Source organism: Callospermophilus lateralis, chromosome 15 (assembly GCF_048772815.1).
Source record: "Callospermophilus lateralis isolate mCalLat2 chromosome 15, mCalLat2.hap1, whole genome shotgun sequence".
NCBI lineage: Eukaryota > Metazoa > Chordata > Mammalia > Rodentia > Sciuridae > Callospermophilus > Callospermophilus lateralis.
In genome coordinates, this window is record NC_135319.1 from 93454954 (window position 1) to 93594748 (window position 139795).

Consider the following 139795-nt stretch of genomic DNA (forward strand, 5'->3'; position numbering starts at 1 on the left):
TCAGTGACCTGTGGTCCACCTGCTGGAAAATCAGTGGGGAAAGCCCAAAAGACCAGTGGCTCCTCGTCCTCCGTGTCAGGGTGCCGTGGCAGCACAGGGAGCCTGGCACCGCCCCGTACAGCGCCAGTCAGCCCCGGCTGTGGATCCTGCTCCATGCTGCCTGTACCCCAGGTCAGTGCCACCCCCTGGTGCCCCCTGGTGTGGACCCTTGCTGTGCCCACCAGAGGCCCAATACAAAGATGGTGCTACAAAGGAGGCACCAGCCCAGACACACAGATGGCAGGCTGACTGCTTGGCCCATAAACACGGACGGCGGGCCAATTGCGTGCTGCCTGTCCACACTGAGGGCACTGGGAGGAGAGCGCAGGGTCCCCTGCTGCAGGCAGGGCACCTGGCCCCTCCACCTCCCTGGGAGAGGCTTTTGCACAGCTGCAGGAAGTGGCAAAATCAGGACCTGACCTTGGCTCAAGTTGCCGGAGAGCCTCATGAGACCTTGGGTCCGCCTAGTGGAGAGCTGACCCTGCCACCATCAAGTCAGAACTGGTGGTCACAGGCTGCCTCCTGCCACCCGCTCCCACCCCTGCCCAGGGCAGCGCTGATCTGTCCGTCAGGACGCTTTCATGGCTCTGCGAGTGGCGTGTGAGGTACAGTTCACACTGGAACCCTCGTGGCCTCCCTGGCTGTGGCCCAGTGGCTCATTGGTGATGACTGCTCTGGTGTGGGTCTGGAAAGTCCCCAGAGGCCCATCTCCCCAGGGTGGTCCTTTGGGGGGCCCAGTGGAGGGTCTGCAGTCAGTGGCCTTGAGGACATGAAGTCAGCTCTGCTCGGCCATCCGCTGCCCACCACGATGGGCCTGGCCCCCACTGAGGCGTACTGGGGCCTCCCAAACGGGAGCCAGAACAGCCATCTCCCCACAGGGAAGGGAGCCAGAACAGCCATCTCCCCACAGGGAAGGCCGCTACCTCCAGGACAGGCAGGCTCCTGCCGGGGGAGGGTGGGTTTCCGGCTCCTGCTGCTAGGGCCTCCTGCTGCTAGGGCCTCCTGCTGGGTGTTGGTGCAGCAGGGCAGCGGCAGGTCGAGCCTCTTCCCTGGCAACAGCACTGTCCCCTCAGCTACTTCAGTGTCGCTGTACCCTGGTGCCTCGTCCCCAGTGCTGATTCACTTGGGCTTTGGAGGCTGGTTCTTGATCACATGTCCCGACCCAGGAAGTCTCAGCACTTGTGCCTCAGTGTCCCTGTGCCATAGGGGACCAGGTGGGGACCGGCCAGCAGGTCCAGTCTTGAGGATGCCTCCTGAAGGTGGCAATGTCCCCAGTGCATGGGCCCCGCAGACACACACTTCCCCCCCTCCGTGCGCACGCGAGGACCCACCGCGAGCTCTGCCCTGCTTGCTTCTGCATTTTCAGTCCCAGAATGGAGAACAGCTCCACTTGTGGGGTTTAGATATGATCTGAGTGTCCCCAAGGCCCATGTGCTGGAATGTGTCCCCACAGTGAGGCACTCCGAGGGTGGGAGCTCGTTGGCCTGTGGTGTTTGGCCATGGGCCAGAATCTGATGCAGGCCAGAGGCAGTGATGGGTACAGCCCACGACCCTGTGGCTTAAGAGAAGAGGGACAGAGACCAGAGGAGACACACAGCCTCTCTCTCCTCATGGCAGCCAGGAGCCAGCACCAGGCTGATCCACTGAACCTCCAGAACTGTGAGCCCAGACTCAGCCCGCTCCTTCTGAGCCACCCAGCCTGTGACATCAAGTCATCAGCAACAGAAAGGGCCAAGAGGCCCCCTGGACCCTGGCGGGCCTCCAGCAAGGAAGCTGGAGGGACCGTGGGGGTGCAAACTCGGCCTGGGGGACAGTCCTGCCTTCTCTCTCCTTGGTGGAGAGCCCTCGAGGAAGGCGGGCAGCGGGCCTTCTCAGCCCACAGGAAGGGGCCACCCAGTGCCCTCCTGGCCTCGCTGGCCCAGCCGACCACATCAAAACGTGTTGGGAATTTAAAAAGGCCACTCAAGAGGCTCCCTGCCCCCCGGAGCCGCAGCCCCCGGGCGCTAAGATGAGCACACCTCTGACTGTGGAAGGCACAGCCCGCGCCCATCCTCCTCCCGGCCACAGCTGCTACCGAAAGGCAGGAACAGCGCCACGGAGGGGCTCCCACGTTGGGGCTGACCCTCAAGGGCTGGGGTCTGGAACCACACTCCAAGCTTGTTTTCACTGTTTATTTAAACACCAAAACCCAAACCAAGCTTGTGGTTTGACCACTTCTGTTGTCTGAGAGGTGGAGCAGGAGCTGGGGAGTGGGCCCTGATGGTGGGGGTCTCTGGGGCTTGTCATGGGCAGAGGCCTGTCCAGGGCTGGGGGAGCCACAGGTGGAGGCCAGGCCAAGGAGTCTGAGGCGGGGGCAGAGCCAAGGGTGGTGGCTTCAGAGGAAAGTGGGACAACCTGGAGGACTGTCACACAATGGCTTGGTTCGGCAGCCCGTAGAGGACCAGGCCCAGGGTGGTGGAGAAGGGCTCCACACTGGGGACCGGCTGGAGGGGCACAGCCCTGTCCTGAGAAGCCGCGTCTGTGGACCACAAAGGAGCCCTGAGGGCCTGGGAGTGGAGGCAGCTGTCCACCCCCACTGAGGGTCAGGGACAGGGCCTTGAGGGCTCCCAGCGCAGGCCCTTGTGAGCTCCACCTGGGGTGGCTCCTCTCAGGCTGCAGCCACACGAGGGGACAGTGGCAGGGTGACTCTGCTCCCCACCATATCCTGCTCTAGGTGGGCGTGGCCCAGGACCAGGGCTCTCCGGCTATCCCACATGGGTGGGTCAGTCAGCCTCACCACATCAGGGCCTCTCAGAACACTAGGTCAGTGCCTGGTAGCGGGGATCACTGGGCACTGTGTGCTCTCGCCACCTGACTGGAAGGTAATGGCCGTCCCTGCTCAGTAGCCAGGAGCCTGGGAAAATGACCAGTGCTATATCTCGGGGCTAGGAAGGGTACTGCCCCACAGGACCCTGCTGATCCCTCACTCACCCACTCACTCACCCACTCCCCTATTCACTCACTCACTCACCTATTCACTCACTCACTCACCCACTCCCCTATTCACCCACTCACTCACCCACTCCCCTATTCACCCACTCACTCACCCACTCACCTATTCACCCACTCACTCACCCACTCACCTATTCACCCACTCACTCACCCACTCACCTATTCACCCACTCACTCACCCACTCACCTATTCACCCACTCACTCACCCACTCACCTATTCACTCACTCACTCACCCACTCACCTATTCACCCACTCACTCACCCACTCACCCACTCACTTATGCACTCACCCACTCACCTATTCACCCACTCACTCACCCACTCACCCACTCACTTATGCACTCACCCACTCACTCACCCACTCCCCTATTCACTCACTCACTCACCCACTCACCTATTCACCCACTCACTCACCCACTCCCCTATTCACCCACTCACTCACCCACTCACCTATTCACCCACTCACTCACCCACTCACCTATTCACCCACTCACTCACCCACTCACCTATTCACCCACTCACTCACCCACTCACCTATTCACCCACTCACTCACCCACTCCCCTATTCACCCACTCACTCACCCACTCCCCTATTCACCCACTCACTCACCCACTCACCTATTCACCCACTCACTCACCCACTCACCTATTCACCCACTCACTCACCCACTCACCTATTCACCCACTCACTCACCCACTCCCCTATTCACCCACTCACTCACCCACTCACCTATTCACCCACTCACTCACCCACTCACCTATTCACCCACTCACTCACCCACTCCCCTATTCACCCACTCACTCACCCACTCCCCTATTCACCCACTCACTCACCCACTCACCTATTCACCCACTCACTCACCCACTCACCTATTCACCCACTCACTCACCCACTCACCTATTCACCCACTCACTCACCCACTCCCCTATTCACCCACTCACTCACCCACTCACCTATTCACCCACTCACTCACCCACTCACCTATTCACCCACTCACTCACCCACTCACCTATTCACCCACTCACTCACCCACTCACCTATTCACCCACTCACTCACCCACTCACCTATTCACTCACTCACTCACCCACTCACCTATTCACCCACTCACTCACCCACTCACCCACTCACTTATGCACTCACCCACTCACCTATTCACCCACTCACTCACCCACTCACCCACTCACTTATGCACTCACCCACTCACTCACCCACTCCCCTATTCACTCACTCACTCACCCACTCACCTATTCACCCACTCACTCACCCACTCACCTATTCACTCACTCACTCACCCACTCACCTATTCACCCACTCACTCACCCACTCACCTATTCACTCATCACTCACCACTCACCTATTCACCCACTCACTCATCCACTCACCTATTCACCCACTCACTCACCCACTCACCTATTCACTCATCACTCACCCACTCACGTATTCACTAACTCACTCATCCACTCACCTATTCACCTACTCACTCACCAACTCACCTATTCACTCACTCACTCACCTATTCACCCACTCACTCACCCACTCACCTATTCACCCACTCACCTATTCACTCACTCTCTCACCCTGTCACCTATTCACCTACTCACTCACCCACTCACCTATTCACCCACTCACTCACCCACTCATCTATTCACCTACTCACTCACTCACTCACCAACTCACCTATTCATGCACTCACCCACTCATCTATTCACTCACTCACTCACCCACTCACCTATTCACCTACTCACTCAGCCACTCACCTATTTACTCACTCACCCACTCACTTATCACCCACTCTCTCACCCAAACACATATTTACTCACTCTCCCACTCATTAATTCACACACCCACTCACCAACTCACTCATTCACTAACTCACTCACCCACTCACCTATTCACCCACTCACCAAGTCACCTATTCACTCATCACTCACCCACTCACCTATTCACTCATCACTCACCCACTCACCTGTTCACTCACTCACTCACCTATGCACTCACTCACTCACCTATTCACTCACTCATTCACCCACTCACCTGTTCACTCACTCGACCACTCTCCTATTCACTCACTCACTCACTCACTCACCAACTCACGTATTCACCCACTCACCCACTTACCTATTCACCCACTCACTCACCCACTCACCTATTCACCTACTCACTCACCCACTCACCTATTCACCTACTCACTCACCAACTCACCTATTCACCCACTCACCTATTCACTCACTCACTCACCCACTCACCTATTCACTCACTCATTCACCCACTCACCTATTCACTCACTCACTCACCCACTCACCTATTCACTCACTCATTCACCCACTCACCTATTCACTCACTCACTCACACACTCACCTATTCACTCACCCACTCACCTATTCACTCTCCCAGTCACTTATGCACTCACCCACTTACCTATTCACTCACTCAACCACTCACCTATTCACTCATCACTCACCTATGCACTCACCCACTCACCTATTTACTCATCACGCACCCACTTACCTATTCACTCATCACTCACCCACTCACCTATTCACTCATCACTCACTCACTCACCTATTCACCCATTCACTCACCCACTCACCTATTCACTCACTCACACACTCATCTATTCACTCACTCACCCACTCACCTATTCACTCACTCACTCACCCACACACCTATTCACTCTTTCACTCACCCACTCACCTATTCATCCACTCACTCACACACTCACCTATTCACTCACTCACTCACTCACCTATTCACTCACTCACCCACTCACTCGCCTGTTCACTCACTCACACACTCATCTATTCACCCACTCACACACTCATCTATTCACTCACTCACCCACTCACCTATTCACTCACTCACTCACCCACTCACCTATTCACTCTTTCACTCACCCACTCACCTATTCATCCACTCACTCACACACTCACCTATTCACTCACTCACTCACTCACTCACCTATTCACTCACTCACCCACTCACTCGCCTGTTCACTCACTCACTCGCCCATTCATGTATTCACTCCCTTATTTACTCACTGTACCAGCCTTCATATTATGTCACAACTAACTGCCTTCTGGGTGCTCATGTGGGCCACCGCCAGCTGTGATCATTCTGGGCTAACCCTCTTGGTCAGGGTAGGTCACCCCAGTGTGTGGCTCAAAGCTCAGCCTGCATGTCTTCTGATCTCGCTGCATCCACACGTGAAACATTTCTTTCTGTTCCACTTGCTGGCATCAGGGTCTGCTTGCCCTGATAGGTGGGCTTCATCTCATCTGCGAGAACAGCCACTTCCTGTCCCCTCCTGATGCTGGGAGGCCGTGGGGACTCAGAAGCCCTAAGGAGGCCACAGAGACTGATCCCTGCGACTCCAACAGGACTCGCACCTTGGCCTCGAGGTCGGCCTGGAGGTTTCATGTCATGGCTGGGATGACTGTCCCTGCCCTGGGTGTAGGGGACCGCAGGCTTCCCTGGGCTTTCCAGCTGTAGTTCATGCCTGTGGCCGCCCAGCGCTGGCCTGTTTCCCCAAGGGCTTGTGCTGGGTCTTGCCAGCCCTCCTCTGCAGAGGGTGCCGCCCCTCAGCTCGCACTGCCCGCTGTGCACGCAGCAGCAGCAGCCTGCAGGACAGCTCTGTCTCTCTCTGGTGCTCAGCTCCTGGCTCAGAAACCCACTTCCTCAGCAGAGGCAGGGGTACCTGTCCCTGCAGGGCCCCCAGGACACCACCAGCCCAGGTGGCTGAGCCCAGTGAAGAGGCAGGCAGGGGAGTAGAATTGCAGGAGCGAGGGGCGAGGAGGGTGGACAGGTGCTGCCTTACCTGGCTCAGCCATCTCACTGCCTTCCATCTTCTGAAGGAGCCGGACGGTCTTCCCAATCGGCTTGCCCAGTGCCAGCAGATCTAGGGCAGAGCAATGCCCTCAGATGGGCTGTGGACGCCTGGCAGGCTTCCAGGGCACCCCAAAGGGCTCTGGGCGGCCAGGTGTCCACTCACTGTCCCACAGGACGCTGGCCCGCAATGCATTGTCCTGCAGTGATGTCGGCCACTGGTTGGCCACGATGCTCTGGACCCCCACCAGGCTCAGGAGGACGGCAGTGTGGACAGGCCTCTCCAAGGACAGCTGAGAGGTGCTGTGGGACCCAGCACTGAGTGAGGGTCGGAGGGGCGGGAGGTCGCCCTGAGGTGGGCGACTCTGGATGACGGGCCTCCCAGCTGCTGCTCCTCCGTCCCCAGCCCCCTCAGCAGGCCCTGAAGCTGTGGCCAGGCCCAGGTTTCTGGAGAGTCCCTTCGCCGCCCTCACTGCCCGAGACACTGCCTCCTGCACCACTCCCCGGGGCCTGGGCCGGGGCAGCAGGGGGCACATCCTGGAACCTCAGAGCCCTGCGGAGCTGGGAATGCTGTGTCCTCCCGCCCTGTCACTGTGCCAGTGGGCACTCTCCCCCTGGGCTCTCTGCTGCCCCTCCCCAGGTCCTGCCCGTGGGCAGGGACTCCAGGCACCTTTTGCTCTCCGAGACCTCCTTGTGCCTCTGCAGGCTCTCATAGGACCGTGTCAGGTGCAGCAGGACCACCATCTGGCACTCTGCAGGCACAACAGGGCCGGCTCAGCCACTGCCAAGGTTCATGCCACCAGAGAGCCCCGGAAGATTGCAGAAACACTGACCATCAGCCTGAGGCTTGGACTTCCCGTCCAACAGGCCTTCCTGCTCAGAGACCCACTGACCCCTTCTAGGCCAGGCACCAGGAGGTGGGGATGGGCACTTGGCCCCCAGCAGCTCCCTGCCAGCAGCACGGCCTCTCTCCAAGGTGCTTGGAGCTCTGCTGCTCCACAGTGATGGGGGCCCAGGCCTTTACCAGCTCTCGCCTGGGCTTCTCCCCTAGGTGTGTGGCAGAGGAGGCCGCAGGAGGGGCCAACCAGAGATGCCGTGGCTCAGTGTGCACCGCGGAGGGCAATGGAGGCTGATGAGGGGCCTCAGCTTGCTGGGGACAAGGGACATTCTGGGAGGTGAGGCAGTCACTAGAGGACATAGAGGACAGCCAGTCACCCTGGGCAGCTGGGCGTGACCGTCTGCAGGAACCCCATGGATGCAAAGGGGATGGCTGGCCACTTGCCCCTGGGACAACTTAGAGGGTGGGGGTTCTGCTGGCCCCACCCACGTCTCCTGGTGCCTGCCCAGAGGCAATGGGGGCTGGAAAGGAGACTTGGGCACCAGGCGACTCTGGTGGCCATAGGCACCCTGTGGTGGGACAAGCATCCAGGAGCTGGCCATGCAGCCACATGTGGGCCAGCACATCCCATGAGGGCAGGAAGGGATACTCCAGAGGTCCCTGAAAAGGCCGCCTGCGGTCCATGCACAGCAATGGGTACCCCAGCAGCCCCACCAGGAGCAGCTCCTCATGGGGTGGGCCAGGCTGCCCATGGGCACCCCAGCAGCTGCAAGCCCTCTGTGTGAGGCGTGTCCAGCCCGGCGTCCTGTGGTAGGCTACACCCCTTCAGTGTGGGTGGAGTATGGTACTGCACCCACAAACATGCCTGTCATCTGGTTGTGCCCTGGGAACTCCTCTCAGCCCACCTCCCCCCAAACAGCCAGTGTCCTTCCTTCCCCTCCCGCTGAACCACTCCTGCAGTTCTGCTGGAGTCCAGTTCTGCACCCGGGGCACAGGGTTCCACTTGCAAGGCCCTCTGTTAATGGTGGATGGTGAGAGAAACAGCAAGGCTCCAAGCCCCACCTTCAGACTGGACGGGGTCTGGGGAGAAGAGCTGTAGCCCCAGCCCTCCTGGATCCAGCAGCCCAGCCCTGGAGTGACACTACCCCAACACTTGACCCTGGCCTCTAGGTCTGACCTTGGGGCCTGAGAAACAGAGGAGGGGGCTGAGGACTGCAGGACCAGGAGTTCAGGACCCTGTGGCTGCCACACTGGAGCAAGCCAAGCCAGGGCTGCGGGGCCAGGCAGGGGAGGCCTGCCTGCAGACAGGAGCTGGTGGCTGGAGGTGTCAGAAGAGGGGTGTGGGCGGGGCTGCTCTGCCTCCCAGTGTGCTCACAGTGCACCTGCAGGTCCTGGTAGGTCTGCCTGGGGTGGAGGGCACTCACCCTGCAGGTTCATGGCCACCAGTCTCTCCACTAGTATGTGGGACAGGAAGCTCTCCATCCCGTAGAAGAAGAACCCTCTGCAGCTGCCCAGCGCCTGCTCCCACTCTGCCTGGCTGCATGGGCGGCGAGAGGGGGGTGCTGTGTGGCCAAGTGCTTGGGCCAGGCCTGCCCCTCCTGGGGATGCATCTTGAAGCAGGGTGTGTTCTCTGCCTTTGACCTGCCACCCCACATCTGCCCTGGAACCCAGCTTATTTTCATTTTCCCTTTGCCCATGGTGGCTTCTCTCCCATGGACTCCGTCTTAGAATGGAACAGACACTCAGCAGACAGGGTTGGCTCTGGAAAGTACTAGAAGGGGGCTTCCTGGACAGCGGAGCCCAGGAGGTCAGGGAGGAGGCACCTCCAGTGTCCTTAATATAGGAGACAGTGGTGAGCCAGGACCCTGACCGCCATGCTCCCTGCCACCTGCCCCACACCACACCACACCATCCATAGGCAGTGGTGACGGGGCTTGTGGCACAGAGCAGCCCGGGAACTGCAGCGCTCCCTCCCTGCTCGTTGCTCCTGGGGTGTCAGGCCTGCGCCTTGGAGCTCAGACCCTGTGGAACCCTGAGGTCAACCAGGGACCCTGCTGGACCCCACCCTGGTGTGTGATCCTGGGGCTCCAGGCCCAACTTCAAAGTGGGACAGCCATGGCACCCCCCACCCCAGCTCTATGCCTGGGGCCTTTGCAGGACAGACCTGGGAAGAGGAGGGGAGAGAAGGGGCTATGTGAGGGTGCCACAAGCGCTTGACCACTGGGGACTGGCTACTGGAAACCCAAATCCGAACCTTGGAAAGTTCTGATTTCCCAGATGCCCCGACCATCGCAGAGTGTATGTCTCTTGGAATCTTTCCAGAATATCCCGAGTCACAGAGACAGGGGTCACCATCTCTGCAGGGAGAATTGGAGGGAGACAAAATCCAGGCTCTGACCCTGGGACCTCCAGGCTCGGCCCAAGCCCCTCTCACCTCCTTGACTGGGGGTCAGATTGGAGGTCAGCCCTGCCCCTCCCTCCCTTGGGGAGAGTGCTAACAGCAGTCCAGCCAAAGAGAGAGAGGGGATGTTCTCTCCCTCTCTCCCTCTCTCCCTGTCTCCCTCTCTCTCTCTCCCTCTCTCTCTCTCCCTCTCCCTCTCTCTCTCTCTCCCTCTCTCCCTGTCTCCCTCTCTCTCTCCCTGTCTCCCTCTCTCTCTCCCTCTCTCTCTCCCTCTCTCCCTCTCCCTCTCTCTCTCTCCCTCTCTCCCCCTCCCTCTCTCCCTCTCCCTCCCTCTCCCTCTCCCCCTCCCTCTCCCTCCCTCTCCCTCTCCCCCCTCCCTCTCTCCCTCTCCCTCCCTCTCTCTCTCCCTCTCTCTCTCCCTCTCTCGCTCTCTCTCTCTCTCCCTCTATCTCTCCCCCCTCTCCCTCTCTCCCCCCTCCCTCTCCCCCTCCCTCCCTCTCCCTCTCCCCCTCCCTCCCTCTCCCTCTCCCCCCTCCCTCTTTCCCTCTCCCTCCCTCTCTCCCTCCCTCTCTCTCTCCCTCTCTCGCTGCCTCTCTCTCTCTCCCCCCTCTCCCTCTCTCCCCCTCCCTCTCTCCCTCTCCCTCCCTTTCCCTCTCTCTCTCCCTCTCTCCCCCCTCCCTCTCTCTCTCTCTCCCTCTCTCTCTCTCCCCCCTCTCTCTCTCCCTCTCTCCCTCTCTCCCTCTCCCTCTCCCTCTCCCCCCCCTCCCTCTCTCTCTCTCTCACACACACACACACACACACACACACACACTGCAGTGTCCAGAGCAGCAGGAGGCTCCAGGTGCCGTGTGGGGCCATTTCCGGGGGTTGGAGGAGGAGCAGTGGCCCTGGAGCACTCACCCATGACACTGATGCTCTGGGCCTCATCGAAGGGGTCTATGACGACTGGATCTCAGTCAAGGACAAGCAGGAGCACAGTGGGGGATCTCGGGGTCAGGAGCACCCACCCCTCAAAGGATACACCTGAAGCCGTCTGAGTCGATGGTGATGCAGTCTGGCGGGATGACCCGGAGCACGCCCTGCAGCAGCAGAGTGTTGGGGCCGTGGGCGGGGCCGGCAGGCAGCAGTGCTGTGGACCCCAGCCCAGCCCGCCCCTGCCCGGCTCCCTGCCCTCACCCTACCTTCACACCCTTCTTTGCGGGGCTTTTCCTCTTGAGGTCTCTGCTTCTGCCCTCCTTTTTCACTTCTGTTGGAGACAATGAGAGGGGGCTGTGCTGCTGAGCCTTGCAGAATCAGCAGGAGCTCCACTGATTCTGATTTCTGTGAAGTGGGAACAGCGATAGTTTCTAAAAGGCAAAGCCTCACAGGGCTGGAAAGGCCCTCAAGAAAGGACCAGCCTCCAAAGGCTCCCAGACTCACCAGCCCCATTTGTATAGCGCAGGAGGCTCGCCAGTGTGCCCCTGGGTGCAGAGGCCTCTGTGGGAGGACTCACAGCCCTCTCTTTTCCATGGCCATGGCTGGCTGGCAGATTTTCTTGGAGGCTCTGTGTAGACAGTTGTGTGCCCAAACGAACCTTCCCTTCTCTGCTGCCAGGCCCTGGGCTCCCTGTGCCTGCCTGGGCTCACAGAGTAGAGGCCCTGCCTGGGCCAAGGCGTCCAGCTTCTCGGGAGCTCCACCAGGGAGCGAGCTCTGGAGCCTCTAGGGTGCCACCAGCTGCACTGGGCCTGATCCCTCAGGATCCTGCTGCCCCAGCCCCTGCAGGAGCTGTGCCTCTGCTTCCTGGGCCTGGAGCGGGGGCCCTTCAGGAATGCTTTTGTGGACACTCTCACGCTGGGGCTCCCCTTTCCATCCGACTTCATCCACGGGTGTGATTCCGCGAGCTTTGTCTTCACTGCCACAGGCACCAACGTCCGTCCTTCCACTGCTACTGAACAGTGCTCACGGCATAAACGCACTGAGTATCCACCCATCTCAATGGAGTGCTCAGTGACCGCCAACTGGCTGGCTGGCTTGACGGACACTTGGTCTCAGGGGCTTCTAGATTTGGGCCACGGCTGAAGAGCTGCTCTGCCTTTCTCATGCAGGTCTTATGCTTTCTAACCCCAGGTAGATTTCTGGGGGTACAGGGGCCCGGCCACATGGCAGGCCACGCTGGACTGGGGGTGGAACCCAGGGTCTCTACCACGGAGCTACATCCCAGCCTTTTTATGTTTTATTTTGAGATAGGGCCTTGCTAAGCTGCTGAGACTGGCCTCCAACTTGGGATTCTCCTTCCTCAGCCTCCTAAGTCGCTGGATGACAACCGTGTGCCATTGTGCCTGGCCTGTGTTTAACTTCTTAAGAGACTTTTCAGCTGTTGTCCAAAGTGGCTGGGCCTTTTACCATTTCCCCGGCAGCGAGTCAGGGCTCCAGTCTCTCCACACCCTTGCCGATTTTTGTCATGGTTGATCTTTTCAATACTTGAAGATCTCAGTGTATTTTATTTGTCTTCTGATCCACACAGCAGGCTGCTCCTGAATCTGCATGCTCCCCATGGGCCAGATCCACCAGCTGAGGCAGGCGCTCTCCTTGGTACTCCTTCCTCTTGGTAAAAGTGCCTGGAATCTCGCAGTCCTTCTGCTGAACAGACACCTCGCTTCCTGCCCTGAGCTTGTGGAGCTCCTGTGCTTTGCCCAGGGCCTCCCGCCTCTCCCTGCCACCTGGCTGGAGTGGGACAGTGAGGTGTCTGCACCTGGCTCACCTCACTTAGGCCACATGCTTTGGCTCCTCCACGTGGTCCCAGACAAGATCCCTTCTTTCGGCAGGGGCACTGCCATGTGGGCCTGAGTGCGACGTCAGCCACTGGCTCCACACTGGGCAGCAGGCCCGTGTCCCGGCTGCTCTGAGCTGCGTGGAGCTGCCCTCGACACGTGGCTCGGCCACCCACCCTCCTGCAGGCAGTGTTTGTGGCAGCTATGGTGGCACCTGGCACAGTGGGTCTTTGCTCAGCCAAGTCTGCGGTGGCTTTCCTGCCCCTCCCCCAGGCACAAGGACCTGAGCACCCAGGAGCCTTCACGCCTGTTCACGCCTGTCCCCGCTGCACGGCCCTCAGTGTGAAATCCAGGGTGTCTGTTCCTGTCTCTTCAGTGGTTGCCGAGGGCTTTGACTTTGCAGTCACCTTCAAGGGCATCCTGCCACCTTACACGCAGAATGAGAACATTCCAGAAACTCCCTTACCTCCCGTGTTCTTGCATGTTGAAACTCCTCAATCAGTATTATTTTCTTCTTTGGTTTTGCTCAAATCTTTTTGAAAGATTTTAAAACAGGAAGAACTCATATATCTCTGTACGTCCCCTCCTTCCCACCACGTCTGCTGGTGGGAGGTCTTTCCCTGACCTGGGGGTCCCTGGGCCAAGGTTGCTCACGCTCATCTGACCTTTGTCAGGGCCTCTCCCCTGGTTCCCTGTCCCAACTCCACTCACCCTTGTATCCCAGCTGCCGCTTCCTCTCACCCAGGGGACCCCAGGCTTTCCCTGGTCACCCCAGCCTTGCTTTGGCCTGAAAATCTGCAGGAGCACCCTAGGGCCTTCCAGGAGCACATCGGGGCCTCCTCTGTCTCAGCCTGGGTCTCAGTGGTTTCAGTTGGAAGGGCAAATTTGGTCCTTGTTACGTCATCTTGCATAGAAGCAAACGTGTAGTCTACTCATTTTGGTTAAATGTGTTATCTACTGAAGAGCAACGTATGTGCCCAAGCTGCACATGTCCCCAGAGTACAGGCTGGAGAACCTTCGCAGACCAGGAGAATCTGTGCAGCCAGCACCATCGAATCCCGAATCCCCACGGCCATGCTCTCCAGGCTGAGCCCATCCCCCTGGCCTCCCCTGCAGCTGCCATCAGCTAGCTCAAGTCTCTTCACACAGCTGGTGGCCCACCACCTCCTGGGACGGTCGGTGTGAAGCTCTTCCTCCCTCATGTGGGCACCTGTGAGTGAGCACAGCGCAGAGTGGCTGAATGTGGCCGGATGTGGCTGGATGTGGCTGGGCGTGACTGGATGTGGCTGGATGTGGCCGGATGTGGCTGGGCGTGGTTGGATGTGGCTGGATGTGGCCGGATGTGGCTGGGCGTGGCTGGGCGTGACTGGATGTGACTGGATGTGGCTGGATGTGGCTGGATGTGGCCGGATGTGGCTGGGCGTGTTCTGGATGACCAAGCCCCTGGGATGAGGTTGCAACATTGACTCCTTTTTTATGGCAGGAGTTAACATGCTCCTGTCTGGAAAGCACCTGGGACATTTCCGTTCTAAAAATCAAACCCAGAGGTGCCTGGGCAGCTCTCACCTGGCTCCTCACGGTGGAGGCGGTTGAAGAGCATTTGGAGAGAGAAGTCCCGTGACACAGAGGAGGCCGCCCCCTCGTGGAGCACAGAGAGTCCTTCCAGCGGCAGCTCCAGGAGGTGCTTGTCTGCCACCAGGATCACGTGGCTGGGACCTTCAGGCTGAGCTGCAAGTGTGGAGGGGACAGAGGCTCCTGGGGGGCGGCAAGCCCCAGGGCTAGTCTCCTCAAGTCCCAACTGGCAGCTGGGCACCTGGCCTGGCCTGTCAGTGCTGAGACTTGGGAAGAAGTCTGACCTCAGCTGGGCTTGCAGAGAGACAGGGCTGTGGGGATGGCCAGGTCCCTGGGCTGTCCCTGGATTTGACTGCAAGGCCAGGCTCACAGCTTGGGCCCGGAGAGAGCCTCCGTCAGGGTGGGGATGGGGGGCATGGCTCCCTGCCTCGGGATTTCCACCCAAACGGATCCTTTAGAGGGTCCTTGGTAGAAGGGCAACATTACTCTGCTGACCCTGCAGCTTCTCCAGGTGACCAGAGACTGGGCCCCAGCTGAAATCCTGAAAAACACTGAAATCCTGCCATTGGCTGTTTTCATTTTAAAAAAAACAACAACAAAAAAAGAGTGCCTGGGACAGAGCCTGACGCTCCCCTCCTGAGGCCAGGAGCAGGGCAGAGGCTCAGTCATGGTGGCCCCTGGAGTGCAGCTCTGTTGCCAGCCAGGAGTGAGGGGGACTCCCAACCACTGCGGAGACCCAGACCTCCCTCCCCAGGTGTGGGGTCTGCCCTCGGCAGCTCAGGACACTGTCCTGGCACTTCTGGGAATCAGAGTGCTTTTCTGGCAGTGTCAGTGACCAGCCCTGACCTTGCTCAAGGATTCTTTGTGGGTGACAGAAAAGCAGACCATGACATCTGCTGGGACAGGGCTGTGAGCAAAGCCAGATGCTCCCCAGGTTGAGGACCAAGAAGCAGGCCTGTGGGAAACAGGGACAGGGCCTGGCAGCCAGCAGTGGCCAGGCAGGGCCAGGTGAGGGTGGAGGGGCCTCTCCTGTGCGCTCCCTAGGGCGGGGCGCCCCTCGCAGTGCGCTGCTGTGCACAGAGCCTCCAGGGCCTCCCCACTCAGCCTGACGCCCAGGGCCCTGGGGGGCCTCAGGTTGGGGCCAGCAGATCTGTGTGGGGCTCCTGGTCCACCTCAGCTTTCCCCGGCAGGAGGGTGAGTCCCAGCCCACCTCCCCCTTCCCCGCACCGCCAGCTCCCATGGCCTGCCCTGTCTCCCCTTGCACCCCAGCTGCCCAGGGTGCCGGGCCTGCGCCACTCCACACCTTGTACAACAGACGTTCTCCGCTCTTTCTCTTTGCCCTTTGACTTCCCTGGGTCAGTCACAACCACCGGCATCTGTGTTCTGAAAGCCAAAGCTACGCACTGAGGCTTAAAAACCAGATGACACCACACGCGGAATAGAAGAGATGCCCCTCGGGCCTGTGTCTTGACAAGGCCTGAGAGCAGAGGCTTTCTCCCTGTGGGGGGTGGTCTTCCTGGGCCAGGGCTGGGCTGGCTTCACAAGTGTGAGCAGAGAAGGGCTCAGGGGGACCTCTGTTCTGCCGGCAGAGTGCCCATCCCCCAGACCCCCTATTTCCTCCCAAATTAGATCTGAGGGGCCAGCTCCTTCTCCCTGCCATGTCCAGCCTGGGGCTCACAGGCGTGGCAAGGCCCTCCTGCCCCATGCCCAGTGCCTCTCTGGAGGCGGACTCTGCCCGGCTCCCCTCTGCAGTGGCAGCCAGCTCTGCAGTGCCACAGGGGAGCAAGATCCAAGGAGAGGAGCCCTTGACCCCTGCTACCCTCAGTGCCCCTGTTCCTGGGCTTCCGGCGAGTCCTGGGTGTTGAGCTGGCTTCCAGGCGGCTGGGCTGGCCCTCGCATTCCGGCGCCCGCACCTCTGCGGGGGCTCCCAGGAGGGTGCACTGGAGCCCCAGCTCGCACACTCCACACAGGGGAGGCCCCCATTCCACCTCGCCCAGCCCTGCCACCGCCCCAGGGAAGTGGCCGGACATGCTCAGCAGCCAAAGGCCATGCAGGCACCTGGACTCAGGGAGGCTGAGCAGGGGGAAGAGCGGCTTCAGGTATTCCTCCATGGGCGCCAGCACCCCGCTGGTCCTCTGCTGGCGGCTGCCAGGCTCCTCAACGTGTGGGCTGTCTGATTCCTGCCATCAGGAGGGCTGTCAGGGCCCCACCCACCCAGGTCAGCCGAGAGGGAAGGCCCACGGGAAAGGACCTGGCTCCTGTCCCTCCGGACACAGCCTGGTGGGCGTGGGGCCCAGCTCAGGGCATGGGCAGACCCTGCCCTGTCACACACCCCACCTCTCCCAGGCCCCCAGAATTTCATTCTGAAGCCACTCTGACACCCTATTCCCCTCTGGTCTCTGTTTATACCAAGGAGGGTGCCACCTGTGGGGACAGGACGCTGTGAGATGACCCTGTGCACTGCAGGAGCATAGTTGGGTGGGCCCCCTCCTCAAGGGTCTGACGAGGTCCAAGGATTCGACAAAGAGCCCTCACACAACCTGGGTGGATCGATCCTCACCCACCTGGGCTCTAGGCCCAGCGCCTGCCCGTCCCACCTCTGGGCCCACCTGGGCTCTGGGCCCAGCGCCTGCCCGTCCCACCTCTGGGCCCACCTGGGCTCTGGGCCCAGCGCCTGCCCGTCCCACCAGTTCTCTGACCTGGGGCCTCACCATGCCTGTGTTCTGAGTGGTGTCCTCACTGAACATCTGATCCTGGATCTGCTCATAGAGCTGCTGGGCACTGGCCAACAGGTCTGAGAGGGCAGCTGGATTCACAGTTACGCGAATGACCTTGCAGTGGCCTGTGGAGACCCAGACACACCCATGGTCCCCACCCAGGGCTGGGCAGAGCCCCTAGGAGTGTGAGGAGGCAGGTTTGTAAAAGCACTTGGGAAGGACTCCCTGTGCAGGCACCCAGCCTAGTGCTGCTGTCCCCAGAGGGAGCTGCAGGACGGGTGGACCCTCCCCCTCATGGAGTCGCCCGTCCTCCCGGGGCCACAGGAGGGGCAAGGAAGAGGGGTCGACAGATGGTGGGAAGCTCCAGGTGCCGCAGGGAGAGCAGAGCAGGGTGGTGGAGCCAGTTCCTCCAGACCCCTGGAAACACCTGGGTGCCTCTTCCTCGCCCGTTCTGGCCTGGCACAGCTGCCCCAGTGGGGCACCGGGCAGGCATTTACCTCCTGGAAGGGAGAGGCCTGCAGCCCAAGGTGTCTCAGCTGGCTTCCCACCGCCCACCTGCAGAGCACCTGTCCAGGCCCAGACTCACCACCCACTTCCTGCACCTTCCCCTTGACTGTGGGCTGGTACTTGGGTCTCTCGTAGGCAGCGCCGTACAGACGGGTCCTGGGGCAGGATGTAGGGGTGCAGGTGAGTCCCCACAAGAGATGGAGTCAAGGCTTGTGGGTCCTGGGGAAGCCCGAAGGGGCCAGTTCTGCAACCACACACCCCAACAGGTGCCCTCCCATTGTGAGTGGCGGGCAGAGGCTGGGCCAAGGGCTGGCGTCAGACAGAGCAGGCACAGCGGTGTGGGGGACTTCTCAACCAGCAGTGCTGGTTCTCCTGCCTCTGGGGACGCTCTGTGCAGACCAGCAAGAGCAGGCTGTCCAGCTGTGCAGCTCTCTGTCCAGCTGTCCAGCTCTCTGCTGCACTTCCAGAGTGACCGCAGGTCCTCAAATCTAGGCCCACCCAGACCAGACACTAACACCCCGTGTGGGGATGGATCTCAGAGGTGGCCCCACCCCTCAGAGAAGGGGCCCATGTCCCTCTACTGCACGTGGGCCTTCCCAGCTGGGTCCACACCTCCCCAGTGGACTTCTCCAAGGGAACAAGGCCTCACCTGTCTTGTGAATGATGCAGGAAGAGGACTCGGTAGGTGGCTGGAATCTCGTGCAGGAGATTGAAATGCTGCTCTGTTACACAGAGGTTCTGCCAGGCCTGTGTGACGGGAGGCAAGGATGCACTGAGGACCTGGGGCTGGCTTCCACGGCTTTTCCACAAGAAGCAACCATAGCGGTAGGCATCCTGCAGAGCACTGGTCCAGAAGTCCTGCCCATGAATGGGAGTGACTCATGGCCACCACAAGGGGGCAGCAGGGAAAGCCGTTGGCCAGTCAGAAGTGTCCTATTCTGTCCACTTGTTGAGTGAGCAACTGGATTTGTACAGAAACCCAGACAATACCATGGAGCACCTGGCCGGTCCTCCTCAAGTCCCTGTCCCCGTCCTGCCTCCTGCACCACATAAGTGCATGCACATGCAGACTCACACACAGCTGTCCCTGTAGCCCTGAAGGGGGCCTTCCCTTGCCCAGCCCTTGGGGTGCTCTGTGGGACCCTGCACTGTGGTCAGGGGTGGCTTCTGCCATTGTGCCCAGGCCTTTACACCCTGTGTCCTGTGGGCCTTGGGCACTGAGTGACAGAGACTCTGCACCCTGGCTTCTCCCTGTAGTGACAGAGGGCTGCTCACCTGGGCTAGGGCTCTGGGCGGCCTGTGTCCTCTGAGTGAGCAGCCCTCCCTAGTCCAGCTGTGAATGCTTGCAGCTTCAGGTCCAAACTTTTCAACTTTGCAACAGAAAACCCACCTGAAGAGCAAGGTGGCTCTTTCTCCATGGGCCATGCCCACAGCAGGTGAACAGATGGTAGGGCTGGCCTCACTGGCCGGCCCTTCCCCAGGGTTTCTGAGCAACTTCTGATGGCCCAGGCTGGCCCCTCTGCCCAGTGGCTCATGTCCAGTTCCATGCAGGTGGCTCCTCTTTGCTGCCACATCTCTGATCCACTGCCGTGAATGTGGCCATGAAGAGCCTCCCAGCATGTGTTCTCTGGAGCACAGTGAAGCATTTCTGTTGGGCCCAGAACCCAGCAGAACTGCTGGGGACTGCCGGATCTGCCTGTTCTCCAGCGGAATTATGGTACCACCTTCAGCCAGGCTGACCAAGAGTCACCGTAAGAGGCCAGCCCCCATTTTCTTTTTTCAATATTCATTTTTTAGTTGTAGTTGGACACAATGCCTTTATTTTAGTCATTTATCTTAATGTGGTGCTGAGAATCGAACCCAGGGCCTCACACGTGCCAGGCGAGCCCTCTGCTGCTGCGCCACCACCCCGTCCCCAGCCCCCATTTTCTATTCAGCTATTCCAGTGGGTGTCTGTTGGTAACTGATGTGGTTTTAAATTTTGCATTTCCTTGAAGACTAATGAACTCAAATACATTAAAAATGTAACTGGGCCTGTGAGTACATTCTGTAAAACCCTAGTCTTGGCCTGAGTGTTTGTCTTGTTAAGGAGGGATGCCTGCCCTTCAGCAGGCAGGACAGGACCTGGCCAGCGGTGTGCCCCGAGACCTCTGTGTCCCCCTCCGTGGCCCCGTGGAGCTTTTCCTTCAGTGCACACCATCAATCACTTCTCCCCTTCCGCTGTTAGTGCTTCTCTCTCTCCCACAAGGGAAGGAGGGTCACCTTCCCAGGAGCAGGACCTGGCACAGCTGCAGGCTGCCCACAAGGGAGCCCAGGAGGGCAAGAGTGGCAGCTCTGTGGCTCACCTGTGAGGTATTTATAACACCAGGCCAACAGGTTATTCTTGCTGACCAAAGCTCAGGGGAAGGGATGGGGCAGCAGCTGAAGGAGAAAGCGGTCTCCCTTGTCCACACAGAGGAAAGGTGGCTTGGTACCTGGAGCCTCCAGCCACGCACATGGACCCCTCTCCACTTGTTCCACTCGCCCTCATCTATGAACACGGGACCTCTCTCCACTTACTTCCTTGCTCCTCAGTCAGGAACATGGAGCCCTCTCCATTTACTTGCGCTTCACCAACCTCACACAAGGCACCCTCGTCCATGGACGGGGGACCTCTCTCCACTTCTCATTCTTAATTTCCCCTGAAGGGTTTCCAGTCTCATGATCTAGGTTCCACGAGTGGTTTCCTACACGGCTCCCTACGTACTCACTTTCTGCTTTTTTTTTTTTTTTTGCTGCCACTGAGAATGAGATGGTATGATTCACACAATTCACTTCACTACTGTTTGTAGCCGCATATAAAAATACAAGGAATGTTTGCAGATTGATACCTCGTAGTCTTTAACAGAGTTGCTTACTTTTCATGGTGATTGTGATTGATAACCAGTCTCCTTAGGACAGTTGAGGCTCACAATCATGTTGACCGTGAGTTCTATTATTTGATCTTCTGTCTGAATATTTTCTATTTTTCTGGAGCATTACATATTTTTTTTCAGAATCTTTTCTATTTTGGGGTGATGTGGTATGCAGTCCTTCGTTACCTTTTTGGTGTCCTGTCTTTATGTTGCAAACATTGGAATTTTGTCTTTTCTCTCCTATTCCTTTGATGGGTCTCCGTGTTCACTAGTCCTGCTGCCCTCCTCTGGGGGCCAGCTTGGCAGGTGTTGGTTTTCTCTGCTCCACAAGTGTTTCCTGCATCCAGTCTGCTGTCACCTTCATCTGCTCCCTTCATGCTCTGTTGATGTGGCTGCTGGCTGTTTGGCCTCTTGGAAAAGCCTGAGTCTGTCTCTGGCCTCCTTCTCCTCTTCCGGGAGGCACCCTTCCTCGGAGCTCTGCTGGGGCCAAGTCTCTAGGTCTGCCCTTGGACCATTTCACTCTCTAAGCTCCGTGGGATTCCTTGCCGACGTGGGGGGTGATTCTGAGCGTGCTGTCTGACTTCAAGGCCATGGTGCTGTCCACAGGCCTCATCGTCACTGATTTCCAGTCTGAGGGTTGTGTTTGGAAACTGTGCCGGGGATCCCAGTCTCGGGGGGTTGGCTGAGGCTGTGTGGCCCAGTGCTGGTGGGTTTGGTGGACATTCTGCTCGCTCGGGCATCAGTGGGGCAGCAGGCTCTGGCTGTGTCTAGGCCAAGGCCACCTGGGCCCTGCACAGCCTCGGCTTTCCCTCTACCTGACCCCCAGGGGCTGAGACAGTCTGCAGTGTCCCCCTAGGACTGTGGGTTTGCCGTGACCCCTTTTATTTCTGTCCATGTTTTGTGTATTTCAAAACCACAGTACTTGGTGGACGGTGACTCCTGGCTGGGCTGCCCCTGCACCATCAGGAGTGCCCCCGTGCTAGTGATACACTGTCCCACGTCTGCTAGCTTTCATCTGATTTGTCTTTTTGTGATTTATGTGTTCTTCACTTTTACTTTCAACATTTCTGTGTCCTTATATGTAAAGCGCCTATTTAAGTAATGTACAGATAGATTTTTTTTTTCTCTTTTCTTTTTAAAAAAAACCTCAGGGGGCTGGAGTTGTGGCTCAGTGGTAGCATGCTTGACTTGCACGCGTGGGGCACTGGGTTCGATCCTCGGCACCCCATAAATAAACAAAATAATAAAATAAAGGTATTGTATCCGTCTACAACTAAAAAAAAAAAAAAAGGAAACCCAGGACTGGGCCCAGGGCTGTCTGCCACTGAGTGACAGCTTCAGCCTTTTATTCTGAGACAGGGTCTTGCCAAGTTGCCCAGGCTGTCCTTGAGCTCGGAACCTCCTGGCTCAGCCTCCCCAGGAGCTGGGCTGCCAGGTGTGGAGCGCTGTGCCTGGCCTTTGTTTCTCTTTCATCCAGTCTGACTGTCTTGTCTTGGATGTGGAGTGTCTAGCCCATTTATATTGTAACTACCCATATATTGCTTTTTCCCTACTACTGAACTCTCCTTGTCTAACAGGACCATCTCTTTTACTTTTTTTTTTTTTTTTTTTTTGCCGTCTTGTGGACTGATGAAATACTGTTGTCAACGGTCGTATTGTACTGACCTGGCCACACACGTGTCAGTGCCACCCTCGGGGTGTGACAGTCATCTTTGTGGCTGTGCTGCCTCTTCCCCTGTGGTGGCTGGATCTTAAACTGTCTGCCCTTCGGGGACTGTGCAGCCTCCCACTGTGGCTGCAGCACTTCGCCCTGACCCATCTCCATCCCCTCTTGCCTATTTCTGCTTCTGTCTGGGGTATTCCTCCCTGCCTGAGCCTCCTTCCAGCTTTTCTTTTGTTTTATTGTCTAATTGCATTTTTATTAAAAGGCTCTGAACGATGCCCTTATTTGCCTTCAGTTTGAGCCTCTGTGTCAGGGACCGGCCGCTCTCCTCCAGCCGTGGAGGCGTGCAGGTCTCTCTGGCTGCCCGAGCGCTGTCTCCGTGCTCTCTGCTCCCACGTGCCCAGGGTGATCTCCTGGTGTTGTCCAGTGGGGGGTTGGTTGGGGGTTGGAAGCCCACGCTCCCCAGCGTCAGAGGCTCTTGGCTTCCAGCCTGTGCACCCTGTGCTCTGGTGACGATGCAGCGAGAGCATGTGCTGGGCCCTCTGGAGGTCCATCGTTGCTGCCTCTGTCCCCAAGCCTCCTCTCCTGCTGGGCCTTCTCCTGTCTGTATTCCAGCCTCCAGTCCAAGCTGAGGCTGTCATTCTGTTCCTGAAACCTGCACATCTGACTCTCGGTCTGTGGTGGCCTCTATGGATGCTTGTGGGTCCAGAGTGTCCTGGAGACAGCTGGAACCCATGGTCTCCACTCAAGTTTCCTGGGTCACTGCCTTCCAGAAGCTTTGAGGTGGACTCCAGTAAGCCCTGGACACTGCTGGGTCCCCCAGCTGGTGTCTCGTGGCCCCGTGGGACCCACAGCCTGGCTTTCCACCCCCAGGGCTGTGCTGATGTACTCTTTGTTGAGTCCGTCCTAGCCAGCGACCTGGGACTGAGGATGGACGCTTGGCTCACTTTCTGTTGTCATTTCAGCTTACTATTTCTCACTACTGCCGCAGCTGGGACTGTGCACTGGCTCTGTGGCGGGGGCCATTGCCTTACCTTGGACGGAGCCCTCCTCCGCTCTGTCCCAGGTCTGTGCCCTCCCGTCCTCTGGCCTCATGCTCCACACTGTGGATGCCATGGCCTTGTCCCCGCCTTCCCCACGAGGTGAGCACTGCCCTATCCCCAGTCCCAGGGCCCGGCTGGCAGCAGCAGCATGGGGTCCGCCCCCTGCTGGAGTGCTGGCGTCCCATAGCGCTCACTCAGGACCAGCCTCCTTGCTCTCAGGACTGGGCCAGCCTCAGACCTCCAGCCTCTGTTCCCGTCTCCCTCCTGGATCCAGGAGACTGGGTTTCCATTTGGGGCTGAAGGCTCTGGTTCTTGGAGGGATGATTTGCTCCTATTGGTAACCCCTGGAGATGCTGTCACCGTAGGGATAGGAGTGGAAATGCCCTTGTCCTTATGGGGGGCAGGGATGCCGCCCAATATCCTCCAGTGAACAGGAGGCTCCCCTGACCCCATCAGCAGAGAAATCTAGCCCCAAATCTCCTAAGAAGAGTGGATGGAGGGAGCTGGAAGCAGTAGGAAGAGGAAGAGGCCAGGAGGACCTGGCCAGGTGCTCCCGCCTGGTGTCCAGGAGGGTGGAAGTTCGCCTTTTCCCTCTCAATGCTCAGATTAAGCTGCTGGTGTGAGTAAAAGAAAGGCAGCTGCTGCCCGCTCTGCAGCCCCTCAGCACAGTGCGGCCACAGGGTTCAGAGCAAGCAGGGCTCCCGTAGACCCCGGGTGGAGCCCTCATCAAAACCCTCCCCACCCTAGCACTCGCAGCCGCCTACAGAGTGAGGGGTCACCATCCCACAAGGCCAGAAGGCAACGGGGCTCAGAGAGGTAGAGAGGCCTCCCAGAGCCACATAGCCAGTAGCAGAACCTGGGCATGAGCCTGCATGATCTAAAGCTGCCCTCTTGGCACTGGGGCAGACGGGAGGGGGTCTGCAGGGTGCAGGAGATCACCTTGGAGATGGTGGCCAGCCTCTGCTCCACGCTGGCGAGCAGGCTGGTGGAAGTCTTGTCTTGTAGCTGTAGCTGGTGCCGGAGCCGCAGCAGGGCTGCCAGCTGGGAGGTGCTGGTGTTGGCGGCGGCTGTGGACAGGAGGCCCCGCATGACCTCGGAGGCTGTGCAGCTCTGGAACACATCAGCCAGGTGCTGTGGGGGTGAGGCTCACTGGGCTGGACGGAGGGCAGTCAGACTGTGTGGCACACTCCCCCGACAGCCCCGCCTCTCCGGGCCATGCTCTATGGTCTCTGTGCTTGCCCACTGTGGGGACTGGGGGGAGCTCAGAGTGGGTTCACTTGAGCCCCAAGCACCTGTGGCTGGACTCTGCAGCTTCAGGCCCAGCCTCCTTCCAGCCAATGGCTGTGGCCAGGTCCATTGGCCTGCAGCTCTTCTCTCTAACGGAGCCTATTCCCATGATGACAGTCCCAGCCAGAAGGGGCCCCTGGGTGCTGGGGGACGCCTTCCATACTCTGAGCTGCAGACACACAGGGCAGAGCCATACCTGAGACAGTGCCAGGAACTGGCAGGTGGCCACAGGGTCCAGGGTGCCGATGCATTCCACCATCTCTAGGCTGGCGGCAGCTGCGATGCCCAGGAGGCCTCTGTCCAGGGCTACCTGCAGGCACTGCAGCAGCACCTCAGAGGTCTGGGCCAGGTACCTCTGGGCCAGCACCATCCTCCTCTGCAGGTAGAAAGGGCTCAGGCTCACTGCTGTGCGGACAGAGGCCACTGGGGGGCAGCAGCAAGGCACATACCCTCAGACGCTCGCCCTTTCTGCAGTTCCCCTCGGGGGCTGCTCGGAAGGCTGGCAGGCCCCTGAGAGAGGCCTGGGCACTCTTGTTCTCTGCTTCTTGCTCTAGAGATCGGAGCCTGCTCAGCTTAGCGCCCACCTACAAAGCACACAGCAGGAGGCAGAGGGCACTGTGGATTCCTGCTTGGTCAGCAGGGGCCCCCAGGGTCACTGCAGGCCATGGTCTGGCCTCCCACCGCCCGGAGCCTGCCTGCCCTGGTCCAAGCCTGGTTTAGTGGACTTGGGAAGGTTTTGGTCTGAGGGCCTGAGCTGATTGCCAGCTGCCACCAGGTGGGGAGGTGGCACCCAGGGAGTCCAAGCACCCTGGTCTTGGGACAGAGGCATCATGCTGGCGTGGCAGCACCAAGCTGAGGTGCCCACCTGTGCTCTGGGAGCTCAGTCTGGCCAGGAAACAAACAGAAGGAAGGGAAGGGGAAGGGCAGGCAGGTCAAGGGAGAGTGGCCGGGGAACTGGGGCTGATGGTGAGCCCTGGGTGTGAGTGGGACACTGCAGACTGTCTCAGCCCCTGGGGGTCAGGTAGAGGGAAAGCCGAGGCTGTGCAGGGCCCAGGTGGCCTTGGCCTAGACACAGCCAGAGCCTGCTGCCCCACTGATGCCCGAGCGAGCAGAATGTCCACCAAACCCACCAGCACTGGGCCACACAGCCTCAGCCAACCCCCCGAGACTGGGATCCCCGGCACAGTTTCCAAACACAACCCTCAGACTGGAAATCAGTGACGATGAGGCCTGTGGACAGCACCATGGCCTTGAAGTCAGACAGCACGCTCAGAATCACCCCCCACATCGGCAAGGAATCCCACGGAGCTTAGAAAACAGAGAGTGAAATGGTCCAAGGGCAGACCTAGAGACTTGGCCCCAGCAGAGCTCCGAGGAAGGGTGCCTCCCGGAAGAGGAGAAGGAGGCCAGAGACAGACTCAGGCTTTTCCAAGAGGCCTAACAGCCAGGAGGAAGGAACAGGTGAGGTGAGACCGGGCCTGGGGTGGAGAGGTGTGTTTCATGGGGCCTTGTGCCCCATGTGTGGGTTGACGCATCTCTGGGGACAGCCTCTGCTGGCCAGGTGGTCAACACCATCACAGGATGAGACACCCCCTCCGGCTCAGGCACCTGGGTAGGTGCTCATGAACACTGGTGAGCGAAGAGCCAAGCTCCATCAGTTCACCCTTAGGACGCAGGACAAACAAGCTCAGGGTCACCAGGCTCACGGTCTCCTGCCAGGATCTGCCCTGGTGCTCAGCCTGGTGGACACAGCTGTGCTGTGGGCAGGAAGAGGTGTTCTACAGGAGCCAGTCAGCAGGGAAGCCCTGGCTTGTGCCCTGGGCTGCCATCCTGGAGGAGGAACCACCTCTGTGTGGGCTCTTGGGAGGGGACCTGTTGCGTTCGGGGCCGTCACTGGGGTCCTGAGTGTGCAGGCTGTTCCCACCAAAGCACCAGCCCGGGGAAGCAGCCCTGCCCTGGGGAGTAGACCAGCCCCCTACCCCAGGGATCAGCCCTGCCCTGGGGGGTTGAAGTGAAAGGTCCTCACAGCCCTTCTCGGAGTGCCTGGGCGCAATGGGAGCTGAGCTTTGGTTTGGCTCCTGGGTGGTGCATGTGGGTAGAGGCCAGGGGCCCTGGCCTGTGGCCTACACTGTAACTGTTACGATGGCCAGAGGGGTGTGTGGGGGGTGCTTCTGAAGCTCCCAGGGGCCTGTGTGTGACCAGACTGAGGTGGGGAGACACCAGGGCAGACCCTTCCAAGGTCTCACCCCCAGGTCTACTGCAGAGCCTGGACTGGGAAGCGGGATCACCTACCGAGAAGCCGTCTTCCCAGCAGAAGTAGGGACGAAGAGGGTCTGCCTGCATGGCCAGCAGGTGCAGGGCCCTCCCGGCCAGGCCCAGGAGCTGGGCACGGACCTCCACGCAGCCTGCGCTCAGTGGCTGCAGGCTCTCCAGCTGTGCCAGCACCGAGTGGGCCAGGGTGCGCTTCAGCATGAACCATTGCTGCAGGGGGAGCAGAGGCTTTGTCAAGACCAGGGGCCTCTCTGCGGCCGTCTACCTGCCCACCACACGGCGCAGCCCACCAGCCCTTAACAGGCCCTGGGAGGTGGGGTGGGGGTCTCCAGGGCTTAGGTGTGGGAAGGCCAAACAGTGTTCTTATATAACCTTGACTGGCAGCTCACTGGAACATCAAGTTCAATTTCAGGGCTGTCTTTGGTTCATTTGTATTTATGTCAAATTGGTTTGATTCATATTTCATGATATCTAAGCAAATGTAAAATGGAAGGGTTCATATTTCCTTCCAGATATCTTGCATATTCAATTTTTTGTTTTTGCCTTTGCGGTACTGGGACTGGAACGGGGGCCTTGTGCTGCTGGGCAAGCCTGTACCCCTGAGCCACACCCCAGCCTGCCGCTGGGTCTTTTTAAGTGCAGTGTGGCCCTCCACTGTCCCTCTGCAGCCCACTGGCCACTCAGCTGAAGCCCGGCACTATCACACCATTAGTCTCAAGACCTGGGGGACAACCCTGAGGTGGCACAGGGAGCACCTTGTCTACTTAGCCAGGTGAGCCCTCAAGTGACCAGTGACTGCTCTCCTCCCCATGCTGGGAGCTCACAGCTGTGCAGGGCTGGCTGGGGTCCCCACTAGAGCCAAGGGTCCCCAGGTGTGATGAGATGGAGGGTGGCCCATCCCAGGCAGCCCCTGAGGAGATGTGTGGGGCTGCGTGGTCACCAGGCCGGTGGACGTGTAGTCGCTGGTGCTCTGCAGGTAGGTCTCAAGCAGCTTCTCAGGGGACTGTGGCTCCAGCCGCTCCAGCCCCTCCTCCCACATAAGCTGCAGCATGTCCAGGGACACCTCCACCAGGCTGAGCTTGTGGCGGGCCAGCTTCCTCATCAGAGGGGTGTTGGTGTTCTGCAGCGGACAGAGCCAGGCGGGCGTCAGGGCACTGGGCACATTCAGTGCACCCGAGCCCACACTTCAACAGTGCTAAGGGACAGAACGAAGCCGTGAGCATCTCAAGTGTGACATGCACACTCAAACCACCACCACCGAGGCCACAAAGGTGCCCTTCCATGTCCCTGGCCCTGGCCACTCCACATGCCACTGCCTCCGGAGCCTCTCTCCTAGGCAACCACTGGGGCTTCCAGCGAGCTGCCTTTGCACCATCCAGGGTGAGGGAGCACAGGGCTTCCCCCTCTGGCCCATCTTGGTGCGGCCGTTCTAGGTCTCTCCATGCTGTGGCCACTGCTTTTTACCTTCCGAGTCAGCTGACCCACTGTGTGGGCTACTAGAACCCAGCTGCCGCGAGCACGGCACACCGGTGTTCCTCTGGATGGGCACATTCTCTCTGGGACAGGAGGGCATGCCGGGGTGGGGTGCCAGGCCACCCCGCGGCCCAAGTTTCACTCCTCTCGGAACTTCCAAGGGCCTTCCAGAGCAGCCCTACAGCTCCCATTCCCACGGCCCGAGGGCTCCTGCCACCATTGGGGTGGTCAGGCTTTGAAATGCCCGCCATCCTCACAGGTGCAGGGGTTCTCACCGTGGTCACTGGATATTCTAACTGACTGATGATGCTTGTCTTCCATGAGCTTATTTATCATCTGTGCAGTTCCTTAGAGGAGATGTCTAAATTGTTGAGATATTTCCCTTTTTTTGTGATGCTGGGGTTTGAACCCAGGGCCTTGTGCCTGAGAGGCAAGCACTTTACCATCTGAGCTACATCCCCAGCCCTATTTCACTTGTTTTTGATTGGGCTACATGTTTTCTTAATTAGCTTTTGAAAGTTCTTCATATATTCTGGATATGCTTTGCAAATATTCCACTCCTGCCCCATCTGTGGCTTCTCTTTTCATCATTCTCTTAACAGTATCTTTTGAAGAAAAGTCCAGTTGTTCAATTTATTCTTTTATGAATCATGCTTTGGGTGTCAAATAAAAGAAATCTTCAATCAGGTGTGGCAGTGCACACTTGTAATCCTAGGAACTCAGGAGACTGAGACTGGAGGATCACAAATTTGAGGCTGGCAACTTAGGGAAACCCTCAGCAACTTAGTGAGAACCTGTCCCAAAATTAAAAAAAAAAAAATGTATGTATGTATACACACACACACACACACACACACACACACACACACATATACATACATACATGACTGGGGTTGTGATTGAGTGGTAAAATGCATCTGGGTTCAATACCTAGTATCCCCCCCAAAAAGTGGGCCAAATCTGAGGCCACAGAGGTGTTTTCTGTGTTCTTCTAGATGTTTTATGACTTTGGGTCTTCTGCCTAGGGCCACAAGCCATTTTGAGCTGACTTTCACATGCAGTATGAGGTAGGACTCGGACTTCCGCTTTATGGACATATGCTTCCAGTGATTCTAGCACCATTTGAACACAGTCCTTCCTGCTGTGGACAGCTTGGGCTCCTCTGTTGGGAGCCAGTCCCTGATTTTTGTGTGTGTCTGCTTCTGGACTGCGCCAGATTGATCTGTTGGCCTACTCTTACACTGAAAATAGACTCTCAATTTCTGTAACTCTATAACAGGACTGAAAATCAAGTAGCATGAGATGTCTAATACTGTTCTTTTCCAAAGTTGTGTTGGCTGTGTAAGGCCTTTTGCATTCCCATATGAAATCTAATATCATTCTATTTCTATTAAAAATCCTGCAGATAATGTAGGGAGAATTGACATCCTAACAATTAACTGTTCTGATCCATAAGCCATATGGTTCTTCATTCACTTATGTCTTTTAATTTTTCTCAACAATGCTTTGTAGTTCTTAGGGTACAAATTTTCACATTTTGGGGGTATAATTTCATTTTTTAATGCTACCACAAATGATACTATTTTTGAATTTTTATTACCTGATTGATAGTTCCTAGTTCATAGAAATATACAATTGATTTTTGCATATTGTTCTTCTGTCTGGTGACCTGATTAAACTCATTGGTTAGCTTTAACTTAATTTGCTTATGAGCTTTAATTTAGCTTTACTAGTAGCTTTAATGTTTAACCAGTACATTGCAAATAATTTTCTATACCATCATGTTACTGTCAAGTTTCTTCCTACCCAAGCTGGATCCTTTTACTGTCTTTTTTTGGACTTATTGCATTGGCTAGAATTTCCTAAATAATGCTGGATAAAAGTGGTACAAAGATACTTCCTGGCATTAGTCCTGATTAAAAGAAGGAAACATTCAGTCTTTTGTCAATAAGGATGACTTTGGCTATAGTTTGTTAATAGATACCTTTCCTTGGGTTGAGGAAATTTCCCTCTTCTGTATATGGATCTTTGTGTGTATGTGTGTGGGGGGGTGCCTTGGATTGAACTCAGGGGCACTTGACGACTGAGCCACATCCCCAACCCAAGTTTGTATTTTATTTAGAGTCTTACTGAGCTGCTCAGTGCCTCGCTTTTGTTAAGCCTGGCTTTGAACTCGCCATCCTCCTGCCTCAGCTTCCTGAGCTGCTGGGATTACAGGCGTGCTCCACAGCGCCTGGCTTTGTCAAACAGTATTCCTGCATCATATGGTTTTTATTTATTGGGTCAAAAAATATGCTGAACCACATTTTTTAAATGTAAAATTATTCCTGAGATAACCCTAACTTGGTTATGATGTATTACCTTTTTTTATATGTTGTTGGATTTAATTTTCTGGATTTTTGTTTAGGATTTTTTGTACTTTTATTCATGAGAAATATCGATTTTTTGTTGTCTTATGTTGTTGTTTGCAATGTCTTTGTCTTATTTTGGAATCAGGGCAATAGTAGACTCATAGAAAAGTTGGGATGTATGCCCTCTTTTTCTGCTTTCTGGAAGGGTCTGTGCAGAGCTGGTATCATTTTTCTTGCGTATCTGGTAGAAGTCATTGTAAAGTCACCTGAGCCTGGCTTCTCCTCTGGGAGAGGACTCCCAATCCAGACCAGATCCCTGGGCACAGAGCTGTGGGACTTCGTGGGTCATGCTTTAAAGGAGTCTGGTCACCTGAGTTGCGAGTTCATGACGCTCCCTTTCTATGCTCTCACTCTCTGTGGAGTCTGTGGCAACGTTGCCTCCTTTTTGATATCAGCTACGTATGTCCTTTCTTTTTTGTCTGATCAAATTGACTAGAAGTATATTAATTTATTGGTCCTTCAAAGAACCAGCTTTGGCTTTGTAGGCTTCCTCTTTTCTGTTTTCTAATTCACTGATTTCCACTCTGACCTTTTAATTTCTATTCTTCTACTCATTTGGGTTCAGTTTGCTCTTTACTTGTTAAGGTGGAGAGTGGACTGAGATCTGATCTTTTTTCTTTTTGCAGGTGCTTACTGCTGCAAACCCCAGGTCCTTGCCCAGGACTGCACCAGAGACATCTTTGCAATGATGGACATTTTTTCCTTGAATTCAAACAGTTTCCCTTTTGATTTCTTCTGTGGCCCATGGCTGTGTGAGTGTATGCTTTTTAATTTCCAACTATTTGGGGCTTCCCACATATATAGCTTTTGATTTTTTGAATTGAGGTAAAAAGTATATAACATAAAATCCACCATTTTAAAGTGTAGAATCAGGGGCAACCACATGGTGCGAGCTTCAGCTCTTGTTCCTGAACATGTTCATCCCTCCTGGAAAAGGGCTTGTCCACCAGGTCAGCCTTCACCTTCCTCACTGCACCCCCCACACCCCCTAGTCTGCTTCCAGTATCTGTGCATCTATCCATTTCAATTTTAACTCCACTGTGGTGCCAGTACATGCTTTGTCTGACTTAAATCCTTTGACTTCATTAAGACTTGTTTTATGGTACAGAATACAGTCTGTTGAAGGTTCTTTGGGCACGTGAGAGAAGGTCATCCACTGTTGTTGGGTGGGACACTTTATAAAAAGCTATCAGAGCCTATTGACTGACTGATTCAGATCTCCAGTCCTTTGCTCATTTTCTTCCTACTCATTCCACTAATAATTGAGAGGAAATTGAAATTTTTCACCATAATTGTAGATTTGTCTCTGTCTTCATTATAATTTTAAAAAATCAGGTTTTACTTAATTTTTTTTAGAAAATCAGCCACTTTGGAAAGTAGTATGGAGATTCCTCAAAAAATTTGGAATGGAACTAGCATATGACCCAGCTATCCCCTTCCTTGATATTTATCCAAAAGAGTCACTATAGTGACACTATATTCTCACGTTTATACAGTGCCGTCCACAATCACCAAGTTAGGGAACCTCAGTGCCCACCTACATGGGCTAATAAAATGTGGTGCGTATACACAATGGAATTCTATCAGCTAAATAGAAGAATGAAATCATGGCATTTGCTGGCAAATGGATGGAACTCAGCAGAACCCGAAAAGTTGAGAGTCAAATGTGAAAGCTAGAGAAAAGGAATTTAAATAAAAGGAGGAGGAATCTCGTGAAAACAGGAGGAGGAAGAGTGAAGTAGGGGGTGGGGGTTGAGGGGGAGAGAGGAGGGACAGCAGGAGGCCACTGGCCCAATGAGGCTGTGTGTGGACATGTGGACACATCACAGTGGATGCCCTTTATGCCTAACCCTAATGCACCAATTTAGGAACAATAAATAAAGGGAAGGAAGACCAGAGAGCAGAGGGGGACAGGTAGGAGGAGGGAAGGGGAAGTGCTGGCGACCCTGGAGTAGGTCACCTTAGGTGTGCTCCTGCCAGGCACAAGAGTGTCTGGAGAGCCAGGCCCTCCTGCCTAGTCCCGTGCAGGGCAGGGGAGCAGCTTCCCCGGACCCACTTATCTGACCAGTTGCGGCCACCCCACTTTTCCTGGGTCAGTGCTGGCTTGAGATACTTCCCACCCTCTCTGTCCTTGGGTCCATGTGCTTTCTGGCAGGTGTGCAGTGGTTTTGCTTCCTTACATGACCTGGCCACTGCTCAGGGCAGGCCCTCTCTGCCCTCGCCCAGTACCCCAGGCTGCTGCCGTTTCTCAGGGGGCTGCAGAGAGCAGGCACTGCTTCTGCCCTGTCCTACAATCCTCCAGGCCCCTCTGCCCAAGCTTGAGCAACTGTGCTGACCAGGCTCAGCTGCACATGCTGGGCACCTGACCACCTAGGTGCAGCACTCTCCTTCCTTGGGCTCCATCCCACAGGGTCTGGCTGCCTGCTTCTCAGCTCTCAGCTCTGTCACCTGAACTTGGGTAGCTGTCCCCACTGGGGCTTCCTGCCATGGCTGTGGCAGGCTTGGACTCTGGCTCAGGGCTGTGGTTTGCCGTGTTAATGCTCAGTGTTCTGGCAGTGCGGGCCTCATGGGTTCTGTCTGTGTTCTGGTTGTGTAATGAGAGTGTGAACCTAGTCATGGCTGCTCCTCACACAGAAGCATAGGGGTGTGAGCATGCAGATGGCCGGCGGTGCTCACAGAGCCCGGCCACTCACCTCTTGAAGGGCCAGCAAACCTCTGATCCTATGAAACAGTTCTTCCTCTGCAGCCACGGCTTTCTGGATCAGGTTGTGTGCTTCCAAGTAATGTGTGACTTTTTGTTCTCTATCTGTCTCATTTTGGGCACAAAACCTTTACAAGACATGAAGGTGGAATTAGGAACAGACAGGTTAAAGGTGCACCTCTGGTACCAACGAGTGTGGAGTGCTTCATCTCTGCATGCCTGTGCTGCTTACTGCGTCAGCACTGTAATGAGACACTCACATGTGAAGCGTTCTCAGAATATCTCAAAGCTAAGGTGAGCTGTGGAATGATGTGGTCTGCAGTCTGACCCTCTGCCTACAAACCAGGGGTCTGCCCAGGAGACGTCTGGGGAGCATCCCACAGCACCAGGAAAGGTGCTGGGTTAGACTTGCCGGTGATCACTTTACCCCCACAGCACCTGCACAGCACTTGCATGGGATGGACACGTGGGCATCCAAGGTTGGTGGAGCATCCACCTAGGCCTTGCTGGAGGAGTGGGTCCTGCCCTGGTAATGGGGTGTGTGTGTGTGTGTGTGAACACATTGGAGTCTGTGGAGGTGTGCATATCTGTAGGGTGCCCCACCTGGGTGGGACAGGAGCAGGAGGAGAGCAAAGTGTGACTCCAGACAGGTGGGCCCGGGCAGAGGGAGGAGCTGCCCAGGACCCCATGGGACTGCAGGGAGAGGGACAGGGATGAATGAGGGCTCAGGAGGGAGGCAGTGGGTATCCTCCATGAAGGGGCAAAGGCTGTGGCTGGGCCTGCTGTGGGCAGCAAGACCCTGGGGTGCTCCACCACAGGTGGAATTGGGAACAAGGCCCTCACCTCCTTATCTTTGCACGCTGTAGTTTTATATTGACACAGTTCTCCTCATAGCCACACTTAATAAAGTCTTCTTCAATTTTCAGCAGTTGATCATCCATCTCCTTGAACAAAACCCAGCAGTCAGGAAGTTTGCTGTGCTCTGAGTTCTGGGTGATTTGGATCTGAAGGTTCATGATCCTGCAGGGACAGAGGGGGCTCATGCTCCTGTGGGGACAGAGGGGGCTCATGCTCCTGTGGGGACAGAGGGGGCTCATGCTCCTACAGGGTCATAGGAGGCTCATTATCCTGTGAGGACAGAGGGGGATCATGCATCTGCGGGGACAGAAGAGGCTCATGCTCCTGTGGGGACAGAGTTCTGTCCAGGTATCTGGCTTTGAGGTTTCTGTCTAGAATCAAAAGCCTGGGACCGTGGTGATGCTCTCACTCTCCAGGTCTGCACAGGGAGACTTGGTCAAGCACCTTCAGCCTTTCTCACACACTGCAAGTCATGCAGTCCCATTCCTGGGTCAGACACAATGAAGTGAGACTAACAGTCCTGCTTCAGACATGATATCTATTTGGCAACTAAAAACATGTCCCTAAGTCACTTAGAAGTTAACAGAACACCACTTCCAAAGGTCTCAGACTAGACTGAAGGGACACTGCCAGTGGCTCAGGTGCATGCACAGGACAGCTGCAGGCAGCTCCTTCTGCTGCAGTGAGCACTGCACGGAGAGCAAGCAGAAGCAGTTAAAACCAAGAGCCTCCCCACTGCTGTGGTCCGTGGGTCAGAAGCCACGGCTTCTCACAGAGACCCAGTAAGTGGGGCCCATGATTCTGCTCAGAGGCAGAGGAAGGCTCCCGTCGCCCACCACCACTGGCTGAGCCTGAGAGAGGCTTCTGGGGCAGGGAGAAGCCCACCCCAAGCTGGAGGGAGTACCCCTGCGCACTCTGCCCACAGCACCTCCCAAGCCAGGCTGCGGCCCTGAGCAAGCAGAGCCCGGGACCTTGAGGTCCTGGAGAGTGTAGAAAGGGGTTGTGGCCCAGGCAGCAGGTAGCCAGGGCCTCGTGGGAGCTGGCACTCTACCTGGCTTCCAGGTCCATGGTGAAGAACTTCAGTGTGTGCACTCGGTTAGGCCTGTCTTTCTGGAGGTTGCTGAAGGCATCTATGAGCTTCTTATATAGTTGGCAAGCCTGGGGACAACCGCCATGGTGTCACTGTGCTGCTCAGCAGGGCCAGGGACTGAGCCGCCCCTCGCTGGGCACCAGGGCTGCTGCACTGCATCTTCTCACCACAGCTTCCTTCCCATCGTCTTCTGAGGACAAGACGGCGTCGGCCAGAGTCAGGGTCAAATTGTACCAAAACTCCTCACTTCCGCCCAGGCACTGGGCCTTCTCGATCATCCTCTTAGCTTGTCCATGGTTCTTCTCCTGGTTGGCCAGCTGGGCCAGGAGTAACAGGCACTGTGATTCTGCACAAGGATCATTGAGCTCCTAAGGACACAGACGTATGGAGAGAGGAGAAAGTATGGGTGGGCTTGGGTGGCCCTGGGAACACAGGTGGCCCTGGGACTTCTCTAGCAGCTGGAGATGAGGCCTCACCTTTGCCCTTGGAGAAGGACCTTTGCATGTGTTAAAACCTAGCTCAAGGGCTTGGGGACTGTCACAGCCCTGCAAAGCTGAGGACCGAATCCTGTTCCCTGAAGTGCTTTCCAGAGTGACTCCTGCCTGCCAACAGGGGTGGTCACTACCTGGGCTGGTTGCCTCCCAGCCTGGACAAGAGCCCATAGAGAGCTGCAGGTGCCTCTCCTGCAGGACTTCGTCTGCTGTGGGTTCCCCGCTGAGGATCATTGTCCTGCTGCCCTGAGGTCTGGAGCCTTCTCGTGGAGGTGCTCTGGGCCTGCTCCCCACGCATGCCCACCTCTTGCTCTAGCATCACTTAGTTTGGGTACATGGTGGATACCACGTGGCCCCCGAGGCTCAGAGGTGAGTGTGGGCCAGAGGTGCTCTCGGAGAGGAGGTGTGTAGGGTGCTATCTGGGCAGAGAATGCCGGCTCCCTGAGATTCCTGGGCAGCTGCTGGACCCTGCCTGACCCTCCTCTTTTCAGGTTCCTGCTTGGGGAGAGGGCTCTGAGTTTAGGCCTGGACATTCCTCAGTGTCCAGAAAGGCTCAGGCAGCTCAGAGGCCAGCCTTGCCCTCACTGCCCTGTGAGCCTGCCTGCCGCCTGGTAAATGCCAGAAAGGAGGGAGATTTATGGTAAGAACAGGAGGGAGAATCCAGTGGGGACAGCACCTGGACATCAGTGCCCCTTCAGCAGAGCAGGAAGGCTGCGTCCCCTGGTGCTGGGCAGCACTTTCTGAGAAGTGTGGAGTCCTGTGCAGCTTGGAGGAGACAGGAGCTGCACATACCTGTCCTCTGACACCCCCACCTGTCCTCTGACACCCCCACCTGTCCCCTGACACCTTCCACCTGTTGCCTGCCTGACACCTTCCACCTGTCCCCTGCCTGACACCCCCACCTGTCCCCTGACACCTTCCACCTGTCCCCTGCCTGATACCCCCCACCTGTCCCCTGACACCCTCCACCTGTCCCCTGCCTGATACCCCCCACCTGTCCCCTGACACCCTCCACCTGTCCCCTGACACCCCCACCTGTCCCCTGACACCTTCCACCTGTCCCCTGACACCCCCACCTGTCCCCTGACACCCCCACCTGTCCCCTGCCTGATACCCCCCACCTGTCCCCTGACACCCTCCACCTGTCCCCTGACACCCTCCACCTGTCCCCTGACACCTTCCACCTGTTGCCTGCCTGACACCTTCCACCTGTCCCCTGCCTGACACCCCCACCTGTCCCCTGACACCCTCCACCTGTCCCCTGACACCCTCCACCTGTCCCCTGACACCCCCACCTGTCCCCTGACACCCTCCACCTGTCCCCTGACACCCCCACCTGTTCCCTGCCTGACACCCCCCTGTCACCTGCCTGACACCCTCCACCTGTCCCCTGCCTGATACCCCCACCTGTCCCCTGCCTGATACCCCCCACCTGTCCCCTGACACCCTCCACCTGTCCCCTGACACCCTCCACCTGTCCCCTGACACCCCCACCTGTCCCCTGACACCTTCCACCTGTCCCCTGACACCCTCCACCTGTCCCCTGACACCCCCACCTGTCCCCTGCCTGATACCCCCCACCTGTCCCCTGACACCCTCCACCTGTCCCCTGACACCCTCCACCTGTCCCCTGACACCCCCACCTGTCCCCTGACACCTTCCACCTGTCCCCTGACACCCTCCACCTGTCCCCTGACACCCCCACCTGTCCCCTGCCTGACACCCCCACCTGTCCCCTGACACCTTCCACCTGTCCCCTGACACCCTCCACCTGTCCCCTGACACCCCCACCTGTCCCCTGACACCTTCCACCTGTCCCCTGACACCCTCCACCTGTCCCCTGACACCCCCACCTGTCCCCTGCCTGACACCCCCACCTGTCCCCTGACACCTTCCACCTGTCCCCTGACACCCTCCACCTGTCCCCTGACACCCCCACCTGTCCCCTGCCTGACACCCCCACCTGTCCCCTGACACCTTCCACCTGTCCCCTGACACCCTCCACCTGTCCCCTGACACCCCCACCTGTCCCCTGCCTGATACCCCCCACCTGTCCCCTGACACCCTCCACCTGTCCCCTGACACCCTCCACCTGTCCCCTGACACCCCCACCTGTCCCCTGACACCCCCACCTGTCCCCTGACACCCTCCACCTGTCCCCTGACACCCCCACCTGTCCCCTGACACCCTCCACCTGTCCCCTGACACCCCCACCTGTCCCCTGCCTGATACCCCCCACCTGTCCCCTGACACCCTCCACCTGTCCCCTGACACCCTCCACCTGTCCCCTGACACCCTCCACCTGTCCCCTGACACCCCCACCTGTCCCCTGCCTGATACCCCCCACCTGTCCCCTGACACCCTCCACCTGTCCCCTGACACCCTCCACCTGTCCCCTGACACCCCCACCTGTCCCCTGCCTGACACCCCACCTGTCCCCTGCCAGACACCCCTACTTGTTCCCTGCCTGATACCCCCCACCTGTCCCCTGACACCCTCCACCTGTCCCCTGACACCCTCCACCTGTCCCCTGACACCCCCACCTGTCCCCTGACACCCCCACCTGTCCCCTGCCTGACACCCCCACCTGTCCCCTGCCAGACACCCCTACTTGTTCCCTGCCTGACACCCCCCCACACCTGTCCCCTGCCAGAAACCCCCTCACCTGTCCCCTGCCTGACACCCACACATACCTGTCCCCTTCCTCACTCCCCCACACATCTGTCCTGCCTGACACCCCCACAACCTTTACCGTGCCTGACATCCCCACAAGCTGTTCCCTCCTGGCACCCCATACACCTGCCCCTCCTGACACCCCACACACCTGTCCTAACTATCTGAGATGGAACCCGAGCCTGACAAGGCTTTCTTGGTGTCATTACATCTAAGTACTCTCTTCTGGAATTCTTCAAAACAAGGGACAGGCGGTCTGCGTCTGGGGCTTCATCCCAGCTACAGTCAGGTGGAAGGTGGGCACACTCATCTGAAGGGGAGTACCAGTGGTTCCCCAGCCTGACTTGGACAGGGCAGCTGTCTGTGGGAGCAGCACCAGGAGCTCAGAAGAGACCCATTGCATCCAGAGCAGGAGGCTGCCAGGGTTGAGCCCCAAGGGCCACTTCTGGCTGCTTGGAGCAAAGCAGGATTTCTCCACACACAGGAGAGAGGAGCAGGGGTTCCTGAGCCTGGGGAGATGAGCTGTGCAGCCTGTTCAAGGGGCCCCCTAGGGACTCCAGCCAGGCCACAGAAGCTGGGCAGCCCAGACCCTGTGAGGGCACAAATAAGCAAGGCAAGACTGGACCACAACCGTCAGGGCCAAGCGGCCCTCAGTGAAGTCAGCCTTCTGCAACAAAGAGGCTCTCTGGCAGGAGATACCATCCAGGGCTCCCCATGCACAGCCTGAGAAGTGAAGAAGAGTCATGTAGCCACAGAAGCCCAGGGAAGAGTAAGAGGGCAGCAGAACAAACAGGAGAGACCAGAAACAGGGACTTTCACACGCTGCCATCAGTGCACTAAAGAAAGCAGCAGGAAGACAGGCAAGGGCAGCAGAAAAGAGCCTTCCCTGGAGAAGGGTCCCGTGAGGCGTGGTGTGGGTCTTCCTCCACAGAAAGACACAGACCAGCCTCAGAGGGGACAGGCCTATGTCCCAGACAGAAGCATCTCACCTGTGCAGGTGGAGGGAGCTGCCTCAGAGGGCCACGGCTGGGGGCTCCTTACCTGGAAAGCCAGGTAAGCCTCTGACAGGAGCAGCCGTGCAGGCTGGTACAGGTTCATCTCCAGCAGAGCCTCGGCCTTGAGCAGCCACAGCTGGGGATAGGACGCTCCATCCAGACCCCTCCCGGTCTCTCCATTTATCTTCAGAACCTGTAAGACACCACAGTACTGAACCCCACTGACGCACCGGCCCTTGGGGCGCTCGCGGTCCCCCTGTGCTCAGAGCTCAGGTCTCTGGGCGCTGCCTGTTTCTCTGCCAAGTGCTGCCACCTGGACCTCTGTCTCTTCTTTCTCCCTCAAGCCCACCCAAATCCACCGCTGGCTGGGAGGCTCTGCACCCCAGGGCCCAGGCACCTTCCTCAAGCGCTGACCCTGGTTCTGAGGAGTGCCCCAGCCTGGCATTCCTCGGAACCAGGGCTCTTGACGCAAGAGCTGCTGTTTGGGAAAGTGACTTTCCCTCCTGGGCAAAGCTATGGGATGAGCCGGACGGTCTGTGGGGAGCCGGTAGTCAGACAGCCATCCTTGAGGGGCCAGCTGGCTGCAGGGGCTTCCCAAGGATGTGCTCTGCCCCAGGGGAGTCCCTTCTCCCCGTCTGCTCTCATTTGCTGCCCGGACCCCTGGCAGACTTGCTCCATGGTGGCCTGGGTGCGCATGAACCTTGTCTTCCCCAGGACCTGCAGGGTTGCAGGGAGGATCACATTCCATTAGGTCTCTGGGTTTCCACAGGTGTTCACGCAGTAAGCACTTAACTAAATTCTGGCTCTCTGGTGCCCCCCATAGGCAGGCCAGCGGCCAGGTCACCAGCACACTGGGCTTCGCACTGGGCTACCTTGTCTTGGGCTATGAGTGGCTTCTCCTCTTGTGGGTGGCTTGGAGCCTCAGGCTCCATCAGCACTGGCAGGCTTTGAACAGGCTCCTTGTTCTTCTCCTTTCTCAATGCGATCTCCTTCCTGCAGCTGGTGGGAGATGAACACTAGCAGGTGAAGTGCGGTGACCATTTTCACGGCAACCGCCACGTTCTTCAGTACCCAAGAGATGGTCGCAATGGCCACAAGAAGCTCTAGTCCACACTTTTAAAGAGACTAAAAATGTCCCTGGGATTTGGCCACAGTCTGGCTCCCAAACTCGGGTCTTGGGCCTGTTTTCTCCACAAAACAACTAGACCCTCCTCATGTAGAGGTCTAGTAGCAGGCCCCAGGCTCTACACACCCAAAGCAGATCTCCCGCCACCCCAGGCAGAAAGACTACGCTCCCCGGGGCTCAGCACCCACAGGGAGCACCTGGGCGGCCTCCTGCTACTCACTCCCAGCCCCCGGCATGGCATGTCCAGAGCTGTCCTTTAGAAAATGGACTAGCCTTCAAGAGCTCAGCCCAGGCCTGCCCAGCCTCTCAGCCCACACAGGTCCCTTCCTTCAGGACCTTTGACACTTCCCAGTCGTCCAGGAGTCTCCTGACCACCTGCGCCTAGAGTGGGTCCCCCACCTCTGGCATCACTGAGCAGAGCACACCTCACCCTCTTCCATAGCCCCCGCTTTGTCCTGCATGAAATCCTACACAGCAGGTGCTGGCCAGTGAGCCCACGGCAGAGGGAGGGGCTGCCGCACCTAGGGCTTCTGCAGCTGAGACCTCAAAGTCAGCAGGGCACTGTGAGATGCTGAGCCAGGACCAGCCCTGGGATACCCCCACATTTCTGGAGGCTTGGCAGCTCGCAGAGGCCAGTGAGGCCCAGACAAACAGATCATGTAGCTCGAGAATGCAAAAGTGATGTTGGACATGGACACTTGTCACCATGGGCTGCAGAGTGAAAGGTGCGGACAGCATGATTCCCTCAAGGAAAATCGTGTGAGTTTTATATCACGGGGAAAGTGTGTTTTATGCTGATGAGGTACATCACCAGAACCATGTATCACTGCAGGAAAAGAGCAACTCCCAAGGGATGTCTGGATCCTGGTGGGTCCAGCTGTGGGACAGCTGACCTCTGCAGACCTCTAGAACCTGGAGTGACAGGGCTGGCACCCATGCTGGTGCTTTTCCAGGCCCTCCTGAGCGTCCACCTGACTTCTGCGTGCACACCCCCGGCTGTCCCGGTAGGTGCTGCCCACCAGGACTTCCAGGCCATGTGGCTGCCTGAAGTCCCCTGCCTGGCCCGTCTCTGTAGGGGAGCTCTGGCCCTGGCTGCACAAGCCCCCAGGAGTGAGTGCCCCACTGCATGGGAATAGCACGCACCTTGCCTGCTCCATGTCACTGATGTACGTCTGCCCGACCGCCGCCTCGTGGTGGGCAGCCGCTGCGGTCAACCTCAGGTCCCAGCACACTCGGGCAAGCCTGGGGGCAGACGGATGGGAGAAGAGACAGTGACACAGGCTGCAGTCAGTGGGGGCAGGCAGCCCTTGGGCTAAGTGAACTTTGTGATCTGGTGGATGGAGAAGATGCAGATGCTTTGATAATGTTTTCAATAATTTTTAAAGCTAAGCAAAATTACCAGGGGAAAAACTGTCAAAGCTCAGTCACTTGCTCACACATTATCTTCCCTGTGTCATTTCCCACCACTGTCACCTTCTGAAGGAAGGCCAGGCACAGAGGTGCGACAGAAAGCTGTCTCTTTAAAACGCTCTCCAGTGGATGTGACTGCAGCCTTTGGGAGAGTGGAGAGAGCGTCCAGCACAGCTGTGTGCTTGGCCTCCACCGCGTCGCCATGTCTGTCCCGTCCTCCCCCTCCTGCTCCTCCAGGGCACAGTGCCCCCCACCCCTAGTGTGCGCCTCCTTAGCATCACGTGGAAATCTCTTACCACCGTTTTTACGTCAAGTGTCTTGACATGCCTAGATTACAAACCTCGGGATTCACTGTTTACACAAATACCCAGCCTTAGGACTGAAATCAAAAAGTTGTTTCTGCATTGCATGGGGCACATGTTCAGCCCGGCCACTTCAGTGTTGCCAGCTTCCCTGGAGGCACAGGAGGCAGATGCACCCACCGAAGGTGGTAGAGGTCTGCCAGGCTCTTGCTTTCCACCACTGCATCTGCGATGAGGACGCCCAGCTGCAGGACCGGGATGGTGAGCTCATGCAGAGACATCTTCTGCAGGGCCTTGACCAGGAGATCCAGGTAGTAGAGAGTGTACGTCTGCAGAGACACAGTGAGCCCGGTCCCAGGCGGGGAGCAGTGGCAGCCTCCCTCCTGGGGCCGAGCAGGGGCCTGGCACGCAGGGTCAGCAGGGCCTCCCTTCTCCTTCTGTCCTGTGCAATGACCAGTAAGCATCAGCACCCGAGAGCGGCTGGAGACCTCACAGGGGCACACCCACTCCTGTGTTCAGTCATGAAATCCACGCTTTGCTCCCCTTCCTCCCACTGGACTCTACTGGTCCATCAAAACCAGGATTTCTTCACGAACACACACGACCACTTTAAAATCAGACCTAGGAAGTGGACAACTGTGTTCTGTGGGTGGGAACTAAGCACTGAGTGACTATGCTTAAAATCCGCGTATGGGAGCTGGTGGAGCGCAGAAAGCAGCAGGCGCTGAGGTCGGAAGAAGGTGCCCGGGGAAGTGGCCAGACTCACTGGTGGCTGAGGGCTGGAGGCTCCCACCTGTCAGCCCTGCTGCTTGCACAGGCCCGGGCCGGGGGCACTGCAGGTCTGGACACACAGCTGGTGTGCTGTGGAGGTGGGAGATACCTGAGGCCTCTGTGAGTTCCTTAAGGGGATACCTGCAGCTCCTCACTTGTTCTCCTTTCCACGAACAGACCCCACTAGGGTGGGAGGCCAGCCCCAGGCAGAGCAGCCTGCTGCTCACGGATGGCCAACGGCTTCCTCCCAGGACCCATCCAGTCTTTTCCCACCCCCTGGGGACACAGAGCTCACCACCAGGGTGGCACAGGTGAAAGGAGGGCACGCAAATGGCCAGCGCCTGAGGAAGGCCAGCTTGCTGCTCCCAGAGCACCTGCTTACCCACAGTGCAGAGGCTACCACTACCACGTGGATTGTATCAGGAGTGAGGACCTGGCCACAGAGCTCCGGCTGTGGTGGGTGGGGCTGGAGGAAGGCACAGGCCTCCCCACTGCTGAGGACTCCCACGGGCCATGGAGACCCGCTGAAGGCCTTTCAGACACGGGCTCCAAGGCACCAGTGTTCCCAGGTGTGCCGCCGTGGACTGGAACCTGTACAGTGTCCACCAGCAGGAGAGAGGGCCAGCAGACCATGTCTGCTCACTGTGACCAGCAGTACAGATGGACCCAGAAAGAAGCCAGTCCAAAGGTGATGAGTCCATGACTCAGTTCCTATGAAGCCCCAAGCTGGGCAGACAGAGTGGGCTGGACTGCAGCCCAGAGACAAGGTCCTCCTCCAGGACTGGGAGACCACATGGCCAAGATGGGCTGTGAGTGTGACCAGGAGGAGGGTGTGCCCAGGACACAATCCTGGAGTCCCTAAAGAGGGACGTGACAGGGAGAGGGGCTGGGTGGCCGCGGGTGGAGCTGGGGGAGGAGGCAGGCAGGAACTTCCCCTACAGATAGGCCTCTCTGCGTTGAGGCAGCTGGTTCGTGTCTGGTGTCTGGGCACCTGTCCCCGGGTGGGGTGTGGGAGGAGGGCATCCTGTGGATGAGTGCTGTCTGGCCAGCAGGTGGACTGCCCTGGGCGAAGTGCTCGCTGCCCTCACACCTGCCTACCGGCTTTTGGACTGTGGTGGAGTTCACGGTGAAGTCGCTTTTGTCCTGCCTGAACACTGTCAGTAGCTCCTCCGGGCAGGAGTGGAAAGCCCACTCTTCTCCACTGGCTGGCAAGTCCTCCAGCTGCTTGGTGGGAGCCGAGGCCTGAGACTGGAAAGGAGAGAATGCGGATTTGCTTTAAAGAATGAAGTTCAAAACAGACGCCTCTATGGTCCTGCCAGGACGAGGGCAGACGGTGACCCTCTGCACAGCCCTGGGGGGCATACACCTGCCATCCCTGGTGCCCAGGGCACACGGCGCCCTGCCTGCCCTCCGCCTCTGCAGCTTCTCGGCTGGAGCCACATCTGACTTTCTGTGCACAAAGCAGCTTTCTGACCTCACTGCCCAGGGACACTTGTGGCCCGCACGGCACAGGTTCTGCCTGGGCCGCCCAGGCTCTGCAGCCCACGGGGCTGGGCATGAGCTCACACATTTTGGGCTGGAGCCTACTGAACTTCCGGCCACATGCCACGTGTCTCAGATCTGCTTTGTCACAGGGAGAAGCCAATATTTTAGGGTGAAATGTCCCATGTGCACTAGCGGCTTCCTAGGGGAAGCCCTGCTCTTCTCACTGGCCCCCACCTCCCTGGCCTCTGGGCTGCTGTTTATCGGGCTCATCAGGGAACAGGGTGACTGTCACCCTGGGCGAAGCATGTCACTGTCTCCATTGTCCAACACAGAGTAGGTTGCAGACCCCACTGGGAGTACCGGGGAGGCTGGGAGGCTGTGGGGCCTTGCCTCTGTCTCTGGGGAGGCCATGTCTGAGAGAGAAGGCACCCTCACCTGCTTCCCGTCCTTGATCTTCTCCTTCTCCTCCTTCCCCTTCTCCTTCTCCTTGACCTTCTCCTTCTCCTTCTCCTCCTTCCCCTTCTCCTTCTCCTTGACCTTCTCCTTCTCCTCCTTCCCCTTCTCCTTCTCCTCCTCCTTCCCCTTCTTCTCCTCCTTCCCCTTCTCCTTCTCCTTGACCTTCTCCTTCTCCTTCTCCTTCTCCTTCTCCTCCTTCTCCTTCCCCTTCTCCTTCTCCTCCTTCCCCTTCTTCTCCTCCTTGACCTTCTCCTTCTCCTTCTCCTCCTTCTCCTTCCCCTTCTCTTTTCCTTTCTCCTTCTCTTTTTTAGACAATGACATATACGAACTGGCTGCTACTAGAATTCTATTTTCTGGAAATGATTTTCCGGCTGTCAACAAAGAAACCTGTGGAAAGACAAGATCCAGGTTGGCAGTATTAGAAGCAGGGCTGTGCCCACCCCCCTGCACCAGGTGGAGGGGCCCTGGCTCTGAGGGTGCTGCTCTGCTAGGGTCAGGCTGGGGAGCCGCCGCAGAGCTGAGCCTCCGGGAGGGCTGGGCCCCCAACGGCTATGGGATCCAGGCCTGTGAGCACACAGGTGTCCCCCAGGGGTACTTCCCCACTCTAGGTGCAGCTGGACTTCCTCACACTGAGGCTTCCTGTGGACAGACCTTGCCATCCCCAGCATCTCCCTCCTGTGGCCAGGCCTGGGCAAGGGCAATGGTGGCTTCCCCCAGGACACTCAATGGATAGGGGCTGCTGGGACAGAGGCACATATTCCAGATAGGACTTGGGTGGCCAGCAAGGAAGGCACAGCTGGCCCTTGAGGGGCCTTTCCCCTCCACAGGTCCTTAGTGCAGACGTGTGGTGATGGTGGCATCACTGGAGGCTGGGGGTTGGTAGACTCCAAAGTCCTTCCTGCAGCTGAGGGTCCCCTTGTTCCTCCACCCTGCTGGGGGCTCTAGGGTCACTTGTTCTCAGGAAACCGGCCTGTCCTGGTGGACACTGCCCACAGGGCCTGGGACAGTCACACATGGGCAGTCCCCAAGGGCTGGAGAACAGCCAGAGCTGCCTCTGGTCCCCACAGGGAGCCGTGGAGGAGAAAGGCAGAGGTGGCCCTTCATGGCTGGGGGTGGGGTCAGAAGAAGGTTCCAGAAGACACAGCTATTGACAGGAAGACTAGGCTGCTCTGTGGGTGGCCTCAGCTGGGACACTGTGGGTACAGGCTGGGCAAATGGGGCTGGGGTGGGTTTGGGGAGTAGCAGGGGCTGGTTCAGAGGGGCCCAGGGAGCACAGCAGGCCAGAACAGTGCCAGCAAGGTGTCTCTCAGGGGAAGGACATGGGTCACCAGAGCGGGGTCTGCCCTGTCCAGGACCTTTGGAGAGTCCCAGGAAGACTCCCAAGGAAGCAGCAAGCATGGCCTGCACTGTGGCCCAGAAACGCACGCCAAGCACCTGCCAGATGTGCCTGAGGAAGGTGTAGGCCGCGAGGCAGTCGTCCTGGTAGTGGGTGGAGCTGGGGGTCTCTATCAGCGCCCGCAGGATGTGCACGCGGGCCAGCGCTTCCAGCTGCTTCACATTCCATGGCTGCTCCCAGGAGACCGGCTCCTCCTGGGTCGCAGCGTCTTCTGCCGGGGTCTGAATGGAGGCGCACTCCCCTGCAAACAAGGTGTCTGGGCTGAGTGCACCTCCAGACGTGGGGTGCTGTGGGCCAGGGGCCGCCCCCTCCTGCCTCCTACTCGCTGGCTCCTGCCCAGCAACCTGCCCTCCGCCAGGCCCTCAGGTGGCGCCCCCCTGTGGAGGCTCGTCAGAGCCGACTGCTCCCCAGTGTCCTGACCCTCTCAGGGGCCGGGAGACGCAGGAGACTCCTGACTCCCGTGCCTGGCTGGTGTCCTGCAGCCCTGGGGTCTGCTGTCAGACCAGCCGAGGCAGGGCCATATGCCAGCTGCAGAGGTTTCCCTGGCTGGTGGGTGGGGGTCTGGGGCCCTGGCTGGTGCAAGTCGCAGGCAGCAGAAGGTGTCTAAAACCTGGCCTGAGCCAGCCAACCCCATGCCTGCTGCCTGGGACACAGCCTGGGGCCGAGCTGCCCTGGACCTGGGGCTGCTCTTGCTGAAAGACACTCCCTCTGTCGAGGCCGACGTCTGCCACCCTTCACCTCTCCCTGTAGCAGCGCTGTGCGTCTCAGCTCACTGGGGAAGTACCCCTGGGCTGGACTCAGGGCTCCTTCAGGTAGCCACAGTTGCGGCTTTCCTTGCGGTCCTGACCACTTCCCTCATGGCCTGGGGTCTCTGAGAAGAACTGTCCATTCCGACAGCAGGCTCAGGCCTGTGGCCACTAGGCCAGTGGCCCTGACCAGGCCAGCACCAGGGAGACTGTGGGCTGCACCTGTGTCCCTGCACATGTGTCTAGGGGCTCAGCTCTCCTGCTTAGGTTGGGTCACGGCAGGCCTGCAAGGTGACCTGGGACTCCTCATAGGGAACTGTTCCCTAGTGTCCTTGGGTTGGTGTCGGACAGTGGGGTTTATAAGCAAGACTCCCCGTGTCTCCCAGCAAATCTTCCCTCACCCAAAGCGCCCCCCCCCGGCCCCCACACGCATCACAGACAGGGCCCTGGGAGTTAGAAGCCTGTGGGGAGGAAACCAGAGGCCCGGCATGAGCTGACGGGATGGTGGGCAGAGGAGGTGCCCTCCACCTCTGCCTGTCTGTGATCCCAGAGAGACAAGGCCACCTGCCCCTCTCCTGAGCATGGTCACAGGTGGTCAGGCCCCCCTGCCCCCACAGACCATTCCTAGCTGACCTTCACTGGGCACCGTCTTGGTGTTTCCCATGAAGGCAAGTTCCCCCAGTGAGGCCTGGGCACGGCTGCACCAGGACCTGGCACCCTGAGGGGAGAGCAGGGAGGCCAGGGCAGGGAGGACGGACGGACGTGGCGCCCTCACCTTCCAGCCCAGGCTTCCACTCAGGCTCCAGCTCGGGGTCACCTCTGGTGGGTTTCATGACCATCAGGATCTCCACTGCCCAGTTGAGGTGGAGGACCACGTCCTCGAGAGGAAACTGATGGAAGCAGAGCCACTGGCTGAACTCCAGGATGTAGTCCACCTTCTGCCACTCACTCTCCGGCTTCTTGGGGATGAGACAGAACAGCAGGCTAAAGGTGCAACACTGCTGGTCCAGCATGTGGGAAGCTGGCTCGGAAGAACCAGCCGACGGCCTGGAACCGTCACTGTGAGGACCACCTGACACTCATTCTGCTGTGGTCACCACAGAGACCTCCTCCACCGAGACTTGTTTTGTGGCTCCAGAATGGACAGTACGTGGCAGGAGAACGTGCACAGACTAAGGCCTGGCACAACCTGGGCCCATGACCTCTGCTCGATGGCAGCTGTGTGGCCTGGCCCCACCGGGCTCAGCAGCACCCAGCCCTGAGCTCCATCTGGCGGCAGCGATCTTGCCTACACACAGCTGCTCCCCCGGGCTGCTTGCCCTCTGCCGTGGCCCAGCCAACAGCATCGCTCACATCTGCAGCTGTGCTGCCTGTGATCTGCATTCTCTGAGCACCTACCGGTGCCCATGTATTCATTCCACAAGGCCTGTGGGAGGGCAATGCCAGCCAGGCACCCAGGAGTCACCCTCACCAGTGTGGAGCGTGGACACACGGGCGCCTGGCTGGGGGGCCATCCACTGGGGTGCACAGGACAGGCGTCATCAAGAGGGCATGAGTGAAGGCCAGGGAGCGTGTCCAAGAGAGCACTCCAAGCAGGGGTGGGAGGCCTGTGCCAAGCTAAGAAAAGGCTGATTGGGCAGTAGGTGGCAGGCCTGGGCTAGGCCACAGCAAGTGACAGGAGAGCACAGAGGGCAGCTGAGAAAAAATTGGAGTGGACCAGATAGAAGGACTAGGTAGGAACAATTGCTCACATGGGGTGACAATGAATTCCATGGCCAGGGTGGAAAGTGACAGTGCATCCTGGGTGCGTGTGATGGTAGAGTAACACCAGAGACCAGGGGCAGGTGTGTGTGGTCCTGCAGGTGTGGGGTGGGGGAGGGTCAGATGCCAGGGGCAGGTGTGTGTGGTCCTGCAGGTGGAGGATGGGGAGGGTCAGATGCCAGGGGCAGGTGTGTGTGGTCCTGCAGGTGTGGGGTGGGGGAGGGTGCAGATGCCAGGGGCAGGTGTGTGTGGTCCTGCAGGTGTGGGGTGGGGGAGGGTCAGATGCCAGGGGCAGGTGTGTGTGGTCCTGCAGGTGGAGGATGGGGAGGGTGCAGATGCCAGGGGCAGGTGTGTGTGGTCCTGCAGGTGGAGGATGGGGAGGGTGCAGATGCCAGGGGCAGGTGTGTGTGGTCCTGCAGGTGTGGGGTGGGGGAGGGTCAGATGCCAGGGGCAGGTCTGTGTGGTCCTGCAGGTGTGGGGTGGGGGAGGGTGCAGATGCCAGGGGCAGGTGTGTGTGGTCCTGCAGGTGGAGGAAAGGTGTAGGGTGGAGCAAGACACTTCCCAGAGTTCTGCTGCAGGGGGTCTACAGCGGCTTGGCTCAGGGCTCCCTTCAGCAGCCTTTGCCCTAGCAGCCTCCCTTCCTGGGGGCAGCTTCTACCTCTCTCTACCAAATGACGTCCAGCAGGAGAAAATACTGAGATGAGCTCCCGTGGTGTTCAGAGCAAGGCCAGGGCCTCCCTGCACCCCTTGTAGCAGATCCCTGGCCTCTGCATCAGCACTCTGGGCCCTGTGATGGGCCTTGCCTAGCAAGCATAAGAATTGTATTTGGACCTGGGCATCTTCCTGACCAGTCCACCACCCGCTTGCTGAGGGATGCCCTGGACCCAGCAGTAATCCGAAGGCCTCTTGGTGGGATGTGCCTCAGGCCTAGAAACAGCCATAGTACAGAAAATCCCTTTCAGATGCTTGCTAATGGTCCAGGCCTTTCATCTCACACCCGGACACCTCCAGCCCCCATGGCCAGATTTCAGGTGTGTCCCTCTTGGGCCTCCCTTGGGAACCACGCGCATTGAGTCAGTGGCCAGCACCCACCCTCCCCTGGTGAGTGTGTGTGGGTCCTGCAGGGACAGGTCTGTGTGGTCTTGCAGGTGTAGGGTGGGGGAGGGTCAGATGCCAGTGGGGGAGAGTGGCCCACTGGATGCAGGAGGCCTCTGGGGTTGGGTGGGAAGGGGGCGGGTCCTGGAGGTGCTGTGGCCGTAGGGGCTCCAGGGTCGTGAGGCATCTCCCCTCGGGGCCTCACCAGTCCTCCCACCCTGGAAAGGGCGGCTGGAGGGCCAGCCGGCCTCTCGGCAGAAGGAGGCCTCCCGTGGCGGCTCCCTCCAAAGACCTGGCCAGCGAATCCCAGTTGTGGGGCTCCTCCTCGTGTGCCCAGGTGGGGCCTGGGTGGGACTGACCTGCAGTGCCTTGATTGCATTCTCGTAGCAGGTCAGCTGCCCACACACGGTCTTTGAGTTCAGGGCCAGACGGTGCCACATGTGGGCCAAGTAGTCCTCGCTTTCGTCCTTGAACTTCTGAATTTCCATAGTGAAATTCTGGCCAAGTTTGGCTTTCACGATGACCATGTGTTTGAAAATCAAGCTAAAGAAGGAAGAGGGAAGTTCATGGGGAAACGCCACACATGCATGGACACCCAGAGCTCAGTCTGTCTCTGCTCCTGACCCAGGCAGGAGGCCAGAGGGGACCTGAGGCCTTGGGAGGGCGTCCTGGGCAGCAGGGGCCAGGCACTCACAGGCGGTGGGCGGTGCGCGGCAGCACGTGCGCAGCCTCATCCAGCACCTTAAGGCCACCCTCCCAGTCATCCTGGTCAGCGTGGCTGTGGAAGAGCAGGCCATAGAGGGCAGCACGCAGTGTGAGGTCATCCTCGGCCCCTGTGGCAGGGAAGAGCAGAGGCCTCAGAGGGGCCAGGTTACCTGGCTCCTTGCTAACCCTCGCCCACTGGCCTCTGACCTCCTGGGACCCTCCCACCGCTTCACAGTCCCCTGACTGGGAGCCTTACTACACAGGTGCTGGAAGGCCAGCACTTGCCCTGCAGCGCAGATGGGAGGAGTGCTACCTGCTGCTGACCCAGGTACCCTCCATGCAATAGAACCAGGATTTTGTGTCCCTATCTGGTCTCTGCTGCTTTCTCCTGTGGGTCTGGGGGATCTTGCTCTAACAGAAGCGGCCTGGAGTGTGCGTGCATTAAAGGTCAGCATGTGGGACTCAGGGTCACCCTAAGACCTGAGGGACTCAGGTCACGCAGCATGTTTCCAGGATGTGGGTATCTTAGGCGTCGCAAGTATGGGCCAGGTTGGACCTGCACACAGCCTTGTCCACCCCTGAGGTCATGGCTGGCTTGGTGCTTGTGCCCTGCATTTGTGACCCACCTGCAGTCCCCGCTCACTCATAGAAGTGGCTCAGTAAGACTGTGTGAGCTGGACCACTCTGGCTTAATGTGCTGCCCACCCTCTGCAGGCTCAGGGCCCAGCAGGCCCACCTTCCAGCCTGGAAGCTCAGTGGCTGGGTGAGGAGCCTGTCACTTCCAGGGTCCTCCTTGATGTCCAGCCCCTCCTCCTCCAACTGGCTTAGTTGCAGTGGCTTCTGGAGCAGCCTGCACCCCCTGCTGGCCATTTCCTCTGTGAGCTGTCACCTGGGTGGCTTTGGGCCACACCAGGCCAGACCCAGGTCCGCTCTGGCACTGGAGCTTCTCAGACGGTGCAGTCCTGCACGCCTGGTCCCTCTCCAGAGAGGCCAGCACTTTTCTTGTCATTTGGAAACAATATCACAATAAGGGAAGCAGAAACTCCTTCCTTCCAGTGCCTGATCCAGCACTACCTGGGACAGGCCCTCCTGAGCCATGCCCAGGGCCGAGACTGCAGGTGGTCCCAGCCAAAGTGGGGAGCAAGGAGCTTCCTTCTCTTTCTGAGGCGGTTCTCTTATTTTTCCAGAGCAGGAGTGCTGGGGCAAGAACCCAACATGCTTGCGGCTGAGAGAGGGCCCTGCAGCCGTGCCCAGAGTGGTGTCCATGGTCTGCTGGCCCTCTCCTGACCCAAGTGTGGCTGCAGGAGGTGGTCCACTTCTGAACCTGGGAACCACTGTTTGAATTTGTCACCTAAAGCATGGCCAGCTGAACAAGTGGAGGTGCAGGGTGGAGGTCCTGCCACCAACCTACCTGGAGGCTGCACTCCAGTAGCGTCTCAGCATGGAAGAGGGCTGAGTGGGCGGAGCTGGCCATGGGGTCTTGGGCCACACCACCCCTACTATTGCAAGCATTTGTGCGCCACAGAACCTGACAGTTCTGCTGCCAAGTGGATGCAAAGTATGTCCCACACTTTCCTTTTTAATTTTCTGCATCTGTGGGAAAGTGTGCCCTGGCCACAGGTTGCCTGTGATTCCCAGTTCTGCTGAGACTTCCTTCTGCATAGCTCTTTCATCTGCCCTTGGTTTCCGCGGGAGGAGGTCCCCCCAGGCCTGGCTGCTTCCTGCTCCGGGGCTCTCTGCGTCTCCCTCATGCAGCACTCGAAGAGAGCCTGCTGCAGGGCCTCAGTGCTCAGCTCACATCTGATTCTCCACAGACACATTTCTAAAATTTTTAAGTCAATTTTCTCTCTAAGTGGACTCCACAGTGCTCAAGGCTGGGACCACCTTCCTTATCTAGGGTTGGGAGACCCACCCAGCACAGGCCAAGCTTCTTGACAAGAGAGGGAGGACCATTTTTAGGAGATGACCAATTGCTCTGTAAACTGGACCTGGAATCCTAGAGTGCTGTTCTAAGGATCTAAGGTCAGGCGTTTCTTTTCCTTCTTTGGGAGTCTATCTCCACACGATTTAATAGCAAGTGTGGTTTATCTGTCAGAGTGACCTGGAGGCCAGTGCTGGCCCTGGACTTGCAGGGAGTGGCCCTGGAGAAGGCTGGAGCACAGCCCGAGGCCTCTGTAGGGTCACTGCGAAGACACGCCTGCAGTCACGGAGGCCAGGCAGCCTCCTGCACGGGGCATGGGCTCTGAAGGCACAGAACACTGGAACCGTCCAAATCCTTTCCTCCCCTTGCCCAGAGCATGGGAGTCCCGCACCCACCAACCTGGGAGAAAGTGGCCCTCGGCTGTCATCCTGCTGCTCTGGAAGTCCGCCGTGGGCCACTGATGCAGCAGCAGCGTGTTTCCTTTCTCCTGCAGGAGAGACCAACGGTGTACACTCTGGAGGACTGTGGTGTGTGCTTTGGGAGAGGCCCACTCTCTCCAGGCCTGTTCCACACAGTCCTGAGCTCCAGGCAGAGCAATCAGGCAAGAGAAGCAGGTGAAAGGAACGCAAACAGGAAACAGAAGAGTTAGATTCTCTCTGTTTGCTGATGACATGCTCCTATATCTAGAAGACCCAAAAATATCCACCAGAAGATGGAAGTTGACAGAAGAATTCAGCCACATCACAGGACACAAGATCAACACTCATGAATCCACAGCCTTCTATGCTCCAATGATGAATCTGCTAAAAAAGAAATTAGGAAAACTATTCCATTTACAAAAACCTCCAAAAAAAATTGAGAATAAATCTAACCCAAAAGGTGGAAAATATCTACAATGAAAACATTAGAACATTGAAGAAAGAGATTGAGGAAGACTTAGAAGATAGAAACACCTCCCATGCTCTTGCATAGGCAGAATTAACACTGCTAAAGTGTTCATACTAAAAAAAGTCACCTACAGATTGAATGCAATCTCCATCAAAATACCAATGATATTCTCCTCAGAACTGGAAAAAAACAGTCCTAAAATTCACTTGGAAGACTAAGAGACCCAGAACAGCCAAAGCAGTCCCAGACAAGAAGCGCAGTGTCGGAGGGTTCACGGCACTTGATGTCGTAACCAGACAGACTCAGAGACCAGCGCAGCTGAAGATGCAGACTCTCAGCCGTCTGATGCTCGACAGAGGGGCCAAAATAAGTGTTGGAGTAAAGATGGCCATTTTAACAAATGGTGGCTGGAAAGCTGGATATTAATATGTAGAAGAATGAAATTAGATCCCTAGCTCTTACTCTGCACGAAAATCAACTCAAAATGGATCAGAGATGCAGGAATTAGACCAGAAGCTGTGCTACTGCTAGAGGTAAACAGACCAGTGATCCAACACGTTGCCGTAGACAATGACTGCCTCAACGGGACCCTAAAGCCCAAGAAATAAAACCCAGAATCAATAAATGGGATGACATCAAATTAAAAGCTTCTGCACAGAAAAAGAAATGACTCAGAGCCTGAGGAGAGCCGACAGAACAGGATGAAATCTTTTTCTAATGGGGGATCAACATCCAGAATATGTAAAGAACCCCCAAAACTTCACATCAAAAAACTGAATAACCCAATCAATAAATGGGCAAAAGAACTAAACAGACACTTCTCAAAGGAAGAAATACAAATGGTCAACAAATACATGAAAAAAATGTTCAACATCTCTAGCAACCAGGGAACTTCAGATAAAAAGTATTGAGATTTCATCTCACTCCAGTCAGAATGGCAATCATCTAGAATACAAACGATGATCAATGCTGGTGAGGGTGATGCGTTCTGTTGTCATATATAACAAATTAAAATCAAGAACAATAAAAAAATGCTGAAAGAGGGTAACGCGTCAACCCAGATTCTACATATAAAGAAAATGCCCTTAAGATCCAAGATAAAATAAAGGTATTTTCAGATGAAAGATTGAAAGTATTAATCACCAGCAATAAATGCTAAAGGAAGTTCCTCAGCCTGAAGGCAAATCATACTAGGTGATAGTGGTATCAACAAAAAACAATGCAAAAAATGGTCAATGCAAAAAAGAATGATTTTGGTATTTTCCTCTTAATTTTTGACATGAATCATATAACTCTAAAAATCAGAGCAGTGTCTGTGTGACATAATAAATCGCAAATGCGATATTTAAAAAATGCTGGTGAGGATGAGGGGAAGGATACACTTGTACGTATCTGGGAAGACTGCAAACCAGGGCGGCCACTCTGGCAAGCAGGAGGGAAACTCCTCAAAAGGCTGGGAATGACACCACCAGTGACCAGCTGTCCCACTCCGCGGTATGGATCTGAAAAGAGCGACACCGGCACACGGCGGTGATTCAGCTGCTTCAGTGTCCATCGCAGTGGACACTAGCCAAGCCTTGGAGCCGCCCCGGGGCTTGTCAGCAGATGGAGGGACCCAGAGAAGGTGCACAATGGAGTTGTACTCAGCCATCAAGAAGAGAGAGATCATGGCATTTACGGACAGATGGAAGAACAGGAGCCCGCCATGCTAGGTGGAAAAGCCAGACTCACGAAGGCAAGGGCCCCAAATTCTCTGTGGTATGTGGAGCTAGATAGAGCAAGATGCAGGGTGGCGGGGGAGGGAAGGTGTGTGGTGATGGGTCCCGTGGAAGTAGGAGTGCAGGAGAGGAGGGGACTGAGGGGGAGGGAGGAGCTGTGGGACCAGGGGGTGCTGAGCACCCCACCACGGGGAGCCAGCTGTAAGTAGACCACAGGAAGGCCAGAGAGGGCGCCAGCAAGACGAGATACACCCCATAGCACACGGACCACACACTCCACTCCACACACACCACAAACCATGCCACACATCCACGCCATACAGAGCACACACCCCACACCATACAGGACAAGCCTGACACCGTCACCTGCCTGGCACTACACCCCATGTACCCATGCTCCATGCCACAAATATAATCACACGCGCACCATACACACCATGCAGACCAGTCCCCTGGCAACCTGCATCTTGCAGTGATGTGAAATCTCTAGTGAGTCTTGGCGCTGACCCAGTGTGACGGAAGCACACTGGGAAGAGTGTCTGGACACAGAGGAACGGCGTGCAGAGGCCAGGTCCTCAACAGAGGAGGAGAGCAAAGGCACCATCTGGCTCAGCCCTTCGGACCAGAGGACAGGCGGAAGCAAAGACCAGGGAGAGGAAGTGCAGAACCTCGGGGAAGGCCCTACAGGGTGGCTCTCAGGCTTGGGGACCGCTGTGTGGCTGATGTCCTCGAAGGGCTGAGACAATCTGTTCACAGCCACCCAAAGGTAAGAAGGGCGACCCCCACAGAGCTGCTTAAGAGGAAAGCACGGTGTGGGGGAGGCCCGAGGGGCCCCGAGCTCAGCGCCGGCCTGCGGGGACCTTGGGCTTGTGGTAGTGGCTTGGGCAGGCACCCCACCCTGGGGGACCTCAGGCTAGCCCCCACCCCTGCCCACCTGCTTCCTGGCCTCCGTCTTGTTGATGATGCCGATGAGCTTCTGGACGGCCCCCTTGGCCTTCTTCCTGTTGACAGCGGAGGATAGGAGCGGCAGCCAGGCATTCCAGTAGTGACGCGTGGCCAGCATCACCAGGGCGCTGCTGCCCGCAAGGCCCCCAAACCTGAAAGCACATTCCACACCCAGAAGGAGCAGGCTCAGGCGGCAGGTGGCTGACCACATCTCCCCTGGTGGGGCACTGCTTCCGCGGGGTGGGGTGGGGGGCGTGGGGTTCCCGGTGCCACTCTGCAGGTGCTTGTGCCCCCTGGTGGGCGAGGCCTCAAGCCCACCCGGCCAGTTCTCCCTGCACAGCAGGGCAGCAGTGGTCTCCTGGCCACCTCTCCTCAAGCGCCCAGGCCTGGCCTGGCCTGGCTCAGGCCACTCAGGGGCCTCTGGTCAGCGCTCCTATGGTTGGCCCCAGGATCACTCAGGGCAGCCAGTGGCCTCGGATCCCTGGGCCCCTTTTCGGGGGGCACAGTCCTCCCTGCGCCACCTGGCTGCTCCTGGGGCTTCAGGGCCCCAGCAGGCACCCCGTGCCCGGGCTGCGCCGTGCTGACTGCACACCTGGCACTCTCCACAAAGGCCTTGGCGGCCACCAGCCGCAGCTGCTTCCTCCCCTTCAGGTTTTCCATGATGCTTCGGCCCTGGATGCAGGTAGCTGTGCACAGCATCTCCGCCACCAGCTGGCTCTCCACCCTGGGCAAGAGTGCTTGAGGAGGAGGCCACCTGTCGCAGGCCTGCGTCCCTCCCTGGGAGTCTGCGGCCTCACCTGTGGCCCTCGAGATGGGGGCACATCCCTCCCTCCTGTGTGCAGCCCCCACCCCCTCAGAATTGGAGCAGCCCGGGGAAGTGCCCCCTGGCTGGGGGCCAGTGCCTCTGGCCTCCGGGGCCCTGCCCTGGCTGGGGCACACACGTGGCTGGGTGTCTGGGACACTGGCCCTGGTTGTGCACTCAGAACCCACAGGGGAAAGGCCACGGGGAGAGCTGGGCAGCCATGCTGGGGTGGAGAGCATCACCAGGACACCTGGCTGTGGAGGGGGCCGTGGGCCTGAGAGCTAGCTCTGGTCAAGGGGCTCTTCATGACTGGGCCTTGTAACTCCTGAGAGTGACCTGATGAGAGACCCCACACCAGGACTGGCTGAGCCTAGTCATCCACAGAACTGAGAGCCATTAACTCCTTTGGGGGCCAACTGTGGGCAGCAGTGGGCAGCAGGTCCAGCCGGCTCTGTGCTGGGCCAAAATGAGCCTTTCCTCTGGCGGCGCTCTCGGCACCCAGCTGGGACATCCTCCTGCAGAGCCACCCGAGCCCTCTGAGCGTCTCCTGTGGCCTGGGCGCCTGCAGATCACACACACTAAAGCGCGACCCCCACCATTGCCGGGCGCACACCCTGGCCATCCAGTTCAGAGTTCACCCTGTGAGCAGCAGGCTGGTCCTGGAGAGATTCTTTCAGGGACCAGAGTCCTGGAGGCCAGCCACACCTGGCCCTTCCCAAAGCAGACAGAGGAGGAAGGCGCTGGCTTTGGCCTGCAAGGGTCTGCCCTGCAGTAGGAATCTGGCTGGAAGGGAAACTCAGGCTGAGTGATGAGGGCAAGGGAGCTGAACACACTTGAGGTGAGCCTGGCTCGGGTCCATGCTGTGTGCTGGCCTCCTGGAAATCAGGGTGGTCTTTCTGAGGCAGTTGCTGGATAGGGTGTCCTAGGAGCGTCCTCCAGGTGAGGTCTGTCCTTGGGGTTATCTGAACCTGTGCCCTTACTGACTTTCCTACTCTGTTCTCCTGGGGGCTGTTAAACTCTCGGCTACTGCCGTGCAGCGTGCACGGCTGTGCTTCGCCACCGAGGAACACCTCCCTCCGATGCACCTGGGCTGACTGCGGGATGCAACCCAGTGGCTGATGGAGCCTGTCCTGGGGGAGCCCTGGGAGAGCTGCGTCTGCCTGGGGGCATTGCTGGTCCCTAAAGGGGCACTGGCTCCTGCAGGGTTAAGGGGCCAAGGCTGCCCTCTGCTCCTCTCCACTCTCCTGTGCTCTGCTCCTCTCCACTCTCCTGAGTCTTTCCAACCTCTCCCGGCACATGTTCAGGAGACCTCTTAGTTGCCATAGGGACACCAACACTACCCTCGACTCAGACGGGGTTGCTGCACGGGCGACCCAACAGCTCTGAGGACAAGCTGTGGCTGCTCTTCCCGTCCTGTGGCACTGCTGCCAACACGTTCCCTTCTGTGTTTTCATGGATCCCACCAGGCAGTGTGAGTTCTGCTCCAGTCAGGTGTCCTTAGCAGAATTCAAGAACTGGGGAGGTGGGAGGCCTTTTGTGTACCACCTGGGTGTTCAGTACTTCCCAAGCCTAGTTCCCATTTAGAACCATGTTCCTTTGGCTTGAAGCCTCTCCCCACCACAGCTGCTGGAGCACACCCCCCAGACCCCCGCAGTGGGCAAGTCCTGTGGTGAGCAACGGCACCAGTCTCCATGGGGGGCGACAGTGGTCCACTAATGATCTGCCCAAGACCCAGTGTAGACGGCAGCTTAGTCTCTGACCTCTCCTCTTCTCATGCCATTCGTATGTAGGTCACGGCGCCTGCGCACACGCCAGGCCTCACCCTGAGGTGGGGGTTCTCAGAACCCAACTCCCAGGTCAAATGCCGGCTCTGCCTCATTGCCAGTGGGTGGCCCAAGAGAGAGAATGAACCTCTGCCTGCCCCAGTCTCCTCGTCTGCAGTGTGAAACAGGACACCTGCCCACTAAGAGCAGCCCTCCATGGGATGCCGGTCACAAGGTTGCTTGTCACCTTGTTCTGTCCACATCTATGCACCTGGGAGTGTGGGAGGCCCTGGACCACAGAGGCAAGGGGTTAGTGAAGCTGCAGGTCACATTTCTTTGATGACTCCCAGATCCTCACCACACGTTGCCCAAGCTCACCCTTGTGAGAATTTGGTCAAGCTCTCAACTCTTGCCCACATGGGCTGACCCCACCATGCCACGAGAGCCAGGAGGACCTGAAAGATGAGACTGGCAGAGGGGGCCCAGGCCAGGGACACAAGCCCTTGGAGGTTCTCCTGAATCCAGCCACAGAGGGCTCCTCCCAGCCTCAGGGTTGTAGCTCAGGAAGGCCTGAGGGCAGGACCCTGCAGCAGCCCACAAACCCCCCATATTCAGAAAGGGGACAGTCAGGCACTGTGGTTGCCATTCCAAATGAGAATACAGGAGCAAGAGAGGGGAAGGGAGGGGCCCAGGGTATGTGGGGGCAGGTCCTGTGGGAGACAAGGCGGGAGCGGGCAGGTGGGAGGTCAGTGTCACTGACTCTACCCATGCTCCTTCCATCGTGACTTGACTGGTCCAGGCATATCCTAGTGTCTTCAGAGTGACCTTCACAAGGCTGTCTCTGCTGGCCATGGAAGACCGTTGATCCAAACCCCCTTGGTGGCCCAAACTCACATGACCCCAGGGGACAGTGCCAGGAAGCGGGTCTGTGGGTGGCCTGGAGGACATGGGGTGGAGCTGCAGATGGGATCCGAGGGCCGCCTGGCCTTGTGCCTGTGAGCACGCAGGAGGAGGTGCTGTCTGCAAGCTGTGTCCTGAGCTGTCTTCCAGCCTTGGAGCAGAACAGGAGCAGGGGCCTCCCTCCTTGGTAGTCCTTGGTCCCAGCAGTCTGGACTGACACCCCTGCTCTATGCCCACCATGCCCATAGGCAGCGGGTCACACCCGGCCTCAGGGTCCCTCTTGACACTGAGCTTTGTGGGGGGCTCTGTGGGGAGCTCCGTGGGACGGGGAGACAGGAGGTGAAGGCCATCTATGCACGAGGGCAGGCCTAGGTGGAAACTCACTGGATGACCTGGGGCCCCGCCAAGCCCACAGCAGCCCTCTTAACTCAACATGCTCATGTGCCCACACCCTGGTCCACAGCCTGATGCCTGCTCATGTGCCCACACCCTGGTCCACAGCCTGATACCTACTCATGTGCCCACACCCTGGTCCACAGCCTGATGCCTGCTCAAGCACCTGGCTTCTCTGGGGGCCTTGCTCCTGCCTAGGTCACCACAGGAGGTCACTTACGGAGTAAGTCATTATGGAGTTACTTACGGACCGAACACCCTCAGGTACTTGATGCCCAACTGTGTGGCCATCTGACAGCAGGTCATGGTGATCTCATGATCATGGGCCGCATAGGCAAAGTGGGTCAGCCTGGTCAGCGTCTGCAGCTCCACCAAGGGCTCTGACCAGCTGCACTCGGAGGCCATTTTCACCACCTTCCCAGGAGGGAGGACCAGAGAGAGGGGTGTCACGTGGGTGACAATGACTCCCACAGCCTGTGGCTCACAGCAGTGAGTCTGCTGCCAGCCTGGAAAGCCATGGGATTCTGAGGTCTGGACACGGCCAAGCATTTGCTGAGCTTAGGTCATTCGGCGTAGCCATTCCAGACACCTCTGTGATCGGCAAACACCACTGCACTGTGGACACCACACTGGCCACGTTGCTGTCCCCGACACGGGGTAGCTGCTGTCCCAGTACAGTGTGCAGGTCCCCACAGATGCCTCTGCCTGTGCAGAGAGCTTGGCCAGGGTGGAGGCCCAGAGGCACACCAAGACAAAGGACCACTCCAGACAGCAGCTGGGGCTGTGGGCTGGGAGGGGTCCACAGCGTTCTGTGGACGAGTGCCGTGGTAAGAAAGTGGGTGGGCTTGAGTTCTGCAGCCCCAGGCAAGACCCCCTGAGGCTGGTTTCCCAGTCCCTCTCTGCACTGAGCTGTCAGGCCTCTAGGACACCATGACACCCACCTGGGCCAGGGGGGGCACGGTGAAGTCCATGAGGCCCAGCCCGTTGCAGGAGTACATCTCCAGAGCCACGAGGACTCTAGTCACAGAGCTGATGTCCTCGTTGGTGCTCTGTGGAAAGCAAGGGGCACTGAGTGTCCACAAGCCTGAGGCACTGGGGAGGGCGCGCAGGGAGGACCTGGGTATTCCTGAATTTCAACACGAGTTTCAGGGCAGCAATCATCCTGGGAAATACCGAGTCATTTTGCCTTGGGCTACATTGTATCCATCTGCCTCCAGGTTGCTTCCCACGGAATGAGCAGGCTGTGGCCGTGCAGGCCAGAGCAGGTCAGGCAGTGCTGTCTCTGCTGGGGGACGGGGCTAAGGTGGAGGCTGAAGGGCTGGGGCAGCAGCTGCCCAGGCAGGGGCTCCTCCTGCCTCTGGCTGTACAGCCCTCCCCAGGCTCCCATCTGGACGCTTCACTCAAATATCCCTCCTGCCTCCTCTCCTGGCTCCTTCCTGCTGTCCCCAGTGATGGGCCCCATAGGCTCTGTCTGTGGAAGCAGGGTTGTTCTGGCCCGTCCCTTTCCAGTTCTCCCCCACACCCTTGTGTTCCCAGCTTGGGGGCCTTGGAACCTGCCAAGGAGGTGACCATCTGCTAATGAGTGGTGCTGAGTGTGGGCAATGTCTCCTGAGGTCCAGGCTCAGGCCTTGCAGCAGGCTGGGGTCCTGGCCCTGGAGCGCAGCTGGGGCGGTGGTCTCGGTGGGAAGATAGACTCCAAACCTCACGAAGGGCAGTACTCCCCACTCTGGTCAGGCCTGGGTCCCAAAGGAGGATCGAGGGCCACTCTCTGGAGAAGGTGACCTGCAGGTGCCCCATGGGCCCTGCTTGCACACACCTGGCCCGCAGTGACCACTGGGCTCACCTGCTCGTCGGTGCCCAGCCGTGGCCCAATCTGCTGCTGTGCCATCTGCTTGGCCTTCACCCAAGTGGCAATGAGCTGCTGCCGCACACTGGTGGGCACCACCTCCTCGGGCACACTCCCGCTGGTCTGGCTCAGCGCAAACTCGCAGACCTGCAGGGCACAGGGCCTCCTTCCCAGATCTGCCTCAGGCACAGGCGCCATGTCCCCACTGAGTGCCCAGCAACACAGAGGCTCAGCTGCTGCCCAGATGGCTCATGCTTCCTTGCTGACCACCACCAGTGCTCTGGCTGCAACCCAGGGAGCAGGTCAGACCCACGTTCACGCCCTCAGCAAGTGAGGCCAGGCATTCCCCCGCTGCTGTGGCAGGTATTGCATCTGGACGTGGACAGCCAGGGCCAGGACCCTGCACATGTGCCCTGAATCCACTGTGGATTTTCTCATGGTGACAGGACAGGGCCTGTGGGCTGGCCTGGACCCCCAGCTCCGGCCTTTGCCTGCTGAGTGCCTGTTTCCTCACCTTCACAGAGACTGAAGCCTGTGCGAGGGTCACAGCTCAGAGCCCGTGCAGAGCAGTGAGCACGGCCACCAGAGGTGGCCACTCACCAGCCAGGGCTGGCCTCTGAGCCCTGGCATGGGTTCCGGTCCTCCAGACTGCAGAGGCCTGCAGCTTCCATGTCTTCCCCACGCCCCCCATGTCCCCTCCATCATGGCCCCCATGCCTCCCATGTCCCATGTCCCCTCCATGCCCCCTCACCCGCACGCTCTCCACCGTCCTCCCACACCCCCATGTTCCCTCCACCCCTCCTTGTGTGAGCTCCAGGCAGCCCTGTGGCACCCACAAGAACACTGCCAGGTGCCGTGGCTCAGCGGGCTGCTCGCCTCCTGTCCTACAGCAGATGGGTCTGTGATCTCCTGGGCTTTCACTGCAGGCTCAGCATTAGTGCCTGGCCTAGCTGCATCAGTCCAAGAGGCAAGCCTCCCTCCCGCTGACCCAGGCCACTCCAGCCCTCTCCAGCTCCTGTTCCAGTCCAGCTCCTCCTGCCTGCAGGTTCCTGGTGCTAGTCCTGGTTCCTTCAGGAATGAAGACCCGAACGAAGCCTGCCATGGCCTCCCAGCAACCTGTGCTGGCCTCCCCGGCTCAACAGTCACACCCCTTGTACCTGCTGAAGCCGCAGCAGGAGAGCTGCCTGGGTCCCCGTCCTGGCGTGGGTCCTGGTCCTCCAGACTGCAGAGGCACGCAGCTTCCACATCTTCCCTAAGTCCCTTCCATCATGTGCCCCATGCCCCCTGTCCCCTCTATGCCCCCTCACCCCCACGCTCTGGTTTTCGTGTGGCCGCACTATCTGCCACATGCCTGGGTGGGCGTGGGCAGAGGCTCTGTGTCTGTCCTCCCCATCTTCTCCCCCATGTGTGTCCAGGCTGCTGTCCACGTCCCCTCCCTTCTCTCCCCCTTGCCTTGGGCCTGGGGAAGCTGTACCTCCACTGCTGTTCGGATCTCAGTGGCAGCCGCCGAGTCCAGGGGGATGTGGAACGTGTTTGGTTTCGGGAGCTTTTTTGCCTTCTCCGGGGTCTGGGTGGGGATCCAGCTGAGGATCAGGCCTCGAGCCAGGGCACTGCAGAGCATCACCAGTAGGACCACGTCCCTAGAAGACAGGGTAGAGGCCCAGGCCCTCGAGCCCCGGCAGAGACACTGGGATCTGTGGTGGCCACTTGTGTTTACGGACCCATCTGCCAAGATGTAGCAGAATGGAGCCGCCCACTGTCCTCAGGGAAGCTCAGGGTCTGTGGCTAGGATTGGGGAAAGAGCCGGGAGTCCCTGCTGCTGACGGGGAGGCAGGACCCAGGGCCCCTCCTGCTGAGCGGGACACCCTTGCCACAGGATGGACTCCCGAGTGCCCAGGGTGGGCTGGCAGGGCAGAAAGGCCACTGTACCCATGCTCGTGTGCCAGGGTGTCCCGGAGGCCCTGGGAGATATCCAAGTCTGATTCCCAGGCCAGCTGAAGACGTTACAGAAATAGGGCTGTGGGACACAGTGGTCTCCACACACCAGGAGTGAGAAATCAGCCTGGCAGACGCTCGTGGGCAGGGGCATGGCAGGGAGCTCAGCTTCAGGCTGCCCGTTCTCCTGAGCCATCTGCTGGACCCCAGGCTGCAGCCTGTGCAGCTGGTGGACTCATGCCCTGGGAAAGGTGAGTGCAGCGCGTGGCACTATGTCACGAGATGTTCTGCACTGCTCATCCCTTAAAGTCATCATGGACATGTGGCTGCATCCCCGCCCATTCTAGCTCCTACTAGAATCTGGTGTAAAATAATTAAAGTCCTGTTGTTCAGAACAAAAAGCAAACCAACAAAAAATACATTAAAATTGATCTTTCTGATTTAACTGGGAAACCAGTCTCTCAAGTTCACACACACCTGGATGTGGAAAACCCAGACACAACCGAAACCCAGGAGGAGGTGCATAGGCAGCACTCTCCTCCACCTTCAGAGCATAGGCCTGGCCCCTGCTGACCTCTGTAGGACCCAGAGCAGACATGCCTGACCCCACAGCGGCAAGGGTCTTGGGGCTCCATTCTCTGCCAGTCTGCACCCACCACGCCACACCCACCCTTGGTGGTCAGAGGCCTTGATGATGCTCAGGAGCTTATGCAGGGGGTCCACCAGCTCCCTCTGCCGCCCGGCCACGATGAGATGGTGGTTGTGGTTCAGCATGTAGACGGCGGCATTTTGCACCACCCAGGCCTCCCCGATCTCCAGCCCGATCTCCGCCGAGCGCAGCCAGTTGTTCATGGTGTACTCTGACAGGCTTTCTATCCAAGTTCTGCAAATGGACACCCACCAGCATTGGCCACATGCAGCTCTCTCCTGAGGAAGCCGCTGCCAGCTCTCCTGGTCTGGAGGGGTGTGCTCCAGCTGTGGGTGCTGCCCTCCCTGAACCCCACAGCCCTCTGCACCTGCCCCTCAGCTTGAGGACGGGACTCTTGGCCCCTCCCTTCTGGGTGCCACCCTCCTGCTCTCCCCATGTGTGAGCTCTCCTCCTGTCACTCACCTGCTTGGAGGAGGAGCAGCCGGCCGAAGCCCTGCCCACCCCGGCAGCCGCCCTGGCCCCCGGCCTCCTCACCCTTCTGCAGTTTGCCTGCCCTGTCACCCAGAGCTGCTCCCTCTCTGTCCTCTGCCCCTATTGCTGACCTGGGGGCTCACGCTTACCAACAGTGGGAAAAGTGGGAAGAGCTCACTGGAGCGGGAGTGTGGGGTCTATGTAAAGGCACCTCTGCTCACTCTCCTCCTGCCAGGCTGCACTGCCAACTGCACACACCTTCTGTGGTCCTGGTCCCTGCTGAACACTCTGATCTCTTGTGTGACAACGGGACTGCTTTGTCAGTTGGGAGGATGTTCCCACTGCAGCCCCAAGACACAGAGGGCCCTTCCACCCTTAGCTGGCACATGGGCAGGAGTCGCCACCCACCTGTATGTGATCCACTCTGGGTTCGTTTCTGGGGGCTCAGGCACATAGCCAGCTGGGTGCTGGCTCAAATCCTCAGGGGGGACAGCCTGGTCATTCAGCTCTACACCTTCTGTGTGCAGCAAGTGGATGGTGGCCTGTAAGAGAGTGTGTGGCTGGAGGGGTCACGGGCAGGCAGGGCCCAGCCCCAGGGAACAAACAGCCAGGCATCTCTCCTTAAAGCTAGGGTTCTGAAACACAAAACACAGGAGTAGACTCCTGGGTAGAACCGCCCCCCACACACCTGTCACCTCATTGCAAAGACACACCTTGGGGAGAGAAGAGCTAGTGTCAGCACAGCCCCACCCACCACCCCTCTACAGATTAGACGCTTCTTCCTGCTGCCAAATGCCCAGCCATCTCTGAATCTCCTGATTGCTTTGTGAATCTGCTTTCCAGAAAAGGGCTGCTAAGCCCACAGGGGTGGGAGGGAACTTCAGGAGAAGTGGGGCTGGCGCTGGCTGGATAAACCCCACAGTCACCGCCACCTGTGTCCACCATCTGGGGATCAGCTTCCTGAGCACAGGGCTTGGCTTCAATCCATGCCACGGACCCAGAGCCTCAGCCAACAGATCAGCAAGGACTTCCTGCCACTGAGGGACCCCAGAGGAAATAACGTGCACGGGCTTGGAGAATTCTGAAGTCACCGCCAGCCCAGGCACAGGCACAGGCTGGGAGCTCATGCTGGCCTTAGAGTGGTCTTGGATCCAGCTGGCTGCATTCTACCTGGCTGACTGAGCCGGGCAGGCAATGTGTCTCAGTGCCCACACATGCAGGGGGTCAGGGCAAGGCCCTGGGTGGGGCCCAAGGGAGCGCCCAGCAGAGATGACAGCTCCTCCAAAGCTTCCAAAGTCCTCTCCAAATATAAGTCCCCCAGTGGAAAGACAATGACCTGTTGTGTCTATGTGCCTTCGGACTCACCATCCAGAAGTTATTTCTAACAAAAGATTACAGCAATACACAGCATGACAGGTTTTGATTTGCATCTTCCTCCTAGAAGAGCTTCCAAGGACTTGGGAAATCTTCCTTCCCTGACCCACTGTTTTGGGAGCCCAGGTGGGGCCTATGATAAAGATCTCCAGTGTGTCACCAAGATACACTGATGCTGTCGCCCATGGTCACGGTGGGCCCCACAGACAAGCAGGAGCCTTGGGACGCACCTCAGCGCTGATGAACCCCACCTCTGCGAACTTCCGCAGAAGGCTGTGGGACCACTGCTTCGGCAGCACCCCTTCTGACTGGCCCCAGTTCTCCTGCACAGAGCCTTCTGTGGTTCGCTTCTTCCTTCCTGGGGAGGTGGAGCAGGAAGAGGGTGAAGAAAAACTCAGGAACTCTGTGGCCCTGTTCTGGGGCTCTCCTCAGCTTCCTACAGGATGCCCTAGGTAGGGGCATGCGCTGTCAAAGGTGAGGATGGTGTCAGACTCATGTCCAGTGACAGGGGGTGTGATGACAGTCAGTGGCAAGTTTGTTGCCATTACAACTACCATGAACTGTCATGTGAGCCTTGCCTCAGTGTCCACGGGGACCCAGACCAGGACCCTGAGGACCCCAAGTCCCCCTGTAAACAGTGTGCTCTTGATATACCCTGCACCCTCCTCTGTGTGCTCTAAGTCATCTAGGGACCACCTAGGTACCTCCCACAGGTGGGTGAGATGTAAGTGGGTGTCACACTGTATGGTACAGAGAACAATGACAAGAAACACGTCTGACATGTCCAGAAGAGATCAAGCTTTGTTCAAGGGTTTTCAGACCTCGACTGGCTGACTCTGGGTACACAGGGCCCAGGGACATGGGGGGCAGGCTGCACACACATTCAGAAACCCCACTCTCATTTGAAGGCTCTCTGGACCTGTGTACCGACTAGACTCGTTACTGTGGGGCCAGTCTGGCCTCTACAGGAGGAAGCCCCTCCCCCGTGGCCCTCAAAGGAGGCGCCTGGCCTTCTGAGGCACTTTGTTCAGGGCTGCCCTGTGCGACTACCTCTCTTCTGCCTTGGGGACTTCTTGGCCTTGATGCTGTCATACAGCAGGCAGAAGCGGCTGGCTGTCCGGCACACATCCCACACCTCTTGCTTCCGAGCAACCTTGGCCAGCTCTGCCCAAATCTGGATTCTGCTCTCCAAAACACAAACAGGGGAGGAGCAGGTTCAGGCATAGCTGGTGAAAGTAGCAGACACACAGGTGGCTGCCCTGGAGGAAGAGCCACGCTCCAGGGCTTTGCGTCTGTGCTCCAGCTGGACAGCTCTAGGGGCAGGTAGACAGTGGCCAAGAATCAGGGGCAGCTCCCAAATTCCCCTCCCAGGCCCTCTTAGGTTGATGCCATGGTCTGCCCATCATGCAACACTGATGGCTGCAGCACGTGTCCCCTAAGGAAGAGGGAAGTCTCTCGCTGGCCACACACGTGTGGGCTGTGGCCTGTTTCTCCCAAGAACAAGCAGGCCAGGCCTCATCCATACCCCTCCTGGAGTTCACAAAGCTGGAGGCTTTCCCAGGTCCATCTCCTCCCAGGAGCACCTCTTCCCAGGTGGACCTCCTCCCAGGAGCACCTCCTCCCAGGCACTTCCTCCCAGGTGCACTTCCTCCCAGAGGGACACCACCTTCCAGGTGCATGCCCTCCCAGGTCCACCTCTTCCCAGGTCCACCTCCTCCCAGGAGCATGTCCTCTGCCCCAACAGGCCCTCCTTACTAGACTCTGCTTTGAGCTTCTGTTCTCCAGAAAAGTCCCTTTCTTTGCTCACCTCTCCTGGTCATTCTCGTTTCCCAGACGCCGCAGATGCCCAGCAGCCTTGTCCACACTAAGCATGTGATGTCGAGCCTTTGCGAAGAGGTAGGAGAATCTGCCCCTGGTTTTCCCAGTGGAAACTGAGACAGAAAGCAAAATGTGAGGGTCGACATCATGTGCTGAGGAAAGGGGTGACAGGAAGAGCAGCTGCATTCAATGGGGACATTGGTGATAACAGCAAACCGTGGCGCCTGCCCTGCAGCAGCTGGCTCCTGGGGCTGAGTCTGTGCAGAGTCGGTGCACATTGCCGTGTCCTCTGACAATCAGTCGAGCTGACCGTGTTGTGTGTGGAGGGGCAGAGGTGGTCTGGGAATCCCGCCTGACCCCTCCTTGCCACCCACTCTGTGACTGGGCCAACCAGCCAATCTTCCCATCAGAAGCATCGGCTCTGCCCCAACTCTCAACCCTGGCCCCTCCAGCAGCCCCATGGTCCCTCAAAGCCAAGTGGTTTTATCTGCTTCAGGTAGGAAGTTCTGAGCCCACTGCTCCTTTTCCCGTCAAATAAAAAAAAGGGCGCCTAGAACTCAGCTGCATGCCCAGGGCTGGGCTGCCCAGGGTAGCTGCTTGGGGACCCAGAGGACACTAGCCTGTCTCTGGCCAGGAGACGTCTGGGCAGGAGTTGGGGCCTCAGGGATGTGCTTCCCCTGGGCTGACCTCCTGCCCTGTCAGACGGCTCAGAAGACTGCAGAAGCCAGCTCTGCCCTGCTTCCCCAGGAGCCCTCCTGCTGGGAGTGGGTGCTGACTGGGCCCCCCAGGTGAAGGGCACCTGACCCCAGGCTGCCAGCAGATCGTGCTGAGTGTGAGAAACCTGGAATGCCACACAGATGTGTATAGGTGACACCAACAGACCTACAGCCGCTCCTCAGTCTCCTGAGAACAAAATGGAACCAAGGAAGGAGGTGACCAGGGGGACAACCGCAGCAGACAGGCGGCACCCCTCCTGTGACCCCACCCCATTCTCCTCTCCCTCTATTGGACATGATCTACGGACCTTGCCGGCCCCTCTCCAGACCACGGCTCCCAGGCTCCAGTCCCTGTGTGACCTGGTGTCAGAGCATGGAGCTGAGAGAACCTCCAGAGGACAGCAGGCGCCCCGGCCAGGCTCAGGATGCCTGGCTGCTCCAGGGGAGCTGGGACACAGGGCGGGCACCGTAGGCCCCTCCTAGCCCACTCACTGCTTGCCTTGGGGAGGTTTGCTGTGCACCCCATCAGCTACACTGGTTAATCCTTGGGGATGAGGCCCGTGGCTGAGGTGAGTGGGGTCAGCCCAGGCTGACCAGAGTGATCACTAATATGGAGGGGCAGCCCAGGACCCACACACGGTCCTGGTGTTGGACCAGAGAGGCTGTGTCCTGACTCTGGAACTCAGGACCGGGAACGCTGCTCAGGTAGGCCCATCAATCTGACCATGCCCCATGAGAAGAGAGCATCAGACAGAGAAGAGCAGTCAGGACAGCAGAGGAAAACCACCTACAAGCCAGGGAGTGGGCCATGCTGCCCCCGCTCCACCTAGGACTCTGGCTGTGGCCTTCTGCTGTGGCCGTGAGTGTGGATGAGCCCTCCAGTGCTTGGAGAGAGTGAGGTATCCTCTTGCAGGTGGCAGAGTGCAGCGGGTTCAGGGTGCACGCCTGTGGGGCTCACCTTGTCAGGAGTCAGTCTGGAGACAGCAGGGGGCCCAGAGGCTCCCCAGCAGCCAGGAACCTCCTAAGACAGGAGACCCCCAGACCTGGCGTGGAGAGAGGGGCTCACCTTTGGCTTCATTCTCGCTGTCCAGCACAATCTGGAAGGTGTCAGGGGCCAGGGCCAGGCCCGCATTCACCAGGAGGGCCCGCTTCTTTCTCACGCTGTCCTTCAGGATAGCTTTTTTTGCCTACAAAGAAAAGAGCAGGTTGCCTAAGTGGCCCCTGCCCTGTTGGCACCAGAGCCCCTCTAGCTTCTGCCATCAGGTGGGCCCTGAGCAGTCCCCTTTGGCCTCTGCCATCAGGTGGGCCCTGGGCAGTCCCTCCTGGTGCCCTGCACCTCAGCCTGTATTCATGCTGGGTTAGCCTGGCCCTGGGTTCCCTGGACAGCCACATCTCCCCCAGGTGGCCATGTCTGCACCTGCTCAATGACCATGATGGCCCTGTCCTCAGCACGCTCAGGAGACTGGTACAGCATGGTGCACAGTTGCAGCCGGGTGAAGGCCATCTTGAGCTTGTCCTGGTAGAGGCCCAGTGTGTCCAGGCGCATGGCCTTCTGCAGGTGCTCCATGGCAGGCTCTAGCCGGTCCTCGTCCTCTTCGATGTGCGCCATCTCCATGTGCACTTGGCAGCGGAGCAGAGTCATGAGGCTGGGGGAGAGGTGGCATGCATCATGGGGCCGCCGGGCTGTCCTCAGCATGCAGGGCTTGTTCCACACTCCGTGGGAGGCAGGGAGGGGCATGGCTTCCCAGGGGCCCTGGCTCTTTGGCCTCCTTCCAGTTACACCTGCCTAACCTTGAGGTCTCATGAAGGGGACAGAGAGGTGAACGCTGCAGACCACGGGAGACCTCCGAGCCGGCTGGCAAGAGCTGCCACACCCAGGCTCCTGCAGGAGGAAGCAGGGGGCACATGGGCTACTGCCTGCGGGGAAGCTGTGTGGAAGCACCAGGGAGGGGGCGGAGAGTGCACGACCCCCCTGCTGGAGGGTGCTTGATGTCACTGCGGTGCCAGTGGGACGCAGCCCCATTTGCCCACCTCCAACCTGCAGTCTATGGTCTTTGCTCAGGTTCTTCTAGACACTCTCTGTCCACCTGCCAAGTCCTGTGCTGCAGCTGGGTCCAGGTGGGGCTGGGCAGGGGGCCACCTAGAGAGGCCCTTCTGTCTGAGCAAAGCCCTTGCCACCAACAGTACCTGGAGGGCCACCTCAGCCACTGCCCCGAGGTGCAACGTTGACACACTCAATAGACTGCTGAATGAAGACCCCACGGAACTTTCCCTGAAGACAGAGAAGTACAAGTGACCCAAACCTACGTGACATCAGAGGAGACAAGGAGTGCTGCAAGCCTGTGCAGAGAAGCAGAGTGCCTATGGTGTCAGGTGTGGTGCTGGGGCTCCACAGCCCCGGAACCAGGGTGCCATGATGTCCCCAAGGAAGGACTGAAGGTGAGGAGGTGACTGCAGCAGGAGTGGACTCCATGCTGGGCAGCACCACACCCGACAGCCGTAGTCCTGAGCGCACTCACCCCAGGGACTCCCCTCCAGCTGGTGGCCCAGGAATCTGGCGAGGTAGCCAGAAGCCATGCAGAGGAGGCACCCTGGGGGCAAACGCAGAAACCCCAGCCGCGGAGGGGGCATCTGGAGCCCAACACTCCACAGCAGGGCAGGCGGCAGAAAGGCCTGCAGATCAGGGGCTTTGGGTACTTCTGCTTCCAACTGCTATGAAGTAACTCCTGATGACCCCCTACCACCACAGCACCCACAAACTGGACGGAACACAGGAGGCAGTGGCTTCCAGGGACAGACACCAGGCAGCACAAAACCACAGCCCCAGGGGGGAAGAAACTCAGAACATGTGGAAGACAGTCCAGCTCCCTCCAGGGTCATGGCAGAGCAGAAGGACCTGCCGTGTCCTGAGCTTGGGAGACCAAGGTCAGCATGCTGGGTTCTGAGCAGCTGGGTCCCCCCAAGCACCTGCCCCAAGCCTCAAGGAGGTGTGTGCACACTGACCCTCACTTTTGCTCCCAGGCAAAATGCCGTACAACCCCACAACAATTGAACTGCCAACCAGGAAAAAAGTCTGACACTTCTCCAAGAAAGACAACAAAGTGTGGTGGCTCTGCAGCCTGCCGTCCAGGGCTCCCCACTCACCTGTGACGAGAGAGAAGCATGTGACCCAGGACACAGAGCACAGAGGCAGAAGAACCCTGTACAGCAGTTATCACGGTAGACACCAACAACATGTCCACAAATCAAGAAAAGCAGGGTTCATGAGAACAGGTAAAGAATCTCAGAAGAGAAATGGAACCGACAAAATGGAATTCTAACTCTAAAAACCCGACAAGTGAAACAAGGAAGGTCTGCGTGTGCGAGGCAGCAGAATGGGGAGGGCGGGGAAAGCCTGTGAGCACTTAAACAGCGATGGAAATCCCTCATCAGAAGAGCAGAGGGCAAGGCGGTGGGGAGACAAGCAGGCCCAGGGAGCCTGAGGGTGGCTGGCCGGCAGGTGGACGCCCAGAGCCCCAGGAGGCAAGGAGGAGAGACAATGGTCGACCTCCAGAGCCATGAAAAGCATTATTTGACACCTCTGAGTCTCCTAGAGAGCCCCACAAAGAACTGAAGTAAAGAAAGCACTGCTTGATTGGTCGGAAGCAAGACTCGACCGTCTGCCTTCTAAGGGACGTGCTCTTAAAATGTCTTGCACTTTAAAGTCGACAAATAGGATCAGAGTCCCAGGCGGGAACCAAACAGCAGACAGTGTGTCAGGCCAGGCACCTGCCGGAGCTGGGGGTCAGAAAGCAAAGCTCTCAGCACGAAGCCCGGGAGTGGAACACCCGCCTGGGACAATCAGCAGCCGATGTGGGGACACTGGGAAGAGTGGACACTGGGAAGAGTGGGAACCCTCCTGGGCTTTCAGCAGGGCCGCAGCACTGCCTGGCCTCCGCCATGACACACGGAGCGCAGCCCGGGCCCAGGGCTTCGTGGGGAGCTCCAGATCTCAGCGCTCCCTGAGATCCCTTCCCGCTCACCACCTGGGAGTCGAACTGACACACGGGAGCTTTGAGCAGCTCACCTGTGGGGAGAGCGGCTCTATTCATAGGCTGACGGGGAGAAGGGGTCCCTGCGGAGGAGCAGAGCATGACCACAGCAATAGCCTGTGTTCCCAGGAGGACAGGTCCCAGGCTGAGGCAGCCGCACCCCTGGACACGCCAGAGCCGTGTAGGCACTGGGTGCGCCCCCACCAACACGGCCGCCGGGAGGGTGTCCTGGAGTCCCCTTCCCACAGCTGGCCAGCCCCTGAGCATGCTTCACAGATTCCCACACTGTCCTCCAGTAGCTGTGCTGTAGTCTAGGTAGACAGTGTCCCCTAAAGCCCATGGGTGACACAATGCAAAGGCCATCAGAGGTGGACTGACCAGGTGGTGAGACCCTAGACGTGGCCAGTGGAAGGCACCACCTGAATGGACTAATGGGGAGTGTGGCCTGGCAGGCGCCTCCCTGGCTGTCCTGAGCTGCTTTCCTCCTCCACTCTCCTCCCATGATGATCTGCCCCACTCAGAGCCACCGAGTGGCCTTGTGTGGACTGAACCTCTGAAACCAGGTTCTTGTCAGGTCTCTTGGTCATGGCCACAAATCAAGCTGACACAAGGTGGATGAGGTGAGCATTCAGTACTCATCCCATGGAGAAAGGAGGCACTGCCCAGTGAGCACAGCAGGTGGGCTCCCCACGCCCAGGCAGGAACATCCACCCATCCTACCAGTGTCCATGTCCAGGACCAGCCCCGGCCCACCTGTCCACCTTCTCCAGGATCTCCGCCACGGTAGTCAGTGGTTTCCGCAGATGGTGCCGCAGGCTGTGCTGCAGCAGGGGCAGGCAGGTGTTCCACTGCGTGGTGCACACCACGTGGATGGCCTGGGGGTCGCCCAGGCGGATGGCACGCTGCAGCACCACGTCCAGTCTGCTAATGATGCTCAGCTGGGCCTGGGGACAGCGGGCGTTTCCGGGAAGGTCAGAAGCCTGCTGCCATTACCAGACCCTTCACAGCACAACCTGGGAGGGCTGGCCTGGGCAGGGCTGAAGCCAGTCCAGGGGCTACAAGGTGTGGGGTCAGATGCGAGCAGAAGCTCTGAGCCTTCCACAGACCCACCGGGCCAGGTCGCCTGAACCTTCCAGAACCCCCCCCTCCAGCCGGGGCAATGCCCTCACCTGCCCTGAGCTGAGGGTGGAGCCAATACTGGGGTCTCACTACCCTGTCCTGGCTGCCCAGACCCAAGCCATAGTCCCAACCTCATGAACGGAAGCCACGCCCTGAGGTCTTGGAGGCAGGCAGGGGCACAGCTGTGCAGGCCACAGGGCCACACTCACTGCCTTGATTACAGGTCACTAGGACCTGTGGGCATTCATAGCTGGCCCCACACCCAGACCCCAGCACGTGGCAGTCGGTCAGCAGCCGACCGCGTCCCTCAGGAGCTCAGCTCTGCCAGGCAGACACACAGGCAGATCATGAAGGAACCAGGCCTGCAGGCAGTGAGGCGGCCCCCGTCCTGTGCTGGCCCCTGAAGCACACTCCCTGCTGGCCTCCCCTCACTCTGCTCCTCCACTGCAGCTGTGGACAGGACAGAGGCTGCAAAGAGTCCTAGTGGGGACGGGGAGGCTGTTACCCAGACAAGCCCTGGTGGGGACGTGGAGGCTGTCACCCTGGCAAGCCTTGGTGGGGACGTGGAAGCTGTCACCCTGGCAAGCCCTGGTGGGGACGTGGAGGCTGTCACCCTGGCAAGCCCTGGTGGGAACACGGCAGTTCCACACAGTACAGAAGAACTTGGGGTCTAGGAAGTCACATCCCAGCCTCCAACCGCCAGGGAGGCCAAGGTGTCCCTGGGGCCATTGTGGACTCTACCAGGGCTGGTGTGTCCCAGGCTCAGTGCAGGGAGGAAGACGGCCAGCTTGGAAGCTCAGTGTGTGCAGGCCCAAGGCTGGACCCCAAGGTTGAGCCCTTACCTACTCATGGCGGGGAGGTGAGGCACAGCTGGGCAGCCCCCAACCTGGGCACCAGCACAGAGCCAGGGCAGTGAGCACAGGGACCAGGTGCCTCCCCAGTGCCCTACCACCTGGCCCAGACCTGGCTCTCCTGGGGAGCCACAGGTCACAGCGCCGTGCGCCGTGACGCTGGGCTCAGACCTACCTCCACAGCTGTCCGGAGGTAGATTCTCACTTTACTTTCAAGCCTGGAGGCTTCGAGTTCACACTCCAGGCATTCAATCTCAATCAGCTTCCCGGGGTCCTGTAGCACACAGCGCTGTGTGTGAAGAGCTGGACGGAGCCAACCCACACACTCACCAACTTTGAGACCACTTAAAACACCCCCGCCACACCAGGTAGAAGCCCACAGAGGAAAACCACACGACGGAGCGAAGGCACATCCGAGAACCTGGACATGTTCCCCAGACACACAAGCTCAGGGAGCAGGCGGAGGAGACCTCCACCCTGTGCCCACCTGCTGTGGGCTCGGCTGCAGAGGGGACTTCGCAGATGCTGGCTCTGCTTCTGGAATCAGAGCCTGAGGTCCCCACAGTCTGACACTCCCTGCACGTCCAAAGTACCACTGCAGTGCGACCAGGCACACGAGCACTGAGGATTGTTGCCGTCGCCTTCTCTCTGTGGCCGCCACTTCTCATCACTGACAGTGACATCCCCCGTGTCAGCAGGCGTCGTATGCTGGTGAGGGGTGCCTGCCTCCCCTCATGCTGGACATGGGCTTCTTGCAGCAGCATGGACAGGACCTGCTCTCCCCAGGATGGTGGTATTCGCCTTGTCCCTGGCATTGGGCCATTTACACTTACTGTCATCACAACGTGATTGGGTTCAGGGGACAGACCCTACTGAGGCCACGCCACATATTCCTACTCATCCCTCCTTTTCTTAATTCCGTTTTCTCTTCTTCCGTCTTGTTTGTATCCACTGACTCTCCTTCATGGTTCCATTCCACCTGCACTGCTGGGTCCCCAGCAACAATAGCTGTACCTGTTGCCAGTGTTGCTCCGGTGGCCTTCTCAAGACGTCAGTGCGCACAGCAGCTTCGCAGAATCCTGGATGTGCAGTCCCTGGGTGTGCGACACAGTGCTCTGGCCAGCACCGTCCCTCCTGCCCTTGGCCTCGTCGGCCTCTCCAGATGGCGGCTCCTTTTGCTGCCCTTCCTTGCCCTGCACAGACCCAACTCCCCTCAGGTACCATCTTGCAGTTGCCTGAGGAACTTCCTTTGGTTTCTGGAAGTGGAAGGCAGACTTTTCGGCTTCGGATGATCTTAGTAAATGTCTTCAGTGTGAAGGTATTTTCCCTGGGTGCAGATTTCAGGGTGGATGCCTCTTGTTTGGGTGTTCAGAGATGATCTCTGTCTTTTGGTTTTATTGCTTGCAGCAGGAAATCTGCTGTCATCCCAACTTGAGTTCCTCACGACAGAACATCTTTTTTGAAGATTATCAGATTCAGGATCTTTGGTCATCAACCCCTCAAGCGCCTTCCTGCTGCCCTCTCTCTCCTCTCCTCAGGGATTCTGTGGCGTGTTTGTGACTCGCAGGGAGCTGCCCAGCCCCACTCACGGGCAATGTTTTCTTCTCCACATTTCTCCTTCCTGGGTTTCATTCTGTTTCCATTACAGAACCTTCAGGCTTGCTAGTCTTTTATTCTAAAATGTCTAGCCTGTTTTAAACTCTATCCAGTGTAGCTTCGTTTGAGAGAGTTTTCAGCTCTAGAAATTCTATTTGGGAGTTTGAATCATCTTCCTTGATCCTATTTAATATAAAAGTTCAGACTTTTTACCTTCTTGAGCACCTGGAATACGATCATCACTGTTTCGGTGTCTGTGTCCACTAATCGGCAAAGTTTCTTGGTTGAGGGGTTTTGACTGGTGATTCTCTTCATCTTTTCCTCTTGGGGTGTCTGGCAATTCTTTATCAAATGCCAGACATTGTCAAGTTCACATTATCAGGTGCTGTGGACTCTGGTATTCTGTGTCTTTGAGATTTGTCCTGGTATCCAATCACACCACTCAGAAAGAGCCTGTCCCTTTATTTTTGTGTCCCAGGCTTGTTATGCATGGCCTGAGCAGTATGCAGCCTAGGGATAGCTTCCTCACTTTGGGGACAAACGCCTGAGTCTCCAGGACCTGAGGTTTTGTGCCTGGCTGGTGAGAGTGGGAACTGCTCCCCACCCTGCAGTCCGCCTGCAGACACACACCACGGCATCAGAAGAGGCCTGAGGTGGCGGGGGGCTGTGGAGCAGGGATCCCGGAGAGAGACCAGGGCTGGGCAGCATACCCTGCCTCTCTGTGCTCAAAGCCTGGGTTCCACTTCTAGGAGATTTGTCTTGTAGAGACAGAAACAGAGGCTCTGGGGGAGCAGGAAGGCTACTCAGCTGGTGAGGGTAGAACTCGGGTGCCATCCAGTGTTGGATGGCAATGCTGAGTTTGGGCCCCCACATTATGGAAACCCAAAAGATGGGCATGAAGCCCACCAAAGAACTCGGCAAACTGCTTCAAGAACAACTGACTCCCAGGCTAAGCTGGTCCTGCCCAGGTGGACCTGACTTCAGGTCCACAGGAAGCCTCGTCTCCTTTTCAAAAACTGTCTCCAGATCACCGCAGCCAGGAGAAGAGCCGACTTGCTCTTTGCTAAAGAAGTTGTTTCTTTTGTCTGCATTTCTCACAGCTTTATTTGGTAATAACTCCTGAGGCCAAGGGGGTCTCACTCAAGGAAACTGGGGACCGAGCCACAGCCTGTGCTCAGTGAGGATGGTGGAAGGGACGAGTCCAAGACCACACCATCCGCACAGCTGTCCTCTGCCCTTCCGCACTGTCGGGAGGCAGGAACCAGGGTGCACCCTCTGAAACGTCCCCTGGGGGGCAATCTTGTCGTGCGCTTCACAAGACCTCGGCAGCCAGAGTCCTCGGGGACCTACGTCAGTGAACTTACCTCAGGGAAAACCCTCAGTGCAAAAAAGGCTTAGACACAAAATGTCGCTCAGAGCCCTTTGTGAAGTAAGCGCAAAAATCACATGTGATTGAGCCGTCCCTTGGCAGAGGCAGGGACCCAAGGCTGTGCTCCACGTGGAATGTCACACAGCCCTCACGTGAGGGGCAGCTGAATGTGAAAAAAGGGGGAACCCAGAATGGCAAGGGTCGTACCATCCCCGCCGCTCCCACACTCAGCCCCCCGTGCTGGGCAGAGCCCAGCTAGCGACTGTCACCAAGCCACTCACTTTGCTGTCCATCTTCTTCAGGTCTGAGAGGCAGTCAGAGGTGATGTCTTCACATTTCAAGGTCAGAGAGAAACGAGCTAATTCAAAAAGCAAAAGCATTCTGGAAAGAAGCAGACGGGCACTGGTTCAACAGGGGACAGAGCACACGGACGGGGCAGGTGGACAGCCAGCCCCTATTCCAGCACAAGTGGGGAAAAGTGAAATAAGAAATAAACAATGAGATCCACTAGCTGATGAGTGAGTCCTGGAGAGGCCCAGCCAGCCCCACCAGGCCCAGGCTGCCCCTGCAGTGAGTGGCCTCCCAGTGCAGCCTTCGCAGGTCTTCGAGTGGAGCGCACACCTGCAGCAAGCCTACACTGTGTCACCAATGCCTCGCAGCACAGCCCCTGGAGGTGCTGTCACCTCCACACGGGCAGGCAAGGGGCAGGCAGGAGCAGGTATGGAGAGGGGGGTGCTGCAGGGAGGATGCCTGGGCTGCTGGAGCAGGGCCTCCCTCCCAGGGTCAAGCAGTCACCCACAGGGGCCAGCTGTGTGAGTCAAGAGGAGAAAAACTGAAGGGTTGATTACTGGTCTTCAGTGACCACACAGTTTGAACAAACAGAATGGATCCCCCTGCCCAGAACTCCAGACCCACAAGCCCAGGGGGGCTCAGCAGAGCCTGCGGCGTGTCCAGAAGCCTCCACGGCCCTCTGGGCTTCAGGGAAGGACCGATACCCCCAAGAGGCTGTGCTGGCAGTGCAAGTGGAACCTCAGCCTGCGGACACCACGTCCCCGGGGCTGACAGCAGGACACAGGTCACACACTGGATCCCAGGGAGACCCTGCCTGTTTTCACGGAGACGTTGTGGCTGCGTTACCAGATGTGGTGCCCAAATCAGCAGTCCACACGGCAGCAGGCCAGGACCGTGCTGGGTGGAGACCCTTCCTCCCTGTCACAGGTGCAGGGCTGGCCATAGCAAGGCCACCTGCAGTCCTTCTGAGCACCTAGTCTGGGACCCCAGGAAGCAGGAAAGGACATCCGCACCAAGGCCCCAAACAGTGTGAGGCCCTACGTTGGTGGAAGAGCAGCCCGAATCACTCTCATATTAAATACAACATTTCTGTCCATAAAGAAACTTAAGAGAGTAAGTGGTGAACAGGGGCAGCGGTAGTCATAGTGGAGCTGAAGAGTCCAGACTTGGACAGAAAAGGCTCCTAGAGTCTGATTGGACTCATTTATACCCACTTTTAAAACATCAGGTAAACAGAATGAACAGGAAATTAACAACAACAAAAAATGCCTATAAATATTTAGAAAACACACTCAATTTCAAAGTGGCGAGAGAAACGAGGAGTGAAGTGGTGGCAGGCCATTCTTCAGCAGACAGGCACAGACAGCACGCCTGCGGGAGCGGGGGCACTAGCCACTCATGTACCTGTCAGACAGCTTGGGCAAAGAGCACCCAGCACCCCATGTCCACAAACGTCCCATGGAGGACACGAGCAGACCAGTATAGCCTGGCTCCAGCCACAACTCCTTAGAGAATCTGACCACGGATGTGGATGTCCCTCCTGGGGCACCTTTGTGTGCGCCTGCCCCCCAGGAGCCACTGCTGACCTGGCCCACCTGCAAAAGGGGACTTCAGCCCCCTGCTCTGCCTGTCTCCTGCCATAGGAGCCGCAGGTCCTAGTCCTGCCTCCAGTGCACCCTCCTCTGAGAAGACCCTGATGTCCTCACTGGACTGTCCAGGCCTCCGACCCTGAGCTTGGGCTGACTCTTTCCCTTTCTGCAATCAAACACAATGCCACATGGTCCGGTATCCATGGGCACAGAGTACTGTCAGCACCCGTGGGCTGGGAGGTGCTGCTTCCCTGGTCCAGCCCCAAAGACCTGAGGTGTCCAACATCCTGCTCTCGGTTGAACAGGACTCTTGCCCCACAGACACAGCCAGAAGGCAAGCACGTCGTCTTGTTTTAAGTTGCAGAGTTGTGGTCATTTGTCACACAGCCATGGATGACTAACACTTTCCTGGACAGTCTCTCCCAGAGCCATATGCTGGGAGCCCTTTGGACTTTCCTCTTCCTAACAGGGAGGGCCACCCTCACTCTGTGTGCCTCCTCTTCACTAAAATACGCAGAGACTGTCCTTCTAATGAGACATGTCCAGGGGCAGAGGCCAAGCCTTGGGTGCAGCCTTCTGGGGAACACAGTCCAACATACCGTACCCCGGACCCATGATCAAATGGCAAACTGAAAAACACCCCAAACAGTTGTTTTCAGGCAAAGGGTCACAATGCTGCTTATGCTAGGGGTGACTGCAAGTTAATAAGAGTCTCAGAAGACCCCAGCCAAAAGATGAGGCTCAAAAGGTGAGGCAAAGGCCCACAGAGGCGGCTGCATATTAAGCCGTGCTGGTGATCAGAGTCCTGGGTAACCTGCCCCCAGACCCATTTGTCTCAAACACAAAGAGCTAATCGGGAGCCACAAACAGCTGGGGGATGGGGGGACCAAACCCCTGCCACCTGCCCTGGTGGGGGGAGTTTTTAGAGCCCTAGGGCTGCCCAGGCTCAGCACCTGGGAGTCATCCTGGACAAGGGCCCGAGGGCTCCAGGGAGCTCCAGGTGGGCTCAGGAAGGACGGCCTCCTGTGATGCCAAGTGGAGAATCACGGGCTCTCCCACCTGGTGGGCACAGACACGTGGGAAAGGCTGTGACACTCGGCAATGCCTGTGCCGACAGGTTCAACCTGGTTTTGCAAAGTGGGATGTGGTGCACCAAACAACACAAACCTCAAGACAGACCAGAGAGAGATGCATGAGAATCTCTGCTAGCTTTTGCAGGTGCTTCCCGCTGCTTGTTCTGTATCTTTTCATGTGTTCCAGCTCTTTCTGAACGCTGCACAGAGATCCCAGAGACCACACATTGGAAACACAAACACTCACTTTTCTCCTCTCATTGCAGGAAAGCGCTGGATGTTACACAGACCTATCTGTCTGTAGGCCCTCTTCAGAATTGAAGAGATGTCTTCTGGTAACTCATTTTTATCCAGCTTTCTAGAATTAATTCAGAGAGCAAATAACCAAAGCATCCTTACAGATGTTTATTATTATTCTAAGGGAAATGTTAAATCCATGAACCTGTATTTCCCAGTAAACATAGGCCGAGCCTGTCCCTCCTGCTATCTACCCACCACTCCCAGAAAGGTTTTCACTCCTCATCTTTCCTCACCTTCTAAAAGTTATTTCACTGAAAACAAACAAACAAACAACAAAAAAACACCTTGGAAAAATTTACATGGGTCACCAAGACAGAGAAGCACTTCACCTAAGACCACCGGGCACAGAAGCCCTGGTCTCCTCTCCTCCTCACAAGAGAGGAGGCCAGACTCCCCTCGGCAACACCCACTGAGCTGCCTCCTCCAACCCTCTGTACCCAGGTACACCGCAGCGGCCTGCTGGTCCTCGGCAGGCAGAGTCCTGGGCCTCAGGTCCTCTGGCTCCTGCTGCCCTGACCCCACCCACTGACAGGACTCCTGTGGGCGGGGCAGGCTTCTGAGCTGGACCCTGGAAAGCGCAGCCTGTGCTGCCGCAGGACGACTCACGCTCTGAGGGAGTTGATGTGGAAAGACGCTGACAGGCTGGCGGAATTCTTCTTCTCCAGCTTTAAGTGAAGCTCATCCATTAATTCATGACGAACCTGTTGCAAGATGGAACAGGATATTAGCTTGGACTAAGGAGGTGATTAAGTAGTGATTCAGGTTTGTGCTTAGATATTACTTTCTTCTTCCTGTGAAATCGATTCTTGGAATTAAGATGTATTTTCTCATTGAAGTCTTATAGCTTTTTATATATAACTTAAGGTGATCCCTATGCCTGAAAATTAATAGCCAATGAATGATATAAAAATTAACGCTTTGGGGACACAATCCTATAGTAATTACTTATACCTTTACAAATTATTGGTTAAACTTGAAAAAATTCCATGCTGTTACAAAAGGAATATGTAAAGAGAAATAATGAGGGCAACGATCCTGTTTTGTTTTTTTAAAAATAATGGCTATGTCCATCTGCTCTCAGGTGAACGGCCATGTCTTTGTTTTGCTCAGGTGTGAATGTACCTTTCTTTTTAAAAAAAAAAAAAAAAAAAAAAAAAAAGAGAGAGAGAGAGAGTTTTTTTAATATCTATTTTTTAGTTTTTGGTGGACACAACATCTTTATTTTATTTTTATGTGGTGCTGAGAATCAAACCCAGCGCCCCACGCATGCCAGGTGAGCGCGCTACCGCTTGAGCCACATCTCCAGCCCGAGTGTACCTTTCTATACTCTCAATTAATGGCCTTGTTCGTGGTTTTCATGCATAGCTTTCTGAACAATGATCTTCAGGGAAACTACTGCTGATATCTGTTTTTAAACATGCACACTCACCATGACAGAGTATATCTGCTGATACTTGTGGGGCACGTTGGCTTTTATGAATGGCGCTGCCGTCAAACAAAACTTGGCTGCCTCCTCCTTTTTCCCAGCTTGCAGGTAACACTCAAGAAGTTCCCTTGGTAACAGAGAGGGTGGGTACTGAACCTCCCGAAATGTCCTTCTGTGCAAATGCCAGGCCTGGTCACCTCCTCTCATGGCTGTGTGTCTCGCAGAGTTTAGGAAGAGGACTACAGTGTGACCAGGACCTGGTCTGCAGGAGGGAGAGGGACAGGGAGCTGTCGGCATTGTGAGCACCTGAAAGGTCTCCTCTATATTCACGTCGTTTACAATCTCCCCACACGGCCCCAAGTGGTGCCCCTGACCCACAGCCACGGACTTGGACTTGAGTGGGGATCTCCGCGGTCAATACAAGTGGGACCCTGTGGCCACAACTGCCCAGTCACTGAGACAGGCCCTGTTTCTGTCTAGCTGGTGTGCTGGCCAGGCCTTGCTGACCATCTGCCCCTGTGGCTTCTCAGGCCAAGCCCGTGTCTGTCCCCTGTGCTGCCTGGCAGATGCGCAGGCTCTTGATGGCTCAGGCATCTGTGAGAAAGTCCCTCACGCTGAGCGCTGACCGCACCAGGACCACACTGCCTGCACTTTGAGTCTAGACGTACCTCTCTGTTTTCTGTGGAAACACCCCCAGGAAAACTCACCCATAGATTTCAAAGCTCTGCCGAGATGCAAACCCAGTCCCAGTATGGAAGGGAAAGTGGGGCTCCAAAGGGAGGCAGGCGGGGAGGCAGGCGGGGAGGCTGGGAGAGAGGCAGTCGGGGAGACTGGCAGGGAGGCTGGAGGCAGGCAGGGAGGCTGCAGGGAAGCGGCACCTGGACTCACAGCATCAGCTCCGCCCGCCATTCCTTGTCTTCCTCCTCTGTCTGGTTTAACACGCTCACGATCTGGGAGAGGCTGGGGATCACGTACTGGTGGCATCCAGGCTTGAGGAACGGCCTCACCATGTGCCAGTAGAGCACGGAGGCATTGTACACCAGGAAGTAGTACCTGCAGCCAGAGGGATCGGAGCAGCTGGGCGCCAGCTGACTGTGTGCATTCCCGTTTGTGTGAAGACTCCGGTTTCACAGCCACACTTACTCTGGTGTGGGAAGCACCAATAGAGTGGGATCTGGGGACTCGGTGCCCAGGGGCATGGATGGCCAGCCCACAGGGGACACAGAGGGTGGCCCCGGGGGCCAGGGCACCACTCAGAGGGATGCCACAGAGAATGACGCTGACTGGCCCCATGCAGGCCAAGGAAACCAGAGTAGCATGCGGCTCTGTGGGGATTTCTACGAATGTGGTGGCTGCACCTGCCAAGACGCATCTACCACCACAGATCAATCCACCGACAGCACAAGACACAGGAAAAGTGCTGGGAAACCGACAGTCCAAATACATGGGCCCACAGGGCGACCTTTGGCGACTGTCTTCACACAATCCATTAGAAAAAGGGTTCAAGCTTGCCTACCTGGGTTCCCCTTTTGCAAAGTTTATAGCTTTCATGTACTGAGTCACGCAGTTTTCAAATTCCTCCTGAAATGGCACAAGAATGCACAACTTGATTTGGCTCTGCTCAGGTCACTTCTGTGAACACCGTATCCCCGCGCAGTGGCCCAGCAGACAGGCAGCTGCACCTGTCACGCACCTGGCCTCCCTGTGCTCCCCTCCCTCAGCTCAGGGACAGCTGCAGGGGCAGAAGGCAGAAAGACCATGACACTACCACGCCAAGGTAAAGGGTCACACACAGGACCAGACACCTGAGAAAACCCTAGACATTGACATCACTGTGAAAACGAATTTGGAGACTTAATTCCATTCTGCTCCAGCCCCTCAGCACTTGTCTAGCCTGCCCCGCTTCTGGAGGCTGCTGAGCACCAGCCCTCTCACCAGGTTGTCTGATGACTTAGGGGCACACAGCTGGGCCCTGCACAGGTGCGCTCGGCCCAGAAACTGGGTGACTGGCCCCTTCACCTTGAAGTACATTTGGATGCAGTCCTCGCTCATCTCTGGCTGCCCCATCTGCAGGAAGACACAATGAGGGCAGGAAAGACCCTCTTTGGGTGGAGTAGCCTCGACGGCAGACAGGGAAAGCAGGGCAGGCCCAGCGGAGTTTCTGTCCCCAGGAGCACCCATCAGCCTCTGCATCTTTGTGAGCCCAGAGCCCTCCCCACCAGCTGCCGGGGGCCAGTCACCTTGAGGGCCTGCTCTGCACACAGCACGAACAGGTCCGGGCTAAAGCTCTCTGAGGGGTCGAACTCCGACTTCCCCATGTTGGCAGACTTGATGAGCTGGTAGGCTCGCTGCAGGGCGGCCTGGTCTGGGGGCGGAGGGTCCGCAGGAAGTTGGGGTATGAAGAGGACAGCCCCGGCCAGGCTCTCCTATGTTCCCCTGGCCTGTCCTTGGGACAAGTGGGGACATACTCCCTGGAACCCCGGTCAGGCTGCCCAGAGCCTCCCCAGCGCCGTAGACAGGGCAGGGATCCCAAAGGGCCAGCCAGGGCTTAGAACAGGGAGGAAGTCCTGGTCTCCACCTCCCCGAGAGTCGGGTCCAGGGTCTCCTGGGGCGGGGCCAGGGGCGGGGTGCTTCCCTCCTGGGGGCCGTTTCCCGGACCTTCCAGGTGTAGGGTCGGGGTCCACTGCCGCCCTGGAGAGAGGTCCCTGGGTCCTCTCCTCTAGGGGTCTGGGGTCCTGGGTCTCCTCGAGGCGGGGGCGGGCCCACCTTGGTGGCTTTCGGTGCGGGCCAGCTCATGCGTGATGACCAGATCCATGGTGCCGCTCGCTGCCGACAGTCAGTGGTCAGTCGGCGGCTGCCCGGCGGACCCACGGTTGCCTAGCACCCGGAGGGACGCGGGCCGGTGGGCGGGGCCGCCCAGGGCGGAGCGGACCTGCAGGCGGGGCGGGGCGGGGCGGGGCCGCCCTCCAGGAGACCACAGCTGAGGTCCCAGGTCCCGGAGCAGCAGGTGCCCCGCCCTCCGCCCAGGGCAGCGGGGCAGGGCCTGCTGAAGGGCGGCCTCCGGCTCAGACCGGGCTGCGGGGGACCTGGGATCAGCCTCAGAAGGAGCTCTGCTACCCTGAGGATCGTCCCGTGACGGGGAAGTGTCCCCGCAGATGGGAGGTGGAGGGAGGAAAGAATGGGAGGCCTTTGGTCTGGACAGGGGCCTCTAAAAGTAAACGACGCCCAACGCTTTGACAGTTTGCAGTGAGACCTTGCAAGTCAGGGACCCGCAGCAAGACGGCAGCCTGAGTGACCTGGCCCAGAGCAGGATGCGTTGCCCACCCAGGGCCACAGAAAGGCACCACTGAACCGGTACCACCGTGCCCCTCCTGGAAGGGGCCAGGGACCCAGGAGGTGCGTGACCCTGCTCCACGGGCGGGCTGCCAGCTGACCAGGGCCCATCAGGAGAGGTTTGCCTGTCTTGAGCCTTGGCCTGTGGGTGCTGCCTCTAGAGAGCAGGAGGCCCCGGGCACAACCCAGACAGGGACCCTTCAGGACCCCCATGAGCCAGTTCCAAAATCTAGGCAGAGACGCAAAGGGCTGCGCAGCCAGGATGGCCCCGGGAAAAGCAGGGCAGAGGGCCACCTGTGTCTGCAGCCTGGGGCGGGCCAGGCTGGGCCAGGTGCGCGGCAGGCACTGAGGCTGGAGTCAGGAGGAAAGGCCACTCCTCAAGACCAAGGGGCGTGGACCGGAGGAGGCTGGGGTCCCTCCATTACCCGGCCTGGTGCAGAGAGGGCAGCCTAGGACTTGGAGAAGGAAGACCATTCCTCCGCCGTGGAGCAGGCGCCATGTTCTAGGGCCACCAAAAGCAAAGTAAGAGAAAGACTAGGCCACCCAGCCTCCTGGAAAGCCACCCTCCACACCGCCAAGGGAGACTGGAGTCGGGGAGGACAGGCCGGTCCCCCAGAGAGGCCTCGAGGTGGTCATGTCCAGGACAGAGAGGAAGCCATGAGCCTAGTTCCCACGGCCAGTGGCTCAGATGGCCGCAGGAGCGGCAGGAGGCCCAGCACCAGCAGCACCTGGGTGAACAAAGATGGCCTGGAAGCCCAGGAGGGCCGGCCGAGGGGCAGGGCCATGCGGTGGTGGGCATGGCTCGGGCTCACCCATGCGGGTGCGACTGGCACGCCTGGCCAGGGGGTTTTGGAACACAGTCCAGCAGGCACCTGCCCGCCATCCAGAGGCTGGCCCTGGGCGCGGCCGAGGCCGAAGTGTGGATCTGCTGAGCCTCCAGGGCCCCGCGCTGCAGCGCCCGGCCAGGCGGAGTGGCCCAGCCTGCAGTGAGGCGCCTGGAGCAGCCACACAGCGCCTCACCACGGTGGCCCGGCGCCCTGAGAAGACCAGACCTGAGGGCCTGCGGCCTGGGCCTCACCCATGGGCAGGCTGGTCCCGGGTCTTCACATGGGATGGGACGGTTCATGGAGGGCATCTGAGGAGCCGGGTCTGTGGCAGGTGCTGAGGAGACGGACCTATGGTGGGCATCTGAGGAGACAGGTCCGTGAGGGCATCTGGAGAGATGGGTCCATGGCAGGCATCTGAGGAGATGGTCAGGACATGGTGGCGGGTGCCTGAGGAGATGGTCCGTGAAGGTGTCTTAGGTTGGTCCGTGGCGGGCGTCTCTGGTTGGTCCGTGGCGGGCCTCTCTGATTGGTCCGTGGCGGGCGTCTGTGATTGGTCCGTGATGGGAGTCTGAGATTGGTCTGTGGCGGCTTCTGTGGTTGGTCGGTGGCCAGCTTCTGAGGAGATGGTCTGTGTCTGGTGTCAGTGGTTGGTTCTTGGCAGGCATCTGTGGTTGGTTCCTGGCCAGTGTCTGTGGGGGGCGTCTGAGCTTGGTCTGTGGGGGGCGTCTGAGGTTGGTCCTTGGTGGGCGTCTGAGGTTGGTCTGTGGGGGGCGTCTGAGCTTGGTCTGTGGGGGGCGTCTGAGGTTGGTCCGTGGGGGGCGTCTGAGGTTGGTCCGTGGTGGGCGTCTGAGGTTGGTCCGTGGGGTCGTCTGAGGTTGGTCCGAGGTGGGCGTCTGAGGTTGGTCCGAGGTGGGCGTCTGAGCTTGGTCCGTGGGGGGCGTCTGAGGTTGGTCCGAGGTGGGCGTCTGAGGTTGGTCCGTGGTGGGCGTCTGAGGTTGGTCCGTGGGGTCGTCTGAGGTTGGTCCGAGGTGGGCGTCTGAGGTTGGTCCGAGGTGGGCGTCTGAGCTTGGTCCGTGGGGGGCGTCTGAGCTTGGTCCGTGGGGGGCGTCTGAGGTTGGTCCGAGGTGGGCGTCTGAGGTTGGTCCGTGGTGGGCGTCTGAGCTTGGTCCGTGGGGTCGTCTGAGGTTGGTCCGAGGTGGGCGTCTGAGGTTGGTCCGAGGTGGGCGTCTGAGCTTGGTCCGTGGGGGGCGTCTGAGCTTGGTCCGTGGGGGGCGTCTGAGGTTGGTCCGAGGTGGGCGTCTGAGGTTGGTCCGAGGTGGGCGTCTGAGGTTGGTCCGTGGTGGGCGTCTGAGGTTGGTCCGAGGTGGGCGTCTGAGGTTGGTCCGAGGTGGGCGTCTGAGGTTGGTCCGAGGTGGGCGTCTGAGGTTGGTCCGTGGTGGGCGTCTGAGGTTGGTCCGTGGGGTCGTCTGAGGTTGGTCCGAGGTGGGCGTCTGAGGTTGGTCCGAGGTGGGCGTCTGAGGTTGGTCCGTGGTGGGCGTCTGAGGTTGGTCCGTGGGGTCGTCTGAGGTTGGTCCGAGGTGGGCGTCTGAGGTTGGTCCGAGGTGGGCGTCTGAGCTTGGTCCGTGGGGGGCGTCTGAGCTTGGTCCGTGGGGGGCGTCTGAGGTTGGTCCGAGGTGGGCGTCTGAGGTTGGTCCGTGGTGGGCGTCTGAGGTTGGTCCGAGGTGGGCGTCTGAGGTTGGTCCGAGGTGGGCGTCTGAGGTTGGTCCGAGGTGGGCGTCTGAGGTTGGTCCGTGGTGGGCGTCTGAGGTTGGTCCGTGGGGTCGTCTGAGGTTGGTCCGAGGTGGGCGTCTGAGGTTGGTCCGAGGTGGGCGTCTGAGCTTGGTCCGTGGGGGGCGTCTGAGGTTGGTCCGAGGTGGGCGTCTGAGGTTGGTCCGTGGTGGGCGTCTGAGGTTGGTCCGTGGGGTCGTCTGAGGTTGGTCCGAGGTGGGCGTCTGAGGTTGGTCCGAGGTGGGCGTCTGAGCTTGGTCCGTGGGGGGCGTCTGAGGTTGGTCCGAGGTGGGCGTCTGAGGTTGGTCCGAGGTGGGCGTCTGAGGTTGGTCCGTGGTGGGCGTCTGAGGTTGGTCCGAGGTGGGCGTCTGAGGTTGGTCCGAGGTGGGCGTCTGAGGTTGGTCCGAGGTGGGCGTCTGAGGTTGGTCCGTGGTGGGCGTCTGAGGTTGGTCCGTGGGGTCGTCTGAGGTTGGTCCGAGGTGGGCGTCTGAGGTTGGTCCGAGGTGGGCGTCTGAGCTTGGTCCGTGGGGGGCGTCTGAGGTCGGTCCGAGGTGGGCGTCTGAGGTTGGTCCGTGGTGGGCGTCTGAGGTTGGTCCGTGGGGTCGTCTGAGGTCGGTCCGAGGTGGGCGTCTGAGGTTGGTCCGAGGTGGGCGTCTGAGCTTGGTCCGTGGGGGGCGTCTGAGGTCGGTCCGAGGTGGGCGTCTGAGGTTGGTCCGAGGTGGGCGTCTGAGCTTGGTCCGTGGGGGGCGTCTGAGGTCGGTCCGAGGTGGGCGTCTGAGGTCGGTCCGTGGGGGGCGTCTGAGCTTGGTCCGTGGGGGGCGTCTGAGGTTGGTCCGTGGGGGGCGTCTGAGGTTGGTCCGAGGTGGGCGTCTGAGGTTGGTCCGAGGTGGGCGTCTGAGGTTGGTCCGAGGTGGGCGTCTGAGCTTGGTCCGTGGGGGGCGTCTGAGCTTGGTCCGTGGTGGGCGTCTGAGGTTGGTCCGTGGGGGGCGTCTGAGGTCGGTCCGAGGTGGGTGTCTGAGTTCGGTCTGTGGCGGGTTCTGATGAGGCAGTTCTACCTGATGCGGTTTGGAAACTGAATGTCTTTCTCTCTGTGTCCTGGAGCTGGCCCTCTGAGGTAGGGGCATCCATCCTGTAACCTGGCCTCCTCTGCGTTCCTGGCAGCTCTAGGCTGCGGGTGGTCCTGAAGTGGCACCCTCTTTCTCCTCAGCAAGGTCCTAACTGGGCCTCTCCAGAAATCTTCCCCATGGCTGGTTTAGGACTGTCAGCAAGCGTCTCTGCAAGAGTCCAGTGTAGACAAACTTCCTGTTTTCCTGTCGCCCTGTTTACTTGGCCACTGGCGGGGAAGATGCCTGCACTCCAGGTGCTGGTCACCCCTTACTAGTTTTCACAAACATCCAGGACAGTAGTTTGTAGAAGTGTGCAAACAAGGCCTCTGGCCTTGAGCTGGGCTTCACAGAGGTGTCTACACTTTTAGGAGAAGTCACACTGGGCTCCATGGTAACAGCTGGCAGGGGGAGGAAAGAGGGGGAGAGAAGCTCTCCCCTTCCCAGGTGCTGTCCTTGAGGGGTTAACTTGCCAGAACAGTGAGAGAAAAAGCTGCTTTTATGTGAGCTTCTGCAGACTGTGAACTTCGGAGCCTCTCCCCTTAGATGCTGGGGATAAAACTCTGAAACTCCCTGAACTCGGGGTTCAGGGGATTGATTGATCACAGCAAAAGCTGTGCCCTCTGAACCTGGCTGCAGCCAAATAAAACTGTTTCCTGCTGTCTTCGGTGCCCTGCCTCGTCTGTCCCTACAACAGTCCACTAGTTTCTGCACAGTGGGCGTCCAGCAGGTAGAAGGGCTCTGGCATGGCCCTGGCCTCACCTAGCAGGACGTTTCTGAGTCTTGGAGCACTGGACACTGGAGCACGCACTTTTCTAGGTAGCCAGAGGGCCAAGACTGTGGTGCGCGTCGCTTCCTCGCCAGATGGTCTTTTTTTGCCAGGACAAGTCAGGCCAGTCCAGCCTGATTTTCTTGTCCAAGAAGCAGGGGTGGGAGTCAGGGTGCTGTGATGGGTGCTCTGGCTGTCCTGGAGCCCCACTGCACTGCTGCCAGTCTCCCTCCTGCCCTGCATCCAGAGCACCGGGGCAGTGGCGCCTCCCTGCTTCTGACCCATGGACCTGGGCCACCCCTCGCAGCAGTGGTGCGCACCAGCCTGGGCGCTCCTGAGCCCAGAGTTCCAGGATCTCTGCAGAGGCCTCGTCAGCCTCCAGCCTGTCGCTTCCCTAGAGGAGGGGTGCAAGGCTCAGGCACCCACCTGACCCTGGGTTGTGCTGACCAGCCCCATCCCGGAGCCCCCGAAGGAACCACAGATGCTCCTGTTATTACCAGGAGACCCCAGGGCCAAGGTCCTGTCACCAAGGAGACCTCAGGACATAGTCCTGTCACCAAAGGGATCTTGGGGACACAGTCCCATCACCAAGGAGACCCCAGACTGGAACAAGGCCTGGTGTTCTTTCTCATCGTCACATCATCCGCTAGACCAGAGGCTGCCAGCCCAAGGCCGAGGTGTGCTTGGGGCTAGGACCTCTTGAGGCCGGGCTCTAGGCACAAAGAGGGCGGTCGCCTTCCACACTCACCTGCATCCACGTGCCCCTTCTCATGAGGCAGGAACCCACCCTGGTGCCCTCATGCCGAGCAGTGGCCTCTGTAAAGGCCCTCCCACATCCTGAGGCCAGTGGGGAGAGGGTCCCTGTCCAGGTGTCAGGAGACAGGAACTCAGAACACCTCCTCCACCATCTGAAAAGAGGAGGGCTTCGTTGTGCTCTGAGGCAGCACTGAGTGTATTTAAGGGACAGAGCAAGGAGGTACAGCTTCTCCCAAGGCATGGGGAGCGTCCACAAAGCCCTGGGGAGGACACACCTGGAAGGGAATCTGCTTTCAAGGGTCCCAGAATCCTAGCTCCTGCAACCAGGCAAGGAGAAGGGGCAGGAGAGACGCTGGCCATGGGGCCCCCACTCACACCAGTCCTCAGAAGAGCAGAGCTCTCCCCTGAGGGGCCAGGAGGAGGCAGGAGGGGCGCTGACAGGCGGTTCTGCAGGAAGATTTACAGCCTTCCTGCATTCCTGTGTGTACACATGCCAGATGCAGCCTGTTTCAGTTTGCCCTGGGGTCCACCCAGGTCATCACCTCCTACATCTGACCAGCAGGCCCACACCAGCTCACCACCCCTCCACCACTGGCTGAGTTCTGGGCAGCAGGCTCCCATGGGGTCCTGGGAAGTGGTGAACTTCTGGCGGCCAGCCTGGTGCACATGCTCTTGTGGGCACAGACGCACACACACGCCTCCCCAGGAAAGGGCTGCACACATAATGCTGGGGAGGCGTGTGTGTGTGTGCCTGTGCCCATTAGTGTGTGCACACCTCGGCTGGCCCTGGAGGTGGGGACAGCCCTCTTGCCCCCAGGCATACTAGAGCACTGCTTGTGCCGGGCTCTGAGACCCACAGAGAGCAATGGGGGCAGAAGGCCCTGCAGCCTGGGGACCAAGGCCGCCCATGTGGCCAGCAGCCAGGAGGAGCAGCCTTGTGTTTCCAGGTCAGCAGCTTCACTCCTAAAACTGGAGCAGGATCAGACGAGGCTCCCACTCACCCTCCCTCTGTTCCTTTCCCAGGGCATGCACTGTGGGCTTGCAGCTCCCCGGAGGCTGTGAGAGGCTCCATGCATTTGCTGCCAGTTTCCCCAGCAGACTCGCCCAGCGTTCCGGGCTTCCTGGCCTCTGCCTCCTCCCAAGTTTCTCCCATGGGCTGTTTTCCCTGGACTTTCTTCTTGGACCGATCTCAGCCCCTGAGCCCCTCCTTGTTGGTCCAGCTCTACAAGGACCGTGTTCAAGAAGCCAAGAGAGCCTTCCCAGGGCTGCTGCCCTCCATGGCCAGCAGGTGGGAGGAGTACTGGTGGCCCAGGGCTGGTGATGCCCGATGATAGCGCTGGGTGATGTGCATGTTCTGGGACTCCAAGAGCCGGCTCAGGGTCCATCTGATGTCCCTCCACATGGCATCCCCCGTCATCATCCCCCTGTGGCCTCACTCCGGGCTTCTCATGCCTGCTCAGGACACCACATGGTCCCTGGTGTGCACAGCGGCCTGTGCGTGTCTTGTGCCCGCCTGCCCTGCTCTGGGCCAGGAGGAGGCAGGAGGGGTGCTGACAGGCCCACAGGACTGTCCTCTCTTTCTCCCAGAACCTTTAGTGGGCCCTTGTGGTCATCAGGGCAGGCACAGCTTTCAACCAGGGCTCCGCCTCAGCTTACCTGACGCTGGGCCAGATGTGTCTTTGAGCAATTGTCCTGAGCACCACAGGCTCAGTGCTGCTGTTGGGCAGCGTCCCTGGCTTCTGCCCCGTTGTGTCAACATTGCCGAATGTCCCCAGGGGCAGAAAGGCACTGCTGGGAACCCCTGGGAACCTCCTCATTGCCCATCTATGTTAAGAGAATAAGAAGCTTTGTCCCTCTTCGGTTCTGCGAAGGGGGCCCTGCAAACTAAACTGACGAAAGACAGATGAGCAGGAGGCAGATTTTCTTGATGCTGCTATTTTAATTTTGGTGTGTCTCCAAGAGTCTCCCAGGAAAGGAAGGAAACACAAGGAAGCACTTGGTACCCTGAGAGCTCAGAGCCATGTCAGCAGACAGTGATGTGTTTGTGGAAGTGTGAGGGGGCGAGGGAAGAGGGCTGGGGCTTCCAGAGGCCGTGATTGTGGGTAGGTAAAGATACGAGGGGAAAGTAAGGGAAGGTGGGGTGATTCCAGCAGATTCTAAGGGCGCCATCTCCAGGATGGGCCATTCCACCGGAGCCGGAGGAGACAGGCCACAAAAGGAAGCCATGCCCAGCTCCTAGGTTGAACGGGGGACGCGAGGAAACCTCCCTGCACCTCTGCCTCCTGGTTGCCTTCAGCTCAAAATACTCTTCATGCCAAAGTGGGGCATCCTGACCATCTGTGTCCACCCTCAAGAACTCTGGCGCCCAGCGTGGCTGATGTCCCCTGTCCACTGGTGTGTTGGCTCATGTCCTGCTGGCCAGGACCACTGGCTGTGCCTTCACATCCGTGCAGGAGGGAACTGTCGGCTCACGGAGGAACGGGAATGCCCTGTTCTGTGGCCCCAGCTTGGGCTTTCTTGTGGGAAGGGAATGCAGATGTCTGTTGGGTCGCAGCTGCCCTTTGATCAGTTGGTCATCTTGCCCTTTCTGCATGGTGTCCACTGGGCACTGGGTCATGTCAGATGGACTCGTCAGACACTTTGTGTGGGAAGGAAGTTCCTTCCTTGTGATATGAAACCCAAGTGTTTCTCATACCTCATTTTTGTTTTCTTTGATTTTTGCTTATTTTGATTTTTTCAGCCACCATGTTTAAATTAAATGTGGTTGAGTTGGTAAGGCTGCCCCCGAGGCCCCTCACGTCAGTGCCCCATGCTGCCACCCTGCCGGCTTTGTCTCCCTGAGCTAACTGTGATGATGATGATGAGAGTCCTGGACGGTGGGAGAGCCAGGCGCATCCTCGCCTGGTGTAGTCCTGGTCTGCGTCCCTGCCCGTCCGTCTGCGCGGGGCCTGCGCATGCAGTCTTGGATGCTCCGACTTACAATATGCTTCAACATCTGCTGCCAAAGCCAGCCTCCGACTGTCTCTGTTCTTAAGATCTTCCAGGGCCATGTTTGCATGTTTATTTCTATGCAAATGCTGAGTCATCTGGTCTAGCTAAAAACACACACAACACAAAACCAAAACACACTGCTGGTCCTGCATGAGGACCGGATGCAAGGTGCAGCCTGGGCGAAGAGAGCGGCTCCGGCTCCAGTGTGTCTCTACACGGCTTCCGGTCCAGCAGGGTGCGCTTTCACCTGCTAACCTTTCACGTAGGCTTTGTGTTGTCATGTTGGTACAAGAGGTCTCCTAAACAAAGGACCTGGAGGCTCACCCTTTGCTCTCTGCCCTTGCACAATTCACTGCCGTGTGTGTGTGAGCTCCTTGGCAGTCTGCTGGGACTGGGGGACTGGACTGTGTCCTCACTTCTAGTTGAGGAGCCATGTGTGTGTGTGTGTGTGTGTGTGTGTGTGTGTGTGTGTGCGCAGTGTGCATCTGGGTATGTGCAGATATGCAAGCGTGCGCATGTGTGCATGCTTGTGTGGGTGTGTGTTCATGTGTATTGGGCATGTGTGTGTAAGCACACATGTGTAAGGGACGTGAGTTCTGAGTGCATGTTTGTGTGTGTGCATACCTGAGCACGAGTGTCAGGCCCAGTGTGTGTGTGCTCGGGTGGATGTGTGTGTCAGGGCCCAACCCTATGCCTCCCCTTGAGGGGCTACAGAAGAGCCGAGAGTCCAGGGAGAGGTTCTCTGTGCCCCTCCTCTGCTCAGAGCAGACCTTTCCAAGAGATGAGCCCGGAGGCTCCTTGGGGCAGGAGACCCTGGCAGGTTGAGCAGCCACTGAGGAGAAGCCAAGTGGAGCGGTTGCCCAGTCGTTGCCCCACTCACTGATCCACGGAAGTCTTTACCCTCTCCTCCCTGAGGTGACACAGAGGCCCCAGTTAACTGGGGACGTGACTCGGAGATGGAATGTGTGCTCAGCGTGCACGAGGCCCTGGGTTCCAGCACCACCCACCCACAGGAAGCCCTGATTCTGTTTCTCTGAGCCCGTTATCATTCTTATTCTGTGTAGCCCTCATTTTCTTGTTTAGATTTGCTAATGCTTTCTCTGTTTTGTTGTTTCATTTTATTTTAATTCTAAGAATCAGCTTTTGGATTTATTTACTGATCTGATCATTTTCTGTTTCCCAGATCATGGCTCCTTAAGTCCTGCTAAATCCTCCCCTGGCTTGGCTGAGTGGTATTTCATGATCTCGAGTTCACTGTCCACCTTGGCTGTGTCTGCCCTCTTGCTCACCAACAGGTGGCAAGGCAGGGGTTTCCCGGAGCTCTGTCTCCACTGCATCCAGTCCCTCGGAGGATACTGGGAGCTGATGCTTAGTGGGCGGGATAGTGAAAGGCGAGTGGGGTCTGGCCCTGGCCATGCCCACAGAGGAGCAGGAGCCCCTCAGGGAGAAGAAGGCCCTGTGCACCATCGTCTTGGCACACCACATCTCTAGCTGCTCGAGGCGGCGTCAGGGGTCTGAGCAAGGAGTCACGTGAGGCTCATCTTCCCAGAGAGGCAGGCAGTTACCTTGAGAATCAGTGTGCACTTGGCCATGTCCACGCCTGGGTCTCCTTCCTGAGTGGCACTGTCCTCACCACTGCTGGCCAGTGCTCTGTAAAGAGAAGATCCGTTGTAGGAAGTGATCAGCATCAGAAGTGAGGCTTTCTGGCCACCATGTGGATTCAGTGTCTGGCCGGGTTGCACTGTGAGCCACATCTTCTCTTCTGCACTTATGCAGCTTCCTCTGAGGCACAAGCGATGTGTGCAGTGGCCCACGGGTGCTTGGGATGCTTCGGGACACCGCGCTGGGGTGGCAGCATGGACTGTGCTTCCCCCAGGGAGCGTCCCTCCCATTCTCACACGTCTGGGTGTGTGCTGTTGGCACGTCCACTCTGGTGCACAGGGACTTGTGGCCCTGAGACCTCCACAGGGCACCCTGTCCTTGGTCCGTGTCTCTCGGTCTGTGCTTTCTTCCTGGAACGCAGCCACACCCAGCAACGAGAGCACACCCTGCGCCCTCTTCTCTCCTGCTCTGCTCTGGTCTGCCCACAGGCAGGGAAATGGGGTCTCAGGGTCACACTCTGAAGAGTCCTGACAATGCTCTGAGACTCAGCCCTCCTGGGATGCCGTGGCCTGTTGCCCCGTGGTGGCCCTGGGTCCTTCCGCAGAGGCACTGCCTGGCTCTGCTGTGTGGTGCTGGAACAGCCTGCAAGGCAGCAACAGCTACTGGAGTATTGTTTTGCCTGAATCACACCACCCAAGTCACATGGGCGCTGGGCAGCACCTCAGAGCCTGGGCAGCTCTGGAGCATGAGGTCCGGCCCGACTCTGCTCCTCTCCTGACTGAATCCTCAGCATGGCACCCGTTCTGCCTGCACCTGGTGGATCGGCAAGGCTTTGGTGTGGCCACTTTGCTTTTCGTCTGTTATCTTGCAAATTTAAACAAGGTCTTGATGTGGACAGAGGGGACACACCCTGAAAGTCCAGCCTGGACTCGCATGTCAGATTGGGTTGCCTGGGTGCCCTTGCAGTGAGACCATGGGGGAGCTGTGAGAGAACCTCATGGCCTCCTGGAGCAGTGGGTCCCCTCAGCATGGTCACACAGGGAGGGCCCCAGGTTCCTCACACTGAGCCCTGGCGGCTCCCTGTGCTGGACTTCCCGGGAGCACTGCTTCTCAGTCCTGGGCCTTGGACGAAGGAGCCCCGCGTGGCTTGGCTTCAGCCTTCAGCCCCAGGCTGCAGACACCCCAGGGACTTCTGAGTGCACCACACAGAGGACTTGTAGGACTCACAGAGAAGGGCTGGAATCACTACTCACACGCTCAGTGGCGGTGGCTGGCAGGTGCCATGGAGAGCTGCCCACAGCACAGTAGGGGAGCACGTGGGCTGGGCTGCAGGCCCACTGTGTGCAGATCTGCTCCAAGAGGTGTGGGCTCGCTCCCTTACAACCAAGGTCTCTGCTCAGAGTCTCTCCCAGGATTGGAGAGAAGGGGAGTGACACTTCCCTCCCTGCCTCCCTCCTCACCACACTCTCTGGAGGCCTTCTGGCTGGCCTGCAGCTTTCCCGTTACTGATGGGTGGACACTCAGATACAGGCAAGTCTCTTGAGCCTGGAAGTTGGAAGCCACAAGCCACGTGGATGGGGGGCTGAACACTGTTGGAATAGATGGTGTGCTGGCTTTGTCCCCATCCCCAGAGTGGACTGAGGGAGGGGGCTCAGTGTGCCTGCGGACAGTGGCGGTGTCCCCCATGGCTTGTCCATTGGGGCCTACTATGGGTTGGAGACAGGCTTGGGGGACTATCTGTGGGGCCTTCAGCCCGGATTGCCCCAGCCCTCCTGACTGATCTGCAGTTACTGAACCGTCCTCGAGCTGATTTTGTCATCTTGAATTTTGGAAGCTTCGTCATGCCCTGGTTTTCACATCCTCAGTCTGGAACTGTGTGCAGCCTCGTCTGAGAAGAGCTCGTTCTGTCTCCCTTTCCCAGTTCTCATTTCTCTGCATTGGATTTTCTGAAAAGAATTTTTTTCTTCCAGTCAATTATCTTCAGTTTAGAAAATCCACTCTGGGTTTTTCTTTAGTTAAATAAGAGCTCAGACAACCAGTGCAGGCAGTCTGCGGTCACGAGACAGCAAAATCAGAGTTTGAAAGCCCAACCCGAAACGGAGGCACAGCTACTGGAGAGACGCCTGTGCCTTAACTCTCAGGCTCAAGTCTAAGCCAAACCTTAAATATCACACTCAGATATCTAACCAAGCACCCAGTGAGGAGAAAGCTGGCTCATGTCACTGCCAAAGAGCCGCGGAAGGGTACATAGGCCACCCATCCACACACGTCTCAGAGAAGAGCAGCCTTAACTGAGATTAGCACAAGGAGGGACATGGCAGCCCTAAGGGGAGAGAGGCAGGAAGGGGGAGACCAGGCCCCACACTTGGGGAGCAGACCCACGGCTGAGCAGGCGGAAGGCGCCAACGCACACCCAAAGATGAAGACACGGGCATGCGCTCTACGTGAAGCGTCCCGGGGCTGCGCCTTCCTCGCCCTCGGGTCGCAGCATGCCAGTCTCCATAGCACACATAGGGACAGTCCAGGAGCCGTCTACCCACCCAGAAAACCAGCCCAGTTTCACAGGGAAAATGTGAGAGATGTTGGAAGACAGGGAGACCCAGCCTGGGAAAAGGAGAGCTTTGGCTCAACTCGAGGAGGGGTAGGGTGGAAATGAAAACACAAGCCCACCTGCTGCGTGAATACCTTAAATGAAACCCTAGTGGGTGACACCGGCAGCACAGAAAACTGCAGTGTGCCTTCAGAGTCCACCACTCAACACCCAAGTCTGCTATTCTCATTCAGCTCACTACTGGCTCAGAGAGAAAGACAGAATCACCCCAGAGGTACCGAAAGGGCATTGATCCAATCCAGCAGCCTGCCTTGATCCAAGACTCTGAGTAAATGAGGGGCACATGGGCACAAGAGCCTGCTTCATGGCACCATTGTGCCCTGCGAGTCAGGAGGGGGCTGCGCTCCAAGCCAACCTGATGCCATTTGAAGCAGGAGGGGTCAGGGTGAACCCCGGGAGAGAGTGTTGAGCTGCCCAGGTAGGATGCCCTGGAGGGTGCTCTGAACACCAGGCTAACTGTGCCATCGCATCAAGGCCCATGACAGGTGAGAGCCCAGATAGGAGCCCAAGAGCGGGCAGGAGAGAGATTCCCAAAGAAACTTCACGTGTTCCTGAAGCATAGGTGTTAGGAGGCTGGAGAATACAGAAACACCCATGTTTTGGGGTAGAAGACTCAATGCTGTGAGGTGACTGTCCTCCCTAAGGGCCTGTGCACTGGTGGACCTGGGAGGACCATGTGAGGCAGCTCAGGTGTGCGAGAAAAGGAAAGTTCATCCTCTGGTTTGAGAAATCTGTGAATGTCTGCAGCAGGAGCGAGGACAGATGGACCCCAGCTGACAGCAGCCCAGGGCTACAGCCAGCAGCCCATCACCAGGTTGCGTCCTGCAGCCAGCAATGCCAGACCCGGATGACGTGGACTGCACTGCACTCCTAGACCCAGTCCATCCTGGAGAAATCAACAAGCTGCAGAGAAAGGCACTTGAGTCTAGAACCTTCCAGCAGAATGCAGGACTGCAAACACCTCTCATGGGCGAGGCGGTGGGACGGACACAGAGCCCAGGGAGGCAGCGTTGGCCCCGAGCCACCTCTAAGATCTCCTCCTCCCTCAAGCCAGCAGAGGGAGCAGTCCAGGGCCAGCACAGCAAAAGCACCCGTTTCCTCATAGGCTCCCGCACATCAGTAAGGAAAGCTTGTCAGCGGTGACCAGTGACCGTGGAGAAGCGGGTCAGCTGGGTGTTCCTGGAACCCTGGAGGTGTAGGTCAGAGGCTGAGGGCTGGGCTTCCACCAGGGTGAGGATGACGCTCTCTCCCAAGTCTCCCAACGCATGTCCTGAGGCAAGTGAGGCCAGCTCTTGGGCCTGCCAGTCAAAGTCCTCATCCTAACACTGACTGGGCCTGGTGTGCGCTGGCCCTGGACAGCTCCTTGTGATTCTCACCACAGTGTGTGAGGTGACACTGCTGTTCCAGCTCCGTTCCCTAGAGGAGCTGGTTTTCTGTCTAACTGTGAGGTTTGGCACAGCTATTCCTCAGCTGGCCGCCGAGGGGCACCCGGGTCTGGTCATCCCAACCAGAGATGTGGGCAGGCTGGCTTCCAGGACAGGGCCTGTGTTCAGGACTGGGTGGAGCCCTTCTCAGTGCAGCTGCTGCCCAGAGGGCCGCTACTGCCTCCGGAAAGCCAGGCAGGGGCAGGTCTTCACTGGTGTGTGTCCAGCCAGGCAGCACCAGGTGCCATGGCCAGCCCCCTCAGGTATGCCTGGGGCTCCAGCTTGTGGCAAGGCCCAGTTGAGAGCTCTGTGGAGGCCTATGTGGCTGACAGTGGGCAGAAGAGGGCCCTCCAGTGCACAACTGCCCCCTTAAAGAAGCAGCCACCTTCCCACCCTGCACATCTGTGAGTCACCTCCTACCTCTTCACCTCCTCCCTCAGGTGCCATGGCAGGAACATACCTTTAGGAGATGGGTGTGTTGGGGTGAAGGGCCAAGGTCTGGGTGCAGAGCCCATGGGGGCCCTTCAGGGTCGAACAGCCATCCCAAGACTGTTGTGTTGGCATAGTCAGGGGCAGCCAGCCCATGGGGCCCTGTCCCAGCCACAGCTGTAGTTCACAGGCCATTCCCAAGGGAGTTGTGATATGGATGCCCCAAGTGGCCACCTCGCTGCAGTCCAGTTTGTCTCAATGGAGGATGGGGACTTGCGTCCTCAAAGAAGATTCTACAGAGTGGTGGGTGTGGCTGGGCCAGGCCTGGGCTTCCCCAGAAATCTGATCCCCTGGGTCCTGGGGCCCAGGACCCACATGGACAGGGCTGTCACATCTGCAGATGCTGGTTGGGGACGTGCCTCAGCCTGCATTGGCCCTCTACTGCCAGGGGGAGGTCACCCCACCTCCTCCACACTGTGGCTCCTGGATGCTTCCTACAGCCAGGAGCTGGCCTACAAGCAGGGCACAGCTGCAAGTGTGCAGAGAGCAGGGCACGGGCAGGCAGAACCCCAGCTCAAGGGCTCAGGACCTCCATGTGACTGTGGGGCCACAGATCCAGCTGGCTCCTGCCCTCTTTTACATCCATGATGAGAAGCTCAGGCCACCAGGGCTGAGTTTCTTCACCCACGAATCAGGGACCCCACACGAGCCCGGGGCTGTGGCTGGGGGCCCCACCTAGGTGGAGAGCTTTCAGCTCTGACGTTGAGCTCTGACCAGAGGCTGCTCTTAAGAACTGGCCTTGACAGCACCCTGGCCACCGGCATTCTTGCCTTCAAGAAGAGTCCTCACCTCTCTCCGATGTCTGCATCCACTCTGGGGAGTCATGGGCCCTCCTATGTCAAGGTACCCTTTTCTGGTATCTGCCCCTCTTGGAACAGCCTGGTTGTTGAGGACACCTCCTGTTGTTCTCTGAGCACCAAGACCAGCAGGCAGCTGTTGAAATGCAGGAGCAGCTGGGCAGACCCCGTGGCCAGGTTGTGTGGGTGGAGGGACGTGGCAGAGGCCCTGCTCACTTTACATGGGAGCATTCTGGGCTCTCCTGCCTCCAGCTGCCTCTGCCCACGGGGTGGACCCCTCCTGGGCACCAACCTGCTACACCTTCAGGTCAGCTGGCCCAGGCGTGACTTGTAGGCCTCTGGGACATTTCCTCAAAATTGTGCAAAGCCATGGGTCTGCTGTGGCACCGAGGCCCACTTCTGATCTGCAGGGACAGTCATGCCACCCACCCTGATGTGAGCTGTGCATGAAGAAGGATGTGGGCCGCATGTGTTGGAGGGCAGGAGCTGGGTCTGTCACCTGGGCTGGGAGGGGTCTGCCCCTGACTGTCACCTGCCTGGGTTCTGCACTCCTGTTACTCAGAGAAGGTGTTTGGGGCTCCTGCTGTAGGGGAGGGCCCTCTGCAAAGCCAGAGGCCCAAGGGAGGAGCCCCCGGCCCAGTCAAGTGGCTCCTTATGAAAGGCCCTAGGGCCAGATGTCCCACTTGCAGGGACACCCCAGACGGAGCCCAGAGGGTCCCTTCCAGGGAGAGGGCCCACCTGCAGTCAAGAAGGGGGTGGGGTGGCGGCAGCAGGCACCTGGCCCGGATTTGCTCAGAGAGGGAGGAAAGGCACTTGCTACTGCCTACAGAGCCCCAGCTTTTATTTTTAAGCTCTTTGAAAAGGTGGAAAAGTTGACGTCGCCAGTGTGTCTGAGCAGCAGGACTGAAGTCACTGAAGGGCAGACAGAGGACAAAGGTTCTGCACAGACCAAAGCCACTGCCTCTGGGTGCCCTGGGGACCCCCACACACCTGTCCTGAGGCCTCTCACCTCCTCCTGAGGATGTGGGGCTGGTGGGAGCAGGGGAGTGGGGGCTTCTCTGTGCAGCCCATGGAAGGTCTCCCAGCAGCAGCAGAGCTAGGGCAGGCTCACTGGCCAGGGTCCTCTGAGCGTGCTGTCCTCTGGAAGCCAGGGAAGTGTGTCATGAATGCGAATATCTCTTCAACGAGCTGGAAAATGAAAGCAGCTCCTGTGTTGACTTTAAACAAGTGGCATCAAGAGCATCACAGGAAGGTGGCCCAGCCAGCCCCGGTTCCCTGACGGCCTTATTGTTGAAATCTAAGGGAACCTTCTATTATTTGCTGAAATATTCATAGCAGTATGAAAAATTAAGCATTAGTAATTTGTTTTGTATTCATTATTTATCAAGCTTATTTTTCTTTTGGTGAGGAGTTTCCACTCTTTTCCAAGAAAAAAAAAATGGGCAAGAATTACAGCCCTTGTATTTTGAGCCATGGAAATTAAAATTTGAAGGATCTCCGTGTCCAAAAAGAAAACCGAAGAAAAAAAAGTGTTTATAAAGCAGATAGATGGAAAATGAGAAATGAAGGAACTTTTTGTTGTTCATTTTATAAATGTAAATTTTGTTCAGATACCTCTCCAAAGTTCATTCTGAGCCTGATTGGCCCTGGGTAGTCACCTCCCCTGCATGGTGGATCCCCGGGCTTGCTCATGGTCATTCCTTCCTCTTGCTCTGTGCCAGTGTCCAGGGTCACAGGGAACAGCCCTGATAGGTGCAGAGAGAGGCAGCCTGCTCCTGCAGGGGAGTGAGAGGCCTGGGTACAAGTGGCCCCAGGCAACCCTGCCCTGCCAGCTCCCTCCCTCCAAGAGGCACCAGAACTTCAGGAGGAGGAGGAGGAGGAGGAGGAGTGGCCATGGGGACCGTGGGAAGTGGGGGTAAAACAACACAGGGTGATTCCCTCAGGATAAGGGGCCAGGAGTCTGAAAGCAGGGAGCTTGCAGGGCTGTCGGAGCAGGCCCTTCCTCAGCCGCCCCTGGGGCTGCAGTCTCCGTGGCTTGCGGATGAATCATCTGAACTCTGCCTCTCCCCGCTTGGCTTTTCCCTGATGTCCCTTTGGGTCTCAGATCTCTTCCCCCAGTCTCACGAGGACCCCATCTTCACACTTAGGGCCTACCCTAAATCCAGAGTGATCTCACCTGGAGACCCTCAACCTCATTATGTCTGCAAAGATCCTCTTTCCAAATTGGCCCCGTTGGATGGGCGTGGGGCCCGGATGGGGCATGTCTTACAGAATTCCCTCTGCACCTCGGACACAGGCGCAGGTTGCTGGGTACTCAGTCCCAGCTTGTTCCAAGATTCTGGTAAGGAAGAGACTGGTCAGAATGCAAACGAGAGGCTGCCATGTGAACAGGTTCCCAGGACATCCCTGGTTCAGGTTGGCAGCAAGGGAAAGGAAAGGCCTGTGGGCCAGCGGTTCTGGTTCTGCTATGGAAATCACACTCAGCAAGAGAGCAAGCACCCCTGAGAGGGTTGGAGACCCAGACAAGCCAGAGCTCTGAAATTCTGGGCCCCGAGCTGAGGATACACGGGGCTTTTATAGGACATTGGACATCATTTTTTTTAAGACTTTCTGGGGCCACGCAGCCCAGGGACCAGCCGCAGGGGACATTGCTGCCCCTAAGCCCACAGCCAGGGAGCCCCCTGGCTGCCTCAGATGGTGGAGTGCCTGGTTCAGCCTCAGCTGGCAGCACCCCTGCTGGGTTTTATACTCTGCCTACTCATCTTATTCCACACACAACACCCTCCCCAGCAGGGTGTCAGGGCCAGACCAGCTGCAGACAGGCTGTTTGGAACTAGGCAAAGGAGGGACACAGAAAACAACTGTGAGAACAGTTGTCAGTTTAGCTGACACATAGGACAGCCCCTGCCGGGCCTCAGGCCCAGCCCTGCCCGAGGCCAGTTAGAGCCAGGAGGCCCAGAGGGTGCAGCCCAGTTCCCTTTGCCCTGCTGCCGGGCATATGGCAGGGCCTGCCCACACCATGCCCTTTCTCCTGCAGGCCAGGGCCCAACACAGGCTGCCAGAACCTACACCAGACAGGCCTGTGGGCCAGCGTCCTGTGGGGGTTCTGCTTCTGCTATGGAAAGCACACGTACCACTGAGAGGGTTGGAGACCCAGACAAGCCAGCGCTCTGAAATTCTGGGCCCCCAGCTGAGGATACACGGGGCTTTTATAGGACATTCGACATCATTTCTTAACCATGACAACACTGGTGGGTTTGAATTCTCGGCCTAGGTGACCAAAGACCACGTACAGGGATTTACCATAAGTAGTTCACAGGTGCAGAACAAACACATAAACACCTGAGAGTGTTATCACAAAGTGGCCTCAGGCCCAGCCTGAGGTCACAGTGTAGACAGCAGTTGATAGGCAATAGTACTTACAATTTATACTAGCTATTAAGTGATGCGGCTACATTCCTACAGAGCTCAGAAAGTTACAAAGTATAGGCAGTGGCTCTTCATCAAGATGTTCTTATCATTTTGTTTTGTATCAGGTCTGGTTCCTCCGTCACAGTTCAACAGGTCTGAGAAAGATTCCTGGGGTCTGAGGAAGGGTTTCATGTCACTTGTTTTTGTGGTTTCTTGTCACTTGCTGTTGTGGTTTAATCTCAAAAATACACAGAAGCTACAAGAAATGACCTTACACGAAATGACCATTGTCCTGTTCACCCAAATCCACGCTGCTTCCAGTGGCCTGATGGTTTTACCCCACTGCTCTGCTGACCTGTGAGTGTGTTTTGAGTGTGTGCGTGCAAGTGTGTGGGCATGTGCATGTGCGTGTGTGTGTGTGTGCGTGCATGAGTGTGCGTGCATGCCCCCTAATCTCTGTGGAAGCAGGTGGAAGACTGAGGACGTCATGCCAGTGTCGGGCCACACACTGAGTGTGCTTTTCCCAACAAGGGGCAGATTTTCTCAGGAATCAGAAGTCAACACCGTTGGAGTCCAGCCCAGAGTCCATGCTCTGAGTCCATCCACTGTGCCCAGGTGTGCTCTGTGGGGCCCTCCTGCACCACATGGTATCTAGACCTCAGGTTCCTTTTCATTCCGTCCCTGATCTTTCCCAGCCCTGCTTTGTGTTTCTGGGCTTGGTCTTTGCAGAGTGTGGGTCTGCTGTCCTGTGGTACCTCCCGTTGGGGTGGGCATTCTGGTTTTCCCCTTGAGCCTGTGACAGTTTTGGTAGATTGCATCTTTCCAGGAGTTTGCCTTCACCCATTATTAGTGGAAGTCCTTCCCTGCCTTTCCTGGCTTCCCCTTAGGGCTGGGGGTCTTTGGACCGCCCCTTCATTTCTGACACTGTAATTGATGCTTTCTCTTTCTATCCAGGTCCACCTTATAGGGATTTATCAAGACTGTATTGATCTTTAAAAGGACTAAGTTTTGATTTTCTCAATTTGCTCTTTTTATCTGTTTTCCATATTATTGTTTTCTGTCCTTATTTCATTACCTCCTTGACTCTACTTATTCTTTAATTTTTTAATTCCCCTCAGTTTTGCAGTTCCAGCCAGAGGAGTTTGGGTTCCTGACCCTGGTTAACTTTGTATGCCGACTGACTGGGCTGAGGGGAGCCCAGGGGCTGGAGGAAGCGCGACCTCTGAGTTGTCTGAAAGGGCATTTCTGGAAGAGATAGGATTTGAACTGGTGGCCTGAGGGAAGAAGAGCCACCCTCACCCACATGGGTGGGCAGCATCCTGTGTCCTGGGGGCCTGAGCAGACAGAAAGAGGAAGAAATGTTGCGAGGATGTTACCAGCTTTGTTGCTAACAGTTATCAGACATCCAGGACAATGGGTGTCCTGGGTACTCCCATTGGATAATTGCAGAATGTTCTTAGCACTGCAACAAGATAGCTGCAAAAATGTTTCTTCTAGCTCTGTAACTTTTTAGTGCACAAAGAAGCCTCTGACAACTTACAAGCCTAGAACAATTTACAATGCCCTTATAGCTCAACTTCCTGATTCTGAGACTTCTTGCAGATCTAGTTCTGGGTCACTTTTCCTCCATCAGAGGGCAGTGTCCCCCTTGGACCCACCTTTTGTGAAAACACCCTGTGTCTTCTTTGTCTCTGTGTTTTTATTCATCTCCTGTTGCCCCTACTTGAGAATCCTTTGTTGATACTGAACAGGTAGTGACCGACTTCCTACTGACATCAGTTTAAAATCAGTTCCTCTATGATCCAAGAACACACCATATGGTTTCAATGTTTTGAAATACATTGAGATTTGACTTTGGCTCAATGCCTCAATTGTTTAGGCAAGGGTTCAAGGTGCAGAAAGTGTGTTCTGGGCCTCTGGTGGTGCTTCATCAATGTCCTGAGGTGAATGTGGATGGTGGTCACTTAGAGTTTTAGCCTAATGCTGATAGCGCCAGTTACCGTGAGTCCTTGCTTCCCGAATGCTGAAGTATAACACCAGTGAAGCACACCGAGGCAAGTGAAGAGTGGAAAGCAAAAGGCTTTATGAAAGGATAGCAGAAAAGGCTTCCCCTCTGAGGAAGAAGGGGCCCCAAAGGCGAAATCCGTGGGAAGGGGTGTTCCTCTCCCTTCTACATCTAAGGTCTTCTTTTGTTCTTCTACATTTCTGACCTTTATTTTGCTTATCTCCCTCTATTCTGCACATGGTGGGGGATGCAGGTGGGAAGGCCACAAAGTGGAAGACAGGTGGGCCACTGGGGGCGGGGAGTGAAGGGGCAGGAAGGACCTAGAGTGATTTGACTAGCATCCCCCTGTCTTGCTGGGAGCTGTTTCATTAACAGTTCTTTGGGATGGGCCTGGGCCTTGGAAACATTAACATTTCAGTCTCCCAGGTGCTGTTGTGGTTTCCCAGGCTCAGATGGACTCCATTTTCTTTATTAGACTTGATATTAGACCCGATTTACCTAACTACACTAACTACCTGTCTTTAAATCTGGCTTCATTGCTTCATCTGCTTGTTCTGTGAATTAGTAAGAGAGGTATGTTTAAATATCCATTATGATTGAAACTTGTCTATTTCCCCTTTTAATTCTCATTATTGCTTTATTATTTTAAAGTACTTTTATTAGTGCATATGTATTTGTGATTCTTATGCCTTACTGGTGAATTAGCTCTTTATCTCTGGTAGTACTCCTGGTCTGAACTGTTTGTCTGATATTATCAGTAAGTAATTAATATTAATTTACACTAGATATTTTGTGTTTTATTACTGGCATTTTTCTTTTTTCATCATTTTTCTCTCAAATGATGTCACTTTGTTGTTAAAATAATGTCTCCTAAATAGCACAAAAAGCTGTTTTTTGTTTTTTTTTTTTTTTTTTTTTTTTTTTATGTGTTCAAATCTAGTCTGACAACCTCTGCCTTTTATTTAGGGGAATTAGTCCATTTATATTTCATGTAACTACTGATGTGGTTGGATTTATGTCTATCATTCGTTTCCTTTGCCTCTGTTTTTGATTCTTGATTCCTTTTTTCCTGCCTCCTTTAAAGTTAATTGAATGTATTTTAGTTAACCTAGTGGCTTTCTACCTTTACACAGCTCTCAGAATTAGGATGTAAATCCCTAACTTTTCAGCTCAGCCTAACCCACATCACCAGCGCCTGAAGCCCCTTTCAGCAGGGCAGCTCTGGGGCCACCTCGGGTCCCTCCTGCCTCTGTTTCAGGTGTCTTAGATCTGCTTGCACCATGAACTCTGAAACAATGTGCTGTCATTTTGATTTTGAACAGCCACGTGTCTTTTAAATTACGGAGAGTAAAGCGATAGTCCTTGGCCTTCCCTCACATGCTACCGCTCCTTCATGCTAGCCGTGGGGATCTGTCCACCTCCTCCACCCTTCAGCCTCTGCTGTGCTGCATCTTGTGATTTCCCGAGTTTCTGGTTCCCGTGCCTGAACACGTGCTCATCTGGAGACAGGCCTGTTTGTCTGTTTTCTGAAGCTGCCCGCTGGGCCTCGGGCTCACGTCCCTTGAAGCTGCTCTTCTCTTCTCTGGAGAAAGCAGGGTCTCACTTTACTCTGGCTGCTTCAGGGTGGTGTTGTGGTTTTCAGGAGTTTGACAGGATGTCTTGAGGCTGGGGTCTTTGTATGTACTCTGCATTGGCTGTGCTGGGCTTCTTGGATTTGTAAATCAATTTTCATCAAATTGAGGAAACTTTCAGCCCTTCTCCCTCTGAAACCTTTTGCTCCATGGTCTTTCTACTTCTGGGACTTGGAATACATGTCTGTCAGGCCACTTATGTCATTGCCCTGCATGCATTTTAAAAACCGTAGTTTCCCTCTGTTCTTCAGGTTGGGTGGAGAGGCACTGGGGGGAGGGTGACGGGGCTGGAGTCAGAGCTCTGCACCCATGGTGATGACGGAGCCCCGTTCTGCCTGGGCTCACTCACAGGGCCTAGGGTTCTTTCAACTGCTGTTAGAGGCCAGGGCTCTTTGCTGCAGCAGCCCAGAGTGGGCCCCAGTCCTCCCAGCAGCTAGAGGAGCAGAGAGGGGCCCTTCCACCTGTAGCAAGGGGGACTTAAGCACATCCCTTCTGGGGGGCTTCAGCATCCAGAACACCAGGCTCCCTGTCAGAGGTGGCCGGGCCGGCTGCCCCAGATGGGCTGGGTGCCCTCAGGCACAGACAGAGGCCAGCACCCTGCTCTGCAGCCTCCCAGGGCAGGCTGATGCCACATGACCACTCCTGCCAAAGGGCGTCCCCATCCTTGGAGGGGGAGGCCACCTGGCTTGGGTGGTCCAGCTCCGTCACACAAGCTCCAAGCTTCCAGGGGGGGATGGTCCCTCCCTTGGCTGTGCTGACCTCTGGGAGCAGCTCTGGGCCTCCGTTGGCTGGACCTCTCCCTGGTGCCCCTTCAGTGAGCAGTGATGTCAGGGGCCACTGAGTGTTCTGCTGTCTGGGTGCCAGCCAGGTGGCCCCACCTGTAGCATACTCCGACTGCCGCCAGGGGGTGGCCACGGGCCAGCCCAGCTCTGGTCTGTGCCCGCCTGACCGCTGGAGCCGCCTCCTCCTCCCGCTCCCTCTCTCCTCCTCCCGCTCCCTCTCTCCTCCTCCTCCCGCTCCTCCCCTCCTTCTCCTCCTCTTGAGGATTCACCTTAGACTTAGCCAAGGTCCCTGCCTGTGTTATGTAAGCCCCTCCTGCCACTGGACAGATCCCTGTACAAACGAAGCTTGTCAGGTGCTCTTACCCCCTGTCCTGCAGGACGGGTTGCCTCACCTCAGAGCTATTGAGAGCCACATGGCACGACCTTACATCACAGGCTCCCTGGCCAGGGGGGATTTGGGGGCCACCTGGGGGGACAGCAGGACCTGCTTGGCTTTTTCTGCAATGGCCTGGCTTTAGCTGTGACATGGGAAGATGCTCTGGGAAACAAGGTGGGTGCCGGCACAAACAACTCAGGGCCAAGTTCAGATAAGAGTTTTCATGTTCAGAAGGCCAGTGAGTCTGGGCGCCAACCGGGTGGTCTGGTCTGGGTGCCCTGGTGGGGGGTGTTGCTGGGGCAGAGGTGGAGACCAGAGGACTGGGGGAGGGGTCTAGAAACCCAGGCAGAGCTGAGGAGGCCTGAAGGCAGGCGAGGCCCAGGGCACATCCTGGAGCAGGGCCCTGGAGCCAGGGGTCTTATCAGAGGACACCCTGCAGTACCCAGGGGCAGCTGAGAGGCAGGCCAGCTGGAAGCACTAGGCCCAGTGCTTGCTGAACCAGGCAGGGCTCTGCAGAGCTGGGGAGAGGTGGTGCTGGTCCTTGTGTACTATCCCTGCCCATGACAAGCCAGCCAAGGGCAGCGCCCAGGTGTTGGCCAGAGTCCAGAGCCCCGTCTCTATCTATGAGATCTGTCCTTGCAGGCTGACTCCGGGAGCAGAGGTGGTGAGGGAGCTGGCTGGGACACCAGATATTTATTTGGGTCAGCCCTGGGACCAGGGAGGAAAATGGATCATGTTGTGGAGCTGTGGCCCTCTGGGTCCCTGGATGCCATAGCCAAGTCCCCATGCCTGTCCCTGTGCCTGCCCCTACCCCTGCTCTGTGGCCTGACCTGTGAGCTGACTCTGCTGCGCAGCCTGGTGGGGCTGGCGTGGGAGTGACCGTGGCCTTGATGGACCAGAGTGAGCCACACCTAAGTGAAACACAGTTTAATATTTTACTTAAAAAAGAAACTTGGAGCCACAATAACCAGCAGCTCCGCTAATGCACTTGTCTGAGATCCTCATAGGGCAGTAGCTCTGGTTTCCCTTTCCTCTCCCTAGGACTCCAAGCTCCTCCCAAACCCGAGGCTTCTCTCTCTGGCTCTCCCTCCTGTCTGAGGTCTGGATGGGTGGTTTTCCCCAAAGCCAATTCTCTTGCAAATTCACCTCTGCCAGGGCTGAGAGTGCCGCCTGCCGCCAGGAACTGTCTTCTGGCTGGGGTGGGGGGACTGTGGTGCCCTTATCACCCTTGGCTGTCCATCAAACGCCTGTGACTGCGTCCAAGGGAACCTCGCGGACTGCTTCCCAAACTGAGCCTAGAACTGCCCCTTGGAGGGGACAGAGTGCCTGGATGACCAGAGTGGGCAGCCAGTGCCCACGTCCCTCCATGCCGGTGTGGAAGAGCCCTGAAGAGGAGGCCCAAGGGCGTCAGCCACGTGAGCTAAAGAACACTGACTGTCTAGGCAGTGCAGTGGTGCAGCCTCCGGGTTGGGAGAGGAAGCAGGAAGGTCCCTGGACCCCAGGATGACCCAGCAAAGGAGCGTACACATGACACAGATGCACATGTGAACACAGGCAGCATGCACACACTCACTGTGTGCTGATACCCAGGCAGGTGTACACACATGCACATCTACACACACAGGTGCGAACGTGTGCCTGTAAGCAAGTACACACATGCACATGTACTGTGTGTGCATAAACACACACACATAGTTGTAAGCACATACACACACATGCACACGAGGTGCACACACAACTCTCACTTGTGCTTCCTGGCTCTGACCCAGGGGCCCAGGAACAGCACCTCCCAGGGGCGGGCTAATACCCAGCCCCTTCCTGGCTTCTGCCAGGGCCTCCAGTGAAGGGGAGCTGGGCTCTGGACACGTGACTCCAGGGTCAGGGCAGAGAGCAGAGGATGCACCCAGAGGCCGGCTGGTCCAGAAAGCGAGTGTGTGCTCAGGCAGTGGGGCCTCACCCACAGGGCTAGGTGCCAGCCCGTGGGTACCCACTGACCACCTGTGGGGCACTCGACTAGCAGTGACGGTCTCAGTTCCTGAGCTTATTAGACCCCACAGGGCCACCTGACAGAGCAGCAGGCACCTTGGCTGACAAGAGGTGAGGCCACATTTAAAGTTAGGTGGTCAGTGTAGTTAGGTAAATCGGGTCTAATACCGAGTGAATCTAAAATGGAGGCCATGCTGACAATGATTCCGGGAAATGCAGGACAACTCATGAATGTTAATGAAGTCCCTGAAAGGCCCTAGGCCCAAAGTCCATCCCAAAGGAACCTTAATGAAACCCAGGAAACAGCCCCCAACAGATTGGGAGATAGCCCATCCCAAAGAAGTGATAATGAAGTCCTTCCTGCCCAGTTTACTTGTTTGGCCCACCTGTGTCCCACCCTTCCCCTTTACATTCCATCACCAAAACTATAAAAAGGGGAGACAACCGCACTTCCACGGATTCCACCTCTTGGGTCCCCTTCTTCCTCCGGGAGAAGTCTTTTCTGCTGTCCTTTAATAAACTTCTACTTTCCACTCTGACCTTGCCTCGGCGTGCTTCTCTGGTGTTATTCTTCAACATTGGGGAAGCAAGGACTTTCACCGGTCAGCAGTGGTAACAGAGGGAGGCTCTGTCTGGCTGAGGAATTCCAGTGACAAAGCTCAGGAAGTCGCCACTTAGCAACAGACCGTGGCGATGGCAATAATTGACGTAGGCAAGAGTCCTCCATGGACGGGGATCTGGCTGGCAGGAGATGATAAATGGGAAGCTCACCTAGTTTCAAAGCATCTCCTCAGAAAACAGGAATTAATTGCTTTTTAATTAACGTAGGCCACATGTATTAGTTTTCTGTGGCTGCTGGAACAAATTGCCTCAAACTTGTGGCTTTGAACTACAGAAAATTATAATCGCCCTAATTCTGGAGGACAGACCTGACCCAAGTCTCCTGGTAGGGGTGGGTGTGTCCTTCTGGAGGTCTGGTAAGGACCCTTCTCAGCCTTGGAGGTGCAGGCGCCCATCCGTGGCCTCCTCCTCCTCCATCTCCCACCAGAGCTGGCAGGATCTCCAGCTCTGCCCTGGTTCTGACCTCTGCCTCCCTCTTCCACCTAGAAGGGCTTGGTCATACTGCACCTGCAGGAAGTGGCCTCCCTCCGCGAGTCTGCTGTTTAGCAGCCTGCACTCTGTCTGCTGTGCAGTCCAAGGCATGCCCAGGTGACCTTCTGCATGTGACCTCAGAGTGTTGCCTAAGGACAACGCAGCACAATGACTGTGGTGTTCTGCCAAAATTGTGTCACCATAAGCAAGTTTGAGAAAAATCAAGGTGGCCCATCTGCTTCCTGACGCCCAGGCTCCAGACCCACTGAGACCCAAGGTCCAGCCCAAAGGCTGCCTGGGGCACTGGCCTCAGGCCTGCGCTTCCCAGGAAATCACTGGGATGTGGGGAGAGACCTGATGAGGGTGTGGGCTGGAGGTTTGCCCTGGCCATGGCTGCCCCGGTGTCCAGCTGTGCCGGGTGATGGACACAGGGACAGACACTTGGTGTCTCAGCAGTCCTCAGTGGGTCAGGAAGGTGATGACAGCGAGCCCAGAAGGGAGGGAGGCACTGATGGTTTTGCAGCTTTCACTTAGGTTTCACTGACTCCAAATAAAGTTATACTAGAAGTATGCGTGGGGTGAGAGGCAGGTGCCACGTGTGCAGCGCTCCCAGGGCCTCACAAGCTCCTGGCTCCTCTGTCCGTGGAGAGGTCCTTTGTGGAGCATTTGCTGAGGCTCACATCACAGAAGAGAATGGTGAGCATTCTTTTTGACCCAAACCAAGAGCCCGAGTGTGATTGAGAGCAGACCCCTACAGCCCCCAGGCTGGGGCATCTGATGAACTGCAAGGAAGAGCAGAGGTGGAGGAAGTCCGCAGACCAGAAGAGCACACCATGTGGAGTGTTTGGGATCCTGAGTCAAACAGACCCTGAAATAACAAGAATCAACACAGTGACAAACAGTGGCGGACCGGACCAGGCTTTCAGAAAGATTCTGCCAGACGTGTTGCAGGACCATTTTTGCCAGAGCCACGTCCTTCAGAGGAATATCCCAAAATATTCACAGATGAGAAACAGGGATGTGCTCAGAGTCCAGCTGGGGCCAGCAGACAAGCCAGCTCTGTCGGCTGGCATGGCAGCTGGACATCCAGGGCTGCTTGTGCCATCCGCTCCGCTATATCTGTTTGGAATACCCCAAAATACATGAGAAAGAGCCTGGAGGGGAGCATCGGAAGAGGCGTGTGATCTGGGGGGGTCCTTAGTCCCCAGTCACTTTATCATCAGAACCCTGAGCAGGTGGAACCCTCTGCTCCTCCGCCTCTGGCAGACTCGCAGGGGTGCCACAGGTGAATTCAGCTCGCCAACGTCCCCCTGAGAGACCCTGACGGAGAAGCTTGTGCTTGCAGATGAGCTGGCCCAGTGTGGTCAAGAAGGAAGGGGACCTGGGGATCCCCAGCTGCCAGCTGTAAATGAACACAGGATTGCCAGCCAGGAGCCAAGGTGTAGCTGCCAGCTGTAAATGAACACAGGATCGCCAGCCAGGAGCCAAGGTGGTAGCTGGCGACAGCTACGTCGAGATCAGCTTCCTGCGGCTCTCGGCCATGGATGTCGACTGTCACGTGTGCCAGGGCATCCTCCTGGCTGTCCTGCTCTGACACTTCCTGTGATGTTCCCACTGATGGGGAGACTTCCAAGAAACTTGCTGTTTTAGTGTTACCTTGGCAGGGCTGGCTTTTGAGCTCCCTAGGTTTATTAACTTCTTTGTTCTGATTAACTTAGATTCTGCAGGTTAGCAGCAATGTAATCTGCTATTTAGACATTTAATCTGGTGGAAAATTGGCAGGGGTTTTCTCCTGCATTTAATTCTAATGCTTGGAGTTATTTAAAAGAATGTGTTCATCTTGAAGTTCATATCCTGAGTAAGTGCAGCTTTCTAGACTCCACAGGCATTGGGTTTGGGACGACAGGTAGTGAGGGCTGAAGTCCAGGTGGTTTGGCCAAAGGTAGGCTCCATGAGGGCTGAGGTTCTGGTCTCTGGATCCATGATGGACCCTTCCTTAAGGACTGAGATCCAGGTCTCTGGGTTGATGGTGGACTTACCTAAGGGCTGGGCTCCTGGTCTCTAGGTCCATGGTGAACTCACCTAAGGGCTGGGCTCCTGGTCTCTAGGTCCATGGTAGGTGTCCATGGGGTGAGGATTCCTTTGTAAAGGAGGGACAGAGAGGGCTGAGGCCCCAGGCTGCAGCTGGGAGCCATGATGGACCTTAGGCCTGGGATAGGCCTTAGGGAGGGATGGGGGAGGGGAGGGGAGGGGAAAGGAGGAGGGTCCTGGCTGCATTGTTCTGGTTTCCATGTCACTAGTAGTCAGAGAACTCTTCATTTACTTTTGAGATAGGTCTTGCTAAGCTGCCTGGCTGGCCTTGAACTTGGGCTCCTCCTGCCTCTGCCTTCCCAGTAGCAGGTATCACAGGAGTGCACCACTGTGCTAGGCTCTGACACTCAGCCTTTGTGTGATGCACAGTGAGTTATCAGAAGGGCCCAGTCCCCCAGAGAGCCCCTCCTGGTCCTCCTCGCTGGCCAGGCTCTGCTGTCCTCCCCTGGGTGCAGGGGCAGACGTAGGCTCCCGGCTACTTCCTTTGATGAAGATGTCTTGCAAAGATTACTCTGCAGAGCATACAAGGAGACCCAACCTGTCAGCTCAGGGAGGTATAAATGCACACTTCACAAAGCTCTATCACAGACTCCCACTGGACCATTTCTTAGATTTTTTGAACTCCAATCCCCCATTGGTGGCAGTCGCCATGGAGCAGGAGGAGACGGGCAACCTCAGACCTGTCCTGGAAAGCACAGCTGTGTGGGTGAGAACAACTGAGCGGGCCTCTCGGTGGAACAGAAGCTTCAGATTCCAGGAGGTTCCCAGCTACAGCACAGGCTTCGGCACCTCCCTGGGGTGCCCTTGGTCCCCACACCACCTGGGCCCTCACCTGCTCAGCTAGAGCTGCAGGGAGCTCCGGTCCGGGTCCACATCTGCCCTGCAGAGGGAGGCGAGCACCAGTCATAGGAGCCCATGGTTCTTCACATTTTTTTAGGTAGAAGGACCTTGATATTTCTGTATAAAATCTCACCCTGAATCCAGGACATACAACATCACAACAGAGCCCCTGTGGTCGACCAAGACCAGAGGTTCTGAGGCTCCTAAGCAGCCCCCCTGTCCTCACCTTGCACCAGGGAGAACAGGCCTAAGTTCCATCGTGGCCCCCAGCTGCAGCCTGGCCTCAGCCCTCTCTGGCCATTCTTTACAAAGGATTCCTCACCCCATGGACAGAGCTGGCTTGGACACCTGGACCAAGAACAGCTGCACTGAGGGGACCTTGGGACGCTGCTTGGCCACCTCCCAGAGGCCATGCCCTGTGGCCAGGCATCTGTTTCTGCCCCTCTCCTCCATGATGCTGAACAAGGGAGGTATTTCCTGAAAAGACACTGATGCCTTTGGTGCTGAAAACATTGTGGAAATGAAAGGAAGAAGCCACATTTGACCACCAGAATCAGTCTTCATTCCTAGGGCACCTGGGGTTCTCAGTGTGAGACCTTGCTTTCATTGCCACAAGCAATCCCTGGGGAGCCAGTCACCCCATGGTGTGTGTGGCATCCTCCTGTGCCTGCTTCAGGAGCCCTTCCTTGGGCATCTGTCTGAGCCCCCTTGGGGAGGGGGTTCCCATGGATAGTGGCTCTTTGCTATCTGGCTCAGAGGAACTGTGCCCTGGGGCTGACACTTGCGAGGGCAGGAACAGCATGTAGATGCTGTACACTCCAGGATGCCGTCTTCAGTGACCGCTCCAGAAACCTCGAAGCGGGGCTCAGCTGTGAATTCTCTTCCTAGTATCTCCTTTGGAGGGGTGGCCTCAACAAGTGTTAACAGGTGTTTTCCTACAGGATGTGGGTCTCCCCTGGGTGCCCTGTGGTTCACTTTCACTCTGGGGATGACATTGTTGAAGTGTCTAGGGGCTTGCCCCCTGTGGACAAGGACAGGGGGGCTGCTTAGGAGCCTCAGAACCTCTGGTCTTGGTCAACCACAGGGGCTCTGTTTTGATGTTGTATGTCCTGGATTCTGGGTGAGATTTTGTACAGTAATATCAAGGTCCTCCTACCTAAAAAAATGTAAGAACCATGGACTCAAAGTTACTTTGCTATTTAGTTGTTGGAAAGATTCGGGTGGAGGGACTTTGTGGGCCCCCATCTGTGCCTTTATGCAGATCTCCCTTTTTAAACACAATGGTGGGTGAAGTAAGTAGGTTTAGATAAGTAACATGACTGATGCCAAAAACTGAGTTGAAAAGAATGTCTTCCCATTTTTCCTTCACAAAATAAATCATGCTTTTCTGTTCCATTCTATTATTAACCTCAACATTTTCCAGGTCATAGTTATACAATTCACCTATGATGTTTATGGAGGAGATGATGATAGTAATGGTAATGGTGGTGATGATGATGATGGTGATGATGAACCATGGTGGTGATAGTGGTGGTGATGATGGTGATAGTGGTAATGATAATAGTAGTGATGGTGGTGGTGATGGTGATGGTCGTGATGGTGATGATGATGGTGGTGATGGTAGTGATGGTGGTGATAATGGTGATGGTGATGATGATAGTGGTGATGGTGGTGGTGATGATGATAGTGGTGATGGTGGTGATGGTGATGATGATAGTGGTGATGGTGGTGGTGATGGTGATGGTGGTGATGGTGGTGATGGTGATGATGATAGTGATGATGGTGGTGGTGATGGTGATGGTGGTGATAATGGTGATGGGGATGATGGTGATGGTGGTGGTGATGGTGATGGTGGTGATAATGGTGATGGGGATGATGGTGATGGTGGTGGTGATGGTGATGATGATGGTGGTGATGGTAGTGATGGTGGTGATAATGGTGATGGTGATGATGATAGTGGTGATGGTGGTGGTGATGATGATAGTGGTGATGGTGGTGATGGTGATGATGATAGTGGTGATGGTGGTGGTGATGATGATAGTGGTGATGGTGGTGATGGTGATGATGATAGTGGTGATGGTGGTGGTGATGGTGATGGTGGTGATAATGGTGATGGTGATGATGATAGTGGTGATGGTGGTGGTGATGGTGATGGTGGTGATAATGGTGATGGGGATGATGGTGATGGTGGTGGTGATGGTGTTGGTGGTAATGGGGTGATGATGAATGATGGTGTTGATGTTGGTGATGGTGGTGATGGTGGTGTTAGTGATGGTGGTGTCGGTAATGATAATGGTGATGATGGTGGTGGTGATAATGGTGATGGTGATGGTCATTCATGCTGATAATGACAGGGGTAATGTCAGCATAGCAGTGGGAATGACAGTGACTGAGGCTTACTGAGGTTTTCCTGAATATCCAGCCATGTCATCAGCACTCTGCAGCATTCCCATGTTTGGCTGTCAATGCTGTAGGAGTCTCTTGGAAGGCTGATATGGAGGTGGATTTTCAGTTTTTCTCCAGAACCAATTTGACCCACAGAGTCTAGATTCCCACCATTTAGTAGCCATGTAGTCCTAGGAAGTCACAGAGACCCTAGACCCTGGAACCTCGTGACAGTGAGGTATGGCACCAGCCAGTGTCAGCTCCTGATGGCATTGTTGCTATGGACCTGGGCACTCTTGGTTCAGAGTTCCTCTTTTTCTGCCATGATAAGGACAGAGCAGAGGCTTTGCTAGCAGGGAAAAGCAGTGAGCAACAGGACTGAGGGCTTTCCAAACTGGCCCATGGCCAGTGCCTCTGCACTACACCCTGTGTTTCCATATCACGTTAATTCTTACGATGGGGAGCATGAGCTTGCTCAGGAGCAACATTTCCCCAGTGGCCAGACCCGTTGTCTCACCACCTAGAGGACTGTGTGCAGCCCAAGGCACCTGGGGCCATAGGAGGGCTGGCTGCCAGTCCATTGTACCACAACAGCTCTGAAAGGCCAAGCCATCTGTGCGAGGAACAGCCTAGAGGGGCGGTGACTCCCCTCAGGGGGAGGGGGAGAGGCAGCAGATGTGTACTCTCTGGGTAGTCAGGTGGCAGTCTTTCTAATGGGGAGGCCCAGGGCTACATCCTGTCTTAGCTGGACTTCATAGTGGACTGAGGAAGGGCTGCACATCATTGCTGCTCAGAAAGTTGATTGTCAGAGGGAGAGGGTGCTCTGTGGTAATCCTGGGTTGGGGCTCCTGGTAGGGACATATGGGCAGGCGGTCAGGGGTGTGGGACTTAGGCTCCATCACTGCTTGTGTGCCTGCTGGCTGTCCCTCTGCCGTCCATCTCAACACAGTTCAGTGTAAGATGTCTTAGACTTGGGACATTGGAGTCAAGGTGGGGCATGGGGGAGAGCCAGGTGGGAGCATTTGAAACCATGAGTGTCTTCTTCCAGTTAACCTGCACAGCCAGGTGAGCAAGCCTCAGATGGGATGTGGAATGCACCCTGCAGGCGACCCTGCGTGGGCCCGCAGCCCCCTCTGCAACCTTTGAAATGAAAAGTGTCATGTTTTCAGAAACCCTGGCCACTACCTGGATCATGCGTCTTAAAACCTTTGCTGAAACCTTTGCTTCTCTCCTCTTGCTCCCTGGCCAAGGCTGCTCCTCGGCGTCCCTGCCTCTGTCAGGGGCAGAACCCATGCACCAACCAGTTCTGGCAAAACACTTGATGCTCAGCCAGCAAAGGGATTCCAAGTTGCCCTTGTAGCCGGCCTCTGTGTGGACAGAGGACCCTTCTGGGCCCCAGCACTGGCTGGTGTGGACTCCATGCTTCTGGGGGTCTGGGAGCCTGGCCTCATGGGAGTGAGAACTTTGGCAGCTAGCAGGTGACTAGAATGGCTGACCACTGGGCCCACACAACGGCTGGTATACTGGGCAGCAGTAGGGTTGCACCTCCTCTCAGCAGAGGTCAGCAGCTCCAAGGTGGCCTTTGTTTATTTTAGAACTGAAGTGCTACATCCATCTCTGGTTCTAGATGTGACCCCTGCAGTAAACTATTGGGTTCCCAAATTATGGCATTTGGGCACTCTTGGCAGGGCTGGAAGTTGGCAGATCTACTGTGGGATCAAGGCGTGACCATGAGTCACACCAGTGCATCTGGCTTGACAAAGACCGGCGTCTGCTTTGCCCAAAGATGAGAGTGATCTTTCTGGTTGTGATAACACTGCAGGATGCAGGGGGTGCTCCTGTGGAAGAAGCGAGCCCTCTCTTGTGTGGCGCTCCGAGCTTGTCTCCCACACTCGCTCCTGGTGGGGTTTTGCCTGGCGGCTTGCCTAGGAGGGGTGCAGCTTCTGGCCACCCAAGTGGTGACTTTCAGGCCCAGCCAAGGGCCACACCAGGCAGGCCCCACCAGGAGCTGCAGTGAGCCCAGGCCGGCTGGGGGGCTCACAAGCATTCCCAGCCCCAGCGCCTCCATTCCAAGACATCCTTAGGGGAGTGTTTGGCTGAGATCCCCTCTTTGGGCTAAAGGGGACCCTCGGGACCTCTCATTCTGACTCAGAGCTTCCCATCCCCAGGCCCACGTTCCTAAATTGCAGGAGTCTTGTCCAGGGCTCCTCAGGCACCGAGACTGCCCCTCCTGTACTAGTCCTGTAGCCTTCATCCAGCACTGGCCCTGGGGGACAGATGTTCCCTCCTGTGGGTCCCAGCCTGCAGTCCTCACTGACCTTCTGTCCTGCTGCACAGCCATGGTTCTGCCCCTCCAGGGATGTCCTTGTCCTCACTGGAGACAAGGCTGACACAATACCTGGCCTGGGGACCCTGGTGGCCAGTCTGCGGACAGGGATCTTGACCCCTTAGCAGTATCCCCTTGCACAAGGCAGGACTTTTCTTTTTAGCAAATCAGATTTAAGTCTGATACATCCATCCCTTCAGTGCCCCCGGATCTGCCTTATGTGACCCTGAGTTTCCAGAGGGTCATTCCACAAGCAAAGGAGAGTCTGCTGGGGAAGATGGAAACCTCTAGAATCCACGAGTGAGCCAAGTGTTTCAGCCTGGCTTCTGCGGTGCTCCCAAGCCCCCCGCCGCAGTCTGTGGAGCAGCCCCCCTACTCTGCATTGGTTCGAGGCTGGGGGCGGGGGTGGCGCGGGAGTAGCAGGTATGAATCCTGCAGGAGCCAGCATACCCTCCTGGCCAGGCTGAGCCCCGCAGAGGCCCACCCCCAGAGGCAGACCCACCTCGCCAGGCCTGGCTTTGCCTCCCTCCCTGAGCAGGAGGCTCAGGAGGGAGTCCAGGAGGAGGGCAGGACTCCAGGCTCCAGAGCCCAGTGCAGTCAGCCCTCTGGGCAGCCCCTAGACTCCCTGCCAGCCCCCGTCATGCAGCCCGTGTCTCCAAGAGCCGACCTATGGGGGGCTCATGTATAGCCCTAGCCCCAGCACCCTCACGATGGACCCTGCCAGGGGCCCACGACTGGCCACACTCTGTCACCTTGTCCCATGGTGATGTGGGTGGCTTCGGTGCAGGCTGATGGGGAGGACATGAGGTCGCCATACCCTCTTTTCTAAAATAGTTGTCAACAGTAGTCACCGTGGTAGCCTCTGAAGTGTATGATTTGGGGCACCCAATGCATGTGCAGTGCTGGTGGCCACTAGTGTCTAACTCGAGAGCACTGTGTCGCCCCACCAACACACCTGGCCCATAGCGGTCAGCCCGCTTGGCTGCCCTGCTGCTGTCTGGACACCTCTGCTCTGCTGGTTTCCTCTCCAAGGAGCTGGCCCCTTGAGCCTGCTCCTCTGAACTGTTCTCCAGGTTCCCCTGGTCTCCTGAGTCAGGGCCTCTGTCCTCTATATATGGGTAGCATTTCCAGATGGACGGGCCACCTTAGGGCTCACTCCTGTCAGCTAGCAGGCCTGGGGAGCCCGCTTCCTGGCGCCCCCACATGTAGCATCTCTCTGGTGTGGCTTGGAGGGCTGTGCTGGAAGGTGGGGCTGAGGTCCTGCACAGCCTCCTGCTTTCAGACCATCTTCTCTTCTTGCCAGCGTGACTGCACGTGTCAGCGTCCCTGGCACTGGCCCTGCACATCCGTTCCTGTGCAGTTGGTACATAGCACAGTTGGTACTCAGCACTCAGCTGCACGGCAGCTGGCGACATCTTTTTCCTAACCGTCCTTTGACCCGGAGTCACACCATGTGACGGTGTTCTTGGCTGTGTTGAATTCTGAGGGGGATTAAGGATGCCACTTCTTTATAATTCAATGCATCCTAAGCCTGAGAGCTTTTCATTTATAAAATAAAATGACTGTGTGGTTTTAAAATTAAAATATTAGCAGATGTGATTACTGTAATGAATAGGTGAGGTCCTCAAAATAAATTGTCCTTCTTGGGGCACATCAAGGCGTCCCCACAGGGCTGTGCCCTTGAGGCAGAAGTTCCCAGGGCCAGCTCAGGGCAGGACCTGACTGCAGGGCCTTGGCTCAGCACTTTGAAGGCAGTGCCCAGTGGGCTACCCCACACATTTCCTCCTCGGCTCCTGGGCAGCAGGCTTTTCTGACTAAAGCTAAAAGGCTTTCCAGGTTGTGGCTGCCGCCATCTCCCTGTGCCCAGGTCTGGAGTTCAGTGCTGATGTCACAGTCCCCACACAGATGTCTCTTCTGGCTGTGACCCTGGTGTCCCTGACATCCCATCTCTGAAGACAAGTGGCCCCTCTTGGGTTTGAGAGCAGCCAGGGTCGTTTGAGGCTCTGAGGGAATTTCCTTGTTCTGAACTTGTCTCTGATGCAGCTCAGAGAGCAGAGAGAACCCCCCCAATGTCCCCTCAATGAACGTTCATCCACCATGGGCAAGTGGGTCTCGTGGCGCCTGTGGAATGTTGGCTGTGGCTGAGGGTGGCTGTCCTACCAGCAGATCGGTCACCTTGGTCCAGGAGGCCGGAGCAGTCCTGCGGGTTAATGCAAGCTGAGCTGGACAAGGGCTTGGAGAGGGAGCTCAGCTCCACGTTTCCTGGGGACTGAGCTGACACCTGCCCTTCCCTTCCTGTGCGCTCCTCAGGGCTCAGCCTACAAGTCTGCAGAGGGCTGGCTGCCTTTGGAGACTGCCCTTCAAGCAGTGACCAGAAAGGCTCTGGGTCACAGAGAAGACTGAGGTCAGAAAGCTCAGGGCATGTGTCTTTCGGATTGGCCTCTACTGTTTGAAAAACCCTGTTCCTTAGAGGCAGGCCCTTGGAAGCCTCCTTTCTGCAGCCCCTGGGTCCAGACTGATCCCTGTGCCAGAGTGGACCAGAGCCACCTGGGCAGGCAGTCTTGCCACAACAGAGCATCAGAAAACTAGAGGGAGGAAGAGATATTCTTATCCTGATTGTGATGTTCGGCTGGCGTCGGCATTTGCCTAAACTGACCAACTCATACCCTCAAAAGGAGTGCCTTTGGGTGTGTGCACTGCACCTCCACAAAGCCGGCTGTCAGTCTTCATTCCTCAAAGCATTGAGAGCCACTCTTCAAAGCAGCCCCTGCCACTCTACACTGTCTGGCTCCCTCTGCTCCTCTTCCCAAGGGCCAGAACCTCCTTCTCTGGCCACCAGGTCCCCTCCTGGCCACAGCACTGAACTTCCCCAGCTCCAGGCATCCAAGGTCAACCTCAAACTCTGGGTGGGCAAGTCCGATGCAAACGAGGTGCCTAGACAGCAGGAACCCAGCCCTGCTCCACCCCCACATTGCTCACAACTTATAGACTCAAGCGGAAACCAGCCTCCACCCCCGCGGCACACGCTGCCAGGTGACTCAGCGAGGCTGGCCCTCGAAGGGCTTCCCGGGCTTCCTGTGCTGATTGCCACCACAGAACCCTGGTGCAGCCCACAGATCCAACACTCAGGCGCCTTCGTCTGTTTCAATGAATGGTAATTACACCACTTGTTTCTTTTTCAGCAACACAATGCCGGCATTCATTCTGTTTCCAAATCTGTTCTTGCATTCAGTTTTCATCTGGTTCTAGTTAAGTGTGCATTTTGTTTATTGCATATAATTTGGTTAAATAGTTAAAATACATCTTGATGAAAAACAGCCTTTAAAGTTGGGTGTGGGTTGTTGGATGGCAGAGATGGCATCAACCACCCACTTCCCCTCCAAGTCCTCTCTGACTTGCTAAAAAAGAGGCTGGAAAGGAATCTGGCCAGGCTTCCTACTGGAGGTGGGCTGCGGTCACTGATGAAGCCCACAGATGTGCAAACACAGGGTCACGGCCTTCTCAGGCATGAGCTGAAAGAGTGTCGTCCTCCCCAAGTTGCCTGGCCACTGCCACTGGGGGTCTCGATGGCCCCAACAGGTCTTCACTTTCTCCTCTCAGGTCGGCAGTGCGCCCCGGACAGGTGCTTCACATGGTGGGAGCCTCTGGACACAGAAGCTTGAGAGACACCAGTGCCCACCCGCCACGAGCCTGAGACTAGAACAGACCGCTCCTTTGAAGCCCTGCTGGACCCTGAGCTCACACCTGTCTTTTCTGGAACTGGCTATGGGTACCCCTGTGGGGGATTAGCCTGTGACCTTGCCATAAGGCTGGTTGTTCACAAGAGTCTGTACTTCCACGTGAATCCCCCTCAGCAGCCCTGGTCCCCATTCAGCAACAGCCATCAGCAACAGTCCTTTGTACCTGCCGTTCTGTGTACTCTCTCAGAAATCAGCTCCAGACTGCCGCCTCTCACAAGCTTCCCAGGGACCAAAACAGATGCCTCATGACCAGCGGCTTCCATTGCAAGCAAAGGGTCAGGTGAGTTCTCTAGAATGTTCTTGTCAGGACAGCCCCTGTCCCACGAGACCGACTGAGCATGGGAGAGTGTCTTTGTGAGTAAAGTGCTCTGGAGTGTTTGAGGACTAAGGGGCTATGGGTGACAGCCATGCTCTGTGGGCCAAGACCCCACAACCAACAGACCTCCTCTTGCCATAGGCACCAGCCACCTGCCACCAGCCACAGGCCTCATCCCTCTCCATGAAGGATGTGTGCCATGAGATGTCATTTTCCTTCCCCTGGGACCTGCCAACCCAGCCCCAGTGCTGAGCAGCCCCAACTTCCTTCCTCTGCAGAGCCACCGCCCACAGAGCTCAGCCTGCCGGCCCCACAGTGTAGCAGCCCCAGTCCCAAGGACCTCCCAGGAAACAGGCAGACCACAGCTGGACATAGAAACAGGCTGAACCCAGATCTGGGGGCAGCCCACTCTCTTGGGACGGCCCGCTGCAGTGTTCTGGATGGTACTGTCGTGTTGTTAGATAAACCTCTCGTGTTATTTTGGCTCCTGACTGGAATCTGGGGTGCTCCTGCTCTCACATCCTTAGAACATACTTTGCCTCTTGCTTTACAAACCTCCTGTACACAGCGTGATGCTTCCATGTTTTGACTGAGATCTTCCTTTGAGAACATAAAAACTGAGGAACCCAGCCCCCTATCAACACTGTACAACATCTGGGCTTCCTCAGGAACAGTTTCTGTCAATTTCTTCTTTTCCTGGGTATGAACCACACTTTTTTCTTTCTTTTCATGTTTCATAATCTTTACTGAAAATTGGACATTTTTAATATTATCTTGTTGCAATCCTGAAAATTGGATTTCTCCTGTCTCCTCAGGATTTGCTGCTATTTCTGCTTGTTATGGATGTTGTTTGTTTAGTGACGTCCTTGAACTGACAATGTAGACCTACATTATGTGTCATGTGTGGCTACCGAGGTCTCTGGTTGGTGATCTTAGTCTTTAGATAATCATTAGACAGAGATGTTCTCTGAGTTCTGGAATCAACAGGTCTTCCAGCCTCTAGTGAGGAACTCTGTGCGTGTGCTGGGCATGCCATCGACCCTCAGCCGTTCAGTGGACAGCACTGCTAGCCTTCACTTCCTGCTTCTGTGGATGATCAGTAGGAGGTGAAACATCAGGGCTTTCTCAGGTCTCTCCTGAGCATGAGTAGAGCCTTATGCACATCTGCAGCTTGATGGTCCCAGGGATATGTGGGGCTTTTCAAGATCCTTCCTGGACGTCTTCTTCCCCTGGTTTTCTGTATGTGATTTGTTCAGCTTTTTATCAGCCCCGTATATTTTCCACCTCCAGCAGCTGCAAAGTTAAACAACCATCACTGATTATTTTTAGGAAAATAGTTCTGGGTGAATTGTGATGAAGATGGACCTTTCAACTGGACTTTCCAGGGAATTCCCAAGCACACCATACAATGCTGCCAAAAATAACCTGTCGTCTCCTGTTCACTGGCTGCTGGTCTTCACCACCAGTGTGGGGATGTCAGCTTCCAAGGCTACTGTGGAGCTGGGGCAATAGGGAATCTGAATGGGACAACTTAAAATTCCTAAAAGCTCACTGTCATTATCAATGTCCCATGGTATTTCCTAAATAAACACTGCCCAGATTGTTGGAAATCTTGCTCGGCTTCAGAGTTCTGAAAAGAAGGTCTGACCACTGCTTTTGCCATGGCTCTTGTTAGTTTTGGGGTGGAGAGGGCTCTCAGCAGCCCTTGCAGTGCCGTCCATGCCAGCATTGGGTTGGAATGGCTGCATACTGTCCACTAAGGTTCTGCCAGCCTCTTTACACACCTGATCACCCTTCTCAAATGCCAGGTATTGAGAATGCTGCTTGATGGTGGTTGCCTGCTTCTGTATTTTATTAGGGTGGCAACAAGGGGAAATCTAGCCCCAGTTCTGCACACAGCAACGAGGGAGGCTGGGACCTGCTGAGCACCGAGCCCTGCGTCTGGGGAGCAGGGGCGAGAGATGCAGGGCCAGCCACAACCTGCCTTGAGCCCTGTGGTAGAATGTAGTTAAGTGTTGATAGTTTAGTGCTTCCCTGTCTTGTTCCTCAGGCAGGAGCAGGGAGTGCTGGGTCATTCCTCACCGCCGAGGTCAGACATGAAGCACATTCTCCCAACAACCCATGGGGTGTTTTTCCTGGGGCTGCGGGCCAGGTGCTGAGAGCGCTGGGTACTGGCCCTCTGGTCCTCGGCTGCCCTGGGTTACTCCTAAGCCATGCTGACTAGGCCCCAGACACATATTTGGGAGGACCCCTGTCCACCCTTGGAGTGCTGTCTGCACCCTGTCTTCTGCTTGGTGGTCTGTGCCCTGAAACTAGGCCTCTCACTCCCCTGGCTCAGCCCACCCTAATGTTGGGTCCACCCTTGCTCAGTCCCCGCCCTGCCACGATCGTCCTCGTCCTACCTGTCTCCTGTCTGAGAATGTTGCTACGTGTGCTTGTCAGTCTTCAGGGCTGTGTCGGGGATGGGCAGCAGAGTGAGATGGACACCACCGCCTACTCGTGAGGGACAGCACGGGGCAGCTTTGAGGTGGCCGCGCCAGGTCAGTGCAGGCCTAAAGGCTGTGCATGCTGCCTCAGGGGTGGGACCCGAGGGAGGTCTTTGAGGGGTCCAGCAGCCCTGGCCTGGTGTCCAGCTGCCCTGGCCTGGTGTCCAGCAGCCCTGGCCTGGTGTCCAGCTGCCCTGGCCTGGTGTCCAGCTGCCCTGGCCCTGTGGATGCCCAGAGGGAAGCAGGGTCAGCATAGAGCTGCCCCGCTCCGTCCCCTGCACCTCTCCACTCGGGGTGCTCCATGTCCCTGGCACGCTGTGTCTGCTCCAGATCCTGCATCTGTTCAATACAAATGTGAAGGGAAACCAAGGCCCTTCCTCAAAATTGCTCAGGCCCGAGCGCCCGGCCCTGCTCACCTTAGGACTCTGTGGGCCTGGTGCTCTGCAGCTCACGTGAGACAGGGCAGAAGGGCCTGCGGCTCTGCAGTCAGAATCACATCCCTGTTTTATTTACCTTATGTAGCACACAATTTAGAGATTGGAACTTTACAGCTTTCATTTCATGTAATTTATGTTTTCATTCAGCAAAACTATTACACCAATTTTTTTTAACCCAAACTCCTTTCTGACCCCTTGCAGGGTCCTGAAAGCAACAACCCCTGTGGGAAGACGGTTGTATCCGAGAGCTGAGGCTCCTGGGAAGGCCGAGCCTGGGCCAGTCTGCCCAGTAGTGGCTGGGCAGGGGCTGGCGAGAGGCTTGTAAGTGGAGCAGGTGCTGACTTTGGTCAGTGGCAGTAACAAGACAGAGAGGCTTGGGACCTGTGCAATCAAGGGCAGCTTCCAGTTGTCACCCAAGCCCATACCTGGATGGAGGTCCAGGAAGCTGGCTGACATGTCCATGAACGGGGTCAGTAGACCTGGTGGCTGTGTCCCAGCCTGGCCAAAGTCATCAGCAGCCCTGGACCTGGGGCATGGACAGTGGTCAGCAGACGCCCTTCACTGTGGGTCTGAAATCCCCATTCACAGCCCACAACCTTGGCTGCCCTGCATCCCAGGGTCCCCATGTCACCCTAACCATCCTCAGTCTGAAGTTCCATGCTGCCCTCCACCTCCCTGAGCAGGGTCCATCTCTGAAGGTCCCTCTTGCCCGGCAGAGGCCAGGCTCACCCCTCACAGCCATGGTGGGCCCCTGGTCCCCAGCTGGTGCAGGCCTGTGCCTCCTCTGCTGGCTCCTCAATGCACCCTGCCCGCGCTCACCCACCACCTGACGGCATCACGGGCCGATCTGAAAGTTAGGTGACCCCATTCTGCTCAGATGTCTCACCCTGGGCCGAGTTGGCCCCCTTCCTGTTAGAGCCCACTCGCATAGAAGCCACACCCCACCCACGGGCACCCTGACGGCAGTGTCTCTTAACTACGGGCTGGTGCCAGCTTTCCCCTGAGTGGGTACAGGAGGCCAATCCTGAGAATGTAACTTGGTGCTTCCACTCTATGAAACCTGTCTTGTGATTGTACTTGCCTCTCCCACCCCTCTTCTTTATGCTTTCTCTGTTTTTTAAGCCGCCCCTCACCAGCGTTCAGCGTCCTGGGAGGCAGAACTGCCGGCTTTCTGGTCCCTTGGCCCTGGCCAGAATAAATCCTTTGTCTTTGCTTATGTGGAATTTTGGGATAGCACCTTAACAATGGGAGTGAGTGGCTGGAGCAGGAGAGCCGCAGTTCTTGGGGTGACTCCCTGCAGGTGGCCCAGCCCTCAGGGGACGGAGGCGTGAGCTCTCAGACTGCAGACCCAGCCTGGGAGAGGATGGCCTCGGGGACATGCAGGCAGAGGACCAGCCATCCTGCCTTGGGTGAGGGTCCTGGGGAGTGACAGCCACTGGGGGTCAGAGCTCCTCCCAGCCACGTCCCACCTCAGCAGCCTGCTCGGGCCCCACTTGCCCTCCGGCTGCGCACGGCCTCAGTGGCAACCTGGCTCTAGCTGCGTCGTGGAGAGTTGCTCTTCTCTGAGACAGGAACTGGCTGAGAAGTGAGGCTCTCTGGGGCTTTCCTTGCAAGACAGCAGCTAGGAATCACATGTCTCTCCCAAGATGTCCTTGGGCAGGGCTCCTGTCCTCCCTCCAGAGTGACAGTCACAGGGTGGTTGCCCACAGCCCCACCAAAACACCCTCTGCAGCTCTGACTGGTCAGGGGTCTGCCTGAGCAGGTGACCTCCGGGGATAGGGAGCAGGGGCAGGTGGGGTGGGGCCAGATGTGCAGGTTGATGTTGTCTGGCCATTGAGGAAGAGGTACCAGTGTGTGGGGTGAAGCCGAGCGTGTACCAGGTGGCCTCAGGCCGCACGGCTCCTGTGGAGGGGTCTGTGGCTCTCTTCTCCCCGAGGCCTCTGCTTAGAGCCCTGGCCTCGAGTGGGTTTGTCTCTGCAGGTAGGTCAGAGGGCTGGGTGCAACCATGCCCACTCCCTGCCAGACTTACCCCAGGGGACACGCAGGCAGCCAGAGAAGGGCCTGAGGGTTGGCCCTGGGCTTCTGAGAGGGTCCCAGGCAGGAAGGAGCTGCCCCATGCCTCAGAGTGCTGCTTTGAAGCCCTGTGTCCTGGGTCCTGGGAGGCTGTAGACAGGGAACCTGAAGGAGGAGGAGCCCTGCAGTCAGGGATAGCTCAGCCCACCTTGCTTGGGCCCACCCAGGCTGCCCCAGACCTCAGCCAGCTTGTGCCTCCGGGTCTGCTGCGCCTCCTGGCTCTGGTGCCCCTGCCCCTGTTTCTCCTAGGCTCCTCTCCCACAGTGGAGCCATCAGGAGTTGAAGTGGGTCCTTCCCATTCCCCAACACCGGCCCAGCAGGGCTCCTGGAGTGCACCTGTCTGGTGCTGCCTCGTGGGCTCTGTGGGTTGGACGGGCTGCCCTATGCAGGATCCCCACATGACTGCCCTGGCTCTGCCGGGATACTGTTGACGTCTCTGGAGAGCTTTTGAGAGTGCTGCTCTCTGAAAGGTGGCAGAAACTGTGGGTATGCTGATTGCAGGGGGTGCCATGGCTCCCGCGGGAGCTCTTTGCAGGGCCTGGCTGCCCAGTGAGTTTGGCCAACATGCTGGTGGCTCCACACGTGCTTGTCAGGCACAGGCTTTGCAAACACCCGTGGCCTCTGAGCTCTGCGGTGGACAGAGTTGTGCCATGTCAGGACTTGGTTTTGTCCCTCGATGTGTGAACCCCGTTTTCTTCATGGATGTCTGGTGAATTCTTGTTCTGTGAGGAATCTCTAGACGTTATAGTGAATTCCTCTGGTGGAGAATGTCTCTAATATCCATTTAAAGAGTTAGTGAGACCCATGCTCTGTTCACGCCATGGGGCGCTGACCTGGAGCCTGCTGAGCGCGGTGCCCTTGGCTGCTGCAGGGATGACCCCTCAGGAGGATGCCTCCCACAGTGACTGAAGGGCTCCTGCTTCTCCCTCTACTCTGTCGGGTTTTGCTTCATGTGCTGGTCTGTTCCTGCAGGAGCGAATATTTGCTGTTGTTCTACCTGCCTGCCGTATTGAATCTGCCTGTCTCCCGGAGCCTGCTGTGGTGTGAAGTGAGGTTTTTGGAGAGAGCATGCAGCAAACCAGGAGCTCCCCCTCTGGCCTGTCTTAGGGTGGCTGACCACTTGGTCTGAAGCCGTCCGTCATCATCACTGTCTTCTGTCTTATGGTCTCTTCTGTGCTGCTGCCTGCAGGATGAGTTTCGTATTCAGTTGACTTTTTGGAGTGAAGTGTTCGGCCCCTTCCTGGCGTCCTCTGCGGGATCCTCTGTCTATTTCCCTCGTGGTTGCCATGGGGATCACGCGTGGCATCCTGGAGTCAGAGCACCGTGACTCCTGTTCACTGTCCACTCCGACTCTCCCGCAGGCCCAGCTCGGCTTCTCTCTGCTCCTCCCTTCAGTGTCGAGGTCCAGGATCCCCTGTGTCCTGAGAAGGTGACTGATGATCCTTAAGCACATTCATCTCCCGAATCACGTGGAAAGCAGAAGCTGAGGTGTCCGCAGCCTTGGGGGCGCTACCTTCGTCGGGGCCTGACTTGCCCTGATGAGCTCCACCTCTCCGCGGGCCCCAGATTCCCGCCTGGCACCCTCTGGCTCCACCCTGTGGGCTCCCCGGAGCCCTCCTGCAGGGCAGGCGCAGTGGTAGCAATTCCCCAGCTTTGTTCGCACTGCGTCCATCTCTCCTTCACTTTGGAAGGGCAGTTCTGCCCATGCGGGATACTCAGCCCAGAGGGGTTTTGTTCCCTGGGCATCTGCTGGGTCTCACTGAGGCTGCCCTGGGTGTGGGTCTTAGAGTTTGTTTCCCTGGAACTCACTGAGACTCGTGGACGTCCATTGCTGTCTTCCTCCAGGTCTGGCCAGCTCCCAGCATCCTCCCTCCTTCCTCCTTCTCTCTGCCCACCTTGCTCTGCTCATTCGGAGACTCTCCCAGGCACAGATTGGTCCGCTCAGGGTCCTGCAGGTAGGCAGGCCTGTCCACGGTTCCACCGTCTCCTTTTCCTTCTGTTCCTCAGACTCAACCCTCCACTGCAAAGCCTTCGGGGCCTGCCTCTCCTGCTCAGACCTGCCCTGCTGTCTTTCTGGTGAATGTTCACCTGGCTTATTTTACTTCCCAGCCCAGAATTTCTCTTTGGCTTGGCCCCCAGGTTCCTCTCTGGTCAGAACTGTCGTTCTATCTGGTCCTCCCTCTCGGCTCCCTTTCTTCTGTGACGCAGCGTTCTGTCTTCCTTGGGTGACTGCTTCTTCTGATTTTCTTCTTCCACTGGGCCATACTGAGCTGTTTGTTTTAGGTCCATGATTTTCTTTTTTGAAAATGACATTTAAATCAATAGTGTGGAACCTCTGGACATCAGAGTCTCCCCTTCTCCCTGGGTTGGCCAGTTTTTGTTCATTTTGTTTAGATTGCTGCAGGTCGTCTCTGCGAGGATCAGCCTGGGAGGTGACTTAGACCTTCTCAGGTCTTCCAGAGCCGCTCCTTCAGCCTACCCTGTCTCTCTGATTTCCTGATATGTTCAGTTGTTTTGCAGTGTCTGACTCCAAAAGGGGGAAAAGAGAAAATTAAGATGTGTGGGGACTCCAGCCCTTCAAATCCATGGCCGTCATTCTGCTGAAGGTTGAGGGTTTGCAGCAATGGGCAGGGCTAGCCATGATGGCCTCAGCTCTTGGCACCATGTGATCAGCAGCCTGTAGCCAGAGTGCAAGTCCTGGCACGTGGGTAGAAGATTCCCCCCATCCACCTGGTTCTGCAAGCCACGTGGATGTTCCTGGGACGACTGCAGCCCCCCGGGGAGGCTACTACATTCTAGGCACTCAGAGCTATCAAATGGCCACAACTTACCATCCAAGTCCTGGCAGACTCCAGAGCTCTAACGCTGTGACCACAGATTGACCTGGCCACCCTTGCCCAAGTCGGGAGAGGAATGCTTGCTCCTTCCTGTACCATCATGTCCAGAATCATCTCCTCTGGGCAGCGATGACTGGCCTGGCACTGGATACCGTCCCCATATCCAGCACAGAGCAAATGTGACTAATGGAAGAGACCTGGCCTGAATTAGGCTTGTCCAGCCAGGCTGGGCAACCGAGGAGGCTCAGAAACCAGCACAGGGGTAAGACTTCACTTCTCTCCCTTTAGGGCGCCCAAAATCTGAGAGTAAATTGGCATATGACAGAAAAGCAGGAGAGCAGCATACGGGTTTTACATGGCCCAGGAGTCCTCGTAGGACATGAAGACCAAGAGAAGCAGCTGGAGTCCGATAGTCAACTCAGCACTGCAAAGTGTGGAGGTGAAGGCCTGACTCAGTTACGCGGCAGGCGCAGGGGATCAGCAGCCCCTCCAGGTCTGTGCAATGCTGTCTCAGTCTCTGTGTCTGGTTCTTGAGAATTTGGTGTGCTTTTTCCTTCTGGTTCACGAAGAGGGTCTTTTTCAAGGGAGCAAATCTGCCTGAAGGTCTGGGTGTGTTTTTACCTCTGCTGCTCCTTCTAAGGGCCTTCACCCTGAGTGGTCAGCACACCAAGGGGCTGACCTCAACCCTTCATGGCAAATGTTCTCCCCGGCCCAGCTGGTCATGGATGCGGAATGGACCTGTGCTGCAGGTTGTTCCCCTGGCTAGACCACAGATGGCGCCTCTTGGTTGAAAGCTGCAGGTTCCTGTGCCTTCGCTCTGCAGAACTGCAGGTGTCTGAGCTGAGGTTCCGGGAGCATCAGGTCAGAAAAGAGGCCCCGCCACTGGGACAGAAATACATGGGTGGCTTCTATCTGGCTGCTCCTAGAGAAGCTGGCCCTGAAAGAATGGGGCGCCGATCCAGAGGTCAGGAAAGTGGGCCCAGCACCTGGTCCACTGCTCTGCGGCTGGTGCTGTCTCCTCGGCAAGATCAGCTTTAGCCTCTCCTCAAGATGCAGCCCAGCTGACCAGCAGCTCCTTGCCCATCACCCCCGGGTGCCCCCACAGCTTGGGCGTCATGAAGCTATTTCTCCAGCCCAAAGGAGCCACCCACGGGTCCACTGGCACACGAGGCCTGCCCAGCCTCTCTCATGCTACTCCCTCATCTCGGGGGCTCCTCCCTCTGCTCAGCAGCCCCTTCAAAGCCTCTCTCTGCCAAAACCTTAGTGTCCATGGAAGGGCCTCAGAGCAAGCCATCAGGGCCTTCAGCGGGGACCCGTGCTGAGAGCTGTATGCCAATCTGAATCTGCAGGAAGATCCCCAGACCTGGGCTCCTGCTCCCCCAGGTGCAACTGCACATGGTGGCCTTGAGAACACACCCAGCAGCCACTGCCAGGCTCACAGAAGCCAGGTGGGCAGTGGAATAAGGACAGTCCTCCCAGCAGACAGCCTCTCCCGCCTACCTTTGGGTAGGAGAGTTGAGATCTTGGAATTCTGTTCCTATTAATGGCACAGGAGACAGTGCCAGAAGGTTCAGGGGAGAATCGATTGGATTGTGAGAGCCTTAACCTGATCAGATACTCAACCCATGATGGGATTAATTGAGTGGGGACTGAGGCGGGTGGGTGTGGCTGGAGGAGGTGGACACTGGGGCGTGGCTCTGGGGTATGTATTTGTATCTGGTGAGCTGAGTCTCTTCTTCCTGATCATGTGAGATGGTGAGTGGCATCTCTCTCTGCTTCCTGATCATGTGAAATGCAACCACTCTCTCTTGCCAAGATGTCCTGCCTCAGGATTTGGGACTGGGCGACCAGGGCAGATTCCCAGGGGCCCTGGTCTCCCAGTCCCAAATCCTCACACCTTAAGGAGCACACAGCCTCCTGAGAGGCGGCAGCCACGGAGCTCTGCCCCTCCAGAGGCTCCCAGATCGTAAGCCCCCAGCTGTGGTGCCACCCAGGGCATGCACAGACAGGCCCGGGGCCCCCAGGCAGGTCTCTGGGCACAGGGGGACCTGCCTGCCCCGAGTCCCAGGCTGTGTCCTCTGCTTGGCTGGTGTGTGTGGTGCTGTTTCCCAACCACACCTGGGAGCCTTTGTTGTCTTGCCTTTGGGAGGGTCAGGTCCTTGGTCAGAGCCAAACTGTTGTTGCCTCCCACAGAGGCTAGCTGGGGCCACATTCTACCAAACCTGTGCAACAAAGTGCCTCCTGTCCTGAGGGTCCCGAGGCCACCAGCGCACCGGGAGCATGCACTTCAGACTGGCTTCCCCAGGCCGTGGTCGCAGAAGAGGACAGCTGCAGATGGCTGTCCAAGGTAGGGAAATGGGAGGAAGAATAAGGAGTGTTCTCCGAGAGTGGGCTCAGGTCCCGGGCTTCCCAGCCCACCTGATCCAGGCCCTTCCCCGCCCCACTGTACAGATGCACCTCGTCTGGATTTGTTGTGACTCCTGGGATGCTAAACTGACCATGAGCTGGTGAGCACCCCACTCTGTCCCACTGTGCGGAGCACCAGCTGACCTGAGGCGTGGACCCCACCCAGGGGCTAGGTGAGGGCCAGTGGTTACATGGCGCCCAGCACGTGCTTCCCAGCTATCCTCAGGCTTGGTAACCATCCATGGCCCCAATTCCTTGACCGAAGTGCAGTAGTGAGCAGGGTTGTCTGAGGATCATACAAGGAGGAGAGACCACGTGAGCTCCAGTGGGGTGCAGGGCCCAGAGTAGCCACCCGCCCTGCTCACTACGTCCTGCCTATGTCTCTGCCCGGTTTCCAGTCTCTGCGGCACCAGGCCTGGCACAGGTACAGGGTGAATAAATGCAGGAGGGAGGGTCGAGGGTGTGGGTAGAACTAGGTGATACAGGCCTTAGAGTAATGCACCCCAGCACCTGGATATGGCCAGCTTCAACGTGACAGTACAAGGCCAGCCCTGGTTGGGGCTGCAGCTGGCATTGGAATCGCCTGGGGACATTCTCCAGCATCTGGTAGGGGCCTGTGTTCCCAGGGTGGTGTCCTCCTTCTCCTGATGTCAACTTATACACCAAGTCGTCCAAAGTGTGCACAAACCAATTCTCGCCTGTGCTCAGAATCTTAATAAAAGAACAGGCCTCTCCATGCAATAAAAGTCATTCAACTGCGTCACCTTCATGTCAGAGAATTGTATTTTGGGAAAGACTGAGCTCAAGATTTTAAAGAACCCCTGGAAAGGGGCCAGTCTTCTGGCTGCCTCCACCTTGTCCTGGGGAGTGATGCGGGCAGAGGCTTAAGAACAGCTGAGCGGCCAGATCAGAGCACATCATCGGGATCAGGGTCCAGGAGGGTCTCCAGGCTGTGTCTCGGCTGCTGACTCTGTTGGTGGCTCCATTATAGTCACAGCAACATGGAGTAGACAACAGCTTTATTTCAGCTGTTTCTTTACAAAGAAAGGTGACATAATATTGTAACAGGAATGAACACATGCTTTTCCAACCTTCTGTATCAAAAATGCTCTGCACACCACACAGGGCGGGCAGGGAAGCCTGTTCACAGTGAGTCCCATGGCCGCTGGCCAACCAGGCCCATCCCAGCAGACATGATCATGAGAATCAGACAGACCACGTGTGCAGACAGGAAGCCAGAAAGAGAGCCCAGGGCCAGCTTGCTCTTTATGACAGCCCATTCCCCAGAACCAGCCAGGGCCCCACGGCAGCACTGTGACCTCGTCTGCACCTCCTCAACACCTGGGGAACAGGATCCCAGCACGGGAGCCCTTGGGAGACTCACTTACCCCAGAACAGAGGTTGCTTCTGAGGCCCAGGGTTCTTGCTGCATCTGGAGATGCAGGCTGCGCCCTGGGGGGCTGCTGCTGCTGGCCCAGGCCCACTCAGAACCCCTTAGTGAGGCTGCACCAAGGAGCACCTAGCCCCACAGCACAGGAGGTGGACCTGGACTTCTAGGCACAGGCTGCAGCGGATCTAACTGGCCCTGGTCAACCCAACCATGACAGCCTCGTAGTGCATGCTGGGAAAGAAGGTAGAGGGTTTCAGGGGGCCTGTGCTGGCAGTGCCCACTAGTGTAAGGTACAGCTCTGTTAGCGGTTGCAGGGGGATCCCACAGGGACCTCTGTTTTGCTGAGCTCGGTCTACTTGGCCCTGGCCTGTGAGCGCTCAGCTCCTGGGGACACAGGCGGTGCTAGGCCCCAGGTGCAGCTGTGCAGAGACCCCAGCCGAGGACTCGCGTTCTGGGCCAGGTAGCAGTGGGCAGGGACCCAGACGGAAGAGAAGCAGCAAGCCATCGATGCAGTATTCTGTGTCTGAAGCCAGGCAGATCACAGTGCAGGACCCAGGAAATCCTGTCAGCAGGTAGGGATATTTTAGGGCATTTGGTCAGAGAGGGCATAGCAGGGATTTTGCTATACCTGTCAGGGTCCAGGCCCCTGGGTAGTGTCAAGGGGTAAGGAACCTCTCGAGAGGCCAGTGTTGAGGCCCAGAACCTAGGGACACAGCAGAGCTCCCCTAGAGTACGCGCCCTGAGGGGCTGTACAGTACCCAGAGCCTGAGACGACGCCCAAGCAGCAAATTGAAGACCCCAGCTGGACCCACAGTGTGGGTTTCCCTGCTCCACCTGGATCCACCAAGCAATTAGTTGAGGACCTCCTGGAAAGCTGACCCACAGTGCTCATGGGTCAGAACAGCCAGGCTGGGAGAAGCGGCCTGCAGGTCCAGGGCACAGCACCACCAGCAAGTCCTCCCACAAGGGGCGCCCATGGCTCTTCCTCTGTGCTGCTGTGGCAGAGAAGAGCCAGCAGGAAGCAGAGACGGGCATTCAGGCCAAAACCTTGCTTGTAACCACAGAGACAGTAATTAGGTTGCCCAAAATAAGGACCCTGGAAAGACATGGGCAGCTGAGTCCTATCCTCCAGAAGAAAAAGGCCAACCCAGCAGGTTGGAAAGGAGAGAGGAGCCCTGCTCCCCCCCAGCCATCAGGTGGGACACACCCACCTCCTCCATCTCCCCTGCTCCCCCCCAGCCCTCAGGTGGGACACACCCACCTCCTCCACCTCCCCCGCTCCACCCCTCCCCCAGCCCTCAGGTGGGACACACCCACCTCCTCCACCTCCCTGCTCCCCCCCAGCCCTCAGGTGGTACACACCCACCTCCTCCACCTCCCCTGCTCCCCCCCCAGCCCTCAGGTGGGACACACCCACCTCCTCCACCTTCCTGCTCCACCCCAACCCTCAGGTGGGACACACCCATCTCCTCCACCTCCCCTACTCCCCCCCCAGCCCTCAGGTGGGACACACCCATCTCCTCCACCTCCCCTACTCCCCCCCCAGCCCTCAGGTGGGACACACCCATCTCCTCCACCTCCCTGCTCCACCCCCAGCCCTCAGGTGGGACACACCCATCTCCTCCACCTCCCTGCTCCCCCCCCAGCCCTCAGGTGGGACACACCCACCTCCTCCACCTCCTCTACTCCCCCCCCAGCCCTCAGGTGGGACACACCCATCTCCTCCACCTCCCTGCTCCCTCCCAGCCCTCAGGTGGGACACACCCATCTCCTCCACCTCCCTGCTCCACCCCCAGCCCTCAGGTGGGACACACCCATCTCCTCCACCTCCCTGCTCCCCCCCCAGCCCTCAGGTGGGACACACCCATCTCCTCCACCTCCCTGCTCCCCCCCAGCCCTCAGGTGGGACACACTCACCTCCTCCACCTCCCTGCTTCCCCCCCAGCCCTCAGGTGGGACACACCCATCTCCTCCACCTCCCCTACTCCCCCCCCAGCCCTCAGGTGGGACACACCCATCTCCTCCACCTCCCCTACTCCCCCCCCAGCCCTCAGGTGGGACACACCCATCTCCTCCACCTCCCTGCTCCCCCCCCAGCCCTCAGGTGGGACACACCCACCTCCTCCACCTCCCCTGCTCCCCCCCCCAGCCCTCAGGTGGGACACACCCATCTCCTCCACCTCCCCTACTCCCCCCCCAGCCCTCAGGTGGGACACACCCATCTCCTCCACCTCCCCTACTCCCCCCCCAGCCCTCAGGTGGGACACACCCATCTCCTCCACCTCCCTGCTCCCCCCACAGCCCTCAGGTGGGACACACCCACCTCCTCCACCTCCCCTGCTCCCCCCCCCAGCCCTCAGGTGGGACACACCCATCTCCTCCACCTCCCCTGCTCCCCCCCCCAGCCCTCAGGTGGGACATACCCACCTCCTCCACCTCATTGCTCCCCCCCCAGCCCTCAGGTGGGACACACCCATCTCCTCCACCTCCCCTGCTCCCCCCCCCAGCCCTCAGGTGGGACACACCCACCTCCTCCACCTCCCCTGCTCCCCCCCCCCAGCCCTCAGGTGGGACACACCCATCTCCTCCACCTCCCCTACTCCCCCCCCAGCCCTCAGGTGGGACACACCCATCTCCTCCACCTCCCTGCTCCCCCCCCAGCCCTCAGGTGGGACACACCCACCTCCTCCACCTCCCTGCTCCCCCCCCAGCCCTCAGGTGGGACACACCCACCTCCTCCACCTCCCCTGCTCCCCCCCCAGCCCTCAGGTGGGACACACCCACCTCCTCCACCTCCCCTGCTCCCCCCCCCAGCCCTCAGGTGGGACACACCCACCTCCTCCACCTCCCCTGCTCCCCCCCCCAGCCCTCAGGTGGGACACACCCATCTCCTCCACCTCCCCTACTCCCCCCCCCAGCCCTCAGGTGGGACACACCCATCTCCTCCACCTCCCCTACTCCCCCCCCAGCCCTCAGGTGGGACACACCCATCTCCTCCACCTCCCTGCTCCCCCCTCAGCCCTCAGGTGGGACACACCCACCTCCTCCACCTCCCCTGCTCCCCCCCCCAGCCCTCAGGTGGGACACACCCATCTCCTCCACCTCCCCTGCTCCCCCCCCCAGCCCTCAGGTGGGACATACCCACCTCCTCCACCTCATTGCTCCCCCCCCAGCCCTCAGGTGGGACACACCCATCTCCTCCACCTCCCCTGCTCCCCCCCCCAGCCCTCAGGTGGGACACACCCATCTCCTCCACCTCCCCTGCTCCCCCCCCAGCCCTCAGGTGGGACATACCCACCTCCTCCACCTCATTGCTCCCCCCCCAGGCCTCAGGTGGGACACACCCACCTCCTCCACCTCCCCTGCTCCCCCCCCAGCCCTCAGGTGGGACACACCCACCTCCTCCACCTCCCCTGCTCCCCCCCCAGCCCTCAGGTGGGACACACCCATCTCCTCCACCTCCCCTGCTCCCCCCCAGCCCTCAGGTGGGACACACCCACCTCCTCCACCTCCCCTACTCCCCCCCCCAGCCCTCAGGTGGGACACACCCATCTCCTCCACCTCCCCTACTCCCCCCCCAGCCCTCAGGTGGGACACACCCATCTCCTCCACCTCCCCTGCTCCCCCCCCAGCCCTCAGGTGGGACACACCCACCTCCTCCACCTCACTGCTCCCCCCCCCAGCCCTCAGGTGGGACACACCCACCTCCTCCACCTCCCCTGCTCCCCCCCCCAACACTCAGGTGGGACACACCCACCTCCTCCACCTCCCTGCTCCCCCCCCAGCCCTCAGGTGGGACACACCCACCTCGTCCATCTCCCTGCTCCCCCCCCAGCCCTCAGGTGGGACACACCCACCTCCTCCACCTCCCTGCTCCCCCCCCAGCCCTCAGGTGGGACACACCCACCTCCTCCACCTCCCTGTTCCCCCCCCACCCCTCAGGTGGGACACACCCACCTCCTCCACCTTTCTGCTCCCCCCCCAGCCCTCAGGTGGGACACACCCACCTCCTCCACCTCCCTGCTCCCCCCCCAGCCCTCAGGTGGGACACACCCACCTCGTCCATCTCCCTGCTCCCCCCCCCAGCCCTCAGGTGGGACACACCCACCTCCTCCCCCTCCCCTGCTCCCCCCCCAACACTCAGGTGGGACACACCCACCTCCTCCACCTCCCTGATCCCCCCCCCCAA

General features: G+C 57.5%; 1 protein-coding gene and 1 long non-coding RNA gene across 2 annotated transcripts; one reads left to right on the forward strand and one right to left on the reverse strand.

Annotated features, from left to right (window-relative positions):
* Nucleotides 1-2444: 2444 nt before the first annotated feature.
* Cfap46 (cilia and flagella associated protein 46) lies at nt 2445-85342 on the reverse strand. Its single transcript, XM_077105370.1, has 59 exons — nt 85294-85342; nt 84768-84892; nt 84463-84594; nt 84044-84108; nt 83416-83580; nt 82531-82654; nt 81708-81802; nt 81049-81159; nt 78130-78229; nt 75059-75157; nt 73667-73857; nt 70300-70528; nt 69949-70069; nt 68156-68279; nt 67399-67529; nt 66579-66706; nt 65383-65516; nt 64525-64737; nt 63394-63559; nt 61917-62066; nt 61015-61122; nt 60321-60487; nt 56808-56939; nt 56205-56367; nt 53064-53151; nt 50733-50871; nt 50398-50581; nt 48000-48141; nt 46475-46707; nt 45014-45427; nt 44198-44341; nt 42509-42657; nt 41760-41858; nt 40363-40489; nt 39537-39683; nt 35499-35699; nt 35293-35399; nt 34227-34403; nt 33380-33511; nt 27739-27928; nt 26820-27008; nt 24977-25111; nt 24724-24903; nt 24180-24350; nt 18290-18387; nt 17720-17796; nt 17128-17258; nt 16475-16596; nt 15720-15799; nt 14402-14572; nt 11276-11337; nt 11116-11173; nt 11004-11039; nt 9948-10050; nt 9118-9230; nt 7526-7607; nt 7022-7158; nt 6848-6928; nt 2445-2557 (listed from the first exon to the last, which is right to left on the reverse strand). The coding sequence occupies exons 1-59, from the start codon at nt 85340-85342 to the stop codon at nt 2445-2447; spliced, it is 8034 nt and encodes a 2677-aa protein (XP_076961485.1).
* Nucleotides 85343-123793: 38451 nt separating this feature from the next.
* LOC143638044 (uncharacterized) lies at nt 123794-134361 on the forward strand. Its single transcript, XR_013154534.1, has 3 exons — nt 123794-123941; nt 132099-132303; nt 134004-134361. It is a non-coding gene; the product is annotated as an uncharacterized LOC143638044 (long non-coding RNA).
* Nucleotides 134362-139795: the final 5434 nt, after the last annotated feature.

What these genes read in the sequence shown, in the direction of transcription:
- Cfap46 (XM_077105370.1), bottom strand. Translation starts at nt 85,342, where the DNA reads ATGGATCTGGTCATCACGCATGAGCTGGCCCGCACCGAAAGCCACCAA. An exon ending in GGTCATGAAACCCACCAGAG is followed by an intron (nt 46,708 to 47,999) that starts GTGACCCCGAGC and finishes CCACGTCTGGAG; the next exon opens with GTGCACTCAGCCCAGACACC. An exon ending in ACGATGGGAAGGAAGCTGTG is followed by an intron (nt 35,400 to 35,498) that starts GTGAGAAGATGC and finishes GGTTGTCCCCAG; the next exon opens with GCTTGCCAACTATATAAGAA.